Source organism: Mustelus asterias, chromosome 1 (genome assembly GCF_964213995.1).
Source record: "Mustelus asterias chromosome 1, sMusAst1.hap1.1, whole genome shotgun sequence".
NCBI classification, from domain to species: Eukaryota; Metazoa; Chordata; class Chondrichthyes; order Carcharhiniformes; family Triakidae; genus Mustelus; species Mustelus asterias.
In genome coordinates, this window is record NC_135801.1 from 167,306,738 (window position 1) to 167,428,633 (window position 121,896).

Sequence of the window (121,896 nt, forward strand, 5' to 3'; positions counted from 1 at the left end):
TTAATTTTGCCCACTAATCTCTTCTGAGCGACCTTATCAATAGCTTTCTGAAAATCCAAATACACCACATCCACTGGTTCCCCCTTATCTATTCTACTAGTTATATCCTCAAAAAGCTCCAGTAAATTTGTTAAGCATGATTTGCCTGTCATAAACCTTTGCTGGCTTTGTCCAATCCAATTAATGCTTTCCAAATGATTTGCTATCACATCTTTTACAATAGACTCTTCCCCACTGATGTCAGGCTAACCGATCTGTAATTCTCCCTTTTTTCTCTCCCTCCATTTTAAGAACATAAGAAATAGGAGCAGGAGTAGGCCATCTAGACCCTCGAGCCTGCCCCGCCATTCAATAAGATCATGGCTGATCTGACGTGGATCCGTACCACTTACCCGCCTGATCCCCATAACCCTTAATTCCCTTACCGATCAGGAATCCATCCATCCGCGCTTTAAACATATTCAGCGAGGTAGCCTCCACCACCTCAGTGGGCAGAGAATTCCAGAGATTCACCACCCTCTGGGAGAAGAAGTTCCTCCTCAACTCTGTCTTAAACCGACCCCCCTTTATTTTGAGGCTGTGTCCTCTAGTTTTAACTTCCTTACTAAGTAGTGGGATTACATTTGACACCCTCCAATTTATAGAAACTGCTCCAGAGTCTATAGAATTTTGGAAGATGACCACCAATACATCCAATATTTCCAAAGCCAATTCTTTTAGTACTCTGGTACGTATATTGTCAGGCCCTGAGTGATTAGCACCACGATGTTGGGCAAGTTGCCTTGGAAGAGGGTGGTGCTGTTGGACTGCTTTTCTTGACATCAGATTTGGGGAATCTTGTGAATGCATCGCTGTACTTCTCCAGTGCTTTGAGGTACATGCCATAGGTTGTTTTAGTTTCCAAAGTATATATGACCTCAGATCGCTGCTACCTGGTAAACAATGACTTATGTTTTGAGACCCTGGTTTTCAAATACTGTTTTCCTCGGTTGGCCATAGACTGAGCTGGCATGTTGGAGATGATGATTAATCTCATTGTCTATGACTGCATTCGTTGAATAGTGGCTGCCAAGATCTCTAAATCATAGGGGCTGCATGTGGCACAGTAGTTAGTACTGCTGCCTCACAGCGCTAGGGACCCGGGTTCAATTCCCAGCTTGGGTCACTGACTGCGTGGAGTTTGCACGTTCTCCTCGTGTCTGTGTGGGTTTCCTCCAGGTGCTCTGGTTTCCTCCCAGTGTGAAAGACGTGCCAGTGCTGGTTAGGTGCATTGACCCAAGCAGGCGCCAGATTGTGGTGACTAAAGGAATTTCACAGTGACTTCATTGCAGTGTTAACGTAAGCCTTACTTGTGACTAATAAATGAACTTTAACTTTAAATGTTGCTGGGTTCATAACAGTGTAACGAATTTTTGTACCAAAAATTTCTAAATATGCTGGAAATTTGAAACTAAAACATTGAAACATTCATGCGGTTAGGTAATATTGCTAGAAAGAGCAGACAAACTGATATTTGAGATGTGGACCATTAGGACAACGGAAAATTCATAGCTGTAGCGCCTCTGAAGGTGGTACTACAGAAGCTAATCCTAGGGAGTGTGTGCTGCATTCATGGGCATTCCTTGCGTGTGCCAGAAGCAGCTGGATTGATGCTATTGATGTTACAGCAGCCCTGCTGGTTGATGTGACATTCATTGCCCAACACTGGACCACATGGGTCCATTGAACAAATTTGCGTGTCACTCAACAAGGATCAGAAGTTCAGCAGTAAGAGGGGCTTAGCATGAGTGTTACTTAAAGGTCCCAGCACCCAACTTAGAACTTAATTTTTCAGAACATTTGCTGTTGCTAAATGCCTGGAAATACTCTGGCGTGTTGTTGGGTGTGTCATAGTAAGTGCCTGAATTTGGCAGGGGGTGCTGCTACATCATCAAAGGGAGGGCTGAGGTGACCTGACCACAAAAAAACTGTTTGTACAGGGAAAGCAGCATGGGGAGATGCAGCAGAAGCTGTAGTGAGGACAAGTGCTGGCTGCCAGCAGAATCTTCTGGTCCTGCCAAAGTCTATGGGCTTTTGCCTGGTTCGCCTGCCCCACAGAATCATAGAATCATAGAAACCCTACAGTACAGAAAGAGGCCATTCGGCCCATCGAGTCTGCACCGACCACAATCCCACCCAGGCCCTAGCTCCATATCCCTACATATTTACCCACTAATCCCTCTAACCTACACATCTCAGGACACTAAGGGCAATTTAGAATGGCCAATCAACCTAACCCGCACATCTTTGGACTGTGGGAGGAAACCGGAGCACCCGGAGGAAACCCACGCAGACACGAGGAGAATGTGCAAACTCCACACAGACAGTGACCCAAGCCGGGAATCGAACCCAGGTCCCTGGAGCTGTGAAGCAGCAGTGCTAACCACTGTGCTACCGTGCCGAGTGTGTCATGGAAACATTCCAGACACCTGGAAACAGGCCAGGGCCCTCAAGGCCCAGGGCCCCCAGAGGACACCTGCCAAGTGCATCAGAGGCAACAGGGTAAGGTAGGCAGATGGTTCCCGCCACCTCCGATTCTGGGAAGACACAGACTTAGGGGTAGGCCACATAAGGTTAAGAAGTTGTAGTTGCACTAAGATGGCACGGATGAAGAGCTGCATTGCCCACCACCTGTGGGCAATCTGCCGGAAAGGGCTATCTTCAGTGGGACTGGAAGATCCTACTGATGGGAGGGGCCGGAAAATCCCACCCATAGTGTGGAACTTTCTGATATTTTTTTCAAAGTATTGGTTTCATTAAGAAAACGGAAGAGAATTCCACCGACGCCAGTGAGAAAAATCACAGTATCTTTAGCCACTTTGAAGAAAAAAAAATTTCATGAGTTTCACACTTTGTGGCAGCCTGTCGCTGATTCACTCACCCTGACATTAGTTGGTCTCAGCAATCGGGGCTGCACCTTTTAAATGCCGCCCTCACGCTTGTTCCAAGTCCAATCGGGGTGATAGCAGCCAGGGAGACAGCCCCATGATTCCTGGAGGGAGCCCTGACCAAGATGCTGGATGGGGTGGAGCAGCGGTATGACATCCTGCCAGGAAGGCCACCAATCTCGCATGGCAGGCAGTGGCAGTAATTGTGAGCGCCAGCTCACTTCATAAGAGGATGGGGATCCAGTACAGGAAAAAAGATGAATGACCTTCTTCATGCAGCCAGGGTAAGTCACCCTTCTCATTTGTCACTATGCACCCGCTCACACACCCATCACACTTCCACAGGGAGCTCACTCACAGCCACCTCACAGGGTCCCAACAAAATCATCACAGGCAACAGGGCACGGCAGGCAAGCCACCTCATTCTCATCTGTGGATCCTGGGGAACAGCTAGACGTAATGGTAGGGGAAGGATGGCAAAGAAATTATAGTCACAGCGTGGATACAGTTCAGTTTAGGCAAGATTAGACACTAACCACTGATTTTAGCACCATTTCCTGTATTAAAACTCACATCATGCATCCTTACAGCGCTTCCCCACTCATTTCATTGCAGCATGCACAACCAATCCTGATGTTTAGGCTGGAAGGACAACGCCAGCATTATCTGAGAGGATGGCAGCTCAATGGTTGTCCCCCCTGCCCCAATGTAACGACGCAGTCGTGCTGATGTAATCCTGGTCACAACCCCTACCCACAGGCCTTTCATCTGTGGAAGCATTCTTTCAACATGAGGAAGCCATTGGCTGAAAGATTGTGAGAATCTGTCCACTTGCACCATAGATGCAGACCCACACCGACACCCCTAATGTTGGAGGAGGCAGTATCAGCAGGGATGGGTTTTTCAGCATCTCTTTGCTCCCTGTTCAGTGGCAATGTCACGCTCAGGTTTCTGTCGGGCAGAAGCCAGACATTTGAAGGGGAAATGAGGAGCATTACTCTGTCTTCACTACAAGTCATCATCATTCTCTTGCAACATCCGGTTATTGGACTACCATGACCTGTCCATGAAAGGAACAATAAGCAAGGAAATGTCCCACCAGCAGCACACTAGTAAGAAAGTAGCAGGCCCCATGTGAGGATGTATCTGCTTATCCTAGTCCTGATCCTTCCCAGAGCGAGATGCCTTCAGGGCGTCCCAAGCCCTGCTTCCTGTCCAAGGTCCTTTCTCAGTCTCCTCCAGGGATTGCCCTTCGCCACCCTTCTTCTGAGGAGATATGGTGATCCTCTATCTCCTCAGTCAGCTCCATTGTAGTACCAGATGGTGTGCATGCCACAATGATGCAGGAGACCCTCTGGGGGCTGCATGGAAACCGCATCTTCAGACGGCCAATTGTCTGCTCCACCAGCGTGTGTGTAACAGCATGAGTCTCATTGTATTGGGTCTCAGCTGCTGTTGTGGACTCCACACTGACATCAGCCACTTCCTGAGGGGGTACCCTTTGTCCCTGGGGAGCCATCCCTCGAGCTGCTGCTCTCCCTCGAAGATCGCCGAGACCTAAGAGCGCCCTAGAATGTGGCCATCATGGTTGCTTCCTGGGAAATCACATAACTGCATACTGTGCTTGGCACTATCGCTGATGATCTGCACGTTGAGGGAATGGAATCCCTTGCAGTTGTTGAAAGGCACCTTATGCCGCCATGGGGATCGCAGAGCTACATGTGTGCAGTCAATGAGACGCTGCATTTGGGGGCAAGCCAGCTATATGGGCAAACCCCATGGCTCTGGCATCTTGGTAGCCTGGCCGTGGTCAATGTTTATGTAGTTCTACACCCTCACGAAGGACACCTCCCTTATGTACTTATGTGCAGCAAACTGAAAGATGCTGCACCCATGAAGCCTCAATGAGCCACTGGCATAAAGGTTTAGCGAGGCTTTGACATTCAAAGCCGCAGGCAATGTGTGAGCTCCCAGTCCATGTGACACCAGCTCCTGTATCAGCTAGCACAGGTGGTAGAGACAGATGCAGTCATTGCCGGTACTTACTCACCATCATTTGGAGGTTTGTCACTCGTATAGATGCAGTATATCTGGACTTCCAGAAGGCATTTGATAAGGTGCCACACAAAAGGTTAATGCACAAGGTTAGGGGTAATTTATTAGCTTAGATAGAAGATTAGCTAACAAACAGAAAGCAGAATGGGGTTAAATGGGTCTTTTCTGGTTGGCAAGATGTAACTAGTGAGGTGCCACAGAGTTCGGTCCTTAGGGTGCCAACTATTTACAATCTATATTAATGACTTGGATACAGGGATAGAAGGTACTGTAGCCAATTTTGCAGATGACACTAAAAAAGGCAGGACAGTAAGTTGCGATAAAGAAATAAACAATTTATAAATGGATATGGATGGGTTAGGTCACTGGGTCAAAATATGGCAGATGGAGTGTAATACGGATATGTGTGAGGTTATCCATTTTAGTCGGAAAAATAAAAAGACAACTTATGATCTAAATGGAGAGAGACTTCAGAGTGCTTTTGTGCAGAGGGATCTGGGTTAGGGTGCATAAATCGCAGAAAATTAGTATGCAGGTACAGCAGCTAATAAGGAAGGCAAATGGAATCATGGCATTTATTGCTAAAGGAATAGAATATAAAAATAGTGTTGCTGCTGCTGTACAAAGCATTGGTGAGATCAAACCTAGAGTTTTGGTCCCCTTACTTAATGAGGGATGTGGTTGCATTGAAGGCGCTTCAGAGGAGGTTCACTAGATTGATTTCAGATCAAGTGGGGTTTGCCTTATAAAGAGAGTTTGAGCAGTTTAGGCCTATACTGTCCAGAGTTTAGAAGAATGAGTCGAGATCTAATTGAGATATATGAGATGCTTAAGGGGATTGACAGGGTAGACGTAGAGAAGAATGTTTTCTCTTTTGGGGCAATCTAGAATGAGAGGTCATAGTTTTAGGATAAGGGGTAGCAGATTTAAAACAGATGAGGAGAAGTTACTTCCATCAAAGGCTGGTGAATTCACTATCCCAGAGTGCAGTGTATGCCAGGACAATGAGTAAATTTGAGGAGATAGAGAGATTTTTCATTAGTAATGGGGTGAAAGGTATGTGAACGGACAGGAAAGTGGAGTTGAGGTTAAGACGAGATCAGCCATGATCGTATTGAATGGAGGAGCAGGTTCGAGGGGCTGAATTTCCTCGTCCTGCACCACGTTCTTATGTTCTAAAATCATAGAATCCCTACAGTGCAGAAGGAGGTAATTCAGTCCATCGAGTCTGCATCGACTCTCTGAAACAGCATTCCACCCAAGCCCACTCTCCACCCTATCTCCATGACCCCATGCTAATCCTCCTAACCTACTCATCCTGGGACACTAAGGAGCAATTTAGCATCACCAATCCACATAACCTGCACATCGTTGGACTGTGGGAAGAAACAGGAGCACCCGGAGGAAACACATGCAGACATGGGGAGAACGTGCAAACTCACACAGACAGTCACCCAAGACTGGAATCGAACCTGGGTCCCTGGTGTTGTGAGGCTGCAGTGCTAACCACTCTGCTACTGTTCTGCCCCTTAGGTCCTGACTGCGGCCTATGAGACATTTTGTTGATAGAGTGAGCGTGAAATTTGAGAGAGAGAGCACAGAGTCAGGACGACGAAAGAACATACGAGAGAGTGAGAACGAGAACAGAGTCAGGAGGAGAAAAAAACATGCAAAGAAAGAGAATGAAAGTGAAGCCTGAGATTAAAAAGACGCAGGAAAGAGCGAGACTGAAAGTGGGGCCTGGGAATAAAAGAACGAGGAAAAGAGTGAGGTTGTAAGTGGAGTGATTGGTAGGTGAGTATTTTTTATTTATCTTTAAATGCTTTTACAATTTTTTGATAACTGTAAGGCTTTTTACATAGTTTTGATAACAGAAGTAATAAAGGTTATCAGGAGTACCAGGGTTTATCAATGAAAATAAGTACAGGTAAATAAATAAAAAACTTAAGCACATATTTGTGTAATTAATAAATGAATAACGTTTAGTCGTGGCTGGTACTAGTTTTGACAAGTGCAGTAAATTGTAATTTACGTAAGGTGAGCATAAATATTTCTTCCATTTGAAGTTGTTGACAGTTCTCTTATATGACTGATTTAGCATTTTCTGTAACTATCATGAAACAGTCAACGTATATTAAGTATATTTAATCTTATTCATGGGGTCACGGCTAGTGCACACTGCTGATTCCAATCTTGTGGCCCATTGAGAAGAAGGAGGGCCTCTTATGCAGTCCACTCACTAGCCTAGGTTGCCCATCACTGCAATAAGCTTCTGCAATGCCAAGTGTGCCACTGTCCAGACCAGACATACCAGCAAGGCTCCCGGTCCAATTGCAAATCTGTGCTAAGGTAATGTATGTCAGCTGAGACAGTGATGGGTGTCCTGCAATTGGTTTTATCAGCATGGTGCTTGGGAAGGGGGGCGAATTACCAGTCTGTGTTCTACAATTCTAGATTCTACAGGATGGCATGGTGGCACAGTGGTTAACACTGCTGCCTCACAGCGCCAGGGACCCGGGTTTGATTCTGGCCTCGGGTCACTGCCTGTGTGGAGTCTGGACATTCTCCCTATGTCTGCATGGGTTTCCTCTGGGTGCTGTGGTTTCCTCCCACAATCCAAGACATCTGCTGGTTAGGTGCATTGGCCATGCTAAATTCTCCCTCAGTGTACCAGAACAGAGTTTGGAGTGTGGCGACTAGGGGATTTTCACAGTAACTTAATTGCAGTGTTAATGTAAGCCTACTTGTGACACTGATAAATAAACTTGTGAGTCATAAAGGTTTACAGCATGGAAATAGGCTCTTTGGTCCAACTTGTCCATGCCACCCAGTTTTTAACCACTAAGCTAGTTCCAATTGCCTGCATTTGGCCCATATTACTCTATACCCATCTTACCCATGTAACTATCTAAATGCTTTTTGAAAGACAACATTGTACCCGCCTCTACTACTACCTCTAGCAGCTCGTTCCAGACATTCACCACCCTCCGTGTGAAAAATTTGTCCCTCTGGACCCTTTTGTATCTCTCACCTCTCACCTTAAACCAATGCCCTCTAGTTTTATACTCCCCTGCCTTTGGGAAAAGATGTTGACTATCTACCTTATCGATGCCCCTCATTATTTTATAGATCTCTATAAGATCATCCCTAAGCCTCCTATGCTCCAGGGGAAAAAAGGCCCAGTCTATCCAGCCTCTCCTTATAACTCAATCCATCAAGGCCTGGTGGCATCCTAGTAAATTTTTTGTGCACTCTTTCTAGTTTAATAATATCATTTCTATAATAGGGTGACCAGAACTGTACACAATATTCCAAGTGTGGCCTTACTAATATCTGTATGTCCCAACTCCTGTATTCAATGTTCTGACCAATGAAACCAAGCTTTATTCACCAACCTGTCCATCTGTGACTCCACTTTCAAGGAACTATGAACATGTACCTCTCCATCCAAGCCCCTAATGCAATGGCTGTCCCAGTCAATATTGGGAAAGTTAAAGCCCCTTACTATTACCACCCTATTTTTCTTGCAGCTATCTGTAATCTCCTTACATTTTTGCTCCTCAATTTCCCGCTGATTATTTGGGGGCCTATCAAAATGATTTCCCCCTTCCTATTTTTCAGTTCTATTCATATAGACTCAATGGGCAAACCCTCTGATATATCCCCTCTCAGTACTGCCGGGATGTTCTCCCTAAATAAAAACACAACTTCCCCTCTTCTCTTACCTTCTTTCCGATAGCATCTGTACCCTGGAACATTGAGCTGCCAATCCTGCCCCTCCCTTCGCCATGTTTCAGTAATAGCTACAATATTCCAATCCCATGTACCCATCCAGTTCATCTGCCTTGCTCATCAGAAATCATGCATTGAAATAAATGCAGTTTAATCTAGACTTCTCTTGCTCTCTGCCCTGCTTTCTCAGACCATCTGTCCTGTAATGTTTTGTACACTCTCCCTGTGTTTTATTTTTCTTAGCCTTACTGGACCCATTCACTGAATACTCTACTGTGGCATTTTTTGATTTTTGACTTTGGTTTCTCTACCTTTCACTTTTCCCCTTCTTTTGTTTTTGTCCCTAATTTACTTCCCTCTGACTTCCCACATCGGTTCCTACCCACCTTGCCACATTAGTTTAAACCTTCTCCAAGAGTAATAGCAAACACTCCCCCTAGGACATTGGTTCCAGTCCTGCCCAGGTGCAGACTGTCGAATTTGTACTGGTCCCACCTCCCCCAGAACTGATTCCAATGTCCCAGGAATTTGAATCCCTCCGTCTTGTACCATCCCTCAAGCCACATGTTCATTTTAGCTATCCTGACATTCCTACTCTAACTAGCACATGGCACTGGTAGCAATCCTGAGATTACTACCTTTGAGGTCCTACTTTTTAGCTTATCCCCTAACTCCCTAAATTCAGCTTGTAGGACCTCATTCCATTTTTTACTGATATTGTTGGTGCCTATATGCACCATGACAGCTGGCTGTTCACCCTCCCCCTCCAGAATGTAAAGCAGCCACTCTGAGATATCCTTGACCCTTGCACCAGGGAGGCAACATACCATCCTGGAGTCTCATTTGTGTCTGCAGAAACACCTGTCTATTCCTCTTACAATTGAGTCCCCCATCACTATAGCTCTGCCACTCTTTTTCCTGCCCCTCCCTTTGCCATGTTTCAGTAGAGCTGGCCACAGTGCCATGAACTTGGTTGTTGCCACCTTCCCCTGGTGAGCCATCTCCCCCAAAAGTATCCAAAACAGTATATCTGTTTTGGAGGAAGAGGACCACTAGAAACCACTGCACTGCCTTCCTCTGTCTGGTGGTCACTCATTCCCTATCTCCCTCAGTAATTTTTATCTGTGGTGTGACCAACTCACTGAACATGCTATTCACGACTTCCTCAGCATCGTGGATGCTCCACAGTGAATCCATCCACAGCTCCAGAGCCACCAAACGGTCTAACAGGAGCTGCAGTTGGACACACTTCTTGCACGTGATGGAGCCAGGGACACCAGAAGGATCCCTGAATTCCCACATTGTACAAGAGGAGCATGATATGGGTCTGGGATCTCCTGCTATGACTTAACCCTTAAGTTAACTTGCAACAACAACGACAATGCCAAGGGAAAAAAGAGAAAAAAGAAAACAAAATCTACTTACCAGTCGTCAGCCAATCACTTACCTGCTGGCTGTGACATAGAACATAGAACATAGAAAGCCACAGCACAAACAGGCCCTTCGGCCCACAAGTTGCGCCGATCACATCCCCACCTCTAGGCCTATCTATAGCCCTCAATCCCATTAAATCCCATGTACTCATCCAGAAGTCTCTTAAAAGAGCCCAACGAGTTTGCCTCCACCACCACCGACGTCAGCCGATTCCACTCACCCACCACCCTCTGAGTGAAAAACTTACCCCTGACATCTCCTCTGTACCTACCCCCCAGCACCTTAAACCTGTGCCCTCTCGTAGCAACCATTTCAGCCCTTGGAAATAGCCTCTGAGAGTCTACCCTATCCAGACCTCTCAACATCTTGTAAACCTCTATCAGGTCACCTCTCATCCTTCGTCTCTCCAGGGAGAAGAGACCAAGCTCCCTCAACCTATCCTCATAAGGCATGCCCCCCAATCCAGGCAACATCCTTGTAAATCTCCTCTGCACCCTTTCAATGGCTTCAACATCTTTCCTGTAATGAGGTGACCAGAACTGCGCGCAGTACTCCAAGTGGGGTCTAACCAGGGTCCTATAAAGCTGCAGCATTATCTCCCGACTCCTAAACTCAATCCCTCGATTAATGAAGGCCAGTACGCCGTACGCCTTCTTGACCGTATCCTCCACCTGCGAGGCCGATTTAAGAGTCCTATGGACCCGGACCCCAAGGTCCTTCTGATCCTCTACACTGCTAAGAATGGTACCCTTCATATTATACTGCTGCTTCATCCCATTGGATCTGCCAAAATGGATCACCACACACTTATCCGGGTTGAAGTCCATCTGCCACTTCTCCGCCCAGTCTTGCATTCTATCTATGTCTCGCTGCAACTTCTGACATCCCTCCAAACTATCCACAACACCACCTACCTTGGTGTCGTCAGCAAACTTACCAACCCATCCCTCCACTTCCTCATCCAGGTCATTTATGAAAATGACAAACAGCAAGGGTCCCAGAACAGATCCCTGGGGCACTCCACTGGTCACTGACCTCCATGCAGAGAAAGACCCCTCCACAGCCACTCTCTGCCTTCTGCAGGCAAGCCAGTTCTGGATCCACAAGGCAACAGCCCCTTGGATCCCATGCCCTCTCACTTTCTCAAGAAGTCTTGCATGGGGGACCTTATCGAACGCCTTGCTGAAGTCCATATAGACCACATCCACCGCTCTTCCTTCGTCAATGTGTTTGGTCACATTTTCAAAGAACTCAACCAGGCTCGTAAGGCACGACCTGCCCTTGACAAAGCCGTGCTGACTACTTTTGATCATACTAAACTTCTCTAGATGATCATAAATCCTGTCTCTCAGGATCCTCTCCATCAACTTACCAACCACTGAGGTTAGACTCACCGGTCGGTAATTTCCCGGGCTGTCCCTGTTCCCTTTCTTGAATATAGGGACCACATCTGCAATCCTCCAATCCTCCGGAACCTCTCCCGTCTCCATCGACGATGCAAAGATCATCGCCAAAGGCTCCGCAATCTCCTCCCTCGCCTCCCACAGTAACCTGGGGTACATCCCATCCGGTCCCGGCGACTTACCAACCTTGATGCCATTCAATAGTTCCAACACATATTCAATAGTTCCATCACGGTTTGATTTCTTTCTACCTCTCAGGTCTGCCTCTCCGCTCCTCCCGAAGATGAACACCTTTTTCCCCTCAGCACCGAATTCCCACTCAGCTCCAAATACCCGTTACCCTTACTCTGGCTGAAATGTTACTCAAAAGAACAAAGAAAATTACAGCAGAGGAACAGGCCCTTCGGCCCTCCAAGCCTGCACTGACCATGCTGCCCGACTTAACTAAAACCCCCTACCCTTCCGGGGATCATATCCCTCTATTCCCATCCTATTCATGTATTTGTCAAGACACCCCTTAAAAGGCACTATCGTATCTGCTTCCACTACCTCCCCCGGCAACGAGTTCCAGGCACCCACCACCCTCTGTGTAAAAAATCTGCCTCGTACATCTCCTTTAAACTTTGCCCCTCGCACCTTAAACCTATGCCCCCTAGTAATTGACTCTTCCACCCTGGGAAAAAGCTTCTGACTATCCATGCCTCTCATAATCCTGTAGACTTCTATCAGGTCTCCCCTCAACCTCCGTCACTCCAGTAAGAACAAACCAAGTTTCTCCAACCTCTCCTCATAGCTAATGCCCTCCATACCAGGCAACATCCTGGTAAATCTTTTCTGTACCCTCTCTAAAGCCTCCACATCGTTCTGGTAGTGTGGCGACCAGAATTGAACACTATATTCCAAGTGCGGCCTAACTAAGGTTCGATAAAGCTGCAGCATGACTTGTCAATTTTTAAATTCAATACCCTGGCCGATGAAGACAAGCAAGCCGTATGTCTTCTTGACTACCTTCTCCACTTGCATTGCCACTTTCAGTGACCTGTGTACCTGTACACCCAGATCCCTTTGCCTATCAATACTCTTAAGGGTTCTACCATTTACTGTATATTTCGTATCTATATTAGACCTTCCAAAATGCATTACCTCAGATTTGTCCGGATTAAACTCCATCTGCCATCTCTCTGCCCAAGTCTCCAACTGATCTATATCCTGCTGTATCCTCTGATGGTCCTCATCGCTGTCCGCAAATCCACCAACCTTTGTGTCGTCCACAAACTTACTAATTAAACCAGTTACATTTTCCTCCAAATCATTTATATATATTACAAACAGCAAAGGTCCCAGCACTGATCCCTGAGGAACGCAATTTGTCACAGCCCTTCATTCAGAAATGCATCCTTCCACTGCTACCCTCTGTCTTCTTTGACCGAGCCAGTTTTTTTATCCACCTTGCCAGCTCACCTCTGATCGCATGCGACTTCACCTTCTGCACCAGTCTGACATGAGGGACTTTGTCAAAGGCTTTACTGAAGTCCATATAGACAACATCCACTGCCCTACCCTCATCAATCATCTTCGTCACTTCCTCGAAAAACTCAATCAAGTTCGTGAGACATGACCTCCCTTTCACAAAACCATGTTGCCTCTCAATAATATGTCCACTTATTTCCAAGTGGGAATAAATCCTGTCTCAAAGAATCCTCTCCGATAATTTCCCTACCACTCCGGCTGACTGGTCCTACGCAAGTTCCCTGGTGGTGCGCCTGCTAAAACCATTACTTTATATACAGCTGAGGTGAGCTGGGATGACTCACACACCAGTTTAAAATTTCTAAGTGTTCACACCTATTGAGGCCCTAATCCGGCTTCAATTGATTGACAGATAACTGCCATTTAATTTTCAATGTGTTCTGCTGGAAAAGAATGTTACCCATGATGAAATAAATGGCTATTAACTATCTTAGCTTATGTAAACAAAGTTATATTAGCAAAGTCAATGAAACTGGAATCCATCCAAACTTTAGCATTCTCAGGACCAAAGAGGAGAATCCAAGAAAGATGCAGTGAGAGTGGATGGACACAGTAGGGTTGCTACCAGTGCCATGTTCCAGTCAGAATAGGAATGTCAGGATAGCTAAGATGAATGCGTGACTTGAGATTTAAGACCATAAGACATTGGAGCAGAATTAGGCCACTCGGCCCATCGAGTCTGCTCCGCCATTCAATCATGGCTGATATTTTTTTCATGACCATTCTCCTGCCTTTTTCCCATAACCCCTTATTAATCAAGAATGTATTTATCTCTATCTTAAAGACACTCAATGACCTGGCCTCCACAGCCTTGTGCGGCAAAGTCTGACTGAAGAAATTCCTCCCTAAAGGATTGTCCCTTTAGCCTGAGGTTGTGCCCTCTGGTTCTAGTTTTTCCTACTAGTGGAAACATCCTCTCCACGTCCACTCTATCCAGGCCTCGCAGTATCCTGTAAGCTTCAATAAGATCCCCCCTCATCCTTCTAAACTCCAACGAATACAGACCCAGAGTCCTCAACCATTGGTGCAAGATGGAGGGATTCAAATTCCTGGGACACTGGAACAGGTTCTGGGGGAGGTGGGACTAGTACAAATTGGATGGTCTGCACCTGGACAGGACTGAAACCAATGTCGTAGGGAGAATGTTTGCTGGTGTTGTTGGGGACGGTTTAAACTAATGCGGGTAGGAACCGATGTGGGAAGTCAGAGGTAAGTAAAGTGGGGACAGAAACAAAAGGAAGTAAGGGGAAAAGTGAAACATAGAGAAACCAACACTAGAACAGTCTATAAAAGGTCTGACACTAGAAGAGCTATAAAATAATGAGGGGCATAGATTAGCTAGATAGTCAATATCTTTTCCCAAAGGTAGGGGAGTCTAAAACCAGAGGGCATAGGTTTAAGTTGAGAGGGGAGAGATACAAATGGGTCCAGAGGAGTAATTTTTGCATGCAGAGGGTGGTGAGTGTATGGAACAAGCTGCCAGAGATAGTAGTAGAGGCAGGTACATGTTGTCTTTTAAAAAGTATTTAGACAGTTACATGGGTAAGGTGGATATAGAGGGATATGGGCCAAACGCAGGCAATTGGGACTAGCTTAGGGGTTAAAAAAAAGGGGTGGCATGGCCAAGTTGGAGCGGGGGGCCTATTTCCATGCTGTAATCCTCTATGACTCTGTAACAGACTAGAGGATTTTATTAATTTTCAAAAGTGCAAGAAGGGGCTGGATTTATATAACATCTTCTCACATTTCCAGCATGTATCAAAGTGCATGGCAGCTAATGCATTACTTTTGAAGTGTTAAAGCTGTCATTGACAAACCCAGCAGCCAATTTACACAAACCAGTGGCCGGAATTCTCCGCCCGTTCACACCCTGCCACAGCTGCAAGTGAGGATTGAGAATTTGGCGCTCAGCCAAATCTCCGTTCACTGCGGCAGGACCAGAGAATCCCGCTGGCATGAATGGCCAGAGAATTCCAGCCAAGATCTCGCAAACAGGACTTAAATGAATGATCAGGTGTTGAATGAAGGAATATTGGCCAAGCCATCCATTTTCGTAGAGGGTTTAAACTCATGACTGTCTGATTCAGAGTCAAGAAAGAAAGAAATTATTTTCTCAATTTCAGCACCGCAGACTTTAATGCACTTAGCCTGATTGTTTGGTTACTGAATATTTTTGTAGTTCTTTGCGCATGCACAAACATCTTTAAATCTTGCCTGATCAGCTTTCTCTACCAGAGAAGCAGAAGAGAAACCTGGTGCAATGCAAAGAAAAATTGGCACTTCAAGTGTTAATGTTCTGACTGATGATGCCAACCCTGAACTGCCCACCTCCTAACCTGGGTGGGTTACAAATACAGTGCACAGCTCTAGCTGTGTGAAAATGTGTAGGAGAGACTGAAAAAACATTCCAGCTTAATAAGAAAGACTGTTAATGGGGAGTAGGGGGTGGGAGTGGTGGTGAGTTAATATCTGCTAGCATGTGGTTAGATTACATTCCTAATTCTGTCTTCTCATGCAAAGGGCTGCAAAGGGCTATATGGGCTGACAGAAGAATGAGAGGTGGGGAAATCCAGTTCAGACCGGCCTGGTAGCAAAGGGGCGTTTTTCTTGGCAGCATTTAGCAACTGCTGAGCACCACTGGTACAGTCTTTAAAAAGCAGCAGCAGCACCACCATTTAACAATGAAATTCTGAGCAGGGATTCAGAGGTTGCATTTTGTTCAGTCTTTAGTGCTTGTGTTTCAGGTACTCTCCTAAGGTCACTTTGCACAGGACGTGTTCACCAGGCGTAGGGGATAGAAGGAGAGGGAGGGTGTTCCGGCACATTATAAACTTCATACACACCCTTCCTTAATTGCCATGGATTTGAGCCAGTTCTACAATCCTCCCTTGGATATTTTTCAGCCCTTCCCACAGTGCTCCCTGTAGCGTGTGCGGGGTGTAGTTTTCACTTTAAACTAATTTTAAAAATCCAGCCATTTGAGAATAATTATATCTACTATATTTTTTTTCCCATGAACTGTGGGTAGATTTCATGTAGCAATTCAAACATTGCCATTTGAAATCTTGAAACTATTTTGGCTGAAGAAACATTTCTATTTTCCTATAAAATAGGATTTCTTTTATCCTTTCTATTGCCACCGCCCTGTGGTTTCTTTTCTTAAATTCTGGGACCAACCCTTTCCCCTTATCCTCTTGTCATTGGCATTGTGCCCTTGCTGCTGGGAGGACAGGTGAGAGAGCTGCAAGCTGGTCTCTGGCATGCTTATGCAGTGTATCTTTCTCACTCCTATTCTCACTCTCTCTGAGCGTGCATCTCTCTCTGGTTTCGCTGGCCAGTGATCCATACATTAAGAAGCATGTGGTCGTCTGAAGGCACCTATTGTACTGTAAGTCTTTCTGCTATACGAACTCAGTATGCTACCTTTTCTTTGTAGCCAATTTTCTCAGCAAAACAAAGTTAGTGTTTTTATTTTGATTAAACAAGGAAAACTGAATCGGGGTAAAACTATACAAAGTCATGAATCTGAATTGTTCCGTGTGTAGGTCCCATGAATAACACAAAGAGCTATGTGTATATATTGTTCTAAGAAGGGGCCAGCATGTTGAGGGTGGAAATGGAATAAGCAAATTTAGTGTCCGACAGGAATCACTATGAGAATGGGTGTATTTAAATATCAGGTCAGTATCTTTTCGCTCCAGTGAGTTTCTGCTTGTTCACCTCAGTAGCAACAGTGTGTGTAAAACACTTCATGAAGTTTTTGGGAAACTAATAAAACACTATGAAAATGCACAGTTTTTATTAAGCCGGCTCTTGAAGGAATGTATAATTCGCACTCCAAGGCATTGGCAGTTATATCTTGACTGATTTAAAGAATACTTGTTATTCGTTGCAATGTATAGTACTCTGGAGTGAAGTTCCCGCTTTATTCCTAAGATTGAGACAATCCGTTCAGTTGCTTCAACTGCAACCTTCCCTTCTTCATATCCATCAAACCAAGATTCCCGAGCCTGAATCTGACTGCTCATCTTTCTCCTGTTTCTCTCCTACCTCATTTATGCTCTCTCCAAACTCATCTTGTTAATGAGACCCACCTACTCTCTTTATCTTATTCCACTAAACTATTGACCAGGTAATTTCCTTTTCCAGCCCCCATGCTATCTCGTACTGTAGATGTTTTCCTCTCCTCGGGTAATATCCCTCCCTTTTAAATCTGCTGTCATCAAAAAAACCTCACAAAATTCAGCCCTTGACTTCATTCTCCTTCCAAACTTCCACTCTATTTCAATCTTTTTCTTTCTAAGGCTCTTGCCCAATTTTCTGAAACTCCATGCCTGAACTTCTCCAATCAGGTTACCATCTCTCCCAGAATACTGAAACCACCTGAAGCAAAGACACAAATATCATTCAATACCACTGTGAGGGTGGTGCACCATCTCCCCCCCCACCCCCACCCCTATCCTCCTCGACTGCTGTTTGGCCTTTGCCTCTCCTCCATTGCCCAGTTGAGTGAAAACTGCCCTTGCCAGTTTCTACTCTTCCCTATCCAGTCCTAACCAGGATATTTCCTGCAGTGGTTTCTCTTCTTGCCTCTGCTGATACTTTTGGAGTCCCTTAAGGATTTAACTCATAGCCCCCTCTGCCCCTTGTCAACACCATCCGTAGGCGTGACATCAGGCTCCACAGATATGCTGATGAACCATTGTCTTTGGTCTCTGCTACAGACACCAACACGAACAAAAGCAAGGAAATTATGCTGACCATTTATAAAGCTTTCGTTAAGTCACCCTCTAGGGATGAACTGGATGGCAGGAGAGCCTGTAAAGTTATAAGAGAAGATGGGGGTGGGTGTCCATCACCTTCCCATCAGCCTGTATTCTGCCAGCAGTGGGGTAGATGGAAGACGGCTCTCCTGCCCAAAGATCAGCTATGTCACTTAAGTGACCAATTAGGGGCCTCTTTCTGTGGTATTTTATCAGGAACATGTAAGGAGAACACTTGGTGAACCCTGGTGGCCTCCTAACAGGCTTGGGTGGGGACTTCCTAATTGGGTATTCTGTGGTTCACTCACCTTGTTACAAGGATGGTATTCATGATTGCATTCTGTCTTTGCATCCTCCTGATAGATCAACAGCTCATTTGAAGGAAAGGTGCCCGAAGAGCAACTCATTAGCTACAAGGTGGTCTAAAATGCAGACCAGGGCTCCCCAAACAGCAGAGGTGGGATTGCACCAGCTGAACCAATGAAACTTTGATTTTCATCCCCTTGTCTGACATCAACCTACAGCTAAAAACAGATTATCTGCTCAGTTATCACATTGCTGTCTGTGGGAATTTGCTGTGTGCATAACTGACGGCTGCGTTTCCTCGGTTACAATAGTGACTACAGTTCAAAAGTACTTCATTGACAATAGACTGCACTGGGATGTCCTACAGGTTCTGAAAGGTGTTCTATAAATGTAAATCTGTTGAACATAAATGGTAAGAGTTTTAACAGCACCAGGTTAAAGTCCAACAGGTTTATTTGGTAGCAAATACCATTAGCTTTCGGAGCGCTGCTCCTTCGTCAGATGGAGTGGAAATGTGCTCTCAAACAGGGCACAGACACAAAATCAAGTTACAGAATACTGATTAGAATGCGAATCCCTACAACCAACCAGATCTTAAAGATACAGACAATGTGGGTGGAGGGAGCATTAAGCACAGGTTAAAGAGATGTGTATTGTCTCCAGGCAGGATAGCCCGCAAGTCCAGGAGGCAAGCTGTAGGGGTTACTGATAATGTGACATAAATCCAGCATCCCGGTTTAGGCCGTCCTCATGTGTGCGGAACCTGGCTATCAGTTTCTGCTCAGCGACTCTGCGCTGTGTGTCGTGAAGGCCACCTTGGAGAATGCTTACCTGAAGATCAGAGGCTGAATGCCCATGACTGCTGAAGTGCTCCCCCACAGGAAGAGAACAGTCTTGCCTGCTGATTGTCGAGCGGTGTTCATTCATCCGTTGTCGTAGCGTCTGCATGGTTTCCCCAATGTACCATGCCTCTGGACATCCTTTCCTGCAGTGTATCAGGTAGACAACGTTGACCGAGTTGCAAGAGTAGGTACCGTGTACCTGGTAGATGGTGTTCTCACGTGAGATGATGGCATCCGTGTCGATGATCCGGCACGTCTTGCAGAGGTTGCTGTGGCAGGGTTGTGTGGTGTCGTGGTCACTGTTCTCCTGAAGGCTGGGTAGTTTGCTGCGGACAATGGTCTGTCAATGGGCAGCAAACTACCCAGCCTTCAGGAGAACAGTGACCACGACACCACACAACCCTGCCACAGCAACCTCTGCAAGACGTGCCGGATCATCGACACGGATGCCATCATTTCACGTGAGAACACCATCTATCAGGTACACGGTACCTACTCTTGCAACTCAGCCAACGTTGTCTACCTGATACACTGCAGGAAAGGATGTCCAGAGGCATGGTACATTGGGGAAACCATGCAGACGCTACGACAACGGATGAATGAACGCCGCTCGACAATCACCAGGCAAGACTGTTCTCTTCCTGTGGGGGAGCACTTCAGCAGTCACGGGCATTCAGCCTCTGATCTTCAGGTAAGCGTTCTCCAAGGCGGCCTTCACGACACACGACAGCGCAGAGTCGCTGAGCAGAAACTGATAGCCAAGTTCCGCACACATGAGGACGGCCTAAACCGGGATGTTGGATTTATGTCACATTATCAGTAACCCCCACAGCTTGCCTCCTGGACTTGCGGGCTATCCTGTCTGGAGACAATACACATCTCTTTAACCTGTGCCTAATGCTCCCTCCACCCACATTGTCTGTATCTTTAAGACCTGGCTGGCTGTAGGGATTCGCATTCTGATCAGTATTCTGTAACTTGATTTTGTGTCTGTGCCCTGTTTGAAAGCACATTTCCACTCCATCTGACGAAGGAGCAGCGCTCCGAAAGCTAATGGTATTTGCTACCAAATAAACCTGTTGGACTTTAACCTGGTGTTGTTAAAACTCTTACTGTGTTCACCCCAGTCCAACGCCGGCATCTCCACATCATAACATAAATGGACCAGCTTTGGGATGAACTAGACTTTTGCAATCTCTGTATCTTGTTTTACTGAGCTCAGCTTCCAACTCCATATTGTTTCCAAAACAGAGACTGTAAAATGGCCCATCTTCTCTGCACCCCCCGCCCAACTTTCACCTCACTCCTCCTTTGGCATCCTCCTTGAAAATATCTCTTCAACCCAGCATTTTCTTCTTGAATTTGATTTTAATTTTTGTCTTGATATACTTCTGTGAAGGTATTGGGACATTTCCTTTGTTAAAGATGCAATGGTCTATAAATTTGGTTATTTGTTCCAGTTGCTAACATGCCTACTAAGCCCCAGTTTTGTGGGCAGGAAATGCAACTGAATTTCTGTCCAGTAATGCATAACATTTCATATTGGGAAGGGAAAATCACTGCATGGTACCCACACCTGAAGCATGTTTTAAACACTTTGCTTATGCCGTCAAGGGGCCTTATACTTGTTTGGGTCCCCCACTACAAGACCAGTTGGCCCTTTGGCAGCTCACAAAATAAAATTAATACTTAGGATCACGTTATACCAAATATGTAAGCTTTTGAGTTGTACTTACCTGAAGATGGAACCAACTGGACTTGGTTCCCCCCTCCCTCTTCCCCCAACTCCCCAGCCTCCATTTCTCCCTGTCATTTATCTGCGGTGAGACTAGTAGACAATCTGTGCACTCTAATGACTTGTGTGTCTCGGTCCCCAACATTTAACGCTGGGATCATACCCTGCATCCTGTGATAATACTATTAGGCGATGACCTAATGGTATTATCACTAGTCTATTAATCCAGAAACTCAGCTAATGTTCTGGGGACCCGGGTTCGAATCTCACCACGGCAGATGGTGGAATTTGAATTCAATTGAAAAAAAATCTGGAATTAAGAATCTACTGATGACCATGAAACGGTTGTCGGAAAAACCTATCTGGTTCACTAATGTGCTTTAGGGAAGAAAATCTGCCGTCCTTACCAGGTCTGGCCTACATGTATCTCCAAAGCCCTCTCAACTGCCCTCTGAACGAGGGCAACTAGGGATGGGCAATAAATGTTAGTCAGCCAGCGATGCCTATGTCCAATGAATGAATAAAAAGACCACCATCATGCATACACGCACGCCGCACACACATACTGACTGCCTGTGCGAAGTTTGCATGTTAGCTCCGTGTCTGTGTGAGTGTCGTCCAGGTACTCCGGTTTCCTCCCACAATTAAAGATGTGCAGGTGAAGCGGATTGGCCATGCTAAATGTGTGCCAAGATGCGTAGGTTAGGGGGGTTAGCTATGGTAAATGGTTATAGGGAGAGTAAAATGCTCTGTCGGAGAGTTGGTGTAAACTCGATGAGCCGAATGGCCGCCTTCTGCACTGTAGGGATTCTATGATGAACTTTTGAGAGTTCATTACAGGATTCAAAAAAACTAAAATACTAAATTTCCAGGATTATTGGTGCACCAACAGTATGCTACAAGGTGACTTTTGTTTTTGTTATCGCATATTGTTCCTTGCTGTCCAAAAGGTTTAATGCTGTGATACAGCTACACAGGCACCTTTTTGCTTAAATGACCTTCACATGTGAACTACAATCTTAAGGCATGATATGGAGAAAGGTAATGGAATTGAAACTTCAAACAATGAAGTGAAGAGCTGTCATGGCCAAAAACGTGATGGTGTCAATGAATTAGTTGCTCTGCTTAGTTTTTAATGTCAATAATGAGTGTCAGCAAAGTGTTTAAATGTGAGGGACACACAGGAAAATCTGGTCCTCAAAATCCATCTACATATGTGCACTGTTGTCATTGGATAGTGTACAGAGTAGATACTCAAGCTGAGCTTTTTTGCTGCTCTCTAGCAAATGGGTACAGTTGCTTATTGGAGATCCTCGCCTGCCATCTCAAACAAAAGCACCCCATTAGAAACTGAATCTTAGACCTTCTTTGACTGTGGGCCATAAATGATGCATTGATCCTCTGAGCCTTTAGAATTTTTTGTGTGTATATTAAAGTAAAATATTTACTAAATGCACTGATTTACTATGCAAACAGAAGCTAATAATGTTCTTTCTTTTCATTTGACAGCGTGTCTGATTAGGACATCTTGAATCTTAACAGTCGTATCTTAGTGGAATGTCAACTGTCCAATGCCAATATTGGAACATCTTTCCTCATAAACTGGTATCTAAAACTGCAGAACAGACTCCAGCTACAAAGGTAGGAAGCCTCACAAACAGATATCAAAAACTACTGAACAGACTCCAGCTACAAAGATAGGAAGCCTAAGCAGTTTAAATTTCCCTGTTAATGGGAATTCTGAGATTGATTAAGTGGAATCCCCTTGGCACAATTGAGTGTGTGAGAGCAAGTTGAGAAGGTTGCATTATGCTTATGTTACTGAACTGGACTAATGATCCACAGACGTTTTACAATTTATATAAATGACTTGATATGGTTGCTAAACTTACTGATGAACCAAAGATGGCTAGGAAAGTAAGTTGTGAAGAGGACAAAAGGAGGATACAAATGGGTATAGATAGGTTAAGTGAATGGGCATATATCTGGAAAATGGAGTATAATGTGGGAAAATGTGAAACTGACCACTTTGTCAGAAAGAATGAAAAAGAAGTATATTGTCTAAATAGAACATAGAACAGTACAGCACAGAACAGGCCCTTCGGCCCACGATGTTGTGCCGAGCTTTATCTGAAACCAAGATCAAGCTATCCCACTCCCTATCATCCTGGTGTGCTCCATGTGCCTATCCAATAACCGCTTAAATGTTCCTAAAGTGTCTGACTCCACTATCACTGCAGGCAGTCCATTCCACACCCCAACCACTCTCTGCGTAAAGAACCTACCTCTGATATCCTTCCTATATCTCCCACCACGAACCCTATAGTTATGCCCCCTTGTAATAGCTCCATCCATCCGAGGAAATAGTCTTTGAACGTTCACTCTATCTATCCCCTTCATCATTTTATAAACCTCTATTAAGTCTCCCCTCAGCCTCCTCCGCTCCAGAGAGAACAGCCCTAGCTCCCTCAACCTTTCCTCATAAGACCTACCCTCCAAACCAGGCAGCATCCTGGTAAATCTCCTCTGCACTCTTTGGAGCGCTTCCACATCCTTCTTATAGTGAGGTGACCAGAACTGCACACAATATTCCAAATGTGGTCTCACCAAGGTCCTGTACAATTGCAGCATAACCCCACGGCTCTTAAACTCCAACCCCCTGGTAATAAAAGCTAACACACTATAGGCCTTCTTCACAGCTCTATCCACTTGAGCAGCAACCTTTAGAGATCTGTGGATATGGACCCCAAGATCTCTCTGTTCCTCCACAGTCTTCAGAACCCTACCTTTGACCCTGTAATCCACATTTAAATTAATCCTACCAAAATGAATCACCTCACATTTATCAGGGTTAAACTCCATTTGCCATTTTTCAGCCCAGTTTTGCATCCTATATATGTCTCTTTGCAGCCTACAACAGCCCTCCACCTCATCCACTACTCCACCAATCTTGGTGTCATCAGCAAATTTACTGATCCACCCTTCAGCCCCCTCCTCTAAGTCATTAATAAAAATCACAAAGAGCAGAGGACCAAGCACTGATCCCTGTGGCACTCCACTAGCAACCTGCCTCCAATCCGAAAATTTTCCATCCACCACCACCCTCTGTCTTCGATCAGACAGCCAGTTACCTATCCAATCGGCCAACTTTCCCTCTATCCCACACCTCCTTACTTTCATCATAAGCCGACCATGGGGGACCTTTTCAAACACCTTACTAAAATCCATGTATATGACATCAACTGCCCTGGTGAGAGATACCGAGGAATACAGAGGGATCTGGGCGTCCTAGTGCATTAATTACAAAAGTTACTTTACAGGTACAAAAAATAATTAAGAAGGCTAATAGAATGTTATTGTTTATTGCGAGGATAATTGAATTCAAAGGTAGGGAGGTTATGCTTCAGCTACACAGGTGACCACATTGGTGAGACCAGATCTAGAGTACTTTGTACAATATTGGTCTCCTTATTTAAGGAAGGATGTAAATATGCTGGAAGCAGTTCAGAGAAGGTTTACTAGACTAATACCTAGAATGGGAAGGTTGTCTTATGAGAAAAGATTGGACAGTCTAGGCTTGTACCACCGTTTAGTTTAGGAGTTTAGAAGAATAGGAGATGACTTGATTGAAATATATAAGATTCTGAGGAGTCATGACAGGATGGATGTGGAAAGCCTGTTTCCTCTTATGGGAAAATCTAGAATCAAGGGTCACTGTCAGAAAATAAGAGTAAGAAGTTTAACAACACCAGGTTAAAGTCCAACAGGTTTATTTGGTAGCAAAAGCCACACAAGCTTTCGCGGCTCTTAAAGACTGGATTAGTTGTAAGTATTCGCATTCCAACCATTATTCATGTAAATTGAGTCTGTGTCTTTATAAGTTCTGTTTGTGAACAGAATTCCCACTCACCTGAAGAAGGGGCTTAGAGCCTCGAAAGCTTGTGTGGCTTTTGCTACCAAATAAACCTGTTGGACTTTAACCTGGTGTTGTTAAACTTCTTACTGTGTTTACCCCAGTCCAACGCCGGCATCTCCACATCAGAAAATAAGAGGTCATCCATTTGAGACAAAAATGAGGAGGGCCGTGGGTTTTTGGAACTCTTTTCCTCAAAAGGCAGTGGATGCACAGTCTTTGAATGTTTTTAAGGCAGAGGTAGATAGGTTTGTGATAATTAAGGGGATGAAAGGTTATAGGCATAGTCAGGGATGCAAAGAAATCAGATCAACAATGATCTTGTTGAATGGTTGCGCAGGCTTGAGGGGCCGAGTGGCTTGCTCCTAATTTGTATATTCATATGATACAAGAGTTGAAATCCCACTACAACATCTGGGGAATTTAAATTCACTTGATTAAATAAATCTAGACTTAAAAAGCTTGTACCATGAGAATACTGGTTTATTATAAAAGCCCATTTGATTTGCTAATATCCTTTAGGGAAAAATATTATTCCTTTAGGGAAGGGCATCTGCCGTCTTTGTCTCATCTGGCCTGTATGTGACTCCAGGCTCTCAACAATGTGGTTGACTTTTACTTACCCCCTGAAACGGCCTACAAATCAGAGTTGTCAAGAAAACAGCTCATTATCGCTTTCTTAAAGGTCATTAGAGACAACAGTAAATGCTGCACTGTGTGTCCCCTGCCAATGCAAGATGGCCTACGATACCCATCTGCACATGTGCAGAAAACCAATGACATCATTTGCAAGAGACACAGTCCAAGTTGGATCTTATCTTTGGGATGGCATGGTGGCACAGTGGTTAGCACTGCTGCCTCACAGCGCCAGGGATCCAGGTTCAATTCAGGCCTTGGATGACTGTCTGTGTGGAGTTTGCACGTTCTCCCTGTGTGGGTTTCTTCCGGGTGGGTTTTCTCCCACAGTCCAAAGATGTGCGGGTTAGGTTGATTGGTCATGCTAAATTGCCCCTTAGTGTCAGGGGATTAGCAGGATGAATACGGGGGTTATAGGGATGGGGCCTGGGTAGGAATGTTCTGTGGATTGGGATGAGGAGGAAAGGAAAGCTTCTGATCCACTCAGGAACGACTGCAGTTTCGAATTACAACTTCTACGCTCTGTCTTTAGAGTTCTGGGTCATCTTCCCAGTGACAGGCCTGGGTTAAGGGGCTCAGAAACTGGGTGAATGGCTTCAGGATCTGAATGAGATCCAACCAGAAGAAACCCCGAAGTTGTAATCGGAATTGTGGCCTTCACCGGGTGGATCAAAAGCCTCCGCTCCCTTCCCAAGGTGATCCCAGCTCTGCTCTTCTCCACTGATGATGTGGAGATGCCGGCGTTGGACTGGGGTAAACACAGTAAGAAGTTTAACAACACCAGGTTAAAGTCCAACAGGTTTATTTGGTAGCAAAAGCCACACAAGCTTTCGGAGCTCTTAGCCCCTTCTTCACTCACCTGAAGAAGGGGCTAAGAGCTCCGAAAGCTTGTGTGGCTTTTGCTACCAAATAAACCTGTTGGACTTTAACCTGGTGTTGTTAAACTTCTTACTGGGCTTCTCCACTGACATAGAGGTGAGGCTTTTTTAATTATTGCCTTTGACAACTGTTTGATAAGCATCTCGGCTCCAGGCTGCTGCCTACTCCATCGTTTGCAGTGATATCACAGAGTAAAAGAGTACAACTGTGTGTGCATGGTGTTGTCAACAAACACAGTCAAAATGCTAACCTCACCAGTGACAGCCTCATCCCATGAATGAATAAAAAGAGAGGCAAGAGCTATAATTGTATCACATTATTCGCAAACATCTTCAACCTTTCTTTACAACAATCTGAGATCCCTACCTTCTTCAAACCCGGTACCAAAGAAAAGCCAGGCAGCGTGCCTTAACAACTATTGTCTGGTGGCTCTGACACCCATCATTATGAAGTGCTTTGAAAGGTTAATCATGGCACAAATCAATTCTGGCCTCCCAGATTGCCTGGATCCACTACAGTTCACCTACTGTCGCAACAGGTCCGCAACAAACGCTATCTCCCTTGCTCTGCACTCAACCCTGGAACACCTAGATAACAAAGACACCCATGTCAGACTCCTATTTATCGACTACAGCTCCGCCTTCAACACCATTATTCCGACGAAACTCATCTCCAAACTCCATGGCCTGTGGCTCGGCTCCTCCCTCTGCAACGGAATCCTGAACTTCCTAACCCACAGACCGCAATCAGTAAGGATAGGTAACAACAGCTCCTCCACGATCATCCTCAATACTGGTGCCCCACTAGGCTGTGTTCTCATTCCCCTACTATAATCCTTATACACCTATGACTGTGTGGCCAAATTCTCCTCCAATTTGATTTTCAAGTTTACTGATGACACCACCGTAGTGGGTCGGATCTCAAACGATGATGAGATGGAGTACAGGAAAGACATAGAGAATCTGGTGAACTGGTGCGACGACACTAACCTTTCCCTCATTGTCAACAAAATGAAGGAGATAGTCATTGACTTCAGGAAGCATAGTGGAGTACATGGTCCTGTCTACATCAAGGGGGGCAAAGTAGAAATGGTCGGGAGCTTCAAGTTTTTAGGTATCCAGATCACCAACAACCTGTTCTGGTCCCCCCATGCTGACACTATATTTAAGAAAGCCCAGCAACGCCTCTACTTTCTCAGACGACTAAGGAAATGGCATGTCTGCTACAACTCACACCAACTTTTACAGATGCACCATAGAAAGCATCCTTTCTGGTTGAGCTTGGTATGGCTCCTGCTCTGCCCAAGACTGCAAGAAACCACAAAAGGTCGTGAACGAAGCCCAGTCCATCACTGGAACCAGCCTCTCACCCATTGACTCCGTCTATACTTCTCGTTGCCTCAGAAAAGCAGCCAGCATAATTAAAGACCCCACGCACTCCGGACATACCCTCTTCTGTTGGGAAAAAGATACAAAAGTCTGAGGACACGTACCAACTGACTCAAGAACAGCTTATTCCCTGCTGCCATCAGACTTTTGAATGTACCTCCCTTGCATTAAGTTGATCTTTCTCTACACCCTAGCTATGACTGTAATACTACATTCTGCACTCGCTCCTTTTGTTCTCTATGAACGGTATGCTTTGCCTGTATAGCATGCAAGATGTGGAAATGTCAGCGTTGGACTGGGGTAAACACAGTAAGGAGTCTAACAACACCAGGTTAAAGTCCAACAGGTTTATTTGGTAGCAAACAGCATGCAAGAAACAGTACTTTCCACTGTATAGTAATACATGTGACAACAAATCAAATCAAAATGCATTTGTGGTTCAAGGATGTCTCGGAGCAGCTGCAGGACATTCTGAAGGGAGAGGGCGAACAGCCAGTTGTCGTAGTATATGTTGGTACAAACGACATAGATAAAAAAAGGGATGAGGTCCTAAAAGCAGAATATAAGGAGCTAAGAAGCAAGTTGAAAAGTAGGACCTCATAGGTAGTGATCTCAGGATTACTACCTGTGCCGCGTGTTAGTCAGAGTAGAAACAGCAGGATACATAAGATGAATATGTGGCTGAAAAGACAGTGTGAGGGGGAGGGTTTCAGGTTCCTAGGGCATTGGGACTGGTTCTGGGGGAGTGGGACCTGTACAAACTGGACGGGTTACACCTGGGCAGGATCGGGACTGATGTCCTTGTGGGGGGGTGGGGCAGGGATACTTGCTAGGGTGGCTGGGGAGGGTTTAAATGAATATGACAGAGGGATGGGAATCTCTTCAAAGATTTAGAGCGGGGGTACTAAGGACAAGAGGAAAAGACAGTAAGGAGAATAAGGAAAGTGATTGGCTGAGAAATCAAGTGCCAGAGGCAGATAAGGACTGAGTAAAAAATAGCAGGAAAGGAAAAAAAAGCGTTAAAGTGCCCACCTTAAGGTTTTGTACCTGAATGCTCAGAGCATTCGAAACAAAATGGATCAATTAGTTGCACAGATAGATGTAAAGGGGTATGATGTAGTTGGCATTATGGAGACGTGGCTCCAAGGTGAGCAAGGATGGGAAATAAACATTGAGGGCTATTCAGTGTTTAGGAAGGACAGATGGAAAGGTGGTGGAGTTGCATTGTTGATTAAAGATGATATTGATACAATATTGAAGAAAGATATCAGCATAGATGATGTGGAATCTGTATGGGTTAAATTAAGAAACAACAAGGGGCAAAAAACATTGGTGGGGGTGGTATACAGACCATCAAACTGTAATGTTGGGAAAAGCATTAGACAGGAAATCAGAGATGCATGTGTTAAAGGAACATCTGTGATTATGGGAGAATTTAATCTGCATATAGATTGAGTCAAATTAATCACAGTACAATAGAGGAGGAATTTCTGGAGTGCATACGGGATGGTTTTCTGGAGCAATGCGTTGAGGAACCAACAAGGGAGCAGGCCATATTGGACTGGGTGTTGCGCAATGAGAAAGGATTAGTTGGAAATCTAATTGTGAGAGAACCTTTGGGGACGAGTAACCATGATATGGTAGAATTCATTGTCAAGGTGGATAGTGATGTAGTTGATTCTGAGGTCAGGTACCTGAATCTCAATAAAGCGAACTATGATGGTTTGAGGCATGAATTTACCATGATGGACTGGGAAACATTCCTGAAAGGAAAGATAGTGGACAGGCAATGGCAGGCATTTAAAAAACACATAGGTGAACTCCAGAAGTTGTTTATTCCTGTTTGGCGCAAGAGTGGTAAGGGAATTGTGGCCAAACCATGGCTTACAAGGGAAATTAGAGATAGTATCAGATCCAAGGAAGAAGCATACAAATTGGCAAGAAAATGCAATAGGCCTGAGGATTGGGAGCAGTTTAAAATTCAGCAAAAGAGGACCAAGCGATTGATTAAAAAGGGAAAAATAGAGTATGAAAGCTAGGGGGGAACATAAAAACTGACTAAAACTTTCAGTAGATATGTAAAGAGAAAAAGATTGACAAAACTTAATGTGGGCCCTTACAGTCAGAAACAGGAGAATTCATAATGGGGCATAAAGAAATGGCTGAGGAATTAAATTTGTTCTTTGCTTTAGTCTTCACAAATGAAGACATGAATAATATGCCAGAATAATGTGCTGGTGTCAGTACAGAGCGAGACTGCGGATAGTTGGGAACCTGTCTCGGGGGCAGGGAATTCAGATGGTGTTCGTAAAGCAGAAGTGGAAATGAATAGGGTTGGGAAGCATTTTCTGATCAGGGCCAGTGTGATCTCCTGGACTCGTTTCGATCGCCACAGGGGGTCGGAGAGGAATTTCCCAGATTTTTTTTTCCCCCATATTGGCCCTGGGGTTTTCACTCTGGGTTTTCGCCTCTCCCTGGAGATCACATGGTCTGGAATGGGGGGGTGGGGGTGAGTTAATAGGTTGTGATGAACAAAGCATCGTAGCTGTGAGGGACAGCTCGGTGGATAGGATATTAGGATGTAGATAGGCTGGAAAATTGGGCGGGGATCCTGGATTCAGGATTCAATCCTGGACCGGGGAGCGGCACGGGCTTGGAGGGCCGAAGGGCCTGTTCCTGTGCTGTATTGTTCTTTGTTCTTTGTTCTTTGTTAAGTGCTGAGAGAAACATGTTTTACTAAGGAGCTGGAGGAAATCGGCATTAGTAGAGAAATGGTTTTGGGCAATTGATGGGATTGAAGGTGAATAAATCTCCAGGTCCTGATAACCTTCATCCCAAGTACTTAAGGAACTGGCCCTGGAAATAGTAGATCCATTGGTGGTTATTTTCCAAAATTCTTTGGACTCTGGAATATTCTCTACAGATTGGAGGGTAGCTAATGTAAGCCCACTATTCAAAAAGGGAGGTAGAGAGAAAACAGGGAACTATAGACCAGTGAGCCTAACGTCGGTACTGGGGAAGTTGCTAGAGTCTATTATCAAGGATTTCATAGCTCGGCATTTGGAAGGCAGTGGTATAATCAGACAAAGTCAGCATGGATTTACAAAAGGGAAATCATGCTTGACGAATCTATTGGAATTTTGTGACGATGTAACTAGTAGAGTTGACCAAGGAGAACCAGTGGATGTGGTTTATTTAGATTTTCAGAAGGCTTTCGACAAGTTCTCACATAACAGACTACTATGTAAAGTTAAAGCACATGGGATTGCAGGTAATGTCTTGAGATGGAGAGAAAACTGGTTAGCAGTTAGGAAGCAAAGAGTTGGCATAAATGGGTCTCTTTCTGATTGGCAGTCAGTGACTAGTGGGGTTCTGCAGGGATCTGTGCCAGGACCCCAATTGTTCACATTTTTTATTAATGATTTGGAAGAGGAAACTGAATGTATTATCTCCAAATTGGCAGATGATACAAAGTTGGGTGGGAGGATGAGCTGTGAGGAGGATGCAGAGATGCTTCAGCGTGATTTGGACAGGCTGAGTATGTTAGCAACTGCATGGCAGATGCAGTATAATGTGAATAAATACGAGGTTATCCACTTGGGTAGCACTGATAGGAAGACAGATTATTACTTGAATGCAGTAAATTGAGAGACCTTGGAGTCCTCGTGCATCAATCGCTGAAAGTAAGCGCGCAAGTACAGCAGGCAGTAAAGAAGGCAAATGGTATCTTGGCCTTCATAGAGAGAGGATTTGAGTATAGGGATAGGGATGCTTTGCTGCAATTGTATAGGGCGTTGGTGAAGCCACACTGGGAATATTGTGTGCAATTTTGGTGTTCTTATCTGAGGAAGGATGTCCTTGCTACAGAGGGAGTACAGCGAAGGTTTACCAGGCTGATTCCTGGGATGGCAGGTCATATGAGGAGAGACTAACTCTGTTAGGATTATATTCACTGGAGTTTAGAGGAGTGAGAGATTATCTCATAGAAACTTGTAAAATTCTAACAGGGTTAGACAGGGTAGATTCAGAAAGAATGTTCCCATTGGTGGGGGAGTCCAGAACTATGGGTCATAGTTTGAGGATAAGGGATAAACCTTTTAGAACTGAAGTGAGGAGAAATTTCTTCACCCAGAGGATGATGAATGTGTGGAATTCACTACCACAGATTGCAGTTGTGGCCAAAATGATGTGTGATTTCAAGAAGAAATTAGGTATAGCTCTTGGGGCTAAAGGGATCACGAGATATGGGAGGAAGGGGGGATCAGGATATTGAATTCGATGATCAGCCATGATCAAGATGAATGGCGGAGCAGGCTCAAAGGGCCAAATGGCCTACTCATGCTTCTAGTTTCTATGTTCTGCAGGTCTATTCAAGTTATACTGACGATTGGTTCTTCGTTTGTCTTATTCGCAATCCTCCTTAACTGTTGATGTTAACCTTGAAGTTGTGAAGACTTCAAAATGTTAACTGGATATTCCTAGTATTGGGCTGGAATATTTATATTTAATTTGCCTCTGTTATGCCCTTCAATGTTTTACCTAGCATGCAGTGAATTTTAATCTTAGTTTAGTATTTGAAGAAATTATCTGATCATATTTAAATGCAAAATTATAATCTTGGTAACACTTCAGTGTAAAATGACAGAATATCTGTCAATGCAGCTGCACCTGCAACACAGGTGGATAAGGTAGTCAAGAAGGCATACGACATGCTTGCCTTCATCTATCAGGACATTGAGTATAAAAATTGGCAGATTATGCAGCGGCTTTATGGAACATTAGTTAGGCCTTATTTGGAATATTGTGTACAATTCTGGTCGCTACACTACCAGAAGGATATGGATGCTTTGGAGAGAATACAGAAGAGGTATACCAGGATGTTGCCTGGTCTGGAGGGTATTAGCTATGAGGAGAGGTTGGATAAACTTGGTTTGTTCTCACAGGAATGACGGAGCTTGAGGGGCAACCTGATAGAGGTTTACAAGATTATGAGTGGCATGGACAGAATGGATAGTCAGATGCTCTTTCCTAGGGTAGAAAAGTCAAGTACTAGGGAACATTGGTTTAAGGTGTGTGGGGGAAAGTTTAGAAGAGATGTGCAATGCAAGTTTTTTACATAGAGGGTGATGAATGTCTGGAACGCGCTGCCCGGGGAGGTGGTGGGAGCAGGTACGATAGCGGCATTTAAGGGGCATCTGGACGAATACATGAATAGGATGGGAGTGAAAGGATACGGACTCTAAGTGCATACAGTTTTAGTTTAGGCAGGCATCATGACCATGCAGGCTTGAGGGCCGAAGGGCCTGTTCCTGTGCTGTACTGTTCTTTGTATCTCCACATCAGGTTAATTGACATATTTAGTAATGTGTCCTTCCGTTGTAGATTTGTGGAATGCATTACTCGCAACTCTAGTTCTTTGCTTAACTTTTGATGCCGCCTGCATTTAATTTTTCAATTGGTAAACTACTGCATTCTAAATATATGTTGGAAGTAGAATTCTATAAGGAATTATAAGATTTAAGAAACATAACAATGCATATATTTATAATCAGTTCAAATTAAAAGGTGCATGCACAGTGATGAAAGGAAATGCTATTTGACAGGACAGTTTGATGTATTGGAGTGGGAGGTTTGAAAGGACTAACTTACCTTGTCCCTGCCGACTGTAATATTTTAAAATTGTTCTCCAAATAACAAAAGCAGCAATGATGCAGGATTTTGAAAGAAAGAACTTGAATTTACAGAGTGCCTTTTGCAGGTTATCTCAAAGGACTTGTCAAGCAATTATTTCTGAAGTATAGGCAATGTTGTTATCTAGGCAATCATGGTGGCCAATTGTGCACAGCAGGGTCGCAAAACATTATTGCAGCTTGAAATCTATTTTTTGGGGAGTTGCTTGATGTGGGTCAAAACACTGGAAGATATCACCTGCTCTTCATTGAATAGTACCTGCAGTATCTTCCGCACGTGTAAGTGCAAATAGGGGCCTCGGTTTAACTTTTCATTTGAATGAAAATGTAGCAATTTCATGTTATTGCAGTAAAATATTATAAATATTAAAATATTAGAACATTTTCTTTTCTAATATTGGCCCAGATGACACATTTTATTACATCTGTGGAGTGTGACATCATTTTAGGACTCTCTTGGTCATGAAATACTACAAGTGAGCCAAACAACCACTATTATTGTAAAGCAAATATCCCAACACATTTTCATGCCTCTGGTCCACCAATTAGCAAATCCCCACCCTGTCTGTGCTGAAATATAAATGTGCCAAACGAAGGGCAAATGCTTTCTCAAAGGAAGAGAGCAAAACTCAGAGTAAGAATAATTCATGCCAAATGCAAAGTGGAGTAACTTTGGCACTAAGCTGCATTGATTTCAATGCAAAAATGTGGCAATCAGGGAAAATGCCACCAGAGAAGGGTCAAAGGGCTGAAATTGCCAACTTCTGCTCCTAATTCCTATGTTCTTATGTTAAATGGGCACTACCAAAGTGGAGGAAATAATTTTAAGAGGACATCTTACTGAAAAAAATTATAACTAAAACAGAGCAGGAAAAAATACTGCATATAATTAACTCAGCTTAACATACTTATGGCAGACTGATCCTGACCAGACAGTTTACATGACATCATTTGCAACTGCAGAAATACAGTGAGCCTTTCAAGGAGATATGGCTGAAAGGGGAGGCAGTGACTTAGAGGTATTATCATTGGATTAATAATCCAAAGACGCAAGTGAATGCTCTGGAGACCGGGGTTCGAGTCCCAACTTGGCAGATAATGAGGATCATGAAACTATTGTTGATTGTCAAAAAAACCCATCTGAATCACTAATGTCCGTTAGAGAAGGAAATCTGCAGTCCTTACCTGGTCTGGCCAACACGTGACTCCAGACTCACAGCAACGTCTTCTGAAATAGTCTAGCAAGCCACTCAGTTCAAGGGCAATTAGGGATAGGCAACAAATGCTGGTCCAGTCAATGATGCCCACATCCATGAGTAAATTTTTAAAAAGCTTGTGTGGAGTTGCCTAACAAGCCTTTCTAGCTCATTGCTGTCTTCTTGATGTTTCTCTTAGAATCTCCCGTCCTGAATATTTTCTTCCTGCTATTTCTCCACATGCCTTTCCAACCTGATGCTCTTAGTTTATAAATACTATTAAACATGCGCGTTTAGCACAAAAATGTATGTTACTGTATTTTGTTAGTGTAGATATGGTTTGTCAAGTTTTAGTGGAATGATCTGCACCAAATCTCATATTGGTAGCTATGTTGGTCCTAAGAAGTTGGTCTTAGGAACATATACACTTTGGCAGATGATTTTTACAATGTGTTTTTATTGTGGAAATGTATTTTCTGTGATGCAAGCTAAATTTTGCTTTCATTATGTTGCATACAGTGGATATCCTGAGTGGAGTGTTTAGAAGGTGGGCTGAAAGCAGTATTATCATAGAACAATACAAAGCATTTATCTCATCATGTCTGTGCTGTTTCTTTGGTAGTGCGAATCAATTAGTCCTACTCTCTTGGTCCTTTTCCATAGCTCTGTATGTTTTCCCATCAAGGATTTATCCAACTTCCTTCTGAATATTTCCATTGACTCTGCTTTCACTGCCCTTTCAGATAGTGCATTCCACATCACAACTTGCTGTAAAAAATCTTTCCTCAAGTCGCCTCTGAATTTTCCAACAGTCGCCTTAAAGCGGTGTCGTCTGGCTATTGATTCTTCTGCCACTGGGAACAATTTTTCTTTATTTTCTCTGATATCAAGATTTTGAAGACTTCTAATGAAACTCTCCTTAACTTTCTCTGCCCCAAGGAGAATAATCCTAGCAGTTGGGTAGTAGAGGTTTGGAACTTTCTTCCACAAAAGGCAGTTGATGCTAGATCAGTTGCATTCTTTAAATCTGAGATAGATATGTTTTTGTTAAGTAAAGGTATTCAGGGACATGGGCTAAAGTCAGGTATATAGAGTTTGGCTACAGATCAGCCACGATCTTATTAAATGGTGGAACAGCTTGATGGGCTGAATGGCTTGGTTGCTCTGATCGCTCTATGTAACTGAAGCCCTTTGTCACTGTATCTCCTCTGCAGCCTCCCCAAGTTCTGGACATCCTTCCTAAAGTCTGGTGCCTTGAATTGAACACAACATTCTAGCTGAGGTCTGTGTTTTATACAGGTTTAACAATCCATCACTTTTGTACTTTTTTTCCTCTATTAATGAAGATACGGATCAAATATGTTTTTGTAATAGCCTTCACAATTTGTCCTGCTACCTTCAATGATTTATGTGTGTACTATTTTCCTGTTCTCACTTTAGTTCATATTGTCTCTCCTCACCCTTCCCGAAATGTATCACTATAGACTTAGAACATAGAACATAGAACAGTACAGCACAGAACAGGCCCTTCGGCCCACGATGTTGTGCCGACCTTCATCTGAAACCAAGATCAAGCTATCCCACTCCCTACCATCCTGGTGTGCTCCATGTGCCTATCCAATAACCGCTTAAATGTCCCTAAAGTGTCTGACTCCACTATCACTGCAGGCAGTCCATTCCACACCCCAACCACTCTCTGCGTGAAGAACCTACCTCTGATATCCTTCCTATATCTCCCACCATGAACCCTATAGTTATGCCCCCTCGTAATAGCTCCATCCACCCGAGGAAATAGTCTTTGAACGTTCACTCGATCTATCCCCTTCATCATTTTATAAACCTCTATTAAGTCTCCCCTCAATCTCCTCCGCTCCAGAGAGAACAGCCCCAGCTCCCTCAACCTTTCCTCATAAGACCGACACTCCAAACCAGGCAGCATCCTGGTAAATCTCCTCTGCACTCTTTCCAGCGCTTCCACATCCTTCTTATAGTGAGGTGACCAGAACTGCACGCAATATTCCAAATGCGGTCTCACCAAGGTCCTGTACAGTTGCAGCATAACCCCACGGCTCTTAAACTCCAACCCCCTGTTAATAAAAGCTAACACACTATATGCCTTCTTCACAGCTCTATCCACTTGAGTGGCAACCTTTAGAGATCTGTGGATATGGACCCCAAGATCTCTCTGTTCCTCCACAGTCTTCAGAACCCTACCTTTGACCCTGTAATCCACATTTAAATTAGTCCTACCAAAATGAATCACCTCACATTTATCAGGGTTAAATTCCATTTGCCATTTTTCAGCCCAGCTTTGCATCCTATCTATGTCTCTTTGCAGCCTACAACACCCCTCCACCTCATCCACTACTCCACCAATCTTGGTGTCATCAGCAAATTTACTGATCCACCCTTCAGCCCCCTCCTCTAAGTCATTAATAAAAATCACAAAGAGCAGAGGACCAAGCACTGATCCCTGCGGCACTCCGCTAGCAACCTGCCTCCAGTCCGAAAATTTTCCATCCACCACCACCCTCTGTCTTCGATCAGACAGCCAGTTACCTATCCAATCGGCCAACTTTCCCTCTATCCCACACCTCCTTACTTTCATCATAAGCCGACCATGGGGGACCTTATCAAACGCCTTACTAAAATCCATGTATATGACATCAACCGCCCTACCTTCATCAACACACCTAGTTACCTCCTCAAAAAATTCTATCAAATTTGTGAGGCACGATTTGCCCTTCACAAATCCGTGCTGACTATCCCGGATTAATCCGCATCTTTCTAAATGGTCGTAAATCCCATCCCTAAGGACCTTTTCCATCAATTTACCAACCACCGAAGTCAGACTAACCGGTCTATAATTACCAGGGTCATTTCTATTCCCTTTCTTAAACAGAGGAACAACATTTGCCACTCTCCAGTCCTCTGGCACCATCCCCGTGGACAGCGAGGACCCAAAGATCAAAGCCAAAGGCTCTGCAATCTCATCCCTCGCCTCCCAAAGAATCCTAGGATACATTTCATCAGGCCCAGGGGACTTATCGACCTTCAGTTTATTCAAAACTGCCAATACATCCTCCCTCCGAACATCTATTTCCTCCAGCCTATTAGCCTGTAACACCTTCTCTTCCTGAAAAACATGGCCCCTCTCCTTGGTGAACACTGAAGAAAAGTATTCATTCATCACCTCGCCTATCTCTACTGATTCCATACACAAGTTCCCACCACTGTCCTTGACCGGCCCTAACCTCACCCTGGTCATTCTTTTATTCCTCACATAAGAGTAAAAAGCCTTGGGGTTTTCCTTGATCCGACCCGCCAAGGACTTCTCATGTCCCCTCCTAGCTCTCCTCAGCCCCTTTTTCAGCTCGTTCCTTGCTAACTTGTAACCCTCAGTCGAGCCATCTGAACCTTGTTTCCTCATCCCTACATAAGCTTCCCTCTTCCTTTTCACAAGACATTCCACCTCTTTTGTGAACCACGGTTCCCTCACTCGGCCATTTCCTCCCTGCCTGACAGGGACATACCTATCAAGGACACCCAGTATTTGTTCCTTGAAAAAGTTCCACTTTTCATCAGTGCCTTTCCCTGACAGTTTCTGTTCCCATCTTATGCCCCCTAATTCTTGCCTAATCGCATCATAATTCCCTCTCCCCCAATTGTAAGCCTTGCCCTGCCGTCCGGCCCTATCCCTCTCCATTGCAATAACAAAAGACACCGAATTGTGGTCACTATCTCCAAAGTTCTCTCCCACAACCAAATCTAACACTTGGCCCGGTTCATTTCCCAGTGCCAAATCCAATGTGGCCTCACCCCTTGTCGGCCTATCCACATATTTTGTCAGGAAACCCTCCTGCACACACTGCACAAAAAGTGCCCCATCCAAACTATTTGACCTACAAAGGTTCCAATCAATATTTGGAAAGTTAAAGTCCCCCATGACAACTACCCTGTGACCCCCACACGTATCCATAATCTGCTTAGCAATTTCTTCCTCCACATCTCTATTACTATTTGGGGGCCTATAGTAAACTCCTAGCAACGTGACCGCTCCTTTCCTGTTTCTAACTGCAGCCCATATTACCTCAGTGTGCATATCCCCCTCAAAGTGCTTTTCCGCAGCCGTTAAACTATCCTTGATTAACAATGCTACTCCTCCACCTCTTTTACCAGCTTCCCTACACTTACTGAAACATCTATACCCCGGAACGTCCAACAACCATTCCTGTCCTTGTTCTACCCACGTCTCCGTAATGGCCACAACATCGTAGTCCCAAGTAGCAATCCACGCCCCAAGTTCATCCACCTTGTTCCGGATGCTCCTTGCATTGAAGTAGACACACTTCAACCCATCTTCCTGTCTACCGGTACCCACCCTTGACCTTGATACCTTCCCCAATACCTCACCACCCTCAACACTGACTTCTGGACTACAACTCCTTTTCCCACTCCCCTGACAAATTAGTTTAAATCCCCCTGAAGAGCCGTAGCAAATTTCCCTCCCAGGATATTGGTGCCCCTCTGGTTCAGGTGCACCCCGTCCTGTTTGTAGAGGTCCCACCTTCCCCAGAACGTGTTCCAATTATCCACGTATCTGAAACCCTCCCTCCTGCACCATCCCTGCAACCACATGTTTAAGTGCACTCTCTCCCTGTTCCTCAACTCGCTATCACGTGGCACCGGTAGCGTACCAGAGATGACCACATGTTTTCTCTTTGCTCTCAGCTTCCAGCCGAGCTCCCGAAATTCCTGTTTTAAATCCCCGTCCCTTCTCTTACCTATGTCGTTGGTACCAATGTGTACCACGACTTGTGACTGTTTCCCCTCCCCCTTAAGAATCCGGAAAACACGGTCCGAGACGTCACGGACCCTGGCATCCGGTAGGCAACAAACCACCCTCGAGTCTCTTTTGCTGCCACAGAACCTCCTATCTATCCCTCTAACTAACGAGTCCCCAATAACTATTGCCCTCCCGCTCTCCTCCTTACCCTCCTGAGCCACAGGGACGGACTCAGTGCCGGAGATCCTCTCACTGCGGCTCACCACTGGTATGTCGTCCCCCTCAACCGTATCCAAAGCGGAATACTTATTGCTAAGGGGAACGACCACAGGGGATCCCTGCACCGACTGCTTCTTCCCAGCCCCTCTCACCGTCACCCATCTATTTTCATTCCGCGGAGTAACTGTATCCCTGAAGCTTCTGTCTATGGCCATCTCTGCATCCCTAATGATCCTAAGTTCCTCCAACTCCAGCTCCAGTTCCCTTACACGGTTTTGGAGGAGCTGCAGATGGATGCACTTCTCACAGGTATAATCAGCAGGGACACTGACGTCGTCCCTCACCTCGAACATAGTGCAAGAGGAACATTGCACTGCCTTCACACCCATCCCCTCTAGATACCTTGCCAGTACCAGGTAGAAACAGCAAAAAATGAATTAACTCACCCCTGCTCGCCCTTTCTGCCTAAGCCCTGTGAGCCAAAGCCCTACAGCTTTCACTCTGCCTCCTGCTCACTCTGCTGCCCGCTAACGACGCTGCCCGCTCAAAAGTGCGGCCTACTTTTAAACAATGAGGCTGAAAACTGCAAGTTAAGCACTTTTAAACCCTCCAAAAACCTTCCCAGACTCCTGCTGGGCCCACTTCCTGTTTTAAAAAAAAACCTCCGATTTTTTACACAAATTTAACTTAAAATAAATAAATAAATGTAGTGAACAAACCAACTGCCTTCTCCTCAGCCTGGTCCTGTGGAACAATTTAACTTCTCTGTTAAATTTTCATGTACCATGTGTCATTTTACTCGTCTGTCTATATTCTCCTGAGGTCTGTTAGTATCCTCCTTCATCGTTTACAACGTTTCTGTATTTTCTTTCATCTGCAACCTTTGAACTGTATGCCCTATGTACCCATATCCAGGTCATTAACAGGGAATCAAACGAGCAATGATCCTAATACAAACCCCACCTTGGCCCCCTCTGTGGAACCATCTCCATAGAAAGGCCCCGTGACAAAGGCTGTCTCTGCATTTTTGCCACTGGAGCAGCCTGTGTGACACCTGCCACCAGAATCTCAGCCGTAAGCAGATACAAGTGAGCAAGCAGCCTCCACCTCATCCCCAGCCACAGGGGCAGCACTAGTTGTGAGTGAAAGCCACCACTTTGATAATTTCATGTTAAGGTCCTCACTTGAGTGACATGTTTTATGTTTGAGTAAAATTGAGAACTCAATACAATGAATGTGGTATTCTTTGAACTGAGACTTGTCTGTCCAGTCTTTGATGAAATCAAGATTAAAAAAGGAAAACATGGAACAATGTGAATGTTTGTGCTTGAGGTAAATCTATGGCCAGTGCTGATTTGTGTGTCATTCATTGTGGGTGCAAGGGAAGGCTTTGGCTGGACATACATGAAAGATGCGCTATCTTATTTAGATGAAAATGAGCATCAGACCCAAGTGCTTTCAGGGTGATGTGCCCTCAGGAGAATCTCTCCTGGATAAGAACTGCCCAAGTTTCTCTGCCATCCTGCTCAATGCCTTGATCTTTGATCCTTTGGAAGTCCTTGCAAAGTTGGGACACCATCCATCAATGGCTCCTCCACCACCCATCAATGGCTCCTCCACCATCCATCAATGGCTCCTCCACCATCCATCAATGGCTCCTACACCACCCTTCAATGGCTCCTCCACCACCCTTCAATGGCTCCTCCACCACCCTTCAATGGCTCCTCCACCACCCTTCAATGGCTCCTACACCACCCTTCAATGCCTCCTCCACCACCCTTCAATGCCTCCTCAAGGAAATGTATTGCTCAATTTTTCCTTCTTCAAGATTCACACACCTCCAAGGGCCATATTATGGAGAGTATAGCAGGCAATCACAATGCGAAAGATCCTTAAGGTCAGGTACTGGAAGTGGGGTCTGCCTACTAACCATTCAAAGGCACCAGAATCACATCTCAGAAATCCAATAGCCTGCTCAAAGACAATCCTGGTGATGAAATGACATTGGTTGCAGTGTTTTGGTGCATTCAATACAGCGTCTTCCATCAACATCAGTAACCATATTTTCAGGGGATATCTGTTGTCCCCTAACACTACAGCACCTGTGATTGCCTGCGAGTGAAGAAATCAAGGCAGATACCTGTTTACCTGATCATTTAGGGAATGAAATCCCTTCCAACTGAAGAATCTCTCTGGCTGCTCGGTCAGTGCCTTGATGGCGACATGGGTGCAATCAATGAACCCCCCCTGCACCTGAGGAAATCCAGTGAGAAGGGTGAATCCTACTACCCTCTACACCTCTGCACTATCCATTTGGATTTCTATGTAAGATGCAGCCTTTTTGACATAAGAGCATTTGTGAACTGCGTTTTGCAATGAGGGGAAGTTGCTTGAGGAATACCAGCCAGGTCAGCAACTGATCCTTGGAATGACCTGGATATGAAGACGCTCAGAATCACTGTGACTTTTGCAGCTACTAGCAGGGCATATCCACAAGATCTTTTTTTTAATACTTTTCCAATTCAATCAAATCAAGTCCAATTCAGAGTCTCAACAAGTTGAGACATTTCTGATCCAAGCTGACAAGACAGGGTAAGCAACCCTTTACCCTGTCTTGGGTCTGATCTACATGAGCCAAGCTGATTGGAGAAGGCGGAAGTTTCCTTCTCCAAGGCTTGATCTCATTTGCATCTTAGCCAAAAGGCCGAGATGCCGCTTTTAAAAATTGCTTCATATGAAAATGAAGCTTAAATGCAACCCAATGACCTCAACCAAGCGCAGCATCCGCATAACTACACTTGATCTTAGCCAAAAGGCTGAGAAGCGACATCACAAGATCTAAGAAGCCTGAAGTGAGGGCACGCATGTCTTACGCCAATTGCCTGGATAGGCACAGCCTCCTGTGGCACTGATGCTCTAACATTTATGACAATATTGCCTTCATTATCTTCCAGCCTCTCGTTCCTCACATCTGTGTCTCTTGTGGCCAGGAATCTGCATTTGCCACTGCTTGTCTCTAATTTGGTGTGGCTAATCTCCATTTGCAGGAATGTTTTGCTTCCTCCACTGAACCATCATAGCCTGCTGGATCTCCCGATATGCCCCAATGAACTCTCCATTCTCACTGATCACCTCCTTCCCAACTGCTCCAGCATTCTCATTTTGAACTCTCAGAGAGCACTAACAACAGAATGACCACCATGTGCCAATGAATGAGGTGTTCCCTAAGCTTTTCCCTTCTTATTTGGTGTTCTGACTAACACCTGCATCAGTGACTGGCTCTTCGCTGTGGTGCTGCTTTCTCTTCATGGAAGGGCTGGAGATTCCCAGGAGTGATCTTACTATTTTGCCCTGCTGGCCGATGGGAGAGGTGAGCCGGTAAGATTGCGAGAAAGCTGAGAAATTGGTTTTGCGCCCGATTTCTCTCCTCTCGCAATCTTACTAGCACGGGATATCTGGCGAGATCAGCCTTGGACGTGAAGTCGATTGTAATATTTAGATCCTATTTAAAATAGCATTTAAATATTACAAGTGAGCCTGGGACGGCTCTGTGGCCTTGCCGGTGAAGGTTCTCTCTGGCACGGATCATGTATGGTCCCCATCAACGGGGACCAGACGTGATGGCCACACCAGCAGAACCAGAGGCCATGGAGGCCCTCCCCCGGAAGGTTGGAGGCAGGGGGTGCGTTTTGGGCAGTGCCAGCCAGGCATTGCCAGCCTGGCACCCTGGCACTGCCAGCTTGGTGCCCCGGCAATGCCCATTGGGCAGTGGAAAGGGTGCGGGGCCTGAGGGGGCAGGGACAGACTGGGGGCAGGTCATTTGGTGGGGGGTGGGGTGGGGGGGGGGGGTGGTTTCTCCGTCTCTTTCACATCTGTTCTGATGTTGCTCCCTTACACAAAGACACTGTTTTCCTTTCTCCTGAACTGAAATTCCCACACACTTACCTGCTCCCCACTTCCCCAACAGTGGTCGACAACCTCAACCTTGACCAGTCCATTTCCTGCACTTCTTCTCTCACCCTGTCCCCTTCCTCCCAGAAACACAATAGGGTATCTCTTGTTCACACTTTTCATACCACTGGTCTCTTTATTCAAAGCATCATCCTTTCTGCCACCTCCAGCATGATGCTACCACCAAAACACGTCTTCCCACATGTCCCTTGTCAAGATTCTGAAGGGACTGTTCCCTCCACGGCACCTTGACCCACTCCTCTACCACCCCCAACCTTCAACCCCTACCCATGGCACCTTCCCATGCAACCGCAGGAGGTGTAACATCTGCCCTTTTACCTCCTCTCTCCTCAATGTCTAAGGCTTCAAACACTCAGTTAAGGAGCAATTTCCTGTACTTGTTTCAATTTAGTAAACTATTTGTTGTTCACAATGCGGTTTCCTCTCCACCAAACGCATTGGGTGACCACTTTGTGGAACACTTCAACCCAGTCCTCAAGCATGACCCCGATCTTCCTGTTACCCGCCACCATTTCAATTCACCATCTTCTTCTCATGCTCAAATTTCAGTTTTCAGTCTGCTGCAATGTTCCAGTGAGGCCCAAAGCTTCAACTGGGGGAACTGCGCTCCATCTTCTGATTAGACACTTTACAGCCTTTTGGACTTAACATTGAGCACAACAACTTCAGATCATGATCTTTGAGTACATTTTTTCCCTCCCCACGTGCTGGTTTGTATCTTGTTTCATGTTTTTGCTTTTACAGCTAACCTTTATTCTGCTATTAACACTTACTCTGGATCAATGCTTTATTTCTATATTGCTACCATTATCACTCCCTTTGCCTCTTGTTCCATGACATCTTAGTCATTTAATTCCTCCTCCCTCTAACCTATCCCTGACCTTCCCATTTGTTTCACCTGACCCCTCCTCGTCTTTTTTCAACAGCATAAAATCCATCACATTTCTACCTCAGTTCCTTGCATCATATTCAACTCAACATTAACTTTGTTTATCTCTCCACAGATGCTGCCAGACCTACACTTGCTGTCTTTTGTTCGTAGTGACAAGCAGTTACTTCACAATATTATTTTGATTGGGTTCTAATTTGGGTAAGGGTGTGAGATAGAGAAAAATGAGTAACGGTGTCTGTCAAAAAGGACTCATTGCAGAAAATATCTCAAAATTTGAGATTTTTCTCCTTTTGTCTCCTCTGTACCTACCCTGTTTCAAAGAGAAAAGCTCAAAGCATCTTCATTCGTCAGCCCTATTCGTCAGTGCACCTCACTTTCATGTTGACATTCCATTTATTCACTGATCTTATGCCTTTGCAAATAAGACAACATGGCAGAATTCAAGATGCATGATAAATAGTGTTCATGCAATAGCTGGAAAAAATGATAGCAATGGAATCATTAAAAATAGAGAGTACAAAAGAGACAGATTACCTATGGACACAGCAATTTCACCCTGTACTGGGTGTAGGGTAATGTAACGGGTGATTGAGTTTGCTGCGTTTGGTACAACCTACAGTTAAGCTATTTAAAAGTGGACTTGCAACTAAATCATTAAATTGTATGAGTTTATGATCTTATGAAGTAAGTCATCTCCAAATTTATGCATTAATGTGTGCAATTTCTAAATTAAATCGACCAGTGGATTGCATTCCTAATGGTAAAATGTGACATCTCTGTTTTATTTTATGTAGTTCGTGAAACTGTGGGGCTTTGCAGGTTCGTTTGTGCAACCATTTGGGCGCTCAGCCAGGAATTTATTTTATGAGAGGGTGTGGTGGGAGTACATTTCTAACCCATCTTGAGGAAACAGTATTTCTTTGCAAGAATGAATAGCAGAGAAAATCATAAAATCTGACCTCGTAATTTCACAATAATTACTACTGTGTGATGATTGTTGTAGTTTTAAGTAAAATGGATTATCGTCAAGGACAGGATGAATGGCTTCTCATATACTTGTGTGTAGGATCTATTATATTCCAATCCTTTTGTTTTTTGGAAAAGTGTGTCTTGTTAAACTGGCATCATCTGTCAACATTTGTTCAACCAATATCCAGGTGGATGCAACTAGCATAGAGAGACAGGAAACAATAAGCTCAGAGAGGTTAGCCTGCCATTGTGTCTGCGAACAGGGAGCTGTTACTTGAACTTCATAAATGAGGATAGGAGGGAGTGGAATCCGGTCTTGTAACAAGGGAATTAAAATTAAAACTAACTGCAAGCTGCTGGCTAGTCTGTTTGTGCTCTGTACAAAGTAGCTGCATTTCTGTGCAGTCTCTCTGGGACAGATCAGATTTGTCTTTGGAACTCGAGTGGATTCATCGATTCCACACGGTTTAAATCTTCTAATCTCCTTTTCTCCTCAAATTTCTCCTCTTCTCCCCTGAAAATACTAATTTAGCATTTGATATAGTTCCATGGATTCTAGTGTCTCACATATCTAATTATTTCTCAAGTGAGTCAGTGCAGTGAGTGTAGAAGGCTGGTCAATGTGAAGTAATATAGCCAAACCCAGGACTATTTACATACCGCACTGCCAATACGATCTACATGGCCTCACTGACTAACAATTAGGAGCAGGAACCCAAGCTGATTTAAAAAGAAAATGACCTCATGAGCAATACCCAAGCCTCAGTATGATGAAATAAAGTCTGCTTGATAATCTGCTTCCCTTTCTGTCTCCTACTCCAAAACATTAACTTACAGCACCAAGCCCATCACAAATGGCTTTTCTTCAGTGGGAGTAGACTTGTTGCAGGAACCTAAGGATAGGAAATGTAGAATCAACTGTTTTTTTAACCTGGGCTGTTGTCTATTAGTACCTTAGTATCATACTAGTCTTTGTATTTTTTCATTGAGCCATTTGAGAAGCTATAACCTCTCATTCCTTGGCTCTTATTCCACTTGTGTACTCACAAGCATCTGAAGATAATAAGTGGATAACAGTACACTGACAGCAGGATAACATATTCTATAATGTGCATATTGTATATTTTACCGAGATGTTAAATATTGCTGATATTCAGCTGAAAGTGCGGCTGCCATTGGTGGAGCACTTAAAATTGGGGAGGCCCTAGAGGCCAGAAACGGAGAGATATTAGATATATGGTGATATAGAGATCTTGGAGGCATGTGGACCTAGAAGAAATTACAGGGATAGCAAGGTACTAAGGTAATGGACAATTTTGAAAACAAAAATAAAAATGTTGAAATGTTGCTTAAGTGTCAGTCCATTTAGGTCTGTACGCACAAAGATGATGAGCAAATGAGACTTGGTGCAAGCAAAGTCATGGGCAGCAGAGCTATAGATAAGCTCAAATTTATGGAGGGTAGAATTTGGAAGGGTGGTCAAGAGTGTGTTGAAAGAGTCGTGTCTAAAACTAACAAAAACATTGGATGAGAGTTCCAACAACAAAGAGCTGAGGCAGGGGTGAAGTTATGTAGTGTTATGGAGGTGGAAATAAGTGGCATTAGTGGTGGCACAAAGATATGGTCAAATGCTTATCTGGCAATATAAATATTATAATGAAGTCTACATACCTCATTGGCACCAGTAAGTCTGACTTTGGTGGTGGGCAAATTATTAGAGTCAATTCTGAGAGCCAGGATAAACTGTCACATAGGCAAGAATTAATCGGGGATAGTCAGCATGGTTTTGTTAAGGGAAAGTTGTGCCTTCCTAACTTAATTGAATTTTTTGAAGAAGTAACAAAGATGATTGATGAGGGTTGTGTAGTGGATGTGGTCTACATAGATTTTAATAAGGCGTTAGACTGGTTAGAAAGTAAAAATCTATGGGATACAGGACAATGTGGTGAGTTGGATCCAAAATTGGCTCAGCTCCTGGAAACAAGAGTAATGATGGATGGATGTTTTAGTGAATGGGAAGTGGTTTACAGTGGTGTTCCACAGCACTCAGTGTCGGGGCACTTGCTTCTTGTTATATATTAGTGATCTGGACTTGAATGTGGGAGGTATAATTGGGGAAACTTGCAGATGACAGAAAAATAAGCCATGTAGTTAACAGTGAAGATGATAGTTGTGGACTCCAGACTCAGTCACCAATAAATCGCTTTGTTGAGTGGAAAATTGGCAAATGGATTTCACTCCAGAGAAGTTTCTGGTTATGCATTTTTGGGAGGGCAAGCAAAGCAATGAAATTCACCATAAACACGAGGATATTGAGGGGATAGAGGGAAGTGAGAGATGATTGAGTGCATGTCCACAGGTCCCTGAAGGTTAGGTGGTTTAGGCATGGTAAATGCAAGGGGTTATGGGGATAGGGTGGAAAGTGGGCCTGGGTAGGATGCTCTGTCGGAGAGTTGGTGCAGACTCAATTTGCCGAATGGCCTCCTTCTGCACTGCAAGGATTATGTGATTCTAAGGTGGCGTGGCAGAACAGGTAGTTAAGATGATAAAGAAGGAATGTGGAATGCTTTCCTTTATTGCACGAGGTATACAATACAAAATCAGGGATGTAATGCTGAAACTGTATAAAATTCTGGTTAAGCCACAGCTGGAGTTTTGCATACAGTTCTGGTCATTGCATTACAAGGAGGACATAATTGCTATGGAGAGAGTACAGAAAAGATTTACATTAATGTTGCCAGGGTTTGAAAATTGCAGCCATGAGGAAAGATTAGGTAGGCTAGGGCTGTTTTCCTTACAACAGAGGAGGCTGAGGGGTGACTTGAATGAGATGTACAAAATTATGAGGGGCTGAGATAGATTATGCAAGGAACACTTGTTTCCCCCAGTAGAGAGGTCAGTTAGCAGGGGACACAGATTAAAGTTGATTGTTAGAAGGGTTAGGGGGATATTAGGAACAACCTTTTCACCCAGAGGGTAATTGGTGTCTGGAGTTAACTGCCTGGTTTGGTGGTGGAGGCAGAAACTCTCAATTCATTTAAAGGGTACCTGGATCTACACCTGAAGTGCTCTAACCTGCAAGGCGATGGACCAGGTGCTGAAAGACGAGATTAGGATGCGGTGTGACATGATGGGCTGAATGGCCTCTTTCTGTGCCATAACGTTTTCTATGGTTCCATGACATTCCAGTGCAGCGCTGAGGGAGTGCTGCACTGTCGGAGGTGCCATCTTTTGGATGAGACTTTAAACTGCAGATATAAAAGATCTCATGGTACTATTTGAAAGAACAAGGGAAAGCTCCCCTGTGTCCTGGCCAGTTTCTGTTCCTTAACCAGGATCACTAAAACAGATGAAAGGCTGTGATTCAGATCCTCCAGAGCCAGTAGTCCTCCTCTACTTTACATAGTGCCCGTTCTTTACATGTGACCCCAGGTAGTGAGTTTTAGTAAATAATTTGACCATTGTGTGAATGTAAGCTGATCCTGTTCTCTCAGGGCTAGAATTTTCTGCCGTTGCCTAGGAGTGTTTGAAAAATACCACACCATAAATATAATTTCCAGCAGCAACGTCATCAGATAATGATCAGGCGCAGCAACCCCAGCTGATTTTTCCTTCTGCTATCCTCCAAGCAATTGATATTGAGGCAATTGTACACCTAACAAGATGGAAGTTTTGAAGATGATTAAGGAATACAAATGAAACAAATCTCTGAGGACAAATGATTTTATTCCAGATTGCAATTGCAAAAGTCTGATTGTATTCATCTAAGCATTGCACTGCCATACTAAAACCAATGTGTTAAGTGCTTTTTGCCAATCAATGTGTTAAGATTTTTCCAAGTGTTTTCATCAAGGCGTCAAAGTCACCTAGTAATGTGGTTTCAGAGTCTTTTTCACCTTGGATTTTAGAGCTCAAAGACTGTTTGGCACTCAATGTGACAAGTGCTTTTTAGGTGTGAAAAATCACCTCGTCAAGTTTTAGTGCTCAAGCTTGCTACAGTTGTACAGGGCTGTGGTGAACCACATCTAGAATAGTGGGTGGGATTTTCTGCACCACCCGCAGTATGTTTCGTGCGGCTGAGCCAGTCCTCAATTGGTCGACTGCAGGATCTTCTGATCCTACCTCTGTGAATGGTATTTCCTATTCCATGAAACCCGGCCACTGGATGCCTGTGGCAGGGGTTCACCATCGGCAGGACCAGAAGGTCCCACTGGCGAGTACGGCCATAAAATTCCGGCCATAGTGTGTAGTTTTGGTCCCCATATTTAAGAAAGGACATACTTGCATTGGTAAAGTCGAGGTTCACTAAATTCGCCCCTGGAGTGAGGGAGTTGGCCTGTGATGAGGCGCTGAATGATTTGGACCTTTTGTTTGTGGAGTTTAGGAAAAGGAAGTGATTTCATTGAAACCTATAAAATTCTGAAGGGACTTGATAGGATAGCTGCTGAGAGATTGTTTCTGCGGGTTGAGGAATCTAAAACACGGGGGCACAGTCTGAGGATAAGGGGCCAGTTATTTAGGATGGAGATGAGGAGAAATTGCTTTATTCAAAGGGTTGAAAATCTTTGGAATCACACCTCAGCAGCTGATAGAAATTTAATTCAATTAATAAACTCATAATTTAAAAACCATCTAGAATTGAAAGCTTGTCGCAGTAATGGTGACCATGAAACTATCATTGATTGCTGTTAAAAACTCATCTCATTCACTGATGTCCATTAGGGAAGGAAATCTGCCATCCTTCCTGGTCTGAGCTACATGTGACAATGTGGTTGACCCCTAACTGCTTTCTGGAATGGCCCAACAAGTCACTCAAAGGCAATTGGGGATGGGTAACAAATGCTGGCCTTGCCAGCAATGCCCACATTCCATGAAAGAATATTAAATAATGTTAAAATATATCTATATTACAATACAGCATCTGGGCACATTGGTTAGCACTACTGCCTCACAGGGCCAGGAACCCAGGTTCGACTCCTGGCTTGGGTCACTGTCTGTGCGGACTCTGCACGTTCTCCCCGTGTCTCTGTGGGTTTCCTCCGGGTTTCCTCCCAGAGGAAAGACGTGTTAGTTAGGTGCATTGGCCAGGCTAAATTCTCCCTCAGTGTACCCAAACAGGTGTAGGAGTGTGGCGACTAGGGGATTTTCACAGTAACTTCATTGCAGTGTTAATGTAAGCCTACTTGTGACACTAATAAATAAACTTCAAGCCCGCACCAGCACATGAAAATAGCGAGAGAAGAAAGTTGCTGTATGGCTGAAAAATGGAAGAGGTATGTGTAGGACAAACTGCCTCTGAAGGCACATTGAGGCCCAAGGCCCAATTTGCAGCCAGGATTGGGCCTCTCAGTTAGGATGCATGTTACATGTGTGGTGTCAATATCAGGTTCCAGTATCTGGTGGCAAGTGGTAATATCAATGGACTAGTAATTCAGAGCCCAGCCTAATGCTCTGGAGAGACAGGTTCAAACCTCACCTGGGCAGCTGGTGAATTTAAATTCAATTAATACCACTGGAATATAAAGTAATGGTGATCATGGAGCAAACATCGATTGTTGTAAAACCCATCTGATTCACTAAGTCCTTGAGGGAAGGAAATTTATCATCAGCCAGTTGGGAATGTAGAATTGTGGTGGCAGTTAGCTCAGCCATAATCCTATTGAATGGTGGAGCAAGCTCAAGGAGCCAAGTGGCCTACTCCCGTTCCTAATTCAATATACCCGCTCTGGCCTGGCTGACATGTGACTCCAGACCCACAACAATGTGTTTGATGCTTAACTGCCCTCCGAAATGGCCTAGCAAACCACTCAGTTCAAGGGCAATCAGGGATGGAGAACAAATGCTGACTTTGCCAACAATTTCCACATCCCATGAAAGAATAAAGAGAAAAAAGGCCAGAAAATAGGCCTAAAGGAATTTCCACCTCAGTATCTCATGTGTATAGAGGCTATAGATATATAAAGAGAAAAAGACTGACAAAAACAAACATAGGCCCCTTACACTCAGAAACGGGGCAATTCATAACAGAATAAAGAAATGGCTGAGGAATTAAATTTGTACTTTGCTTCAGTCTTCAAAAAGGAAGGCTCGAGTCCATTATCAAGGATTTCATAACTCGGCATTTGGAAGGCAGTGGTATAATCAGACAAAGTCAGCATGGATTTACAAAAGGGAAATCATGCTTGACGAATCTATTGGAATTGTTTGAGGATGTAACTAGTAGAGTTGACCGAGGAAGAACCAATGGATGTGGTTTATTCGGACTTTCAGAAGGCTTTCGACAAGGTCTCACATAACAGACTACTGTGTAAAGTTAAAGCACGTGGGATTGCAGGTAATGTCTTGAAATGGATAGAAAGTTGGTTAGCAGATAGGAAGCAAAGAGTTGGTATAAATGGGTCTTTTTCTGATTGGCAGTCAGTGACTAGTAGGGTCCCGCAGGGATCTGTGCTAGGACCCCAAATGTTCTCATTATATATTAATGATTTGGAAGAGGGAACTGAATGTATTATCTCCAAATTTGCAGATGATACAAAGTTGGGTGGGAGGGTGAGCTGTGAGGAGGATGCAGAGATGCTACAGCGTTATTTGGACAGGCTGAGTGCGTGGACACATGCTTAGCAGATGCAGTATAATGTGGATAAATGTGAGGTTATCCGCTTTGTTAGCAATGATAGGAAGACAGATTATTATTTGAATGGGTGTAAATTGAGAGAGGTGGATACTCAACAAGACCTTGGAGTCCTCATGTATCAGTATCTGAAAGTAAGCATGCAGGTACAGCAGGCATTAAAGAAGGCAAATAGTATGTTAGCCTTCATAGCAAGAGGATTTGAGTCTAGAACATAGAACAGTACAGCACAGAACAGGCCCTTCGGCCCACGATGTTGTGCCGAGCTTTATCTGAAACCAAGATCAAGCTATCCCACTCCCTATCATCCTGGTGTGCTCCATGTGCCTATCCAATTAAATGTTCCTAAAGTGTCTGACTCCACTATCACTGCAGGCAGTCCATTCCACACCCCAACCACCCTCTGAGTAAAGAATAGTATAGAAAGTAGTATAGAATAGTATAGAAAGTCCGAATAAACCACATCCATTGGTTCTTCCTCGGTCAACTCTACTAGTTACAGGTTCAATAAGTATAGGGATAGGGATGTTTTACTGCAGATGTGTAACGTGTTGGTGAGATCACATCTGGAATATTATGTGCAGTTTTGGTATCGTTATCTGAGGAAAGATGTCCTTCCTACAGAGGGAGTACAGTGAAGGTTTACCAGGCTGATTCCTGGGATGGCAGGTCTGTCATATGAGGAGAGACTAAGTAGGTTAGGATTATATTAACTGGAGTTTAGAAGAGTGAGAGGGGATCTCATAGAAACTTATAAAATTCTAACCAGGGTTAGATAGGGTAGATTTGGAAAGAATGTTCCCAATGGTGGGGGAGTCCAGAACTAGGGGTCATAGTTTGAGGATAAGGGGTAAACCTTTTAGAACTGAGGCGAGGAGAAATTTCTTCACCCAGAAGGTAGTGAATGTGTGGAATTCACTATCACAGAATGTAGTTGAGGCCAAAACATTGTCTGATTTCAAGAAGAAATTAGATATAGCTCTTGTGGTTAAAGGGATCAAGGGATATGGGAGGAAGGGGGGGGATCAGGATACTGAATTTGATGATCCATAATCAAGATTTTGGGGGGAGCAGGCTTGAGGGCTGAATGGCCTACTCCTGCTTCTAGTTTCTATGTTAAACTAATGAATGAACTGTTCAGAACAGAGCTTCTTCACATTGTGATCACAACTTAAAATATATTTAGATATGTTTGGTAAAAGAGAGACTAATTTTAATCCCTATGAGTAGATGAGATATAGTGGGCTAAATTACTCTGTGATCTATGTTTATCTTGCCATTTTTGAACTGCTCTCAGTTAATTCAGTACAGAGTTGAAATCAGCTCTTGGGAGCTTTGCTTGTACTTATTGGGAGTGAAGTTGATCTTTGGCATTAGTGAAAGAGGAGCAATGGTGAATCAGTATCTCATTTTCCACCGTGCCTGATTTTCTTTCGCATTGCCTTCAGCAATTAAATCAGGCTGCTGATTTGCTGTTGTCCACTTTGCACTACTGGCAAAAAAGAATTTTACCCCCGTCTCCCGCTACGAGAAACACTCCGCGGTGAGGCCAGAAAATCCTCCTGATGTTATCCAAACTCATTGTATTTCCTTTTGCGTTACAATCTATGCACTCTCGTTTGTGTTATGATCCCAGAATGGATCCTGGCTCAATAGACTGTAACTTTGACTTTATATTTAGGGACGTGGTGAACAGAGTCACAGGACTGCCAATTAATTTTTAACAAAATTAAACATTTATTAAACAAGAAAAGATCATCGTACACTACTCCCTCAGTCCCACTACACCTTTACAGTTTTATACAGATCTATAAGGATTACACAGGTTACAAAATGGCTTATATTCTAATGTTCTCAATAAGTACATAGTCCATGGAAATCAATAACGAATAGTCATCACCAGCATCCCCTCCTTGTTGGGCCACTTCCGGCCCACAAGCACTGCAGCATTAAACTGCCCTCATGAAGCTCCCAATGGGGCCTGCTGCTTGGCACAGGTTGGCACTGCCAGAGTGGCATGGTACCAACCTGTGCCAAGGAGCATGGCCGGGCACTGCCTGGCCATGTCTCTCATCCCCTGGGGGCTATACTTACCTTTGCGCCCTTGGCTGTGTGAACCTGTTGTAAACCATGCCGATGTGACGTCATGTCAGCATCGTGTCAATATCTGGTGGGGGGATCAATATACCACGAGGGTGGGCATTAATGAGATTAAATTACATTCTGTGGGTGTGAACCTGATGATGTTGCCGGCGAGAGGTGGGGAAGATCCAAAGTCACAGTCTCACTGACAAGAACTGTGACTTCCAGATCTTGAGCCCCCACTGCCATTCGCACGGCTTCTGACTCGGGAATCGATTAGCTCAGTTGGCTGGTTGGCTAGTGATGCAGAGTGATGCCAACAGCGCGGGTTCAATTCCTGTGCAGGTTGAGGTTATTCATAAAGGCCCACCTTCTCAACCTTGCCCTTCACCTGAGGTAGGGTGATCCTCAGGTTAAATCATCATCAGTCAGCTTTCCCCCATGCCTATGTTCATCTCAGACTATGGCGACTTTACCTTTTATATAAATGATCCCAATGTCATTTTACCAGCATTCTCTACTTTTCCTCCCACCTTCTAAGTCTTGCTGTGACTGCACTCTCTTTAAATTGTACCAATAGGAACATAAGAAAACAATTAGCCCTCGTTTAGCCCCCTCTAGCCTTTTCCACCATTTATTGATATTATAGCTGATGGAGCTCCAGGGGCTGAATTTTAAAGGGTCATATTTCTTCTCCCCAGCCACCCCCCACCAGGTCTGGCCTGACTTGAATCAGCCACCTCTCCAAAGCGAAAATTGGGTCTAATAGGGCTTTTTAAACTGAGGTGAGTCTGCTAAGTCAGGAAATTTCCCGACTTGATCTACCTGCCTTAGTAGCAAAAATCCAGCCCTATATCTCCTAGTTTTAGATTCCCCAGACAGTACACTTTAGTTTGTATAGGTTGTCCTCATTCTTTTTGCCAAAATGAATCACTTCACTTCTCTGCATTAAATTCCATCTGTCATGTGTGTGCATATTTCATCAGTGCTCCTGAAGACTGTTACTATCCTCTTCTGTGTGCCAGGTGGGCACTGCCAGATAGGCACAGCCCAACCATTTCCTCGACCACCCAGGGGCTTCAATTGGCCTCCGAGCTCCCTGGCATGGCCATCATGCCTTGTCTCCGCTAGTGGGGACCAGTAATGATTCTCATCGGGTTCTCGCCATGTCTAAGGGTCAGAGGATCCTGGGAGCTGGGAGAATCCAGCGTTGAATGGGCTAAGCATGCTCAAATGCTACTTTAAATATGCTGATCGGCCTCATATCCTTTCTGGCTTGCGCCAGTAGCAAGGGACTGGGATGACTGCAAACCATTTGACACCAGGCGCAAAACCTGCTTTTGGGCCACACACAATTTTCCAAGATTGGTATGATCTGCACAGGCATGGTGAGGACAGAAAATTGCATGTCTCTCCCGTTTGAAAAAGCAACCATTCACCACTTTTCTCTCCATTAGTTAATTTTGTGTCCACACTGCGACTGCCATTTCATCCCATAGGCTTCACCTTTTTGCTAATAAGTGTATTATGTGGTACGTATTGTTCATGTGCACAACATACTCCATTAACATCACCTATCCGCTTTTATACTTTCTGTATATGGGTACAGAATCAAGAATAAACTCCAACCTTTTGTATTTGTTAACCACAGTGGTGGTGTTAATTTGTTATTGTACCTGGTTCCTTGATTTCCACAGATCCCATTTCCGTGATCTCAACAACTCAGAACCATCAAATTCCATGGAATGTTTAATTATCTCTTTCTTTTGATTCCTGTAATTGTCTAAAGCCTTTCTACTCTGTTTCTGGCTCTGTGCCATCGCTACTTCTACAACCTAGTGACAAAGAGTTCACTGAACATGTTCAGGAGGTGGGTGCTACCCATTCTTCTTAGTAGGAATGAAATCATGCTATAATAGGAGACATACAATGCTTTTGTACATACAGAAGAATGAGATAACTGTGCATTAAGCAAGGTTTTCCTGCAATGAAGATAGATCAGAGAAACTTGGATTGCTTTTCTTGGAGAAAAGGCTGAGAGATTGATAAAGATATTCAAAATCATGAGGGGTCTGGACAGAGTAGAGGGAAGAAACTGTTCCCACTCATGAAAGGATCAAGAAGGAAATGACAGAGATTTAAAGTAATTGGCAAAAAAGTAAGAGCAATATGAGAAAAAAACATTTTTGTGCAGTGAGTGGTTATGGTCTGGAATGTATAGCCTGAAAGTCTGGTGTTCAATGGAAGCCTTACAACTATTATTTGAAAGGAATAATATACAGGGTTATGGAGAGAAGGCGGGAAAATGACCCCAACTGAATTATTCATTTTGAGAGCTGGTGCAGATGTGATGGACCAAATGGCCTCCTTAACAATTCTGTTGCATCCAAATGGCTTCCCTTTGTGCTGGACAACTTTCTAATTCAATTTGAAGCTCAGGAAGTTATAAGGGAAGGTTAGGAGAAGAAATTACCATCGCACATTAAATAAGTTGTTCTTTCAGTGTTTTGGACTCGTGTTCTGTCATTGATCTTACTCCCTCAATTCCAAGCCTTTTCCTTGGTTCTGATTAGACTGCTCTATAAAAAGAATTTTCACCCGAGTTTAGAGTCTTAGAGTATAAGAAATGGGAGAAGGGGTCGGCCATGTAGCACTTTGGGCCTGTTCTGTCATTCCTCAAGATCATGGCTGAACTTATACATTACTTCCACTTCCCAGTCCTATTCCCATAAGGTTAAAAGCTTGATGTACACATTTAAATGGTAGAAGTCTTACTCATTCTCTGTCCGTACAGGACAAACTGATGAGTTTCAAGCTGAGATTGAACCAAGTGTTGTTTCAACAGGCACCAAAAGTCATTGTGAATAGCACATGACATTTATTTTACGTTTTTGTCTAGGCCTGTTGCTGATATCATGCCTCCAGGAAACCCTGCTTTACATTATACTAAAGCCAAGGGCTGAAATTGAGCCCTTCTTTTTAACCACGCCTTGCCCCAAATTAAAGACTGATACTTTTATGTCTGATCTCATCTGCTGTGGATTGCTTTAGCAGTACTGTACATGATACTTTAGTCATTTTAAATTTTATCTAAATGAAGCCACACCTTATGGAAAACTATTACCTAGAAAAAGTGGGTAATAATCATGCCTGATGTTATTGAAGGCAAGATGTAATTGTAGAATAAATAGTATGTTACATGGGAGAGGATCACAGATAGTTCACTAAGTTCTAACTTTCTGACCGATAACAAGTGGAGTCTTTGAGGAGGATTTTAAGGACACTCCGGATCTTGAAACAGAGGTGGACAGCTGCAGAATTCCATGCTACTGACCAGAGAAAGACCTATTACATGGTTCAATCCATCCCATCTTTGGGCCATGTTCCTGGAGGCTGGATGCAAGTAGCGGGTAGACAATTGAGATACTTATTGGCTCATTAAAGACTATTGAAAGAGGCCAAATGGCAGTTTTCAGTTTGGCTCCAGGTCCCTAGAGATGGCAAGGGATTATTTAGCTGTCTGGAGATAGCTGGTGGGGTAGGGAATTAAGGAAGAGATTGCCTAGACTCCAGGCAGACTGAGAAGCTCTCTCTGCCTGCCTGTGTGTAACAGCAGCCATAGGTAATGCCATAGAAGGGTCTGCTCCCCACTCTTCCCCCCCCCCCCCCCCCCCACTCTCCCTACCCCCATCCACACTCACCCACCAGGCAAAACAAGCCTCCAGGATCAAGCCCTTGTGATCATCCCACTGCTATCCACCTTTCCTTTGCCATGTTGGACATCTGCCCATGATACCCATTTACTCAACATAATGTCCAATTGGTCTCCCCATGGTATCAAATTTAATCTCCCTTGCTACTGCTTACCCCCCACCTGCAATGTCTGCTTTAACTGACATCCACTTCCTGTCAACTTTCAAAATCTCTACTGAAAAAATGAAAAGACATCTGCAATTTATTTTTGCAGGCCATCAGAGAAAGCCATTCTTCCAGAATTCCCATCTGAAAATCCAACTCAACTATCCCTAATTCTCTTTACAGGCCAAAGTAAATTTATCCAAAGTGTTAAGAAGGCATACAGTATGCCTGCCTTCATCAGCCGGGGCATTGAGTTTAAAAATTGGCAAGTCATGTTGCAGCTTTATAGAACTTTAGTTAGGCCGCACTTGGAATATAATGTTCAATTCTGGCCACCACACTACCAGAAAGATGTGGAGGCTTTGGAGAGGGTACAGAAAAGATTTACCAGGATGTTGCCTGGTATGGAGGGGAGGTTGGAGAAGCTTGGTTTGTTCTCACTGGAACGACGGAGGTTGAGGGGCGACCTGATAGAAGTCTACAAAATTATGAGGGGCATGGACAGAGTGGATAGTCAGAAGCTTTTTCCCAGGGTGGAAGAGTCAATTACTAGGGGGCATAGGTTTAAGGTGTGAGGGGCAAGGTTTAAAGGAGATGTACGAGGCAAGTTTTTTACACACAGGGTGGTGGGTGCCTGGAACTGGCTGCCAGGGGAGGTAGTGGAAGCAGATACGATAGTGACTTTTAAGGGGCATCTTGACAAATACATGAATAGGATGGGAATGGAGGGATATGGTCCCTGGAAGGATAGGGGGTTTAGTTAAGTCGGGCAGCATGGCCAGTGCAGGCTTGGAGAGCTGAAAGGCCTGTTCCTGTGCTGTAATTTTTCTTTGTGCTTTGTTCTAATTCTTAGGGCTTTTCGATAGCTGTTTTTTTACAAAGCAGGTTGTGTGAAGCTTCCACAGCCTTTTGAGGGGAGAATTTAAGTTCTCCAGTATACTTTGATTCAGAAACAGTCCCATTAGATTGGAAGTTGTCAAAACAGAAGTGAAGGAACAGTGAACTACAGGCCAGTTAGCCTAACATCACTTGTTATGAAATTCTGGAATCCATTATTAACATGACTTAACAATGCACTTCGAAATATATAGTGTGATCAGAACAAGTTAACATGGTTTCACTAAGGGGAAATCCTCTTTGACAAATTTATTTAGCGTTTTTTGAGGATATAACTGGTAAGGTAGATAAAGGGGAACCAGTGCTTTGGTATACCTGGATTTCCAAAAGGCTTTGATAAGGTGTTACACAAAAGATTAATAGGCAAGATAAGGGCACTTGGCTTTGATGGTAATATTTTAGCATGGATAGAAAATTGGTTAATGGATAGAAAACAACATGAGCATAAATGGGACTTTTTTAAGCTGGAAAGCAGTAAGTAGTGGAGTGCTGCAAGAATCAGTGCTGGGGTGCAGCTATTTGCAATCTATATTGATGACTTAGATGAAGGGAGCAATGTATCAAAGTTTGCTGATGGCACCAAGTTAGGTGTGTAAGTAAGCTGAGGGGCAGACACAGAGAGGCTGCATAGATAAATGGACAAGTGAGCAGACAACACAATGGTGTGGTAGAGCAGTGGTTAGCATGGTGGCACAGCGGTTAGCAATGCTGCCTCACAGCTCCAGGGACCCAGGTTAGATTCCGGACTTGGGTCACTGTGTGGAGTTTGCACGTTCTCCCTGTGTGCGCGTGGGTTTCCTCCAGTGCTCTGGTTTCCTCCCACAGTCCAAAGATGTGCGGGGTAGGTTGATTGGCCAGGCTAAATTGCCCCCTAGTGTCCCGGGATGTGTAAATTAGCAGGATTAATGGGGTAAATATATGGGGTTACAGGGATGGGGCCGAGGTGGGATTGTTGTTGGTGCGGACTTGATGGGCCGAATGGCCTCCTTCTGCACAGTTAAGGTTTCTATGGTTTCTATGAATTGGGTGGCTGGCTGTGTGGAGGTTCCACGTTCTCCCTGTGTCTGTGTCGGTTTCCTCCCGGTGCTCCAGTTTCATCCCACAGTCCAAAGATGTACAGGTTAGGTGGATTGACCATGGTAAATGTGTAGGGTTACAAGGAAATGACAGAGGGAAGGGCCCGGGTGGGATGCTCTTTTTCGGAGAGTTGATGCAGAGTCAACGGGCCAGATGGCCTTTTTCTGCACTACAGGGGTTCCATGGTTCTATGACAGGTGGAGTATAATGTGGGGAAATGTGAAGTTATTTAGCTTAGACATAAGCAAAATATTTTTAACAGGTGTGAAACTTGTAAGTATTGATGTTCATAGAGACTTGGGTGAGCTTGTACAAGGAACGCACAATAATCCCTCCCTCAACATCAGTAAAATGAAGAAGATAGTCATCGACTTCAGGAAGCAGAGTGGAGGACATGCCCCCGTCTACATCAATGGGGGATAAAGTGGAAATAGTTGACAGCTTCAAGTGTCTAGGTGTCCAGATCACCAACAACCTGTCCTGGTCCCTCCACACTGATGCAATAGTTAAGAAAGCCCACCAATGCCTCTACTTTCTCAGAGGACTAAGGAAATTTGGCATGTCAGCTACGACTCTCACCAACTTTTACAGATGCACCATAGAAAGCATTCTTTCTGGTTGTATCACAGCTTGGTATAGCTACTGCATCACGCAAACCAGCCTCCCATCCATCTCCCGCTGCCTCAGAAAAGCAGCCAGCATAATCAAGGACCCCTCGCACCCCAGACATAACCTCTTCCACCTTCTTTCCTCAGGAAAAAGATACAAAAGTCTGAGGTCACGTATCAACTGACTCAAGAACAGCTTCTTCCCTGCTACCATCAGACTTTTGAATGTCTTTTGACTTTTGAACCTTATGTTAAGTTGATCTTTCTCTACACCCTAGCTATGACTGTAACACTACATTCTGCACTCTCTCCTTTCCTTCTCTATGTACGGTATGCTTTGTGTAACGCGTAAGAAACAATACTTTTCACTGTTTACCAATACATTTGACGATAATAAATCAAATCAAAGCAGAAATTCGTTTGCAAGTGCAGCAAGCAATTAAAAAGGCAAATGCATGTTGGCATTTATTGCAAGGGTATTGGAATACTGGAATAAAGAAATCTTACTACAGTTCTGCAAGGTTTTGGAGGGACCACATCTAGAATACTGCATGAAGATTTTGTCTCCACATTTAAGAAAATATATACTTGCATTAGAGACTGTACAATGAAGGATTGATCCCTGGGGTGATGGTGTTGTCCCATGATGATAAGCTGCGTAAACTGGGCTTTTAACTGGACAAAGAATGAAAAGCAATCTCATTGAAACCTAAAAATCTGAGAAGGGACTTGTTAGCGTGGATGCTGAGAGATTGTTTCTGCCGGTTGGGGAGTCTAAAACATTGGGTCTTAGGATAAGGGGCCAATTATTTAGGACCGAGATGAGGAGAAATGATTTCACTCAGAGTTGTCGATCGTTGGAACCCCAGAGGGTTCTGGAAATTTCAGCTTTGAATATGTTTAAGGCTAGATAGACAGATCTTTGGTCTTGCAGGGAATTAAGGGATATGGGGAATGTGCAGGAAAATGGAGTTGAAGCCAAAGATCAGCCATCATTGTATTGAATGGTGGAGCAGGCTTGACGGACCATATGGCTTGCTCCTGCTCCTGTTTCTTGTATCCTTGAGATCCTGACCAGCTTTTAGAATCCAGCCCCTCGTCTAGGGATGGGCAAACATTTCAACCAGAGGGTGAATGTGGACGTTATATGGGGATTAGCCATACAACTCAAGAAACAAAGATAAATTTTGGTACAGATATGCACAAGACCTTTATTATACCATCATAAAGGTGCATTATGTACAATAACCAAATCAAACCTATCCTCTTTTTAACACCACCTTGGCTTAATGTAAACAGATCACCCTTCTTATTATTCCTATGGTGGCATCCAAGTTTGATGTCACTCTTTTTCTCTCTATCCCAGCCCCAAGTGCTGCCTGACCTGCTGCGTTTTCTGCCAGCATTAATTGTTTTTATTTCAGATTTCCAGTATCTATAGTATTTTGCTTTTGTTTTGGCAATTTAAACGCTGCTTAATATGATCTACAATATGGTGTTGCAAGAATCACCAAGGGAAAAACAGTAAAGAGAAAAATAATTAGGAACAACCAAAAGGCATCTCTGAGGCAGTAACCACATCTTGTGGGAGTACAGTGATCTGTATTCTCTGATTTCCGGAGCTGGGGTTTTATACCTCATGGCACGTCTTAAAAGAGATGCTACCAAATGCCACTGTAATCTGTTCCTCACCTGTTCAGGAATATGTTCTAATTTTCAATTTTATCAAAACACAAAACCCCCAAAAAAACATATTCTTCACTTTTTATTATATTCAGCATCCTCCTTTTAAAAATTTAAAATTTAGCTGCACCTCTGGCAGGAACAGAAGATGCTCTTTCGACTCCAATTTTCAGAAATGCCTAAGCAAACTAATTGCTGGGGATGCCCAACTCAAAATGTTAAACCGAGATTGTTTCTGGAGACCTTCTGAGTCATGGATATCTTGGGCCTGAGCTGATAGAACTCAGGAAGAGTTTGTTGAGAAGGTGCAATTGGAGCCACTGACATTTAGAATGCTTTAGCATGAGACTACAGGAGTCATTGGGTTCACAAGTCGATCAATTTGAGCATTAACACAGAGGAATGTGAGAATGGAAAATGCAGCCATCCATTAAGGGAGCACAGCTGCTAGATATTTGCAAGATGATAAATGAAAGCATTTAAGGTGCTTTCCCTAATTGGCATGACTATTGGGCCAAGGGACGTCCAGTCATTCCAAAAGTGCAGGTTAGATATAATCAGCATACCAGATCAGACATAGTAGGTGTGCCTTTGGTAAGGTTGAACATATCCTGTTATGCTCAATACTCTTTTCAACTTCTCTGTGATTAAGATGTCAAGTAGCTGGATCACCTAGATCTGTGAGGTAGCACCTCAACTGGAACATTGGATCAGGGAAAGGCGGGTAGTGCAGACGCAGCTCTAATGTATAACAGTGACTTTCTCGTAGTGATTGGGAGCGCTAGTATAGTTGCCCATTACTCATTAATCTTTTGGATCTATCTGTCCATTGGGAGCAGAAGGATTGACTAATGGAGCATGCGCTCAATGCTGCTTTCTTAATGGCAGTGATCTGATTGAAGAAGAGAGGGCCTGGTGCTGCCTAGCACAGCTTCGAGAAGAAGCCCAACTTGAGGTCCTGAACTTTCTCTGTTCTCATGGGAACAACACCAGCTGTTCTCATTTCTCCACTTAACTGAAGTTCCACATCCTTGGATGTGGCTATAGGAATTTATAATGTAAAATGGTGACAGGACTTGCACAGATTTTTGAAATAAATTGGAGATAGATAATAATTCTAGTGGGAAAAGGCACTCTTCAATGTATTACTGAAGTTCCCAGTTTCAAATCCTGTATTGCCACCAGCCATACACCAGACCTCAGCAAGAATCAGTACCTCAGTGACAACAGAATAAGGAAAGAAACCGTGTAAGAATATACCTTTTCTTATTAAAACCTAAGTGAACTGGGAAATCAGTTGACATGCCATGCTGGCACTGCCCAGCGGGCATCCCCTACCCCCAATTTTCCCAGGGGATCATTGACCTCCTGTGGCACCAGCAAGGCTGGTCCCCGTTGCTGGGGATCATACGTGGTCCTCACTGATGTGTACCTCCACCGGCGGGGTCGGAAACATTAGTGAGCCTGGACGATACCGTCCCGGGCTCGTGAAAGAAATGCAAATCAGGATTTGCATATTGTAAATATGCTCTATCCCTGGTGTGAGACTGATTATGTCAAAAAAAAAGGCTTGAGAAGAACACGACTGGCCAGACACTGGTCGCGATTCCCGTTTTCGGCCTCTCGCTGACATTTCCCGGCCTGCTGCACAACTTGACCAGCGTGGCGGGGTGGGAAAATCATGCCCATGATCCATAAAATGATTTACATCGGCTGACGTTTGCTGGGTGTTGAGCTGTGTCGCTTTGTGCTTTTTCAGGGTGTTGCTGATTTGCAGCTTTTTATGCCTGAAGAAAGAAGACGGTAAATACAAAGAACCATATGTAAGGTTTCATCCACCCAACTATAAATGGAACTAAATGTTGCCACCCTTTTGCCTGAAGATAAATGTTAGGAATTAAAGTAGGCGGGGTGAAGAGCAAGTGCATAGCAATGTCAAAAAACTATAGGTACATTAGCCAACTGCGCTCAATGACTCCGAGACAAATGCTAGTAAATAGTCTTTGAACTGTTTTGATTCTGGGTATTATTAGATTCGCTTTTTGAAGGTTCTAAATCAGTCCTGTGAAAGATTGATATTAAAGATCATGATCTCAATCAGCATGCAGCAGTAATTTGATGCACACTACCTTTTGAACTCAAAGCTTCAGCTAATGCCATCTCTTAACCTCACATGGCTGAAAATAAATTGAACAGTAAGGACTGGGAGATCAGCAACTACTTACAGGTTAGTTGCTGGTTGATTTCTTCTGGCCACTGCTACAATTTGACTAGTGAATAAAGAATGGTTATGGCACAGATGGAGGTCATTGGCCCATTGTGTCTCTGCTGGCTCTTTAAGAGCAACACAGCTAGCCCCACTTCTCTTCCATTTGTTGTCCTCATCAAAGCTTTTGCTCCTTGCACTTCTGGACCTCCATTGCAGTTGTACAGGACATTGGTGAGACCACATTTGGGGTATTGTGTACAGTTTTGGTTTTTTATTTGAAGAGAATATATAATTGCGTTAGAAGCAGTTCAGGAAAAGTTGACTTGACTCATTCTTGGGATAAATAGAGTTTTTCCTTATGAAAAAAGGTTGAACAAGTTGTACCTATGCCCATTAGAGTTGAGAAGAATATAAGGTGATCTTATTGAAACATATAAGGTCCTGAGGGGATTTGATAGGGCATCTTACCCAGGCCCACCCCTGCCCTATCCAGAACTGATGTCTAATTCTTCAGCTGAGGTCTAACTAGTGTCTTGTATAAGTTCAGCATAACCTCTTTGCTCTTATACTCTATGCCCCCATTAATGAAGCCCAGAATACTATATGTTTTATTAACTTCTCTCTCCACCTATCCTGCCACCTATGCACACATACACTCAGATCCCTTTGATCTTGCACCCCCTTAAGGAATGTATCCCTTATTTTATATTGTCTCGCGATATTCTTCCTAACAAACTACATCACCTCGCAAAACTCCGCACTGAACTTTATCTGTCCACTCCACCAACTTGCCGATGTCCTTTTGAAGTTCCACACAATCTTCCTCACTATTTACAATGCTTCCAAGTTTCGTATCATTTGCAAAGTTTTATATTGTCCCTTGCACACCAAGACCTAATTCATTAATATATATCAGGAAGAGGAAGGGTCCCAATACCAACCCTGGGGAACTCCACTACAAACCTCCTTCCAGCCTGAAAAATATCCATTGACCATTACTCTCTGCGTCCTTTGGAATCATAGAATCCTACAGTGCAGAAGGCAGCCATTCGGCCCATCAAGTTTGCACCGACCACAATAGTTTACACCGACTGTAATCCCACCCAGGCCTTATCCCCATAACTCCATGTATTTACCCTAGCTAGTCCCCTGACACTAAGGGGCAATTTAGCATGGCCAATCCACCTAACCAGCACATCTTTGGAGCACCCGGAGGAAACCCACGCAGACACGGGGAGAATGTGCAAACGCCACACAGACAGTAACCCAAGCCGGGAATCGAACCTGGATCTCTGGTGCTCTGAGGGGTAGCAATGCTAACCACTGTGTCACCATGTTTATCCATGTTGCTATTGTTTCTTTTATTCCATGAGCTATAACTTTTCTCACAAATCTGTTTTGTGGCACTATATCGAATGCTATTTGAAAGTCCATGTACACCACATCAACAGCATTACCCTCATCGACTCTTTCTGTTATCTCTTCAAAATCTCCAGCAAGTTAGAATAAGTTAACAAGTTAGAAGAAAGTATCAACACTCAAGTTTCAACAAAAACAGAGCAGTCCTCACATGGGCCACAACAAAAACAGAAAAATGCTGGAAAATCTCAGCAATCCTCAGAGCTCTGAGAAAGGGTCATCTAGACTCAAAACGTTAGCTCTATTCTCTCTCCACAGATGCTGTCAGACTTGCTGAGATTTTCCAGCATTTTTCTGTTTTTGTTTCAGATTCCAGCATCGGCAGTATTTTGCTTTTAGTCCTCACATGGGTCCCAACACAAAGTAAGCAAGAAAGAAGAGACTGGGGAATCTGGTGCATCCCATTCTGTGGAGATGCCAGTGTTGGACTGAGGTAAACACAGTAAGAAGTCTCACAACACCAGGTTAAAGTCCAACAGGTTTATTTGGTAGCAAAAGCCCTAGCTTTCGGAGCGCTGCTCCTTCGTCAGGTAAGTGGGATTTTAGTTCACAAACAAACAAAACAAACATTTACAAAATAATGGTTGGAATGCGAGTCTTTACAGGTAATCAAGTCTTAAAGGTACAGACAATGTGAGTGGAGAGAGGGTTAAGCACAGGTTAAAAAGATGTGTATTGTCTCCAGCCGGGACAGTTAGTGAGATTTTGCAAGCCCAGGCAAGTTGTGGGGGTTACAAATAGTGTGACATGAACCCAAGATCCCGGTTGAGGCTGTCCTCATGTGTGCGGAACTTGGCTATCAGTCTCTGCTCAGCGACTCTGCACTGTCGTATATCGTGAAGGACGCCTTGGAGAACGCTTACCCGAAGATCAGAGGCCGAATGCCCGTGACCGCTGAAGTGTTCCCCAACAGGAAGAGAACATTCTTGCCTGGTGATTGTCGAGCGGTGTTCATTCATCTGTATGCATGGTCTCCCCAATGTACCATGCCTCGGGACATCCTTTCCTGCAGCGTATCAGGTTGACAACGTTGGCCGAGTTGCGAGTGTATGTACTGTGTACTTGGTGGATGGTGTTCTCACGTGAGATGATGGCATCCGTGTCGATGATCCGGCATGTCTTGCAGAGGTTGCTGTGGCAGGGTTGTGTGGTGTCGTGGTCACTGTTCTCCTGAAGGCTGGGTGGTTTGCTGCGGACAATGCGCCACAGCAAAAAACCGCACCGACCTCCTCAGAAGACAAACAAGGGACACGGCGGACAGAGTACGCTTCGTTGTCCAGTACTTCCCCGGAGCGGAGAAGCTACGACATCTTCTCTGGAGCCTTCAACATGTCATCGATGAAGACGAACATCTCGCCAAGGCTATCCCCACACCCACACTTCTTGCCTTCAAACAACCACACAACCACAAACAGACCATTGTCCGCAGCAAACTACCCAGCCTTCAGGAGAACAGTGACCATGACACCACACAACCCTGCCACAGCAACCTCTGCAAGACGTGCCGGATCATCGACATGGATGTTGCGGGTCGCAATGGGAGTTGCGGGTTTCAGTGGGAGAATCGGGCCCTATTTTTCAAATAATTGGATCTCTGCCATGCTGGGAAGACCCCCCCCCCCCCCCCCCCACCCCACTGCCTCACCAGCCCGAACACCACAGGACCCTCTGTTATCAGGTATTGCTACTCCCTGTATTTAGCTTTTTCTGGCCACGCTTGCCCAATATTTGTCAACCTTAATCTGGCAAGCTACTTGGAGATGCTGGTTTGGTACCCCATAATTTGTTGGCTTGAAATAACAGCACATCAAAATTGCAACCACTAACGTGGAAATAACGGATTCTCATTGGTCAGGTGCCCAAAAGTCATACCTGACCTTGAAGAATGGTGAAGTGGGCGAGGGTGGGCAGAGCTTGATGAAAGAAACCAGTACGTGAACTGAAAAAAGAGGAGAGAAGGGGGGAGAAAATTGGAGACAAATAAACAAAATAAAAATAGACTCTTTGATATTGGGAAATGAGCTCCTTATTGAACAGGTGGAGGCTTGCCCAATAGGAGGTATTTAGCGGGGGCTTTTAAACCTGTCACTTTATCCGGACCAGGGCTATAGGTTTTGAGGTGTTGCACTACCTAGCTGTGAGCCACAGGAGCTGTTTTCTTGGTACACAATAAAGCGTGCTTGGTGACGGGAAACTGGCGTTTGGCTGAATTATTATACGTTGTTTTCCATTACTTTGTGTAAAATTAATTATTTCACGTGATGTAGGCATTGCTGGCTCGGCTAGCATATATTGCCTATCTATATTGCGAAGATACTGGTGCCCCACTGCCTTGAACTGCTTCAGTCTATGTGATGTAGGTACATCCACAATGTTGTTAGGAAGTGAGTTCCAGGTTTGACCCATCGACAGTAAAGAACATATGAAATGCATTACGTTACTAAAGCTGCTGGCAGCAGCAATCGAGATCAACACGATGGGTTTGGTGCAGGCTGGCTATTGCACTGTTTTTGACACAAGTTAATACACAAAGTTTAGAACATAGAACATAGAACATTACAGCGCAGAACAGGCCCTTCGGCCCACGATGTTGCACCGACCAGTTAAAAAAAAACTGTGACCCTCCAACCTAAACCAATTTCTTTTCGTCCATGAACCTATCTACGGATCTCTTAAACGCCCCCAAACTAGGCGCATTTACTACTGATGCTGGCAGGGCATTCCAATCCCTCACCACCCTCTGGGTAAAGAACCTACCCCTGACATCGGTTCTATAACTACCCCCCCTCAATTTAAAGCCATGCCCCCTCGTGCTGGATTTCTCCATCAGAGGAAAAAGGCTATCACTATCCACCCTATCTAAACCTCTAATCATCTTATATGTTTCAATAAGATCCCCTCTTAGCCGCCGCCTTTCCAGCGAAAACAATCCCAAATCCCTCAGCCTCTCCTCATAGGATCTCCCCTCCATACCAGGCAACATCCTGGTAAACCTCCTCTGCACCCTCTCCAAAGCCTCCACATCCTTCCTGTAATGTGGGGACCAGAACTGCACACAGTACTCCAAGTGCGGCCGCACCAGAGTTGTGTACAGTTGCAACATAACGCTACGACTCCTAAATTCAATCCCCCTACCAATAAACGCCAAGACACCATATGCCTTCTTAACAACCTTATCTACTTGATTCCCAACTTTCAGGGATCTATGCACACATACACCTAGATCCCTCTACTCCTCCACACTATTCAAAGTCCTCCCGTTAGCCCTATACTCAACACATCTGTTATTCCTACCAAAGTGAATTACCTCACACTTCTCCGCATTAAACTCCATCCGCCACCTCTCGGCCCAACTTTGCAACCTGTCTAAGTCTTCCTGCAAACTACGACACCCTTCCTCACTGTCTACCACACCACCGACTTTGGTGTCATCAGCAAATTTGCTAATCCACCCAACTATACCCTCATCCAGATCATTAATAAATATTACAAACAGCAGTGGCCCCAAAACAGATCCCTGAGGTACACCACTTGTAACCGCACTCCATGATGAATATTTACTATCAACCACCACCCTCTGTTTCCTATCCGCTAGCCAATTCCTGATCCAATTTCCTAGATCACCCCCAATCCCATACATCTGCATTTTCTGCAGAAGCCTACCATGGTGAACCTTATCAAACGCCTTACTAAAATCCATATATACCACGTCCACTGCCTTGCCCCCATCCACCTCCTTGGTCACTTTCTCAAAAAACTCAATAAGGTTAGTAAGGCACGACCTACCTGCCACAAAACCATGCTGACTATCACCTATCAATTCATTACTCTCCAAATAACTATAAATCCTATCCCTTATAATTTTTTCCAACATCTTGCCGACAACAGAAGTGAGACTCACCGGTCTATAATTCCCGGGGAAGTCTCTGTTCCCCTTCTTAAACAATGGGACAACATTCGCTAACCTCCAATCTTCTGGTACTATACCAGAGGCCAACGACGACCTGAAGATCAGAGCCAGAGGCTCTGCAATCACTTCTCTTGCCTCCCAGAGAATCCTTGGATAAATCCCATCCGGACCAGGGGATTTATCTATTTTCAGACCCTCCAGTTTGTTCGAACTGATCAGATACCATTTAAATGCTCTGACTGCGAGAATAGATTTTGAAGCAGAAATAATCTGAGGAAACATTAACTTGCTATGAAATATATATTTTTAAAATATGTTTCCTCTTTAGGATTAAGTTCAGAACAATTGGAACCTGGCAGCACTGTGGGTGTACCAGATGGATTGTAATGATTCAAGAAGGCAGCTCACCACCACCTTTTAATCTTTTTTTTCTTTTGTGGGATGCAAGTGTTGCTGGCAAGGCCAGTATTTATTGCCAAATCCCTAATTGAACTTGAACTGAGTGGCTTGCTAGGTCTTTTCAGAGGACAGTTAAAAGTCAACCACTTTATTGTAGATCTGGAGTTACATGTAGGATAGACCAGGTAAGGATGACAGATTTCCTTCCCTAAAGGACAGTAGTGAACCAGATGGTTTTTAAACAATAATAATGGTCATTTCATGGTCACCATTACTGCGACTAGCTTTGAATTCAAGATTTTTACTGATTGCATTTAAATTACACCAGCTGCTGTGGTGGAATTTGAACCCATGTCTCCAGAGCATTGGTCGGGGCCTCTGGATAACTCTAGATAAAAGCAAATTACTGCGGATGCGGGAATCTGAAATAAAAACGCAAAATGCTGGAAAGTCTCAGCAGGTCCGACAGCATCTGTGGAGAGAGAATAGAGCTAATGTGTGGAGTCTGGATGACCCTTTGTCAGAACGATAACGAGTCCAGTGACATTATCAAGATAACACTGTCTCTTTCTCAAGGGCAATTGGGCTGCAAACTGGCAAATGGACTGCAGCAGTTCAAGAATGCGGCTTACTTCCCAAGGGCAATCAGGGATGAACAACAAATGCTGGCTTTGCCAGAAACACTTGCATCCCATGAAAGAATAAAAAACAAATAACATTGGCCTTTTGTTTACAAGTTTTTATTTAAACTGAATATTTGTCAGGGTGCGGAGCTTTCTGTTAATTCCTCACCTAATTCCTCACCAGTATGTTAGATTAATCTATCTCAGTGTGAACCTTAGCCTCACTATTCCACTGAGGGCACCTTGTGACTCTTGGCTGGTATTTTCATTGTAAGCTGTGGTACTTTCTGTCATCTAAGTCCTTGTTCCTGTTTATCTTTTATTTTTTAACTACAATTTAGCTAAACAGAGAGTACTGTCTATTTTATTTTCAGACCACTCAAGGTTTCTTTTTATCACTCTTTCCAAGGCCTGGGCAGAGGCAGACAGGCTGCCTGTAAGTTTCTGCCAATGCCTGCAATTGGGATTGAATGAATCAGGTTATTCATAGTTTGGTAACTCTCTTTATTTTTGCCTTTACCTGCCTGTGAAGTGACTGATTTCGATTCAGCGTCTCGGTGAGAATGCAGCTGAGATGGAAGTTTGGTTCAGTGCTCTCACGTTCTTTAAGTTAAGCACTTGGACAAATTTTGGGACCAAATTGTATTGTGCTTTCGGTACGATTGGCCTCACTAAGCAAGGTACCAAATCAACATATGAACATTTCGGTGCAAACTTATGTGGATCTCAAAATTCAATGTCTAATTAAATATGACATTGTTTAGATTAAAATAATTACTGTCGGGGGTCATATGATGCGAGCGCTGGAATAATGAACAAAAAAACATACAGCACAGGGACAGGCCCTTCGGCCCTCCAAGCTTGTGCCAATCATGATGCTCTAACTAAATTTTTTTTAAAAACCTTCTGCCCTTATTTGGTCCATATCCCTCTATTCTCTCCCTATTCATGTACCCATCCAGATGTCTCTCAAACTTTGCTATTGTGTCTGCCTCCACCACATCCTCTGGCAGCGCATTCCAGGTGCCCACCACTCTTTACATGTAAAACTTCCCCTGCATATCTCCCTTAAACGTTCTCCCTCTCACCTTGAACCGGTGCCCCCTTGTAATTGACACCTCCACCCTGGGAAAATGCCTCTGACTATCCACCCTGTCTATGCCTCTCATAATTTTGTAGACCTCTATTAGGTCTCCCCTCAGCCTCCATCTTTCTAGTGAAAACAATCCTAGTTTATTCAACCTCTCTTCATAGCCAACCCCCTCAAAACTAGGCAACATTCTGGTGGACCTTCTTTGCACTCGCTTCCAAAGCTTCCACGTCCTTCTGGTAGTGTGGTGACCAGAACTGCACGCAATACTCCAAATGCAGCCTAACCAAGGTTTTACAGAATAACTATGTTTCTATGAGCTCTGCGCTACTCAGCCTGTCATTCTTTAATTTATTGCGCTTAAACAGCTTATACTTACCTAATCCAGGAGTGAGAATGCCATATGATGTCCTTGGAAGATTTCTGGTTAAATGTCAGTGACAAAATGCTGAGAAATATTAAGAAAATTGTCAACAAAGGAGAGCAGTGAGAAGTAACTGGGATGGATCAACATCTCAGCATTGCGACTTGATCCTGCACTCTCAAAGGCATTACAACTGATAACTGCTAATATTATTAAGGTCATTGATGAAAAACTCGGTCTATTAGTGAAAAACACCAATGCTCATGCAATAGAGTATATTTATACTCTAAAAGGCATGATGAAATGTAGGAGAGAATTGTTAGTGTCGAAAATGCAACTTTCTCAGTTAAGGTCTGCTTACAATTCTGGGAAAAGCAGCTACGTGGTATGTCAGAATTCTTTGACGATCTGGAGAACCAAGGCCTGAGGAAAAATGTCCGGATTCTCGATTTGCCAGAAGGAACTGAGGGTGAACTCCCAGTTAAATTCTTTGAGAGCTGGCTACAACATTTCCTTAATTTAGAAATGAAGGCTGGGCACATAAAGTTAGAAAGAGCATCTCATATCCTGCCTCTGAGGCTTGGAGACAATCAACGAATTCAGCTCCTAATTATCCATTTTCATAACTTCAAAATTGCCAAAGAGTATGGAAGCAACTAGACATAATGGGGCTTTGCTCTATGAGGGAATTAAGGTTTCTTTCTTTCTAGATTTCAACGTGGCAATACAGCACTGGCACAAGGACTTTGATGAAGTTAGAACATGCCTGAAAGCCATTGGAGTGCAAAGCTAACCACTGTACGCTGCTACACTGAGGGTGACATTCGATAACTCAGTAAAGATGTTCGACAATCCGGCTAAAGCCATGGCTTTTTGAACTCCGTGGAAGGCAATAATTTGGAGAGGCAGACTACAGTTCACTGCAAAATCCGGACTCTATCCTTTATCATTATAATTCCTTCCTGATTCTGTGTTGGTATTTATCATTCTGACAGGGATGATCTAGTAATTGAACATTACAGTGAGTCTTTAATCCTTAAAATGGGCAGGGACTTCCATTTGTCCTTAATGGAAAACATTCCTCAGTGTGCTCCTTCTAGTTCAGAAGCACACTGTGCAGATTGTACAACAGTAGAGCTGTATAAAAATATCCTTTCTTTTCATCTGTACACTTATAGTGGTGGTATATGTTTTATGGTCTCCTTTGCTCTGATCATGATGAACGTGAGTAGCACCACTGCTGAGAGGTGAGCAAGTAGCATCAGTCTTAATAGGAGGGGTTAGGATGCAGAAAGGGTTTCTGTACTTACCCTTTTCATATCTTTATTCTTTTTTTGATGAGAAAGATCCCGTGGTGGAATTATGTAAAGTTTGTAGATATAGCCCTACAATGTTTCACATTTGGTGAGGAAAACCCTCTTAGAACTAATGGTTTTGCATTTTTTTAAAATTCTATTGTGAAAGAATTGTTAATTGGTTCATGCAAGAGTACAGACAAGTCTCACGTCCCAGAAAAAGGCTTTATAATGTGTCACCAGTGCTTCTGGTACAGCTAATGATGGGAGAAGTGTGTTTTGGTGCATGCCCAAGTATGGCAGGAAAATCTTTTGTAAGCCATTTTCTTTGTGTCAATATCCTATACTCTCTTTGGCTGAATAAGCAATGACAATAGCTGCTTTGAAACTTTTTCCTGGAATGTACATCATCCCATTAAGAGGAAAAGATATTGGGCGGGATTCTCCAGCCTCCCAGCCGCGTGTTTCTTGGCAGCGAGAGGTAGCATACCGTTCACTGGCGGCGGGCCTCTCTGGTCTCTTTGTGGTCAATAGGATTATCCATTGAAGCCACCCCACAGCACCAGGAAACCCGCGGGCAGGGATGTGCTGCTGGGGGAATCAGAGAATCCCACCAGTGTGAGCGGCTGGAGAATTCTGGCCTTCGTCTTTCCTTAAAAATGAGGACGTTGACATAGCCTTATTGCAGGAAAGTCACGTAAATGACAAGGAGCACCTGAAATTGAAGTGGGACTGGGTGGGAGAGGTGATTTTTGCCTCAATGTCGACAAATGGACAAGGGGTTATGGTTTTAGTTAATTAGAATGTGCCTTTTAGATTGGAGAACTGTGTGAAGGACAAGGGGGGAAGATAAGTGATTTTTAAGGGGCTGGTGAAAGTATTTCAATAATGAATGTCCATGGCCCCCAAGTTATGTGCCTGATCTTGTTACTTCATTCTTGATGGATTTTGTTGAATTAGCATCAACAAATTCCTGCAACTGGACTGCAACTGTCATCTTAATCCTTTGACAGATAAACTTCCCAAAGCTAGGAATTCTCTCGTTCAACAGGCTAAGGTATTAGCATCAGTGTACGAGGTAATTGGATATTTGGAGAACACTGCATCCTAAAGATAGTTCACCTTCTTCTCTGCTCCCCACCAATGTAATACTAGAATTGATTATTTTTTCATGCCAAAAACAAATTATACGTAGTGGTCTCCTGCTCCATAGGTAGCATTGTGATATCTGCTCATGTTCCTGTCTTCCTGGAATTTTTATTCAAGTGGATTCATCCTCAGGCTAGATCTTGGAGATTAAATGCGACTTTGCTTAAGGATCATAACTTTATCTCGCACTTTAAGGTCGAATTTGATCTCTTCTACTCAATCAGTTCTCTCTCTGAAGTAAGCCTTTAATCCTATAGGAAAGCTGCAAGGTTTTTGCAAGAGGTTTGATCATTTCGCTTGTGGCCAACAAAGGGCATTAAATGATGGAATGACAGTGCCAGATTGAGGTAAAATTAGCCAAAACAGAGTGGGAGTATGATGCAGCAGTGAGATGAGGTTGATATTCAGAGACTTGGTCTGTTTGGCAGGCAGCCGTTTCCAGATAAACAGGCTAAGAGGAGGGCTTGTTGCAGGCTGCTTGGTCAGCCTGGAGTCCTGTTGTTGGATGTTTGCAGGTTGGAGATAAATCAACAAACTGACCTACTTCTCAACTGTATATAGAGATTCCAAAATGGTCATTTGAGTTATGTGACCTCCACAATTATTTTATAATGGATGTTTATCTGGTGTCTGGATCTGGCTTTTGTTTTGTGCCTTATAATGTCCCAGTCATTAGCCTCTGAAAGAGCCATCATCCACACTGATGACCTTTTCTGGATAGCTATTTGTCTTGGTTGATCCTCGGACTCCGCTACAGGGAAAAGCTTATAATGTGCAAAATGTCATCCATTCCTTTCAAAAGTTTGTTTTTGAAATGGACCTTGACAGTCCCAGGTGTGAGATTCCATGAGCAACATGCAGGACAATCCATATGCTGTGGTCACTTTACAATTCCATACAAATTCCCCATCAATTCATTTTTTAAGTTTGTTGATGACACCACTGTAGTGGATCGGATTTCAAACAATGATGAGATGAAGTACAGGAAAGAGATAGAGAATCTGGTGAACTGTTGCAACGGCAATAATCTCTCCCTCCATGTCAATAAAATGAAGGAGATTGTCATCGCCTTCAGGAAGCAATAGTGGAGGACATGCCCCGTCTACATCAACGGGGATGAAATGGAAATGGTCGAGAGCTTCAAGTTTCTAGGTGTCCAGATTGCCAACAACCTTTCCAGGTCCCTCCATGCCGACGCCATAGTTAAGAAAGTCCTCTACTTTCTCAGGAGACTAAAGAAATTTGGCATGTTCGCGATGACTTTCACCAACTTTTACAGATGCACCATAGAAAGTATCCTTTCTGGTTGTATCACAGCTTTGTCCAAGACTACAAGAAACTACAAAGGGTTGTGAACGAAGCCTGGTCCATCACACAAATCAGCCTCCTATCCACTGACTCTGTCTACACTTCCCGTTGCCTGAGAAAAGCAGCCAGCATAATCAAGGATCCCACGTACACCAGACATACTCTCTTCAACCTTTTTCTGTTGGGAAAAAGATACAAAAGTCTGAGGTCATGTACCAATTGATTCAAGAACAGCTTCTTCCCTGCTGCCATCAGACTTTTGAATGGACCTACCTTATGTCAAGTTGATCTTTCTCTACACCCTATCTATAACTAACACTACATTCTGTACCCTCTCCTTTTCTTCTCTATGAACAGTATGCTTTGTCTGTATAGTGTGCAAGAAACAATATTTTTCACTGTATACTAATACATGTGACAATAATAGATCAACTCAAGGTAACTTATGTTGTCCATCTTATGGCTCAGCAAGGTTCATTTTTAAGTAAGCAAAAAAGAATAAAGTTTGATTTACAAGGTATGCATTCCACATTATATTATGCACCTGTTGCATGAAAAACATTCCAACCTCCACTTCTGGTCCTAATCCTAAATGCATGTCTCTTCTACTTTACCCAGTGGAAATCATCTCCATTTTCCTACTCAAATCTTAACCAATAATGTTTCATATCTAGTTGTTGGCCCTTTATCTTGCCTCCAATGTTTTTTCTATAATCAGGCGCCCAGTCCATTACTGTATCCTTGTGAAAGATTGCTGGACCTCCCTATACATTTTAATTAAATGACAATGGGATGTAATTTGTATTACAGTCATAACTGACCAATCTTTAATTAAAAGCATGCTGAGAGATCTGCAGAGGTCAGTAGAGCAGATAAGTACTCAGTGGGTGTCGCGCCTTTAGGAGTGCCGTCTTTCAGATGAAATGTTAATCGGAGGTTCTGCCTGCCTAGGGCTACTATCTCTGGTTGGACGTCTTCCTGGAAATTTCATCACATGATCTTCTGCCTCCAATTACTCCGACATTAAACTTATAAGTAAACACACTCTTTTCTTTAATGCCTCAATGATTGACATTCTGGGTTGCTCAGAATTGATTTTCCTTTTTAATTTCTGGAGACGTCAAGAAAATCCTGAAGGATTAGTGCCCCTAACTCTGCCTTCACACACAGGTCCCACGGCATTGTGCAAAAAATAAACTAACAGATGGTCATCAACCTGAAATGTTCACTATGTTTCTCTCTGCATAGATGCTGCCTGACCTGCTGAGTATTTCCAGTATTTTTTGTTCTATATCAGTCAAAACGAGTGCTTGACCTCACTCCAATTTAGAAGTCTTAGCTACATTTAGTGGTCATTACTTTGGGTGCCAAGTCAGCCTATTTGAAGTTGAGTCATATAAAGTATTGCTGGTGATCATGTAGAGAAAGAAACTGCAATTTGAAAGAAGGAAGGCAGAATCAGATGTGAAGGTTCTACAGTTAAATAAAGGTTCTACAGTTAAACAGGCGCATGAGGGAGGAACTGACAAAAATCGACTGGAAGCAGAGCCTAGTGGGAAAGACAGTAGAACAGCAATGGCAGGAGTTTCTGGGAGTAATTGAGGACACAGTGCAGAGGTTCATCCCAAACAAAAGAAAGGTTATCAGAGGGGGGATTAGGCAGCCATGGCTGACAAAGGAAGTCAGGGAATGCATCAAGGCAAAAGAGTAGTGGGAAGTCAGAAGATTGGGAAGGCTATAAAAACAAACAGAGGATAACAAAGAGAGAAATAAGGAAGGAGAGGATCAAATATGAAGGTAGGCTAGCCAGTAACATTAGGAATGATAGTAAAAGTTTCTTTAAATACATTAAAAACAAACGGGAGGCAAAAGTAGACATTGGGCCGCTCCAAAATGACGCTGGTAATCTAGTGATGGGAGACAAGGAAATAGCTGAGGAACTTAATAAGTACTTTGCGTCAGTCTTCACAGTAGAAGACATGAGTAATATCCCAACAATTCAGGAAAGTCAGGGGGCAGAGTTGAATATGGTTGCCATCACAAAGGAGAAAGTGCTAGAGAAACTAAAAGGTCTGAAAATTGATAAATCTCCGGGCCCAGATGGGCTACATCCTAGAGTTCTAAAGGAGATAGCTGAAGAAATAGTGGAGGCGTTAGTTATGATCTTTCAAAAGTCACTGGAGTCAGGGAAAGTCCCAGAGGATTGGAAAATCACTGTTGTAACCCCACTGTTCAAGAAGGGAACAAGAAAAAAGATGGAAAATTATAGGCCAATTAGCCTAACCTCAGTTGTTGGCAAAATTCTAGAATCCATCGTTAAGGATGAGATTTCTAAATTCTTGGAAGTGCAGGGTCGGATTAGGACAAGTCAGCATGGATTTAGTAAGGGGAGGTCGTGCCTGACAAACCTGTTAGAGTTCTTTGAAGAGATAACAAATAGGTTAGACCAAGGAGAGCCAATGGATGTTATCTATCTTGACTTCCAAAAGGCCTTTGACAAGGTGCCTCACGGGAGACTGCTGAGTAAAATAAGGGCCCATGGTATTCGAGGCAAGGTACTAACATGGATTGACGATTGGCTGTCAGACAGAAGGCAGAGAGTTGGGATAAAAGGTTCTTTCTCAGAATGGCAACCGGTGACAAGTGGTGTCCCGCAGGGTTCAGTGTTGGGGCCACAGCTGTTCTCTTTATATATTAACGATCTAGATGACGGGACTGGGGGCATTCTGGCCAAGTTTGCCGATGATACAAAGATAGGTGGAGGGGCAGGTAGTATTGAGGAGGTGGGGAGGCTGCAGAAAGATTTAGACAGTTTAGGAGAGTGGTCCAAGAAGTGGCTGATGAAATTCAACGTGGGCAAGTGCGAGGTCTTGCACTTTGGAAAAAAGAATAGAGGCATGGACTATTTTCTAAACGGTGACAAAATTCATAATGCTAAAGTGCAAAGGGACTTGGGAGTCCTAGTCCAGGATTCTCTAAAGGTAAACTTGCAGGTTGAGTCCATAATTAAGAAAGCAAATGTAATGTTGTCATTTATCTCAAGAGGCTTGGAATACAAAAGCAGGGATGTACTTCTGAGGCTTTATAAAGCACTGGTTAGGCCCCATTTGGAGTACTGTGAGCAATTTTGGGCCCCACACCTCAGGAAGGACATACTGGCACTGGAGCGGGTCCAGCGGAGATTCACACGGATGATCCCAGGAATGGTAGGCCTGACAGATGATGAACGTCTGAGGATCGTGGGATTATATTCATTGGAGTTTAGGAGGTTGAGGGGAGATCTAATAGAAACTTACAAGATAATGAACGGCTTAGATAGGATGGACGTAGGGAAGTTGTTTCCATTAGCAGGGGAGACTAGGACGCGGGGGCACAGCCTTAGAATAAAAGGGAGTCACTTTAGAACAGAGATGAGGAGAAATTTCTTCAGCCAGAGAGTGGTAGGTCTGTGGAATTCATTGCCACAGAGGGCTGTGGAGGCCGAGACGTTGAGCGTCTTCAAGACAGAAATTGATAAATTCTTGATTTCTCGAGGAATTAAGGGCTATGGGGAGAGAGCGGGTAAATGGAGTTGAAATCAACCATGATTGAATGGTGGAGTGGACTCGATGGGCCGAATGGCCTTACTTCCGCTCCTATGTCTTATGGTCTTATGGTCTTAATGATTACAAAGCGAACCAGTGCTGTCAGGTTTCCCAAGTGTACATTTTGTGTAATGGTTGCAAGCCATACATAAAACTGCCAATACTACCTAAAACCAGTGGCCCAAATGTCAGCTTAAAAACAAGTCTACCCTGCTTAGTGAGTCTTCACAATGTTACATTTAGCTGTAATTGACTGCACAAAACCCACACTTCTGAAATCTGAGCGCATTAACATGATGCTCTTGAAATATTAAAAAATCCTCAATTAGGACTTGTGATGGGTCAACTTCAAACTCACCAGCTGTTTTGGTAAAGTATCTTAATGTTGAGCCTTTTCTGTATCAGAAAATAGTTAGAACACAGTTTGGTAAACATGATGCAAGTAGCTCTGTGATGCCGAATGCCAGTTCTCAGGTGATAACAGTGGAGATAGCCAGAGGAGACAAGGTATCTCCGCACAAGAAATCACCTGAGGCCCCAGTTATGCATCTTCTAGTGTCTAGTATAGGTTGAGACCTAAGAATTGGTCAGTGGGCCATAGTCTCAGTTGGGTAATATTGCATGATTTGGAGAGAGACTTAAAATGAAAAGAAAATTACATTTCAAAATGTGTTTTTCTCCTAATTTCCAGCTTCAATATTAACTGAAATGAGTGTAAATTACCCTACATCACAGCATATAAAACAACCTGCATATAAGATGACCATGATTTTTTCGGTGCCAAAATTCAGGCTTTTGCATATATTTGGTGTATAAGTCAATCCCTCTTTCAGCTTTGGAAAGATAGAGACTGAGGGGAGACCTGATAGAGGCCTACAAAATTATGAGAGGCATAGACAGGATGGATATTCAGAGGCTTTTCCCAGGGTGGAAGTGTCAATTACAAGGGGGCACAGGTTCAAGGTGAGAGGAGGAAAGTTTAAGGAAGATGTGCAGGATAAGCTTTTCACACAGAGTGGTGGATGCCTGGAACGTGCTGCCAGAGGAAGTGGTGGAAGCAGGCACATTAGCAATATTTAAGAGGCATCTGGATGGGTACATCAATAGGGAGGGAATAGAGGGATACGGACCAAATAAGGGCAGTCGTTTTTTTTTTGTTTAATTAGGGCATTATGATTGGCATAGGCGTGGAGGGCCAAAGGGCCTGTTGCTGTGCTGTACTTTTCTTTGTTCTTTGGAAATGCTTTACGTAGATGAGCTGTTAATCGAAGGTTCTGCCTGCCTATGCTTTTTGTAGTTGGTATCAACTTTTCATCCCAGAAATGCATATTTTACAACCTTATACTGAAAGTCAGCACATGGGATCAAGCTGGCAGTATGAGCTGAATTGTAAAGAAGATGGATGAGTTTAAAACATGCCCACACAGAGCAGACTGCACATGGGGTGGTAAATGCCAAACACAAATTAATCTTCCGACAAAACAAATGAGGTATGAAGTTGGTTTTAAGCTAAAAGTCGCAATATTTGTTAACTCGTCAAATAACTGTGCTACAGCGAGGGAATTTGGTGTTTGTGAAGAACTAGTGCGGGAATGGAAGAAGGAATCTGTTCTGAAGAAGACGCTCAAAACCAAATGTGCCATGTGAACAGGGACTGACCTTATCTTGAGAAGCATGTACCAGAATATGTCTTTGAAATTAAATGAAAATCAAAGGAACTTTTCAAATGTAAAATCATGTCGAACATCAGGTTCCCTGCAGGAGATTTTGTCCTTGTCTATGGTAGCAGCTGGATGGATGAGGGTGAAGTGAAGTTGTGGATTGATAATGTGTAGAATGCAGCTTACTAGTGTGGGACAACTAACTGACCTCGTATAACGGATGAGATCAAGAGGTGCTTACGAAGAAATAACATCCGCATTGTAGTTATACCAGGGGGTCTAATGTCTGTAGTTCAGTATTTGGATGCATGCCTCAACTAACCACTCAAGGACCATGTTTGTGCCGAAGCAAAAGGGTGGATGGTTGACAGAGAAAAGCCTTCACAAAGAGTGGTGCCCTACTCGATGTTTTATGTGATTTCATCAGCAAATCATTGGGTATTACTAGTGTACCAAGTATCATCATCAGATTGCTGAAAAAAGAGACGTGTCAAAGTTTTTCATCTTGCACTCATCAGGACACCAGCACAAGAACACCAGCACAAGGAGAAAAAACAATTTATACTGTATGAGAAGACTATGGCAACCCATCTACCAATTAGAGTTCATTTTCCAACCAATCAGCATTCTCTTCTCAGGCAGTATAAATTGTTGTTTTCCCCTTCCTGCAAAGTGTTCTGGTAAGTGCAAGCTGCAAAGCTTCGGCATATCTCTTTTCTCAGCAATACTCAAGTTCTGTATGACCAAACGACTATCGTCAGATCATTCAAAAGTGTGGAATATCCAATTCAATGGATGAAGAGGAAGATGATTTGTGGTAGAGGGATGATTTTGAAAGCAATAGCATCAAATCTGAGCCACAGTGGAATCCTTATGATGATGCTATAGCCAAAATGACTCGGAATGAATATTTTGCATTAGATGCCAAAGACAATGAATTTACCAGTTTTAAAATGGCATGATTGTGGTTAAAAGTATCTTGTTATCATCCTGGACCAGGCCCCTGTGTTTTTGGTAGAAATCACTTCGGGACCAGTAACTTTGTTTGAAGTAAATCATGTTTGAGATCCGAGGTATTTGCTAATAGAATAAAGCCACAAGATTCCTCAGCTTTTTTAACAAATAAAATAAACTTTACAAGGTCAGAAATATAAGATAATTTACAATATCTATATTATACTCTAACTTTCAGAATTAACATGGGGTTCAGGCAAACTGTGGTTGAAAACCACACTGCACAATAAATGGCAGATGTGACCAGGACAGATCCACGGATTTCTCAGAACCCACCCAGACGTCAGCAAACAATGTAAGTCAACTATCTCACTGAAACTCTGTCTCCCTTATGAGGAAATACAAGTCTTCTCTCTTCCCTGTCGAAGATTTCACTTCAGAATTCCATCTAAACGTTGCTCCATCTTGGACCACCTTAATGACTGCTCATCTTGCAGGACTTCAGTCTCATCTCCCAAGACTACATTCCCCTGAATTCCCGAGTCTGTACTCCAATTCACAACGACAACTTCAGTTTTTCAGCCATGCCAAGCAGAACATTACTGCTCTAAATGATTACCATTCCCCTAGTAACTTGCCGCATGGAGTCACCAACCCTCTGTGGCCTTCTCAGATTTCCAGGGCTTCTCCCAAGCTTCCACTACTTGAAGCCTGCCTACCACACTGCTTGTATGGCTTGGAGCCTCATTCTTTGCTCATCTTCTCGATGGTTCCAACAGGTGATCTCCTCCTCCTGGTTACTCCTTCCCCGGTTCTCTCTGTCTCTCTCTGGGACCTCTCGCTGTCACCTGTCCTGGGGCTCATGTTGATTCTGGCACTCCACTCGTGATCTGATTTTCACATCGTTTTTTTCTTCACGCAGACGCACTGGGCACTTGTCCCTGACTTGAAGAACTCCCAAAAAAGCTAGATTGCGCATGCAGTCTGATCAGTCCTGAAATTCCTGAGGCATGCTGGGATTTGTAATTCCTGGCCTCAGGTCCAGAATCAGGTAAGTCTGGGTTCCTAACAGTCTTTGTACAAATAATTCATTCAATGAACCATGCCACATTAATATATGAATTACTGGTGTTTCTTTTACATTTTAATGTGGTGACCACCCACATCAGCGGTTCACATTTTATACTTGGCGTATACCGTTTTTCGAAGGATTTTTGAAGGCTCCAAAGGTTGACTTGTATGTTGTGATCTATGGCACACGTAACCTATCTTTGAGAATTCAATATTTACAGTTAGCATGCAAATGTCTTTATTTATCCAAATAGTAGATCATTTAGTTTAGTAATACAAAATAATTGTTCTACATTTTATACCAGAAGTAGATCAAAATGCGAATGAATATGACTTTCAGAACTCCTTTAGTTCTGAAGGTAACAACTGCTTTTAGCTTCAGTTGCGTTTTTTGAGAGATTACATCTGTTCTCATGGCCCTCTTGTGATTGTTCCCACACATTCATTCTCTGTTACCAGCAGCAAGGAGCGTAGGGGTTGATGAGGCAGAATGCGAGCTATAGTATAAGGTCATTTATTGATTGATCTCAGTGAGAAGGAGGAATACACTATATAATGAGGATTTTTTTCTTTTTTTTTACAAACTTAGCTGAATGACAAATGGATTGTACAGTTGAGGGGGTGTGCTAACTGAATTTCATTAAAGAAAAGACATTTACACAGTGATCAACTGGGAAGAAAATGACTCCAGTCACAGTAGAACTGATCTGACTGTATTTTGTGAGAGGAAAAATACTGTAGGGAGACATGAAAGGAATTAATCAGCATGCGGTTACAAGTGGAAAAGCTTGCAGCACTCCAAGCTGAAAGGCTGTAGCCACCAGTTGGTCTACCTGGAAAGCTTGCCGAGCGACTACAGTTAAGGTCAGGAGGGTTTGGTCTTTGTCTTCCTGTTGAGGATATAAAACGCATTGCCACGTCTTCAAATGTTTTCAAACAAAATAATTCATTACATTCTTAAAGAGGTAGCAATTAATATCAAACATTGATTTTGTGGAAACCATGGTGATTTAATTTTAATTTGATCAAGCTATATTTTCTTTACCCACATTTGAAGGATGTATGGCATGAAAGAAAGTAAATATTTGCATTCACAGAACACCTTTCACTTTAAGACCTTTCCATATGCTTCACAGCTGATGAAGTTCTTTGGAGTTTGATCACTCTTCTAAGAGGGAAATGCAGCAGATTTTTGCTGAGCAAAGTCCCATGACCAACATCAACCGTAGCTAACTAAGAAAGTTAAGGGTGGGATCAAATTGAAAGAAAAATTATACAATGCTGCAGAATAGTGGTAGATTGATAACATTTCAGAAACCAGCAAAGGATGACTAAAAGTAAGTAAAGAGGGAGAAATTGAAATGAGGGTAAACTAGCAAAAAATAAAAAACCAACAGTAACAGTTTCAGAAGTATATAAAAAGGAAGAGAGTAGCTAAAATGAGCATGGGTCCCTTAGCGGCTGAGACTGAAAAATAATAATGGGAAGAAAGGAAATAGAGAGGCTTTGAACAAATATTTTTTGTGTGTTCATGGTAAATGACACAAAAACTATCCTAATAATAGTAGAAAAGTATTATGGGAAGAATTTAAAACAGTTATGATCTGCAGAAAAGAAGTGTTAGTAAAACTAATGGGACTAAAGGCTGACAAGTTCCTGGACTTGATGGCCTGCATTCTAGCATCTTAGAAGAACTGGCCACAGAAATAGTGGATGCACTGGTTATAATCTTCCATAATTCCCTAAATTTTGGAAAGGTCCCAGTATACTGGGAAACCAAAAAAATGTAACAATAATGGAGGACAACAGCAGACCAGTTAGTCTAATATCTGTTATTGGGAAAATGCTGCAGTCCATTATTGCGGAAGTGGTAGCAGGACATTGAGAAAATCATAACCCAATCAGGCAAAGTCAACATGGTTTTATGAAAGGGAAATCATGTTTGACAAATTTATCAGAGCTCAGTAATGAGGGTAATGTATTAGCATGGATAGAGGATTGGCTAATTGACAGAAATCAGAGTCGAAATAAATGGGTCATTTTCAGGTTGGCAAACTAACTGATGGAGTGCCACATGGATCAGTGCTGGGGTCTCAGCTACTTATGACCTAAATCATTGACTTGGTTGGAGTGACTGTATTATAGGCAAATTTGCTGCTGATACAATGATTGATCGGAAAACAAATTTTGAGGAGGATACAAAGGGATATAATTAGGTATATAAAGAGTCTATTGGTAATAGAGAACTTGCATATTGCTGAGAAAAGAGACATGCTGTTAAAACTTTTCCAGACAAGACAGATATGCAAGAATCTCAATTGTAAAGAGAACAATAGTATATACTGTATAAGAAGAGAGTGCTGATTAGTTGACAAGTGGACTCTCATTAGTGGAAGTTTTACCATAGAGGATGCACTAGAGAAAAGGTAACTGCCAAGTTTTTGTTTAAATTCAAACCAGGCAGATTGACTCTGATAAAGGCATTGCCATGGGGAGTGACCCCTCCCCAAGCTTTCGTTTAGCTGAAAAATGTGCAATGCATGGACATGCTCTTTCTCTGTGTGTGAATATATATAGCTTCTGTAAGTGAACCACACTGTGGGCCCAACTGATAATTTGGTTGTCCGTGTAATTCTTAGCATAATCGAGATTATTTAGCAAGTGCTGTCCGATCACAGAATTACATCCAATGTTGGACACTATATTTTGGGTTTTGCAAGTATGGGCTGGTTGGATATGTACAGTACTTTGCCTGTTGTGAACAGCCGATGGGGTGTGCTTTTTGATACAATCTGCCAGTTGTGGGACGTACGGGCTACATATTTGACATCACACTGATGCTGAAATTCAAATAGCACATTACTCATTTGTGTGACAGGCAGAATGTCTTTTTGACTTGTCACATGTTGCACAAATTCTTGAGATTGCTTACCCTTCCGGGTAATCTGAAGTAGACAGGGCACCTTTCTGGACCGAAAGCGGTGGTATTAGGCTTATAGTTTGCGCAACAGTGAGCAATGATCTGATCAGGGTAGCCATTATGCTGCAGGATGGCTTTGATTTGCCCTATTTCAGCATCAAGCTTGCACAGTCAGCAAATGTCTTGAGCCCTATTTACAAGTCACCAATAAAGCGAATGTTATAGTGCATGGAACTATAGGAATCGCAACATGAATATGGACCAATGAAGGTATGTTTGTGGTAGACTGTAGGAGAGAACCCATTGGCAGATTTCTCAATGAGCAAATCAAGGAAAGGGAGCTCATTTGACTGCTCCACTTCAGAGGTGAATTTGAGCGCTGGATGGAGCCCATTAAGGTTTGTAAGTAAATTCTTATATGCAGCTGCAGATTCAAATATAGCAAATGTCTCCTCAATGGATTGGAAATATCCAAGGTGTTGAAGGTTAGATGTAATTCCATCAAAACTCTTTTCGTGGAAACTGACAAAGATGTTTGCGAGAGCTGGGCATAGCAGGGATCCCATGGCAACACCATTTATTTGGACATGTATGGAGTTTTTAGTACTGAACTCAGCTTCACAAGTTGCTGAGTTCATAAGTTCAGTGAATATAGATTCAGACATTGGCGGTGCATCTAGATTGCCATGATATAATGACACAAATGTCTGGTAGCGCTGCGAGGTCACAAGGCCAACCCAGACGTACATATGTCTAAAGCCAAAAAAGGGACTAGAATAGTCATCCTTAACAAGTTGACTATATCAATAAAATGCACACCATTCTTTCTGACGAACAAACTAATGGATTTCTGAACTCTCAGCCAAGCCGCATTATTTATTCATGGCAAGAGCTGAGAATCCATTAACATCCTAAAATGGAGCTTGCTTGTCAGCGTTGGCTCTCTGATCTCTGCTGTCGTGCTGTCAAAGTCCCATTGTCAATTGCACAATGTTTATTTACACACGATTAATTGGTTTCAAGAGCTTCTAGTTTTAGCTGATGGAATTTTAAAGATGATTGACATTTTTATTGCCCTGCAGTAAAATAACTTTTTTATACATAGTGGAAAGTTCTGAATGAATTACTTTTTAAAGCTTTTTTATACATCCTATTGTCACTGTTGGGTTCATTAGTTCTACAAAGTGTACAGTGGGTTAGTGGGCATGGAAGTGCCACAACTTAGCATTGGGGACATGAGACGTCGTGAGCCCTGGGTGGGGGCATACCTTAGCATGGGGCTTGAGGGGCCATGTGAGGGGTTGGATGGGGGACATAAGGTAGCATGGAAGTGCCACAGGTTGGTGGGTGGGGGGGGATCAGGCATATGGGGAGTATGTGGGTGGTTGAGGGGTGCAAGGAATGAGAAGGTGGGGGGGGGAGGGGGCACTTTCTGTTTTATTTCAATCAGGACAAAGTCCCATTGCAATAAGATGAGCAATAAGAACAGCCCGCCTCAGCACCTGGCAGCTCCTGTGGTTGCCTCCAAACTTTTTCCTGCAATGGCTGGTCCGACTGCAGATTTTAAGAGCAAAATTTAACGAACAAGACTAGCATTTTAAAATCCCTCACTTACCAAACTCCAAGCTTACATTCAGTTCCTTGCTGCTCTGGTATGTACGATGGTGCCATTTCTTTAGCCCTGCTTCTGGCCATTACCTCAGTGGCGGCCACTCCAATCATGACAAGCATCACCTCCTCCATGAGGGTGATGGCATACAGCTGTACCTGACAACCTATGCACTCTTTTCTAGATTTCCCCATTAAAAGGAAACATTCAGCACCTACACTGTCAAACCCCTCCAAAATCTTATATGTTCCAATAAAATCACCTCTCATTGCACAAAGATTTGCAGGTTAGGTGGATTGGCCATGCTAAGTTGCCCCTTAGTATCCAAGGATGTGTAGGTTAGGTGGATTAGCCATGGTAAATGCATGCGGTTACAGGGACAAGAAGGTGGGGTTGGCCTGGGTGGGATGCTCTTTTGGAAAGTCGGTGTAGACTCAATGGGCTCCTTCTGCACTGTAGGGATTCTGAGGTTCTATTTCTCCATCAAAGGGAAACGTTCAGCATCTACCCTGTCAAGTCCCTCCAAAATCTTATATATTCCAATAAGACCACCTCTCATTCTTTTAAACTCCAATGAGTTTAGGCCAACTGCTGAAATTTTCCTCATAAAACAGCCCTTTCATCCAAGGAATCAACCTAAAGAACATTCTCAGAATAGCTTCTAATGGAAGTATGTCTCTCCTTAAGTAAGGAGACCAAAATTGTAGTCAGTTCTCCAGGTGTATTCTCATAAGAACATAAGAAATAGGAGCAGGAGTAGGCCATCTAGCCCCTCGAGCCTGCCCCGCCATTCAATAGGATCATGGCTGATCTGATAGTGGTTTAGTTCCACTTACTCGCCCGCTCCCCATAACCCTTAATTCCCTTATTGATCAGAAATCTATCTACCTGTGACTTAAACATATTTAACGAGGTAGCCTCCACTGCTTCAATGGGCAGAGAATTCCAGAGATTCACTACCCTCTGAGAGAAGAAGTTCCTCCTCAACTCTGTCCTAAACTGACTCCCCCTTATTTTGAGGCTGTGTCCTCTAGTTCTTGTTTCCTTTCTAAGTGGAAAGAATCTCTCTGCCTCTACCCTATCCAGCCCCTTCATTATCTTATATGTCTCTATAAGATCTCCCCTCAGCCTTCTAAACTCCAACGAGTACAGGCCCAATCTACACAATCTCCCCTCATAAGCTAACCCCCTCATCTCCGGTATCAACCTGGTGAACCTTCTCTGTACTCCCTCCAAGGCCAATACATCCTTCCGCAAATAAGGGGACCAAAATTGCACACACTACTCAAGTTGCGGCCTCACCAGTACCTTGTACAATTGCAGCAAGACCTCCCTGCTTTTGTACTCCATCCCCTTCGCGATAAAGGCCAACATTCCATTTGCCTTCTTGATCACCTGCTGCACCTGCAAACTGAGTTTTTGCGATTCATGCACAAGGACCCCCAGGTCCCTCTGCACAGTAGCATGTTGTAATTTTTCACCATTTAAATAATAGTCCATTTTACTATTATTCCTTCCAAAGTGGATAACCTCACACTTGTCAACGTTATACTCCATCTGCCAGATCCTCGCCCACTCACTTAGCCTATCCAAATCTCTCTGCAGACTTTCCGCATCCTCCACGCAATTCGCTTTCCCACTCATCTTTGTATCATCCGCAAACTTTGTTACCCTACACTCGGTCCCCTCCTCCAGATCGTCTATGTATATGGTAAACAGTTGAGGCCCCAGCACCGATCCCTGCGGCACGCCACTAGTCACCAGCAGCCAACCAGAAAAGCACCCATTTATTCCAACTCTCTGCTTGCTGTTAGCCAATCCTCAATCCACGCTAACACTTTACCCCCAACTCCGTGTACCCTAATCTTCTGCAGCAACCTTTTGTGAGGCACCTTATCGAACGCCTTCTAGAAATCCAAAAACACCACATCCACCGGTTCCCCTCTGTCAACCGCACTCGTTACATCTTCATAAAAATCCAGTAAATTCGTCAAACACGACTTTCCCTTCATGAATCCATGCTGCGTCTGCTTGATTGAACCATTTTTTTCCAGGTGTCCTGCTATTTCTTCTTTAATGATGGATTCCAGCAATTTCCCAACTACGGACGTTAAGCTAACCGGCCTGTAGTTACCCGCCTTTTGTCCACCTCCTTTTTTAAACAGTGGCGTCACATTAGCTGTTTTCCAATCAGCCGGCACTTCCCCAGAGTCCAGCGAATTTTGATAAATTACAACCAACGCATCTGCTATTACTTCTGCCATTTCTTTCAGTACCCTGGGATGCATTCCATCTGGGCCCGGGGACTTGTCTACCTTTAGTCCCATTAGCCTACCAAGCACTACCTCATTAGTAATAGTAATTGTTTTAATCATCAATGCCCTTTACAGTTGTAGCAAGACTTACCTACTTTTATATTCCATCCCTCTTGTAATAAAGCTAACATTCCATTTAGTTTCCTAATTACTAGCTGTAGCTGCCAGTCCCATGCCCACTCGCCTTCTATGCGCTATGGACAAATCCAATAAGCCAGATAATAACAACGATAAATCTTGAAATACTTACGAAAATATCAGAAATCTGCTTTGGAAAAAACTGCTGTTCTTACAACCTTATAAAAGTATCAACCAAACACTGCCATTCATAGTTTCATAGACAGAAGCTTTACCCCACTTCATACTTCTTAATCTTGTCCAAAAGATAGATTTTTTAAAAAACTTCTCATAAGCTCATAAAGATGTCAATAAATCAAAGTTCAAACATCCAACAAGCTGCCCAAACGTACTCCTCATGAGCTAATCCATTAGTGATTCTTGGAGCCCAGCCAATCATTCATAATGAGGACAATGGGCAAGTGAAGCATCAATTTTTCCAGATGGCCTCATTCTGAATGCTTGAATGAGCTCCAAGATAAGCCCCGTGGGCTTGGAGGTAGCATGGAAGGGGCATTGGTGAGATCTTTTAAACATACTTTTCAAAAGGTTCCCGAATCCAAACTACGCTTCATGACTCTTCTGAGGGACCGTGAACCATGAACGATGCTTGCCTGACTTCCCGAAAATGGTTGAGGGGTATGAGATGCCAACACCTGCAAAGGAACCGGCCAGGTCTGGAGTGCAATGTGCAGACTTGTTTCCCACACCTTTATCCCATGACAGCAAAAATTGCCAGTGCTGGGAATGGGAGCGAGAATCCCGAATCCCCCCTCCAGTTTTTAAAAGATCTCCGTACTCTGCCCAACTCTGTCGAAATCTAACCCTTTATCTTTCCCAGCTTTGTCAATGGTTACTAATTGCTGTAAGCAAAAGGCTCTATTTGCTACCAGGAGCTTACCCGAACCTGCAGCTTCACAAATTTTATTCCGATTAGTAAATGACTATATGTTTTTATATAGTGTGAAAGTTTGCTCAGTTTTTCATACACTGTTGAATATAACTGAGTTAAGTGCACTTAAAAAAATACATTCTGTTGAAGGTAGTGTGGGGTCAGGAATTTTTTACTGGAAAAGAAAAAACATTCCTGAGAACACAAGGTCTTGGCTTTGTTTGTGCTTTCAATTTGTAATCAAGCACTGTGTTACAAGTACTGTTTCACAGTTTCTCGACTGTTGGTGAGACAGCTGATATTGTGGGTTAAGGTTTAAATTATCAGGATAATCGGTCTCTCTCAGCAGGCCTGTAACTGCAGGGTTCCAGCCAAAGGATCTATTGTTGTCTTCCGACCCTTTCATGATTAGACTAAATTTTAAACATATAACTGACTGAAAGGAACTGAGTGAACAACATTTTTCCTGACTAATGAAATGCTTAGCTTTTGACTTCAGAAATAATGAAAGGTGATAATTTGTCATGTGGATGCTCTTCATGTACCTGACCAGAGATGTGTTTCTGGTTCTGGAACACTGCTTGTTTTTTTTTTTCAAGCTCAGTCTCTTCATTGTTTCAACACCCTGTCTGGTAGAGGCGTTGAGCGTAAGAAAACTAATGTTTTGTGTCACATAGAGAAAGCAAATGCTCCATTTTTGAACGGGAGGGTACTGAGTCGACTTGTGGCTTCTTTTGTAAGGGGGAAGGAGTAAAACAGCTCAGGGTTGCCTCACCTGGGTAATATCTCTTGTCTCCTAATGGTTTGAGGAGGCCATTGGTAGAGGCCTGAGCACTGGGTTGTTTACTCTTTTTTGACAGTGGATTCAAAATTCCAGGTAGATTGATTTGAATGGGGGTTTGAATGTATCAGCTGCAAGATCTGTATCCATCTCTCCTGTAGGCCCCTGTTTGAATCCCTCTCATCAGTTTTCTGCCCTTCTCAAAGCAATTAAATGATTCTAGCCAAAATCACAAATTACATACTTTGTGGCTGTGATTGAGGAGAGAATGGAGCAATCCTTTTTAAGCATGAGTGGGTTGATGTCACAGGGCATTGCGAGGATTCCCCGTTCGCCCATGTAACTACTTTATGCAACTCCATGGGACATCAAACACAGCAATCAAATGAGATCTTGACTGGCCATGCACACTCTGGATGCCAAAATGTCTGCTGCCTTAATAGGATGACCAAGACCTTAGCCTTGGCCTGACAGTGCTGCACTGATCTGCACCAAAGTACTATCCAATAGAGTGGGTAATAGTGAAGTCTGGCTGTCCTATGAGAGATGATGGTGAAAGGGAATATGGAAGTGAAAGTTGTTGCCTGTTGGCCCCCCACCACACCATAGTCAAAACTCGACATGTTGTCTTGTGTCCTGACGGATAACTCTACCCATGCACAGGTGCAGGTCAAGCAGCCTTTAGATCCAACACCCCACACTCATTGATCAAAATTATCTTAGCAGTCAGAAGAAGGATCTAAGCAGCCTCCTTTGTTGAAGCCACAGGGGTTGCTGCATTATGTGCAGCAGCAAGAGTAAGAGTAAAGCATTGAAGTTGCATAAGGTAGGCAGATGGGTGTATAGGAAAGGTTGTATTGCAAAATTTCAAGTCTTCAATAGTTTGCACCCACTTTATCATCTTGCCCACACTTAGTTCATGAATGGCAAGTTGCCTTTTTAGCTAAGTTGATGATAAAAGGAAAGATGTGAATTTACAGAGATCAATAGGGGGATGTGCAAAGTGTGACCAGTTGTTTGCAGGAGTGTTTTATGTCAGTGGCTTAGGACAGTGGAGGAAGTGTGGCCATTCGATGTGGTTCTTTCATCACCCCAGTATTGCAACCAAAGTGGAGTGTAAATCATTGCTGGTCCTGGTAAAAAAGCCATCAGTCACCTGCCTTAAGTATTTGTGAGCTGCGACTGGGAGATTCTGGTTATGCCTTTGGCAGAGTCCTGGAAGGATCCAAAAAGGTCGAGTACAGTGGTCACTTTGATAACCATTGGTAACACATGGCCATCAGGTTCAGCTGGGAGTAGTTACCTTATGAGAGATTGGGAAGGTTAGGCTTGTATCTGCTGGAGTTTAGAAGAGTAAGAGGTGACTTGATTGAAACATAAGATCCTGTGGGGTCTTGACAGGGTCAAGGTGAGGAGGATGTTTCCTCTTGTGGGAGAATTTAGAACTAGGGGTCACTGTTTAAAATAAGGGGTCGCCCATTTAAGGCAGAGATGAGAAGAAATATTTTTCTCTGAGGGTAGTGAGTCTTTGGAATTCCCTTCCTCAAAAGGCAGTGGATGCAGAGTCTTTGAACGTTTCCAAGGCAGAGGTGGATAGATTCTTGATAAATAGGGGTGAAAGATTACCAGGGGTAGGCAGAAGGTTAAAGTTTTTATTTATTAGTCTCACAAGTAGGCTTACCATAACACTGCAATGAAGTTACTGTGAAAATCCCATTGTCGCCACACTCCAGCGCTTGTTCGGGAACACTGAGGGAGAATTTAGCTTGGCCAATTCACCTAACCAGCACTTCTTTCACACTGTGGGAGGAAACCGGAGCACCTGGAGGAAACCCATGCAGACACGGGGAGAACGTGCAAACTCCACACAGACAGTGACCCAAGCTGGGAATTGAACCCGGGTCCCTGGCGATGTGAGGCAGGAGTACTAACCACTGTGCTACCGTGCCGCCCAAAGCCATGATCTTTTGGATGGCGGAGTAGGCTCAAAGGGCCAAGTGGCCTACTCCTGTCCTCGTTCATATGTTCGTAGGTCTTTAGGGGACTGCAGACACAACCTGAGCCCCTCCAGCACAATTGTTCTGATTTTGTCAACAGAAACAAAATCTGTGTTGCAGGTAGTGCCTCCTGTGAACTCCCCTCTCTGCTGTCCAGCTCAACAGCAGGTTGCTGCTACTGCTGGTCCCTCTCTGTCTTCAGCTGTGGGTCTGTCAACAGTCAGCTGTTGGAATAAAAGCAGAACATTTTGGAAATGCTCTACAGATCTGGCAGCATGTGTGCAGAAAGAAACTGAGGCTGCTACCTGGGCTGCTTTTGTGTTTTACCATATTGCTCCTTTCCGAGGTGAAATCTGAGGCAATCGAGGCACCACCCATCCAGAATTGGTTCAATAAAAGTGTAGAAAGTAAACTCAGCAAAAGAGCTGTAAAAAAAACCCTTTGTTGCTGATAAGCAAGAAGGCAGCTGGGAGAATGGACTATTTACTGCAATATTTCCTTGGCCAGAATTTCACACTCCTCTGCCAGCAGATATTTAGACAGGGTTGTGCGAAATTGAATTAACGAGATTCTCTCTGGGTTCTTGCCCACCTTGACTAGGAACCAATTTCACCACGAGGTGGGCAAGGCTTTAGACAGGAAACCTGCCCTTGCACCAGTTGAAGCCTTTAAGTGGCCAATTACTGGACCATGCCTTCCCCCAGCCTTTCCCCCAGCACCCTGAATGCCCCCTTTGTACAGTTTCTGTCTTTGCAGGAACTGGAGAGCTGCCAGCCAATCAGATTGGCTAGCAGCTCTCTAGGGCTAGGACTTCCGAGTGAGGGTGGGGGTCCCACCTGAAGCCAATGAATACTCATTTAAGCGTGAAATAGCTGAGGGACACTCAGAGTCGGTGGGGGTATGTTCTCTGCTGACTCTTCAGATGGCAGGAAGGGAAACACCATCATCTGAAAAATTCAGACCCATGAGTTCTAATCCGCCCTCTTAATCAGCATTTGTGTTCTTGCCTTGCTTTCAATGCTGAGTTTCAGGAAACCTGGGAAACCCATGGATTCTCCAAAGGAGCATTTATCTTGTGTTAATTGGCATTCTGACTTTCCAGAAAAGATTGCACAGGAGCCTAATGCATTTATGTAGATGTCAATGGGTTAGAGTCTATTCCTAACACCTTTATGTTCTTGCTGGATTTAACCCTCACCCACACCCAAACTCTCTCATTCCTCCCAGTTACAATTTCCTCTATAGTTTCCTGGTCCTCCCATGGTTAAAGTTTAAAATTATCATTTTTGTCCACAAATACTTCTGTGGCTTTGTTTCTCCCGGGGTGCAGAGTGTTGGATCAGGTGGGAAAAGCTGTGTGAACCTCATCAGCTTCACAGACATCTTTTCCCGCCTAACTTAACAGCACTCTGCAGTTTCTGAGAGCTGGCGAGGATCACACAGCCAGCTGAGGGAGGGGGGGAGGTGAGGGGAAAAGGGGGAGGGGGAAAGGGGGGTAGGCGGCGGCACCTAAACACACTGGCAAGGCCGGAATTCTGAGATCGGGGTGCCTTTTGTAAAAGGTGCCCCAATCTCAAAATTAAATTGAAATCCCACACTCCACGGACATAGGATACCCTCAGCATCGTGGGACATCCCCCTGCATCAGGGTAACTCCCCCACTCCAACACCATAATGGTTGAGACAGCCCCCCTGCTCACCATGCAAGCGTTGGGGTGACCTGACCCCTTCCTCTCACAGCATCAGGGTCCCCCCACCCCCCCTCACCACTGACACCACAGCCCCTCCTCATTATCAGCACCACTCCCACCCTCCTTTTTCACAACTCCGAACCAACCCACCCCCCACAAGTGTCAGGGTGAGCACCTCACTCCACTCCTTTAAGACTTTTAAAACAAACCTCTGACCAAGTCTTTGGTTACCTCTCCCAGAGTTACCTTTAGTTTATTGTCCAATTTTTCCTTTACTTTCGAACATATGTTAAAGGAGCTGTATGAAACGCAAGTTGCTGTTGTAATTTACCTTGTCAGTGAAATAAATGACAGAATGCATTAAATAGCGAAGCATCTGAACCAAAATCCTTTTTACACAGAAATGGCAGCACAGAATTTTGCAGTGTTTCAACAGCATGAATTAGACTGAATTATGGTCTTGAAAGACCAATCTGCTGCCTTTTTAGACTTTTGGCAACCACTGGTGCCAGTTTTGGGAGAACATCACAGTTTCCTCCAGATGTACCTTCTTGCTGTGCTGGCAAATATACAAACGTGTAGAATCCTGAGCTCCTCAGATCTCTCAGAATATTTGAAGCGAAGAATTTGCCTCGTGCATATTTTGGTAACATAAGAGCAGTCTGCTCTTTAAAAAGAAATTAAATGTTCCACAGTGCCTTTTGCTAGTAGGACTGAATGTTTTGAAATGCTTAGAAAATGGACGTTATTACCTCTCCAACACTAACAGCATTTTCTAAATCCTCAAAAACTTGGAATATTTTTCCTTTGTGGATTTTCAATTGAAATTAGTAGATTGGTTCCAAAGCTTTTGAGAGTTGATAGTCAGAACTTTAAAATACACAGCTACTTGACTGTGCCTATTAAGCACTCCATTCAACTATTGTTGCATAAAAATAGCTGTTTACATTTCCATCATGTTTTTAGTCACCATCCATAGTATCATACAGAGCAGGAGGTCATTTAAACCAATGTGCCTGGTGCTCGCTCTTTGGAAGATCTGTCCAATTAGTTCCACATCTTTGCATTTTCCCTCTATCCCTGCAGATTTTTCCTAGTATTTGTCCAATCCCATTTTGAAAGTTGCAACTGAATCTGCTTCTCCTACTCTCTCAGGCAGCGCATTGGAGATCATAACACATTGCTATGCAAACTCATTTCCCACATGCTTCCTCTAGTTTCTGTGCTAATTCCTTTAAATCAATGGTGTGAATTTGATGGGGGCACATGTTGCTTGCTCCACCGTCACCACTCCACCCTTGAGACTGATCTGATTGGTGGCAGCCAAGAAGTTCCAGCAGTGCCAGAATGCAGTAATGGCCACCCCTGGGATTACATTGCAACAATGTCTACACTTCAAAGGTACTTCATTGGTTAGAAAATGCTTTGGGATGTTCTGTGGTCATGAAAGGTGCTATATAAATGCATGTTTTTTCTTTTTTACAATCCTGTTTATAGCATCTACAGAATTTTGTACACATTCCAAACTATATTATCTTGCAACAAAAATCTGTGCTTTTGTATATATCTTTTTATTTTCCTTTTGAATATTCTCTAAATCTCAAAACCAGAAGCCAAAGAGCTTACCAAGTAAAAGAGATGAGATTTGTGTGGCATTGGCACTTACAATTACTTAAAGTGGGTAGAATTTATTTTAATTCTTTCTTGGGATGTGAGCATCGCTGACAAGGCCAACATTTGTCATTCCTCGAGAAGGTGGTGGTTCAATTCCTAATATGTTTAGATCCAATTTTATAGAAAATTTTCATAATAGTTTTTATCTTGTACCGCTGAAGTCCATCTGGTGCAGCTACACTCACATTGCTATTTTAATGGGAATTCCAGGATTTTGATCCAGTGTTAGTGAAGGAATGGTGATATCCAAGTCAAGGTGGCGTGTGGCTTGCAGGGGAACTTGCAGGGGGTGGTGTTCTCATGCATCTGCTGTCCTTGTCCTTCTATCTCTTGTATATTGTACACACTTGATCAATTGGACCAGTGGGCCGATGAATGGCAGATGGAGTTTAATTTCGATAAATGTGAGGTGATGCATTTTGGTAGACGAATCGGGGCAGGACCTACTCAGTTAATGGTAGGGTTTTGGGGAGAGTTAGAGAGCAAAGAGATCTAGGAGTACAGGTTCATAGCTTCTTGAAAGTGGAGCCACAGGTGGACAGAGTGGTGAAGAAGGCATTCGGCATGCTTGGTTTCATTGGTCAGAACGCTGAATACAGGTGTTGGGACATCTTGTTGAAGTTGCACAAAACATTAGTACGGCCACACTTGGAACATTATGTACACCCTATTATAGATCTGATCACCCTATCATAGAAAGGATATTATTAAGCTAGAAAGAGTGCACAAAAGATTTACTAGGATGTTACCAGGACCTGATAGTTTGAGTTATAAGGAGAGGCTGGATAGACTGGGAGTGTAGGAGTCATACGGGTGATCTTATAGAGGTCTATAAAGTAATGAGGGGCATAGATCAGTTAGATTGTCAACATATTTTCCCAAAAGTAGGGGAGTTTAAAATTAGAGGGCATAGGTTTAAGGTGAGACGGGAGAGATACAAAAGGGTCCAGAGGGACAATTAGAACATAGAACATAGAAAGCCACAGCACAAACAGGCCCTTCGGCCCACAGGTTGCGCCGATCACATCCCCACCTCTAGGCCTATCTATAGCCCTCAATCCCATTAAATCCCATGTACTCATCCAGAAGTCTCTTAAAAGACCCCAACGAGTTTGCCTCCACCACCACCGACGTCAGCCGATTCCACTCACCCACCACCCTCTGAGTGAAAAACTTACCCCTGACATCTCCTCTGTACCTACCCCCCAGCACCTTAAACCTGTGACCTCTCGTAGCAACCATTTCAGCCCTTGGAAATAGCCTCTGAGAGTCTACCCTATCCAGACCTCTCAACATCTTGTAAACCTCTATCAGGTCATTCTTTCACTCAGAGGGTGGTGAGTGTCTGGAATGAGCTTCCAGAGGCAGTAGTAGAGGCGGATACAATTTTTTCTTTAAAAAGCATTTAGACAGTTACATGTGTAAGATGGGTGTAGTGGGATAGGGGCCAAATGCGGGCAATGGGGACTAGCTTAGTGGTTAAAAACTGGGTGGCATGGACAAGTTGGGCTGAAGGGCCTGTTTCCAAGCTGTAAGTCCCTATGACACTGCTTGCACTGTGTGCAGTGGTGGAGGGAGTGAATGTTTAAGGTGGTGAACGTGGTGCCAGTCAAGTGTGATGATGATGCCAATTAATATCAAGGGAAGATGGTAAGATTTTCTCTTTTTTTGGAAGTGGCCATTGCCTATCACTTAATTGTGTGGTGTGAATGTTTCTGGTCACTTATCAGCCCAACCCTGAATGTTGTCCAAGTCTTGCTGCATCTGGACATGGATTGCTTTAGTGTCTGAGGAGTCGCAAATGATACTGAAATTGTTGACTCAATTCTTAATATGTTTAGATCCAATTTTGTAGATAATTTTCATAAGCATTTTTTCTAAGTTATCAGTTTAAATTCAGCTCGTCACTAATGCACAGCCTCTGAATTATAGTAACTTTTAATTTTCTAACTGCAATAATTTTGAAGAAAGCTTCTTGTACGGATATTTCATTGTCTTGACAAATAAACATAACAACATCAAATGCAGAATTTATAGAACACCTTCAATATAGCCAAACATGTTAAGTTGCTTCATATTTGTTGGTCAGATCTGAACAGGCAAAGAAAAGCTGGAGGTATCAGTGAGCTAGCGGTCAATTATGGAGCAGGCTTCCAAAGGAGCTGGTGAAAGCAGTGGACATTGATTCATTAAAATATAAATTTAATGGATTTCTTTCGGAAAATCTAATTTTGGGCTTTGTGGATTTGAATAATTTGAGACATGACATGTGGTAAGTGTAGCGTGCTTGGAAAGCACAGGTGTTCTCCCAACAACTCCCATTATTATTATATCCTGCAACTACCAGATGGTAAAGGGGAAATTGGGGGGAGATGGCGGTGTAATGGTAATATCACTGGACCAGTGATGCAAAGGCCCAAACTAATACTCTGGGGACATGAGTTTAAGTCCCAATTTAAATTCAAGTAATAAATCTGAACTTGAAAGCTGGTCTCAGCAATAGTGACAACTATCTTCTATTTTTGTACAAGCCCATATGGTTCATTAATATCCTTACCTGGTGTGGTCTGCATGTGACTCCAGACCAGAGCAATGTAGTTGACTCTTAAATGCCCTCTGAAATGGTCAAGCAAGCCACTCAGTTCAAGAGCAATTAGGGATGAGCAACAAACGCTGGCCTTGCCAGCAACACACCCGTATCCCATGAAAGAATAAAGAAAAAAATAGATGGACCTTGGTGTATTTTCTTCGAGAAATTCCTGTGTTCCCAAAAGTGTACGGGCACCTGTGTATGTATGTTTGCATATTTTCAATATTTGATATTCAAATTGTCAGTCACTAATTAGATTATTTTCTATTTTTATTTGACAGACCACTTTGCACAAAGATGGCCAGTGCAGCTGATGATCTCATTGGGATTCCATTTCCTGACCATAGCAGTGAACTCCTTTGTAGTTTGAATGAACAGAGACAGGATGGTCTTCTCTGTGATGTTGTCCTGATAGTAAAGGATCAGGAATACAAGACCCACAGGTCAATCCTTGCTGCATGTAGCAAGTATTTCAAGACACTGTTCACCACAGACACTCTTGGAGAGCAACATAATGTTTACCAGATTGACTTTGTGACACCAGAGGCACTTGCTGCAATTTTGGAGTTTGCTTATACATCAACTCTCACTATTAGCAGCTCAAACGTTAAGGATGTTTTAAGTGCAGCACAACAGTTGGAGATCCAATGTCTTATCCAAGTATGCGTTGATATCATGGAGTCGAGTGGTAGGGTGAGCAGTGATAAAGAAGATCCAGAAAAACAAAATCCTCAAGACAATCTCCAGGAAGATTTCCAAGAATCCCCCCAACAAGGTTTTGAAGAATTTCCTGAACGAGGTCATAAAGAATTTTCTGAACAAGATCTTGAGGACTACCCTAGACAAGGTCATGAAGAATTCCACAAACAAGGTTGTGAAGAGCCTCCGCAACAAGATCTTGGAGAACCTCCTCAAGAGCGTAATGATGAATCAGAGGAAAACATCCAAAATGGTCATCACTGGAATAAGGACTATGATTTTCAGAACACTTTGACCAGCAAGCTTATAGAAAAGCAATGCACAGAACTGCCTTGTGAGTTCTTAAGCCCATTTACAGTTAACAATCCTGGTGGATGCTTGGGACCTGTACGTGATTTCTCCTTAGAGTCTCTGTTAAAAGAAAGGCTAAGTCCAAGAGGGAATTTACTGAATGGAAGAACCAACATGTCTCCACTCAGACCAGGATTCTTTCCTCCCTTTTGGAATAGAGGCTATAATGGTTTTCCTCAGCTTGTGGAACACCAAGATATGGACCAACTACCCCTTAATCTGGTAGTGAAAAAGGAAAAGATCAAAGAGGAGGCCAAGGAGGATCTGCCTTCAACTACAAGTCTTTGTGATTTTTTTAAAGGAATTATGTTAGAAAATAGCCATAATAACCTTGAAACATTAAAGGAGGAGCTAGACTTTAATTCCTATCTGAATATACTCGGCCCTTCTTACTTGGCAGCAGTTTATCCAACTTGGCCTTTGGAATATGAGAAAAAGATGAGACCCAAGGCATCTCAGCAGTGTCCTATCTGCAACAAAGTGATCCAGGGAGCAGGAAAGTTGCCACGACACATGCGAACACACACAGGGGAGAAACCATACATGTGCAATATATGTGGAGTCCGGTTTACCAGGTTAGCAATAGTTAATTTTATTGTCTTGTCCCTTGTCTTGATATGCAGCCATGCAATAATTCTATTAAATCAGCGCCGACTCACCATTCAGCACCACATGTCATCATGCATGGGATTATTATAGTGTCTTGAGCATTTATATGTGAGGATTTGGTGTTAGTGGAACTAAAAAGTCTGATCCTAAATGCTCGTCAGTTGAAACTTAGTTTCCTTAATGACGCATTTAAGATTCACATACAGTTTTTTTCTGAAGATAATCTGGAATATTCCTTTAATGTTAAATCAATACAGACAAGCTTATTGCTGGACATGGCAGGTTTTTTCCTCCCCTCAGACAAGATATTTCACTGCCTTGAGTACCTCACCTAGCAGCTTTCTTGAGATTTGATAGTACTCCTCGTAAGTGCTGTGTTGTCCAGAGCAGTGGCTTTCAACCAGTGCTGTGGCCTGCTGTGGGAATGCTTGGCTCAGAGGCCATGACTGTGGGGGAGACTATGGGCCCTGACTTTAGAAAGGGCATGTTATGTTCGAAATACCAATCCCTGCATCTCTGGCTCCTCTCCTCCCCTCCCCCCCTCTCTCTCTCCTCTGTTCTCCTCCCCTCAGTGAATGAATCCTTTCCTCAGCAGCATTACCAGCTGTGGCCATGGGTTCCATTCAGCCCAGTTTCTGATGTATGTGCCCATATATGGAGGTCAGGAAGCTCATGTTTGGGCAGCTCCAGCTTACACGACGAACCGCTGCAGTTGGTGGTCTGGGCCATTTCCCTCCACCAGATGCCGCTAATAAATTTGGAAGGACACATTTGGAATTTCTGTGTCCAGTTCCTGCCATTCACCATCACTGTGGGATCACTATCACCGGTGCTAGGCTGAGAAAGAAAACTATTGCAAGTTTCTGGTTCTGATACCCGTGCAGTGCTTCTTCTGCAAAGTTCAAATGTGTGAACATTGGATACGAACATCAACACATCCCAATATTGAAAAGGTGATGCTGTGGGACCCTGACTGGGTTATTACTTTCCTTCACTTTCTTGGAATATGTGCAGAGTTCATTTCTTCCAACCCTGCCCAGGTTTCCCCATTCACACAGTTTTGCTCTCTTCCCTGGAAAGTTGGGCCTTTTTCTAGTTTAGACCTACACTGGGGAATTTTACCAAACTCTTTTCTAATTTACATTTCTACTTCACTTGAGACTCCCACTTCGCTCCAGGAGGTGCCTTCCCTGACACCCAAAAATTGGTATATGTAGCACCGTTTTACACCTGAGAAATGGTTTAACACACAAATTCTTTGACCAAATTGTTCCAGATCATGAACAAATGGATTGTGGTGGATTTCCTAAACCATGACTAAAAGATCAAAGGTGATTTTTTAAAGCTTTCATGATGAGTTCTGGTACAGGAAAAACTAAGCTAATATTTCAATTCATCATCCTCGTCAGAATACTAAAATAGGGCCAAGCTGCCCAATGTTGAGTGGTAATGGAGGTTGAGGAAAATATTAAAAAGTAGGAAATCTTTCTTTAAAGAAGATAGAGATCAGAAAAAAAAACATTGTTTAGTGAGCAGATACCCAGAAAAATACTATGCCAATCTGCATGTTTAGAAAATGTTGGATAAATATCCATGAGTGAAAAGATTAAAGATTCTAAGGATAAAGGTGATTAAATACACCATGGCCTGCAGCTGCCAGTTAGCAATGGTTTTATTGAGCTGCCAACCCTATCATTGGTCCTAGATCCCAACACTCACAGAAGTGGGGTTCACCTCCCACTTTTCTCCCCTGTGGTGGGAATCCTTCCTTCTCCAGAAAATTCAGCCATACGCACAAAGGTTTATTCTGTTGGGAACATAGATGAATCACCTTGAAAGGTAAATGTTTAGTTCTGAATGTGCATATTAAGATTCACTTAATGTTCTGTAGACTTTCTTAATTATCTTTGGAAGGTCTGGAGAAATTTCATAGTTTTTTTAATCTTGAAATTATACTTCGAAGTAGTTGATGCCGTTGGGTTGAGTGGAATCCATGAAGTGGAAATTGTATATCCTTTGTGGAGAATATCAACTCAATGGATCTGAAGATCTTTTTATTGCCTTTTACTTTCTTAAATATTGTTTCCTCCCGATTTGAGAGACTTACCTAGGCTTTTACAAATGGTGGACATAATAAGTTTGAGGGGCAGGTAATGTTTGTGACATCTTGGCATGTTTTTAACGTACAATATTTTGTTTCAGTTGTGAAATCTTAGCATTTACGTGTACAGAACTTGATTATAAGTGGACATTAAGAAAGAGGATGTGTTGGAAATTTTGAATAGCATCAAGATAGATAAGTCGCCGGGACCGGATGGGATGTACCCCAGGGTACTATGGGAGGCGAGGGAAGAGATTGCAGAGCCTCTGGCGATGATTTTTGCGACGTCGATGGAGATGGGAGAGGTTCCGGGGGATTGGAGGATTGCGGATGTGGTTCCTATATTCAAGAAAGGGAATAGGGATAGCCCAGGAAATTACCGACCGGTGAGTCTACCCTCAGTGGTTGGTAAGTTGATGGAGAAGATCCTGAGGGACAGGATTTATGAACATTTAGAGAAGTTTAGTATGCTCAAAAGTAGTCAGCACGGCTTTGCCAAAGGCAAATCGTGCCTTACGAGCCTGGTGGAGTTCTTTGAAAATGTGACTAAACACATTGACGAAGGAAAAGCGGTAGATGTGGTTTACATGGACTTCAGCAAGGCGTTCGATAAGGTCCCCCATGCAAGACTTCTCGAGAAAGTGAGAGGCATGGGATCCAAGGGGCTGTTGCCTTGTGGATCCAGAACTGGCTTGCCTGCAGAAGGCAGAGAGTGGTTGTATATGGGTCTTTTTCTGAATGGAGGTCGGTCACCAGTGGAGTGCCCCAGGGATCTGTTCTGGGACCCTTGATGTTTGTCATTTTCATAAATGACCTGGCTGAGGAAGTGGAGGGATGGGTTGGTAAGTTTGCCGACGACACGAAGGTTGGTGGTGGTGTAGATAGGTTGGAGGGATGTCAGAAGCTGCAGTGTGACATAGATAGGATGCAAGACTGGGCGGAGAAGTGGCAGATGGACTTCAACCCAGATAAATGTGTAGTGGTCCATTTTGGCAGGTCAAATGGGATGAAGGAGTATAATATCAAGGGTAAGACTCTTAGCAGTGTAGAGGATCAGAAGGACCTTAAATCAGCCTCGCAGGTAGAGGAGGTGGTTAAGAAGGTGTATGGTGTGCTGGCCTTCATCAATCTAGGGATTGAGTTTAGGAGTCGGGAGATAATGATGCAGCTTTATAGGACCCTCGTCAGACCCCAATTGGAGTACTGTGCTCAGTTCTGGATGCCTCATTACAGGAGGGATGTGGAAATTATTGAAAGGGTGCAGAGAAGATTTACAAGGATGTTGCCTGGATTGGTTGGCATGCCTTATGAGGATAGGTTGAGGGAGCTCGGTCTTTTCTCCTTGGAGAGACGAAGGATGAGAGGTGACCTGATAGAGGTGTACAAGACGTTGAGAGGTATAGATCGGGTGGATTCTCGGAGCCTTTTTCCCAGGGCTGAAATGGCTGCTACGAGAGGACACAGGTTTAAGGTGCTGGGGAGTAGGTACAGAGGAGATGTCAGGGGTAAGTTTTTCACTCAGAGGGTGGTGGGTGAGTGGAATCGGCTGCCGTCAGTGGTGGTGGAGGCAAACTCGATAGGGTCTTTTAAGAGACTTCTGGATGAGTACGTGGGAGTTAATAGGATTGAAGGTTATAGGTAAGCCTATATATAAGCCTAGGTAGGTAGGGACATGACCGGCGCAACTTGTGGGCCAAAGGGCCTGTTTGTGCTGTATTTTTTCTATGTTCTATAAACCCTATGTCCCAAGTTAATCAATCTGAAGTTAGTTGGTGAGTGAAAACTAATGTACCTGCCCAAATGTTTGAAATGTTTAGCAGCTTCCGATGCTCGAATGTAAGCTGAGGTGATTAGGAGACCTGTGCAACGCATAATAAGAGTTCCATGTTTTGGAGAATTTATTAGAGATCAATACTCGCTGGCTCAACGAGTGGATGTTATTTTACTTACTTGGTGTTGGGTTTTTAAATAACATTTTGATTGATGGTAAAGCCTTCATGGAATGTTTAGTTCTGACTTACTGAAATGTGACAATGATCATAATGTAATTTGTAGTTTCCCATGAGTAGCAGAAATCTACAGAGATCTGAGTGATAAGTATACATGGCCCAGTTTGCAGCGGAGTGGGGATTTTTGAGCTGTTTAATGATGTACAATTACAAAACCTGGGACTTAATAAGTGCTGAATATTTTTTTTGGATCAGACTTGTGGGAATCAAATGGAAGCTTTTCTCTTTCTCAGTCTCAGGGTGTGAACACTGTTGATGACGCTGGAAGTTTATTACCCACTTGCAGTTGCATTATAACAGTTTGATACAACTGAGTGACCAAAAGCCACTTCAAAGAGTCAACTACATTGGTGTGGGAGTGAAGTCACATGTAGATAGGATGGAATAAGAATGGGATTTTCTTCTTTAAGGGATATTAATGATCAATTTGGTTTTTACAACAACCTGACAACTTTATGGTCCATTTTTTCCATATATTTTTTAAACTGAATTCAAATTCTGAAAGTTTTTGGTGGAAATTGATTTCATAATCCCTGGATTATTATTGCACGCTTCTGGATTATATGTCCAGTAACACAGGACTGGATTTAACACAGCCCTGCTGGCAGGTTTCCAGTGGATGGCTGGCCTGCTGCCAACTTGCCTGCCCTTGCACCCACCACGAATCTGCCAATGGTCCACCTACTCTTGAGCCAATTGATGCTCTCAAGTGGGCAATTAATATCAATTTATGGGCCTCAGCCTGCCACCGCCAGCATTTAACCTGGCAGGAGAAATTTGAAGAGTTTCAATTTTTTTTTATCTTGGAGTAAAGCTTTATAGATCTTTACAAATAATGCATTTCTAAACCCAAATTTGTAACATTAGATTTAATGAATTGTTTCACATAATTGGGAACATTTGAGTTGAAATCTGCTTGAGAAATCAATAGTGCATCTCAAACACACAACACAGTATTGCAGGTCTGGCAGCATCTGTGGAGAGAGAATAGAGCCAACATTTTGAGTCTGGATGACCCTTTTTCAGAACTCTAAAATGCTAACTCTATTCTCTCTCCTCAGATGCTGTCAGACCTGCTGAGTTTCTCCAGCATTTTCTGTTTTTGTTTCAGATTCCAGCATCCACAGTATTTTGCTTTTTTCATTGTATTGCAAATGACAAGTTGCATGATGTTATTAAAATCGAATGTGAAAACTTTGGAAGTGTGTTCCTTGTATTTAAAATCTGTATTGCTGGCGGTGAATTCTGCTTTGCTGCAACCATGATCTACAGTACAACCATGATAAGTCATTCAGGTGCAGTAAGAAAGGGTTTGTTGTGTCAATTGAAGTTGAACTGAATTCAGAAAATGAATGTTTATTTTGAAGTAAGTTACCATCCTGCTTTGTTACTGGGTTGAAGTGGGCTGCAGTTTGCTTTCAATAATTTACACTTGTGCTTCATATTCAATTAATATGATTCAGCGTATGATTTGGAGGGCCGAAGGGCCTGTTTCTTTGTGGTTGGGTGACGGAGAGATAAAGATTGAGTAAATATGAATAGAAGCCACTGTGTATTAATACCAAACAAAATACTAGGTTAAGAACATTGAAGCGCCTGAGCAGGAATGCTGAAGAGTGCGCATTAGGGAGAGATCTCTTTTACAGTCAACACTGTGGTATCAGCACGAGTTGGAAAAACTGTTCAGAGAGTCACACCTGAAGATCGAACTGATGCCAATGCTGTGAACTTTGATGTCTCCAGGACACCTTCTGACAAAGTTTGTTCTGAAAGAAGTTAGTTATACAAAACTCATTTAGTTTCTGTGCATTCTCATTTATCTTTCCCAGGCTATGATGCCCAAAGCAGGAGGGCCATGACACTCTTGTGTTGAAGAGAAGTTGAGTTTTATTCCAGCTTTCAAACAGGGGTTATACAGTCTTTCTGAGCAGCCAGTTAATTAGATAACTGGCTTAAACTGGTTTTCAGAAGTTTGAATCACAGAACATAAAAATTGTTAGACTAGGCCCCAATTATTTGCTATTTTTGGCATTAGTGTGAGGATAAGATATTTCACTCTAGGTGTGATTCTATTGACAAACTAGGGAGCCTTTATCAAGGAGAGGCAGTGGCATAGTGGTATTATCACTTCTAGCAATCCGGAGACCCAAGGTAATGCTCTAGGGACCCTCAAATCCCACCATGGCAGATGGGGAAATTTAAAATCAGTAAAATATCTGGAATTAAGAATCTACTGATGACCATGAAACCATTGTCGATTGTCATTTAACAAAACCCCATCTGGTTCACTAATGTCCTTTTAGGGAAGGAAACCTGCCCTCTTTACCTGGTCTGGCCTATATGTGACTCCAGACCCACAGCAACATGGTTGACTCTCAAATGCCTCTGAACAAGGGCAACTAGGGATGGACAATAAATGCTGGCCAGCCAGCGACACCCATGTCCTGTAAAATAAAATGAATAAACAAAAAAGTAAAAAAACAAGCTTTATTTAACAATACAGTTTAACTATAACAAATGAATAAGCTTAACATTTAAATAATACTTAAACATAAGATACAAATTTTAGCTGCTAACCTATCCCTATTAGTTCCAATTCAAGCAATATTCCTCTTACAGACTCAAAACCTCCCATCAAAATCAGTTATCAAACAACAGAGGCTTAAGTGCTTGTACTTCTAACTGTCCTGGAGCTTTTTGAACACCTCTGAAGAGAGAGAGATCTTTGCAGTGAGAGAGAGAGAGCCACCTTTTTTAAACACCTCTGGTCACTAACTGCTTTTGATTTTAAAAATGAAACTAAAACACTGTATTTCTGCAAATTTAGCTCGTCCCATTAATCACATGACTGTCAATCATCCTATCAAAACCCTACTCTAAAACCTCAAAGAAAACCTAAATAAACAAAAATGCACTAATTCTGTTTAAACAACTCCATCTCTAGTTAAAATCAGTCATTATCCTGCATTCTCAACATTTGAGCTGCCTGCAGCCCAGACAAATCAGCACCATATATAACACGGCTGACTTTTAAACATGCCCCTTACAAGAATCATGAAAAAAGTACGTTTCTTAAAGACACAGTTTCATCACAGTGGGACGCACCATGTGTCCTAGATAAACGATTTGCAGGAAGTGTCACCGGTTGCAGAAGTTTAAGTTCTGGGTTTCAGAAATTGAGCCGCATCTGGAACCACTGTTGTGCATCTGCGAGGCAGAGACTATGTGGATAGCATGTTTGGGGAGGTGGTCACACCACAGGTTAGCAGCAAGCAGATTAAGAGGGAATGGGTGACCACCAGGCAGTCAAAGAGATCCAGGCAGGTAGTGCAGGAGTCTCCTGACTCTACCTTGCTTGCTAATCAGTTTTCTATTTTGTATACTAATGAGGACAGTGATTCCTCAGGAGAGTGCTGCCAAAGCCATGTCTATGACACCATGGGTGGCTCAACTACACAGGAGGGGAGAATCTATAGTGCTTGGAGATTCCATAGTCGGGGGATTAGAAAGGTGTTCCTGCAACAGCAAACACGACCCCAGGATGGTGTATTGCCTCCCTTGTGCCAGGGTTGAATATGCCACAGAGTGGGTGCAGGACATCCTTCGGGGGAGGGTGAACAGCCAGAGGTTGTTGTCCATATTGGTACCAATGGTGTCTGTAGAAAGAGAGATGATTTTTCTGAAAGTAGAATTTAGGGAGCTAGGAAGGAAATTAAAAAGCAAGACCTCACGATTATTCACAGTACCATGTGCTAGTAAGCATAGGAATAGAGGATTGACCATTGAACATGTTGCTAGAGAATTGGTGTAGGAACAGGGCATCAGATTTCTGAAGCAATTGGTATTGGTTCTGGGGCAGATGGGACCAGCTGGACAGAGTTTTTTTTAATTCATTGGACATGGGCATCGCTGGCTGGCCAGCATTTATCGCCCATCCCTAGTTGCCTGAGAACAGTTGAGAGTCAATCACATTAGAATAAGTGTACACCTTAACACGACCAAAATTAATATCCTCACAGGGAGATTTGTAGTGCTGTTGGGGAGGGTTTAAACTAGCTTGTCGGGGGGAATGGGAAACAGAAGACTGGCCCAGAGTGTATTAAGTTACTAGGCGGAGTGTGAGAAAGAAAGTAACAAAGTCTAAATTGGGGTTACACTGCGTATATGTGAATGCATGGCGTATGGTAAATGAGTTACAGGCGTGGTTAGCCCTATGGAATTATGATGTTGTGGTGATAAAGAGGCCTGGCTTAAGGAAGGGCAGGACAAGGTGTTAAATATTCCTGGACACGGGAAAGATAGGAAATGAAGAAAAAGTGGAGGGGTGGTGGTATCGACTAAGGAGAGCATTGTACTGCTGGAGAAAGAAGATGTCCCAGAGGGCTTAAGCCAGTGCCAAATCTGATGCTTTGAATTCCTTTGGACTCAATTGGGGAGATTGAGAGAGGGGTCTAATGTTTGGGCAACTTAGAGTCTGTATTCATTTTGCCCAGGCTATTGCCCTGGAGGGGACACTCCAGTTACACTGCAGAGCGTTAGAACAGGAGACAGTCATTACGTGTGATAAGCCCAACTCAGCTGGCATAGAGAATGGATGCTGCAGGCTATCTCTGACTTGTAGATACACAAGCTACATGGACAAGGGTTTAGGGGTTTTAGAGTTTAGTTTACAAGGTCTTTATTTTTAATTGAAACCCAGTCCTGACTTGAGAATGTCAGGTTTACCAGTGATTAATCCCCCATTATTCTTTACTCAGTACGAACACAAGACAGCAAGGAAGGATTGAAATAACTATCTATTGCGGCTTTCAAGGTCTCACTTGACCCCACAAAAGACCTACTGTGTGTGCAACATTCCAGTAGGACACTGAAAAACCCCAACAGTCCACAGAGTAATTCGCATTTCAATAAGATGAGAATATTTTGAATCTCGGATATAGAAGAAATGGACATCCGTGCTCTGGAGCTGAGTGTTTATTATTAACACATTATATCATTGCACAATCTGTCTGTCCAGTCCCGTTTGAGTGACACATTTTGACCCACAAGATACCCATGATCAACTGATCCAATATTAGAGCCTCAGACAAATCCTGTCAATTCATAATTGCTCAGAACTACAGGTAGTTCATTGGCTGGGGAGATTCAAACTGAATTTGAATGTAAGTTAAGGTGACAGAGCTTTAGATTTATGCAAGTGTCACAGATCACGAATGCAATCAAACGCATGATTTTACATTTTTATTAGTGACTCGTTAAAACAGATCGTGGGCGTAGTTCTCCAAAAAAAAGACTTAAGCACGGTGCAATTCCCGCTTGGTCCTTTGGTCTGGTTGCAAGCAGACACCACCCTGCTCTCCTGTCCACATGTCTGTCCTTGGTCTTTTGCAATGCTCCAGAGAACCCCAACGCAAACTGGAGGGGCAGGACCTCATCTTCCGATTGGGCACTTTACAGCCTTCTGGACTGAACATTGAGTTCAACAACTTCAGAGGATGAACCCTCTCCTCCACCTTCACCTCATTTCCATTCATTTTATTCCATTTCATTTCATCTCATTCATCCATTTTATCATCCTTCTTTTTCACTTCTTCCACTTCTCCATTCCAGCTCTCCTTCTTTCCACGCCCCCCACACCCCCACCCTTCAGGGCAACTGCCACATTCCTCAGGTAGTCCTTTAACAATCTGTACCCCTGTTCTGCCATTCTCGCATTCTGATCACTTAATGGACACACTTACACCTTCTCAGCCCTCTGTAACTTCATTTACGTTCCCTTTGTCCCATTCCACCCCCCCCACCCTCATAGTATAAATCTCCACTGATTCTCTTTGCACCCTGTTCTCATGAAGAGTCATCCTGACTCGAAATGTTGGCTCTATTCTCTCCCCACAGATGCTGTTGGACCTGTTGAGATTTTTCAGCATTTTCTGTTTTTGCTGCAATTCCCACTGTCAGGTGGCACGATCCAGGTCGCATTCCTCCCTTACTCAGTCATTTTTTTGGCGGTGGGGTGATTTGTGCCATGAATGAGAGGGATGTGTCCTAAAGACGTCGGTAAAGTCTAATCCTCCGAGATCGGAGTGCCATTTTTAAAGGGCGTGATCTCAGATTAAGCTTAAAGGCGCTGTTCCCCCATCCCGCATCGTCAGCATCAAAGGCCCCCCCACATGTGCTATGGGCTCACTATAGGCCTTGCCCCCTTCAGGCCCCACCCCTTCGGCAGTGCCAACCTGGCACTGCAAGGGTGCCAGGGGGCACTACCAGGCCACCGTCCAGCCATTTCCCTGACCACTCACAAGCTACAATGGCCTCGTGGCCTCCCAGCATGGTCATCATGCCTGGTCACTGTTTCTAGAGATTATTAGTGATTCCCACTGGCTTCACATCGAGCTGGTGGCTGGGAAAATTTAAGGAGGCTGGAGTATTTGGCTTAAAGCCGAATATTTAAATTTATATTTGCATATGAAAATCTAGTTCACACTCTCGCTGGGCATGAACGAGATTATGTTGCCAGCCAGGGACAGGGAGAATCTCAAAATGAGATCTCCCTGTTGCAAATCCCGTTACAGCCCCTCTCGTGAGAGTCTCCAGCTGTAATGGGATTTGCACCAGCGCAAGAATTGCCCCCTCAAGTCTTTAAATGAATGGTTGTTATCATTAATGTATGACATCGGGTAATTCTGAAAGTTAGAATATGAAAACAAAACTAACACAGTTTGCCTTCCTGTGGTTTTACTTTGAGAGAAGCCTTTGGCGACACCTGCCTGTAATTGTGCTTATTGCAAAGATATTGTAAAGAGCTTGTCATTGAACCTTACTTTACATGTGCGAGATCCAAGTAAGGGTGCTTTCACTGCCAAATATTTCCATCTGTGGCACTGCTCAGGCTCCAGCTGGTGCTTTATTTTTATTTGTTTGGGTTGCAAGCCGCCAAATATTAGCTTCCTGTGCCACAAACTGAATTAGTCACCTTTCTTCCCCACTGCCCCATGTAGTTCTTATAACAGTTTATCTAATTTTAGAACTGTCATGTTGACTGTTTTGTCCAATGCTGTTTCCCCAAAGTTGGAATCAAACTGGGCATACATTTATATTTATTTCCTCCTTCCCAAAGGGGCAGCTTTGACTATTTGAGTATATTCAGTTTCTAGAGCCAGCTGTTGTCAATGATGTATTCCTGAACTGCAATACCAAGCCTCAGTAAAATTCACAAACAGCATTTGGTAAAGTTTGGAAAGTGCAAAATACTGAGTAACGGATCTTATCCTTTTTTAATGAACCTTTTTAGGTAATAGGTGCCAGTTTGGCTCAGTTTTGTTGGTGGGACTTTTACAAGAGGGTCAGAAGGCTGCTGGTTTGTGCCCTTTGTGGGAGTTGAGTACCTAACTTAAGTTGGCAGTCCAGTACAGCACTGAATTGGTGCTGCATTGTCAGAGATGCCGTCCTTTGAATGAAACCTTAAATTAAAATCTCTTCTGATACTTAGAGTGGTTCAAGTGGAAGTTTAGGTTTCTTTTGAACTATTCGAAGAAAAACAGGAGATTCTTTCAGTGTCTTGCCTTGTCCTGTCCTTGAGATTTTGCTCATGCAGAACACATGATTTTTGACGACAGTCCAGCAGCCTTACCTATGGGACCAGAGACAGGTCCAAGTATTTAGATCATGTTCCCTCTCGTAAAAGCAAGAAGCTCAGACTATTTACAGGATCGCCTGGTACCGATTAAAATCAAGAGGCCTAAATTTGTAACATTCATCATTGAAAATGTACTAAGAGAAATACTTTAGATGCCTGCATTCTGCAGAGCAGGGTAATGAGATGACCCATCTAGTGTCCAAAGAGAAAAGCTTTCCAGCAAGACATATTGAACAATGATTGGGGGAAGAAGCACCCCCCCACCATCACCACCCCCCCCCGCCCCCCGCGAGAAGTATCGAAAGCACTGTAGAAGCTTGTAGACAACCAGGCTGAGATACATTGAGCCGGTCAGCACAGACAATGAACTCTGTTTTAGTGCGTTATGTTTCTCTCTGTGATGTGTTATTTCCTCTGTTTTCAGACAAGACAAGCTAAAGATTCACATGCGCAAGCACACCGGGGAAAGACCTTACACATGCATTCATTGCAATGCCAGATTTGTACACAACTATGATCTAAAGAACCACCTGCGGATACACACAGGAATCCGTCCTTACCAATGCGTGCACTGCTACAAGAGCTTCACCCGCTCTGATCACCTGCACAGGCACATCAAGAGGCAGAGTTGCCGCTTGCCACGACCTCGTCGGGGCCGTAGACCCGCCGCCTGGCACTCTGCCAGCCTCCTCTACACACAGGGTGGCCCATCTCAGGGTACGCATTCCAATGAAAATGGCACCAACGTCGCACCGAGACAAGAGGATAGGTTTCCAAATGCAAGCAAGTTGGATCCAGGCAGCTCTGAAAAGCACTTTAATGGAGATGTTCGAAATTCCAAGATTTTCATGAATGAAGCAGCAACAAATGAAACAGAAAACTCCGTGGCTAACATGTTGAATGGGAACCATATCTTAGATGAAAGGGACAGAGGCATCTTTGCTTTTACCCTATCTCACAACAATACTTTCTCTCACCTACCCCAACAGTACTATTCAACAGGTAATCCATGGGCCATGCGATTTAACCCTGCTGCCTCTATTCAGGAGGCAAGTAAGTAAAGAAACAGGAGAGTGAGTTTAAAAGAAAAATGGAATTATCAACTTGCACAGAAATGCCATTCCATAGTTTGATGTGCACTTTCTGAACATGAAAATGAAACAAGATCTACACTTTGAAATTTACATGTAAAATTTGCATGTGGAAAACATCTTGACCACTGAATGATCTTGAAGTTGATCTATTATATAAAGTAAATGTATTTAAACAAAACAAAATCCAAAGAAGTTGCGTACTGTAGCCTACACAAACTTGAAACTGTCTTTCCTTCGCTGATGTTTTGTGGGAGAAGTGTTGTAATTATTTTTCTAATGTAATGTACTATTTGTGACTCCTTTCTCTTCAGTAACTCAGACGAGCTTGCCTTGACGTTAAAAGGGCCACCAACATTGGCTTGTTTATTGAGGCAAAATATCAAAGTGTTTTCAGCTGTGTATCATCGGTTAGGTTACTGATCTGTATTTGGTTTTATTTATTTAACTAAAAGTACCCCCAACTTATCAGAAATTTGTAAATGAAGGAATTGGATTATTTCTGATTATAAATGCCTAAAAGTTGATAGTTTTATTGTATTTCTACGTGTGTATAATATAATGTGCAAAGATGCTCTCCCAATTCCAATATAGGGGCAGTAGTACGCGATAATTTAAATTAATATTTAATCTCATCACTGCAATCACTGTAGAAATAAGGTAGCTTGAACTTGTATTTTTTAGAAATGTGGATAATATGAACAGGGTCAAACAGCCCTTCAAGTCTGCTCCGTAACTCAGTTAAATCATGGCTGATCTGCACCTCAACTCCACCTACCTGCCTTCTGTTCCATGTCCCTTGATATCCTTCCCCAACAAAAATCCAATGCTCTCAATCGACCAAGTGTCCATTGAGCTGGTTCCAGGTTTCCACCACCCAATGTGTGATAAGTGCTTCCTGGTTTGACTTTTAAATGCCTTTACTCTAATCTAAGTTTATTCCCCCTTGCTTTGCATTTCCCCATCAGAGGAAATAGTTTCTCCATATTAACTGAGTTGTACCCCTTCCAAACATATCTTTCCTAGGTCTATACCATTTCTATCAATTAAAAGCCCCCCCTCCCTCACAGTTTAAATCTTGTCCGATTTTCCTTGTCTTCAGCTCTGACGAAGGGTCATCCTGACTTGAAATGTTGGCTCTATTTTGGCTCCACAGATGCTGTCAGACCAGCTGAAAATTTTCAGCATTTTCTGTTTTTGTTTGATTCCAGCATCCACAGTATTTTGCTTATAGCTTTCCTGAGATTATGTTGCAAAGTATATTATAGAAGCGAGCTTAGAGCTGTTACCTCTGTGCTACGGAATTAGATTTCTCGGTTTAAAGTCTTCACTTACAGATTTTTTTATGGAAGAATGTTCTCACACACACAGCAATATGAAGCTGAATGAGACCTCATTTTACAGTTGCTGGAACTCGAACTGCGTTTTGGTCAACCCTCAATCTTTACTTATCCTCCCATGGCAATCATTTACCATCGTAGCTTAAAAGACCATTATGTCATATGTCTACCACACCCCTTCCCTTGGTTTACATTAGGTGCCATTAGCTCAGCATTCTCAAACTCGCTGTCTTGTGAGACCAATGGATAGAAGGCTATATAGTACAGTTTCAGTACAGTTTTAAGACGTAATCTATTTACAAGTACAGAAAAGGATAAACATATAGTTGTCAACCGGATAGATTTATCCATTAGGGGGTTCCAAATATATCTTAACAGATAACTATGGGATCAGTCTTATAAATGTGACTGTCGACTTGACTTTTCCAGATGCGAGCAGTTTCAGTACATTGCTGAAGCTGTCTTTTAACAGTAAAATGGAATCTTTAATACAAAATGGGATAAGAATGTAATTTCACTAAACATTCCCTAGCAGTTCACTGACCAAAACTAAATACATACTCCAGGTGGAACGTGCTCAAAGCTTTGTACAACTGAAGCTTCAATTCCTTGTTTATGCATTCCAATGCTCTTGAGATAAAGGCCAACATTCTGGTTACATTTTGATTACTTTTGTACCTGTGCACAGGCTTTCAGTGGTTTGTGCATATGGGGAACAAAATCCCTTTGCTCTTAGTCTTTCACCATTAAGAACAATTCTAACTTGTCATTCTTCAATCCAATGTGGATGACCTTGCACTGTCCACACAGAACTCTGTCATAGCTTGCCTCACTTATGAAAGTGCAATATTATCGAGGTCCCAGTGTCACAAATTCAGTTTATTCCATTGTTTACAGAAAAACTGTAGGAAATTCAAAATAAATTTAACTGGAACCATTATGACTGTTAGTGTGCATAAAATAAACATGAAGGTTTGTGTGATAACATTCATATGTGGAGATCTCACGTTGGACTAAAAAGAGGCAATTTGGCCCTTCAAATCTGTGACAAGGTTTCTTCACTTAATATACCAGGCAACCTATCATCAAATTTGTTTTCAAGAAAATTTATGAATGTTTCTTCAATTTGTGATAAAGAATTCCAATTTCCAGTCAGTCTCGGAGCAAAGGTAATTTTTGTGATAGCGTTATCCTTCACATTAATCATATCGCCTTGCAATGCTGGTGAATAGGTTCCTTGGCTGTAAGAGGAAGTGTGAAACTTGAATAGATCCCTACCCTCCCACCAATCCTTACAAAGGTGCTTTTGCACACTGAATATTACTTTCCAGCTCTGACGAAAGGTCATCCAGACGCAAAACATTGGCTCTATTCTCTCTCCATAGATACTGTCAGACCTCCTGAGATTTTCCAGCATTTTCTGTTTTTATTACTTTCCTTATGTCTTTATTCCTTCCTGCTTGCAAAAATGTTTCCCCGTACAGGACTAAATTATCAAATTATTCTGGAACTCCCTCTCTAACAGTGCTGTGGGTGTACTTGCACAACAAGGCTTGCTGTGGTTTGAGAAGCTGAGGCTAATTAGGGATGAACAATAAATGCTGGCCTTGTCAGCAATGTTCAGTTAAACTCAGACAGACGTGTATCACAGAAGTGTAAAACCTTGATCCTGGCAATAATAACTCTGTAATTATTAAAAGCTTTTCACAATGGCCATGTATTCATCTGGCCTCAGCCATGTTGCACAGTAATTCTTACAGGAAAGGTTTTGCACTCCTGTGAACATTCAAGTTAAGGTGCCCTTTTATTAATTGTGCTTGACCTCCAAGGCTTATAAATTTAGGATACTTTGGTTAAAGGTCAATACTTGTCAATATTTTAAACATTTTGTTTTGTTTAAAGCTGTTCTTTTCTTATTATTCGGCTCATGGGATGTGGGCGTCACTGTCTGGGCCAGCATTTATTGCCCATCCCTGAGGGCAGTTAAGAGTCAACCACATTTCTGTGGGTCTGGAGTCGCATGTAGGCCAGACCAGGTAAGGACGGCAGATTTCCTTCCCTCAAGGACATCAGTGAACCAGATGGGTTTTTCCGACAATCGACAATGGTTTCATGATCATCAGTAGATTCTTAATTCCAGATTTTTCAATACTGAATTAAAATTCCACCATCTGGTGTGGCAGGATTCAAATCCGGGTCCCCAGAGCATTCCCCTGGGGCTCTGGATTATTAGTCCAGCGACAATATCACTATGCCACCGCCTTCCCTCGTTGCAGTCTTGAATTCAGATTTGGCCACAGTTACTTAAATGTTTTTGAGCATAAACAGCACACAGGTGATATTGTAGACTCCACAGAATGATAAAGTCAGTACAAACTAAAGTCGTTTTCATAAGGCAGCAGGCACTTTTGCAACATTGGACTAATAGAAACGATAGTCCATGCATCGTTGCTTAAAGCGTACAACTTGATTCAAAAATTGTGAGAACATTGATAGGGAGTGATAAAGCATTTTGCCCAATGACCCTGTTTGTTTTTATTAAATCTATTCCATTTCCTCACTATGCCCCTCAGTCCCTCCTCTCTTCAGAATCTAGAAACCATCTAAATGTTGTCCACAATTTTGGGGGAGAAGATATGCCTGATTTTCCTTGTATTTCTCTAATGTTTCATTCATGTTCCCTGACCCTTTGACCCTTTACCATAATAAACAATTTTCTTGCACCCACTTTCCTCTTATCTTTAAAACGTAATTGCATTACTTTAGAGTGTCTTGTTTCCAAAGAAAAGCTGAATTCCTTAACCTTTTCTAAGATTTAAAATTAATTATAATTGGAATCATCCTCATTGCTCACCTTTACCCTCTTAAGACTCAGAAAAATAATTTGAGTCTATGCTTGTTCAAATCTCATGATGGGTATTATAATCTGTCAATCGCATTTGGATGCCTCGACTTTTCAATAGTAATGATGGCAAAACTATAAGAGCGTGAAGCTGCTCACACCACGCTCCCATTACAGCAAGGTTGGAGAATTTGGTGCCCAGCAAAATCTCCATTCACTGCAGCGGGATGGGAAAGTTCCATCAACGTGAATGGCTGTAACATTCCAGCTTATTTGCTGTTGTCACTTCACAAACTAGTAACAATGTCTGGAGTGCACACATGCAGAACTCTAGAAGTTACTGTCAGCGATTCCATGCTTCCCACAGCATACATTGTTGAAGTGCCTGTAGATGGCAATCAATTAGAAATCACTGAACTGATGAAAACCTGTTCTTTTATGCTTTGAGTCTCACTGTAAAATCCCTTGAACAGCTGCACCTTGTTGAATGAGGTATAACTATTTTTAATGGTGTAATAGGTTCATATTCCCTGCTGAACAGCCTCACTGTACCTGGAAACTAATTTTATATTTGTGAAAGATTTTTCCATTATGATAAAATGTGTTTTTAATTGTTTTTCAGAAAAATTTTATTGCTGATATTTTAGCTTCTATCTTAATTCCATTTCATTTGTTCTGCTCTTGTAATATTTTTAATTAAAAGTGAAATTTCAGTGTTTTTAACTTCCTGGTTTGCTGTCTGTGAGAATGCTTCTGTGTGATTGTCTGCTTACCCTACTTAATGACATCAGTGTTGATGCACACCTGGAGATCCCCTTGACTTTGTACCAGATTCAACCTAATGTTAAATGCTACAGGTATTACCAGATTTTTGTGGGTGACTTTCTTAGAGGTCAGTGGTGCGAGCCATTACTATGCCACTGCTTGCAAAATCCAGCCTTTAATGTCATTGGAGGAGAGGAGCTCAGCATTTAGCCAACACAACTGCAGTTCCAAATTTGAGTTCTGAAATTACCGAATAGTTTGGACAAATCATTGTAAAGTTTTACTGCCTAAACTGAATGGAGATTATTTGTATCCTTAAAGAGAAAAGGACAAGTATGCAGAGGAGAACTGTTAGAAAACACTTGTGCATACATTCTGAAACCAGTTTATTTAAGTTTCCTATTGGTAGGAGAACATAGACCATTTTTCTTCAGTTTTTCACCCTTTGTTCCTCCCTTAATGGATTATGGGTAAGATTCTCTGGCCTCCCCTTAGCGTTTTACTTGGTGGCAGGTGGTGGCACATTGTTCGCTGGAGATGGGAGCCTCTGGTCCCACCACTTTCAATGAGAATTCCCATTGAAGCCACTCCACGGCGCCGGGAAGACTGCAGCAAGGGGTGCACTGTGGGTGGGACCAGAGAAACCTGCCGGCATGAATGGCTGGAGAATTCTGGCCACATAGGTTTTTATACTAGAACTTTCTTAAATTATACAGGATTACATTTATTACACAGCACGGAAGCAGGTCATTCAGTCCATACCAATGTTTATGGGCCATTTGAGCCTCCTCTCACACACTGATAAAACACCCATAAGCAAGTACTTGACTACTATAACCTCAATTGTGCGTTTATTTGCTCAATGTTCAAATGAATGAAACAAATCCATCGCTCACACAAGGGGATACCAGTCACTATTATAGCTACAACATAGCTTCTCAACATCAATATTTGGAAGGATGAACACTCATCAGATTGTGGTTTAGGCTAGAAACAACTAGATTGTGGTATTGAACAGTAAACTGGTAAAGCTTCAGTCCTAATAACAATCTGTAGATTTACACTGATTAAATCATCACTCTGCTCCTGCAAGATCAAAAACAACAAGGATGCTATTTTTGTGCACACAGCACAAAACTGACCTTTGAAAATGATCCTCATGTCTTTTGCTACCTGAGCTTTTAGGTCTGATTTTAATTCTATGCAAAAAAAAGGGTTTTGAATGAGTTAAAATCTCTCATCCATTGACTTCTATATCACTATCAGCTTCAGAATGACTGCTGACGGATGTAGCTACAAATATCTTTGAAGATATATCAAAATAAAAGGAATTGAAGATATATTTGTCTGAATGTTCACAATGTAAAATACAAAGGACGCTGGTCAGAGAAAGGTCAAGGCTTAAAGCTCAAGCCTGTAAATGCAGTGAATTTAGATCCTTCCAGACATTACCATATCAAACATCCTTTTGTCCCAGGGAAGCAACACACACAGTCAAATACTTTGAAGATACTGGACACAGCAAGCAGTTATGAATGCTTTTCAAATGTCAGTCTGCAGAAGCAGCTAACAGCAACTCACAATTAAAGTGACGGATTTAATGCAGCCCCTTGTTGTGGGAATGGTGGTGGGGTCCCCTTAATCATGGGAGAAGCTGCACGTCAGTCTCTCCTGATTATGTTGGAGGGTGCAGGGGACTAGGCTCCCACCAATGGGATGTCAATTTAGGCTCATTAGTGAACTAATTGTCATCCATTATCCCTGAGGCCATCGCAGTTTAGTGGTGACTCGGTGATTAAATAGCTTTCCCACATCCTTTCAAGGCCACCCAGTAAATCCTGTTGGGTTTGTCTGCGGTTTTATGGACTTTACTCCCTTGGTGTACTAAACAACTCAATCCACAGCCAGGCGTCGGGAAAATGCAGGTATTTTATTGTAGGTTTTTCTGGCTTCGCACTCCAGCTCTGCTGCTCTGAGGTAGTCCCCGAACAGATCTTAAGATCCCAAGGATCACATGATTTGCTCCCTTAATGGGCTATGCACCCCACATATAACAATTTCCCCATACTAGAAAACAATAATCTAACTATTTACATACAATTACAAAATGTATTTACAGAATTAATCAGATGCAACGTAATGGAAACATCGTATAATTAATCTTACTTTTTGTATGTAATAATTACATTGACATGATCAGTCTGTTCGGGGGCCGAAGGTCCCATGGCGGTTGCCTCCTTGCAGCTGGAACCAGAATTTGCTTCATCCCTGGCGATGGTGGCTTAGGTGGAACCTCCATCAGTGCACCCTCTTCCCATATGCTCTTGGTCGCCAGTGTTTGGCCCCCACCTTTACTTCACTAGAAGGAGGAGCTCCATGCTTCTTCTCTTACCCCACTGACGCTGTCCTAAGTGTCTCTGAAATGGTTGATGAGTTCCACCCTTTGGTGTGGGGCTGCAAACAACTGGCCCACACACCATCACCAAACCAACTCATCCCAGTTTTCCACTGTATCGGACAATGACGCTATCTTGGCCATAATTGCAGCCGGAACCCACTTTTCCCCCAAAGTATAGCTTCTGACGAATACCAACTCGCCTTTCTGAAATGCCCTCATCTTGGCATGCTCGGCTCGACGGGCCATCTGTGCTTCCTGCTTTCTCTCCACCACTCTTCTTGTCTCATCCGGCCTCAGTAGGTCAAACATTGTACGGAACTACCCTACAGA

At 43.3% G+C, this 121,896-nt stretch overlaps 1 protein-coding gene across 2 annotated transcripts; it reads left to right on the top strand.

The window, feature by feature from the left end:
• The first annotated feature begins 16,447 nt into the window (after positions 1–16,447).
• Positions 16,448–119,118, top strand: zbtb7c (zinc finger and BTB domain containing 7C). Of its 2 annotated transcripts, XM_078222576.1 has the most exons (6): positions 16,448–16,469; positions 22,237–22,368; positions 82,307–82,423; positions 82,991–83,119; positions 100,007–101,350; positions 113,555–119,118. In XM_078222576.1, the coding sequence occupies exons 4-6, from the start codon at positions 83,079–83,081 to the stop codon at positions 114,189–114,191; spliced, it is 2,022 nt and encodes a 673-aa protein (XP_078078702.1). In that variant the 5' UTR covers positions 16,448–16,469; positions 22,237–22,368; positions 82,307–82,423; positions 82,991–83,078; the 3' UTR covers positions 114,192–119,118. The 2 variants fall into 2 exon arrangements, with proteins under 2 accessions (XP_078078702.1, XP_078078709.1); XM_078222583.1 differs by lacking the exons at positions 82,307–82,423; positions 82,991–83,119.
• The last annotated feature ends 2,778 nt before the right edge of the window (positions 119,119–121,896 follow it).

Coding starts and splice junctions, on each gene's coding strand:
- zbtb7c (XM_078222576.1), top strand. CDS start 83,079: ATGCTGGGATTTGTAATTCCTGGCCTCAGGTCCAGAATCAG. Junction 83,120..100,006: donor GGCCTCAGGTCCAGAATCAG/GTAAGTCTGGGT, acceptor TTTATTTGACAG/ACCACTTTGCACAAAGATGG. Junction 101,351..113,554: donor TGTGGAGTCCGGTTTACCAG/GTTAGCAATAGT, acceptor CTCTGTTTTCAG/ACAAGACAAGCTAAAGATTC.